The sequence below is a fragment of the Choloepus didactylus genome, chromosome 3 (genome assembly GCF_015220235.1).
Source record: "Choloepus didactylus isolate mChoDid1 chromosome 3, mChoDid1.pri, whole genome shotgun sequence".
NCBI classification, from domain to species: Eukaryota; Metazoa; Chordata; class Mammalia; order Pilosa; family Megalonychidae; genus Choloepus; species Choloepus didactylus.
This window is the reverse complement of record NC_051309.1, coordinates 212,834,190-212,978,368: the sequence shown is the minus strand read 5'-3', so window position 1 is coordinate 212,978,368 and position 144,179 is coordinate 212,834,190. Positions and strand designations below refer to the sequence as shown.

Sequence of the window (144,179 nt, the reverse complement as noted above, 5' to 3'; positions counted from 1 at the left end):
TGCCTAAGAGCCTCCTCCCGAATGCCTCTTTGTTGCTCAGATGTGGCCCTCTCTCTCTAGATCAGCCAACTTGGCAGGTGATCTCACTGCCCTCCCCTCTACATGGGACCTGACTCCCAGGGGTTTAAATCTCCCTGGTGACACAGGATATGACTCCTGGGGATGAATCTGGACCTGGCATCGTGGGATTGAGAACATCTTCTTGACCAAAAGGGGGATGTGAGATGAAATGAAATAAAGCTTCAGTGACTGAGAGATTTCAAATGGAGTCAAGAGGTCAGTCTGGTGGACACTCTTATGCACTATACAGATAACACATTTTAGGTTTTAATGTATTGGAATAGCTAGAAGTAAATACCTGAAACTACCAAGCTCCAACCCAGTAGCCTTGACTCTTGAAGATGATTGTATAACAATGTAGATTACAAGGTGTGACAGTGTGATTGTGAAAACCCTGTGGATCTCACTCCCTTTATCCAGTGTATGGATGGATGAGTAGAAAAATGGGGACAAAACCTAAATGAAAAATAGGGTGGGATGGGGGGTGACTTGGGTGCTCTTTTTTTATTTTTATTTTTTATTCTGATTCTCACTCTTTCTGGTGTAAGGAAAATGTTCAAAAATAGATTGGGGTGATGAATGCACAACTATAATATGGTACTGTGAACAGTTGAGTGTACACCATGGATGACTATAGGGTATGTGAATATTTCTCAATGAAACTGAATTAAAACAAAACAAAACAAAACAAAAAAAAAACTGTTGCTCCTAAACCGTCAAACTTCTGTTCAGGAATGACAAGCATGGTGTGCGTGAACCAGTGTTCTCAATTCATTGCTCACCAGTATCCTGAAGTTACATACATCTATGGAGGTCATCCAGAACGTTGGTTTCATTCTTTCCTTACCTTGTACTGTCACCCTTAAGCTGCAGGGAATGGAGACCTCTCCAAATTATATGGGAGGTATGTGAATTGGGGTTGGCCCAGACTTGTGGTTTCTGTTTGGATGAGCTGTCAGGGATTAGCTGTGGTTGGGTGGGCTCAGTGGCAAAAGCATTAGTTAGCCATAATCCGAGAAGAGGGGAGTCATGTAAAACCCACTCAGCCCTAGTAGTTGGCCCCAAACTCTAGAGATGCTCTCAGTTCTCTCTGGTGGGGTCATGGTAGGTAAATCTGTCCCTCCTCCTCATCTCCATCTCATTGAATACAAGGTAAGGGGGCAAATGATGAGCTCCTATCTCATAATCCTTTGTGTCCAAAATGACCTTATCTGAAAGGAGAGCCACAAGCCACATGTGACTATTGAGCACTTCCAAAGTGTTAGTCCACATTGAGATGTGCTGAACTTTGAAGGCTGAATATGAAAAAAGGAGAAGAAAACATCTCATTGGTATTTTTTATATTAATTATATGTTGAAATGATAATATTTTGATTAAATAAAATATATTAAAGTTAATTTCTTCTGTTTCCTTTAACTAAAAGGTAATCTTATTAATTAAAATTAAAGGCAAACATTTATAACATGTGGCTACCAGAAAATTTAAAACCACTCATGAGACATTATATTTCTGTTGGATAGCACTGTTTCCTACCTTCTCTGTGCTTGTACGCTATGGGACATAAAGGCTCTCTGTCACAGACCAGCCTGTACTTAATAAATGAGATCAACTGATCTCAGAGACTTTGAGATCCCACCCAAACAAATTAAAAGCTGACCATTGTTCCTTCTTTGCACAGCCAGTTAGGAAAGAAAATTTATCTCTTAACTTACTCTATCAACTGAAAGCTGTGGTTCCTCCAGTGTGAGTCTGGGAAGCCCTCTGTGAGCTTGGGAGTTGCCCTTGAATGCCTCTGGGTGTTTCTAGCTTCTGGTCCTGTTCCTCAGTCTCAAACCACACGGGTCCTGCTTGGGACCCCTCCTGCTCCATGTCCCCAGGATGGCCTGTCAGCATGGAAAGTCAGAGTCAAAGATGATAGTGCCAGCCATCTGTCTTGGCTCCTACACAGCCACACACCGTGCTTATCTTGAAGATATTTTTTCCACATACGTTTTGTGTTTGGCTGAGGACTTCATGCCATTAGTAAATTGGCTTTCCAAACTTCAGAAACCAATTCATCTACTCACTCCCAGTCCTCACGGGTTAATAGGTCTCATTTCCAAAGCTGGTCGGCAAGTCAGGCCAGAATCAGCACGAGCCTCTGTCCAAGGCCCAGAGAGAACGTCCTGTTTGCCTTAAAGGATTAGCAGAAGGCAGTGGGCTAAGCTTGCATGGAGACTTCCTATGACTTCAGCTCTAATCAATCACAGTGTGGGATTTGTCAGCAACCACCTGTCAAGACTGGGTTTCCATGTGATTGAAGCTTCTAATCTCTGCAAAGCCAAGAAGGCCACAGCCCTTCTTTTTGCTGTTGTCTTCACTTCCCCTTCGCACATCTCTGCTTTTGTTCTTCTGAAGAACACAACTCATCTCTCTCCTTCCCCTTTCCCCAGACCTGGCACCCTGCTTCTCTCATCTCACCGGGCTGGCCTTCTCAGTGGCTCTCTTCAGAGACTATTGGAATTTTGATCAGGAAGTAGAACCTTACTTATAAGCTCACAGTTAGCATTTGGGAAGAATGGACCCAAACAGACCATTCACTCCCACAAAAAGAAATGCCATCTGATTGGAGAAAACAGAGTCTGAATGATCTCTCCTTCAGCTTTCCCATGGCTTGGAAAGCCCATTCACCTGCAGGCTGTCCCTCGGTTCTGAAGTAATACCCCTTTATCTCTGTGGCTGTAACACTACACTTGATCCAAAGGTCATCATCAAAAATAGGGTTTCCCACAATGCCCTTCTGTATTGTTGAAATATTTTAATTATGTATTTCTTTTACAATAGAGGTACGTTGTTGCTCTCTGGTCACAGAGCTGTAGGATGTGTGTCAGCTGCAAAAAAAAGAAAGTCCAAACTCACATATTGGTATTTGGAGATGCTTGCATTAGATTTATTAGTTGAATGGATCTGCTGTTTTTGTGAATTATGTGTGTGTGTGGAGTGCCACCACTTTGAAGTTTTGATATGGGAGTTATGCTGGCTTTATAAAAAGACATTGGAAGCACTTATTTTCTTTACTCTAGAAAAGTTTTTAAAGTATTAAACAGTCTATTTCTTAAAGATTTAAAAGTTTTTCTTTGTGAAATTATGCAAGATTGCCATTCAGACTACTTTTCAACTTCAGGTATAATTCCTGAAGTTTTCACATTTGTTTGCATAAAGTTTTCTTTTCATTTTCTCCATCTTCATGTTATTCCCCATCCTTTCTAATTTTATGAATTTGCATTTTGCCTCTTATTTTTTGTTTAGGGTAAAAATGGTTTATCAATTTTACTTACAAGTACCAGGTCTTGGATCCATTTGTTTTTCTGCCAAGTTCTTATATTTTTATTTATTCATTTCAGTGCTCATCATTATTTTTTCTTCCTTTTGTTTCCAGTAATTATATTGTGTTCTTTTTCAAACTGCTTGAGTTGAATAATTAATGCATTATTTTGATTATTTTTATTTATTAATGCTAAGGGCTTAAGCCTAATAGTTTTCCTCTGAGCACTGCTTTAATCATATCCTTAGGTGATGAAGCATAGCCTTCATAATGATTCATAATTATTACCATCTAGGTTTTCTGCACAAATGTACAATGCTCTCTGCTCTGAAGACCTGTCTAAGTTGTTGGCATTCCTCTCTTTTGTGGTGAGCAGGGCTGGGGGCAGGTGGTATCTCAGAACATATAGATGTCTGGGTCCTAGGGCCCTATCCTAGGACAGCCACACATCCCTGCCCTTCTGGAAGTGAGGGACTTTAGGATACCACTATAGAGAAGGTCCTTCTATGCCCTGTGTTCTCTCCAGGAATTTGAACTTAATTGTTCCAGGTATAGCATTCTTGGTTGGATTTTACAGAACTCCTTCACTTACTTTCAGCAATGTTAATATCCTGCTTTAGATATGGAAAGTACATGTTTTGTTCATTCATTTAGCCGACATTGATAGAATGTCAAGACTGTTCTGGATTTTGGTATCCCTTGCTCTTGTTATTTTCCCTTAGTGAGGTTCAAATACTCTTCAGAATGGGTTGGGGATTGTAGATATTATTTTCTGCATGTTTAAGAAAGGGAAGGAGGCAAAAAGCATTTTATTCCATCATCTGTCACCAGATGTGTCAGTTTAATATGTTGACGAGTATTTGAAAAGTTTTTTAGACACATGGGACTCATTAGACTTAATCTTGATGTCCAAGTGATCAGCTTCAGAAATAGACAAAGAATTCTCTTGGCTTATTCTCCTAGCCATTAAGCGATCTTTTAATCTCCTAAATGCTACTTAGCCTTTATGCCTTTTACCTTCCATCAAGCAGTGCAGTTTATTGGCCAGATTTATCCAGTTGAAAACACGGGGGCAGGGCAGGGCTGGAAACAAAGGGAAAGAAATGCTTTCTACCCTTGTTTGGGAGCATGCCCGGCCTCCCACCCTTTACAGACCTGATTTTGAATTTGAAGATGTGCTTAGCTTCTCTTGTTTTTGCCTGAGGCTGTCCAAGGGGAGCTGGCAACAACAGTTAATGATGAAGGTGAGTAGGTGTGGGTCAATAAGCCCATTGTTTGGCTTTTTTTTTTTTTCTTTTAAACCTGCACAAATTGCTTTGGTCAGCAGAGCGCCTGAATGAGCGGGGCCTTTGGTCTTTGGGCCATGCAGTTCCTGTGGCTCCCCCAGATAAGACTAACTCCAAAGAAAGGGAATCAGACACTAGGCATAAATCACACTGGAGACATTACATAAAACGAGAGAATAGTCTCACGGAGTAGAGCGTTTCTCTGTCACATTTTCGCTTGGGGTCTATACTAGCCCACCAGTGTTTATGGCCTGTGCTTGCTACAGGCTTCCAGAGCACAGCTTGGAGGTTGAGGCCAACTCCGCATTCAGGGAAGGCAATGGCGGTGCCAGGTGATTTTGTATGCACTTTTCAGCCACCTGCATTATGTTAAGATGCTTCAAAATGCCTCAAGGCCAGGGATCTACTTCATCAGCTGGGTCCGGCTGCTGAAATGAGAGCTGGAGGCTCTCCATGAGGGATGTGGCAGGTGCAAGCACTGTGGCCCTGTCTCTATGCAGCTTTGAATGATGTAGTGTCTGAACTTGGCCTCTACTTTCTAGCATTTTCTGAAAGAGGAGAGTGTGACTAGGATGTCTTCCAAGGCAGATGGCTTCTTTATTTATTTTTTCAAAGGAATGTGTAGGAAATGGAGAAAAAGTGATTGGAGAGATGGTGGTGGGCATACACAATCTCCAAAGCACCCTGTGATTGTGTGGGAGTGAAGGCTTGTTCTGGTTTGCTGATGCTGCCGGAAAGCAAAACACCAGAGATGGATTGGCTTTTATAAAAGGGGGTTTATTTCGTTACACAGTTACAGTCTTAAGGCCATAAAGTGTCCAAGGCAACACATCAGCAATCGGGTACCTTCACTGGAGGATGGCCAAGGGTGTCCGGAAAACCTCTGTTAGCTGGGAAGGCATGTGGCTGATGTCTGCTCCAAAGTTCTGGTTTCAAAATGGCTTTCTCTCAGGACGTTCCTCTCTAGGCTGCAGTTCCTCAAAAATGTCACTCTTAGTTGCACTTGGGATATTTGTCCTCTCTCAGCTTCTCTGGAGCAAGAGTCTGCTTTCAACGGCCGTCTTCAAACTGTCTCTCATCTGCAGCTCCTGTGCTTTCTTCAAAGTGTCCCTCTTGGCTGTAGCTCCTCTTCAAAATATCACTCACAGCTGCACTGAGTTCCCTCTGACTGTCAGCTCATTTATATGGCTCCACTGATCAAGGCCCACCCTGAATGGCAAGGGCCACACCTCCATGGAAATTATCCAATTAGAGTCATCACCCACAGTTGGGTGGGGCACATCTCCATGGAAGCACTCAAAGAGTTACAATCTAATCAAAACTGATACATCTGCCCACACAAGATTACATCAAAGATAATGGTGTTTGGGGGGACATAATACATTCAAACCGGCACAAGGCTCAAGCACAGACAGTAAACGTACAGATGAGGGCTTTTCTCTATGGAAATTACTGGAGTATCTAGAACTGACTTCTAGAAAATTTTTCCCTCATGGACTTAGCTCTCTCAGGAGGCAAGATTCATCTAGCCGGTCAGGAAGGTAGCACAGTCGCACTAAACTTTTCTTAGCAAAGGCCAGTGACCCTTCTGAAGAAATTGCGGAAAATCTGGGTGAAAAATTACTAGTCCTTCTAGTGCTGTCTTTAGAAAACTAACTACGGCTTTCATCTTGAGGGCATTTGGACTCCAGGGTCCAGGCCACAGGAGAAAAAATCTAGGGCCTTTCCAAAATTCAGTATCTAATAGAAAAGCTTCCCTATAAAACTGGCATCCTAGTGGGTTGTATCTTTAGTGGAAGAGTGAATTAGAAATATGCTTACACCCCTCCCCAGTACCCTAAGTCGACCTCACGGAAAATTGTCTTTCTCTAACCATAGTACTTGAATAAAGGGGAAACAATTTCTTTTTTGATTATTTATAAACACAAGGCCATTGTGCAGGTTTCTAATGTGAATTCATGCTATCTTAATAGCCCCAAATATCTCTAGCTGAGAATTAGTGTAGAATGCTGTTGGGTTGGAAGTGACTCGAAATCCAAATCCTATCAGATTTGAATTAAACAATCCCTACTGATAAATCAAAAAAATTTATGTGCTTTCCAGCACAGACTGCAAAATGCACCACAATACCGGGTGCATGATGCAACTGAAAAAAAAAAAGAAGGCAGATTCAGCTTTCCAAATGTTTCAGATATAGAGAGTTATCAGACAAAAAATATAGAACACGTATTTTTAATATGTATAAAGAAAAATATAGAGGAGTATATATATAAATGAGGAGTAAAAATTATCAAACAGATTTGATGGAAGAGCCAACTAGAACTTATATAATATTTTTCATTCATAGAAATGAAAAATATTATAACAACTTTTTTTAAAGCAGAGAAAACCTCAACATGTAGTTTAAGAGAAGATTAATAACAGGTAAAGAATTAGAAAACTGGAGTATTGAGCAGTAGTTTATCTATTACACAGCCGAGAGAGATAAAGAGATAAAGAACATTTTCAGAATTTACGAAACACTCCAGGCATTAGATTCAGGAATCCCAAGGAACCTAAGCACGATTTTGTTTTTTAAAAAAAAAAGAAAGGAAAGAAAGTAAAAAGAAACAGACACCAAAATACAGCATAATGAATCTTTAAAACATTAAAGCCAGAAGGAATCTATAAAGCAGCCAGAGAGAATAGACAGATTACCTGCAAAGCAATGACAAACCGACAACTGACTTCTTAACGGCAATAACAGAAGTAGAGGTTAGTGGAATAATATCTTTAATAGGTTGAGAGAAAATAATTATCAAATTAAAACTGTGTATGCAAGTCTGTGGCTAAGGGTTGTGCTGCACACACATGGGGCAGTACTGCCTGAGGCTTTTCAAGTGAATAGCAGCTGGTACTGGGTTGGGAGAGGAGCAGAAACACTAGGGAGCAAGAAGCGCTGGGGGAGAAGCAAGGTTGGGACTTTGGAGTTCTGGCCCTGGCAGAGAAGCAAGGTCTTTTCAGCACCTCATTAGCAACCCTGAGATCCAGCTAAGACACAAGAAAGCCTGAGCCTTAGGAGTCAGGACAAGGCTCTAGAGCCTGCTACTAGGTATTGTAGGCTTTGCAGACTATACAATCTCTTTTATGACTATTCAACTCTGTGTTTCAGCATGAAAGCAGTAATAGTCAAGACATGAACGAATGAGCCTTTTCTAAATAAAAGACTTTATTTAGAAAAACGGGAGTGTTAGCTTTAGTGATGGTTGTACAACTCTGCGAATATACTGAAAATCCTTGGTTTGTATGGGTAATTTTTATGGCATGTCAATTATACGTCAATAAAGCTTTTTTTTTTAAAAAAAAAGCAGGCAGTGGGTCAGATTTGGTCTGTAGCCCATAGTTTGCTTATCATTTGTTGGGGATTGACTCATGCCTCCCACCCCCCACAAAAGACATGTTCAAGTTTTAATCTGCATTCCTGTGGGTATGAACCCAACTGTAAATAAGATCTTTGAAGATGTTATCATTAGTTAAGGTGTGGACTCATTTGTGAATAGGACTTTGAAGGACCTATTTAGATGAGGCCAAATTGAATTAGGGTGGGCCTTAATCCATATGGCTACAGAGAGGGAATCTAGACAAAGAGTCAGAAGACTGAGAAAGAGAAGTAGAAGCCAGAAGGAAAATCCATGTGATGTATACAGAGATGCAAGCCAAGGAACTCCAAGGATAGTGCCAGCACCAGAAGGCTGCAGACTCTGGAGAAAGCATAGCCTGTTGAGACTTGATTTTGGACCTTGATTTTGGACCAGTAAATTTCTGTTGTATAAGCCAACCCATTGCATGGCATTCGTCGTAACAGCTCTGGCAAAATAAGACACCCCTACTCTAAAAATACAGCCTGCGGGTCAAATTAAGCCGTCCACCTATTTTTGCAAAAAAGTTTTGTTGGGACACAGCCATGCTAATTTGTTTGCAGTTGTCTGTGGCTGTTTTCTTGCCACAATGGCAGAATTTAGTAGATGAGACAGAACCATGGGGCCTATAAAGCCTAAAATATTTACTATTTTGCTTTTTACAGAAAAAGTTGATGACTCCTGATTTTCAGCACTGTAGGGCAGTGCTGTCCAGTAGAACTTTCTATAATAAAAAAAATGTCCTCTGTACAGTTTCAATTTGGTAGCCATTAGCTTTAGATGGATGTTGAAATGTAACTAGTGCATCTGTGGAGCCAAAAATTTTTGTTTTATTTACTCCAAATTCATTTAAATTTAAAAAGCCCCTCTAGTAAGATCTACTGTAAAGCAACTCTTAAAAAAAGCCTAAAACCAAGCCCTAATAAGATCACATGGGAGACAGAGTTTGGAGGTTGAATTCTCCAAATTAGAAGGGCTTGGAAACACCTTTGGCTTTCCACTTATTTATGAAAAACAAAGCATAAAACTAAGCATACAAATGTTAAAGGTAATAAACTAATAACTGAACTGCTTGCTAGAATAAGAATCAACGTTTTTTAGAGGAAGATAGCAGACTCTAGAGTCTCTACAATGTGTTATATGTAATGTCTAATATTCAATAAAGAAATCACTAAGCATACAAAACAAAAACAAAAACAAAACAAAACAGGAAAATGTAATCTATAGTCAAGGGAAAAAAACAGCCAATACAAACTGAACTTGATATTCCCTGGGTGTGAGATTTTGTAGCAAAAACTTTGAAACAGTAATTATAAATGTGTTCAAAGAATTAAAAAGAAAAGTTTCAAAGAATTAAAGAAAAACATTGATTTAATGAAGGAACAACTATAGAATCTCACTAGAGAAATGGAAACTTTTAACAAGAACACAATGGGAACTCTAAAATTGAAAAGTATAATAGTTCAAATGAAAAATTCACTGGATGGGCTTGTCAGTAGATTATAGATGGCAGAAGAAAAAGTCAACAATCTTGAAGACAGATTAATAAAAGATACCCAATCTGATAAATAGAAAAATAATTGACAGAAAATGATCAAAGCTTCAAAGACCTGTAAGACTATATTAAATTGTCTAATATGTGTGTAATAGTAGTCCTAAAGGAGGAGAGTGAGAATGGGGAAAAATATTTGAAAGAATAATGGCTCATAATTCCTTAATATAATGAAAAACCCAACTTTCAGATGTAAGAAACTCAGTGAACCCCCAAGCAAGATGCACATGAATAGAACTGCATCAGGCACATCATAGTCATATTGCTGAAAACCAGAAATGAAGAGAAAATACTGAAAAAGCAGCCAAAGAAGAAAAGACACATTACATATAGAGAAATCAAGATAAAAAACAAAAAACCAAAAACTTCCTAATGACTTCTTACTAGAAATAATGTATTCTAGAAAACAATGGCGTTACACTTTAAAATGTTGAAAAAACAAATAACTTCATCAACCTAGAATTCTACATCCATTGAAAGTAGACTTTAAAAAAATGGTTAAATAAAGACACTTTCCGATAGACAAAAGCTAAGAGAATTTGTCCAAGTAGTACTGCACTAAAGAAAATGCTAAAGGAAGTCCTTCAGACTGAAAGGAAAGGTAGTAGATGAAAACTTCGATCATTAGTAAGGAATTTATGATCACCAGAGTTGATGCTGCAAAATGTTTGATGGAAGAGTTTTTGATGGGAAGAAAAACAAGTCTGCATTCATGACTTAATTTAACTTCCTGTTTGGGATTGGTCACCCGAAGTTGTGTGCTTGTGTCCATGAAGGTGTACACTAAGGAGAAATGCAGTACTGCTTAATCAGGACAACATGAGCAACCGTTCCCCCCCTCTGGCATACTTTTTCATGTTAAGTTGCCAGTTCTGTAAGTATTGGTTGGCTTTTCTTTTTTGCAGTTGTTTTCTAATTATAAAACTAATCCATAGACATCATAGAAATACAGAAAAGTATAAAGGAAAATACAGAGAGATATAAAGAAAACTAAAAATGCTTGTAATTGTAATATCCTGAGCTAACTGCTGCTCAAAATTTAATGTATTTTGTTCTTGTCTCTTTTCTATACATATATGATACAAACATGTACACCTATATATTTTGAATAATTGAAATAATGTTCCTTTGTCTTGTAATTTGTTTTTTATACTTAACAATGTTTTGTTAGGAGTATATTCTCTTGTCACTGAATTCTTTTCCAACAAAAAATACTCTCTCTCTACCCCCAAATGTATAGGAGATAGCTAAAATTGTTATTTAGAGGCAAATTTGTGGTTTCAAGAACTTCTATTGAGAAAGAAAAAAGGCTAAAAATTAATGAGTGAACATCTCGGTTAAGAAGTTAAAAGAGGAATAGCAAAATTTACAAAATAGAAGGAAATGCAATGAAGAGTTTCCATTAATGAAATAGAAAGTAAAGTCAAAACTTAATTCTTTGAATAGTCTAATAAAATGCATACCTTTTTGGCATGATTGATACATTTAATAAGGTAGGCACAAATAAACCAAGGAAAAGGCGTGGGAGGAGGACATAACTGCAGTATAACTGACATTAAAGTGACAAGAAGATATTATAACTAATTTTAATATAAGTTGTTGAAACCACAAATTCCCTCTAAATAACACTGTAGGAATCTCCTATACATTTGGGGGTAGGGAGAGAGTGATAGAGAAACATAGCTAAATGGACAAATTCCTGGAAAAATATTTTAAATTTGACTCGAGAAGAAATTCAAAGGCTGAATAGTCTTATAATCTTTAAAAAATGGAATCAGTAGTCAAAAATCTTCCCATGAGGGAAAGCCATATGGACCACACCCCCCTTTGTCTGATTTATGGATGGATGAGTAGAAAAATGTTAATTGTTCTTTTTCACTTTAATTTTTATTCTTATTATTTTTGTGTGTGTGTGGTAATGAACATGTCAAAAACTAATTTTGGTGATGAATGTGCAACTATATAATGGTACTGTAAAGAATTGAATGTATGCTTTGTTTTGTATGACTGCATGGTATGTGAATGTATCTCCATAAAAATGAATTAAAAAAAAATCTTCCCATGAGAAAGACCAATCCCAGAATAGTTCTACCAAACATTCATAGAAAAAATAGCTCTATTTAAAGAAGATAATATACCATAACCAATTTGGGTTCATCCCAGCATTGCAAGGGAAGTTCACTTTAAAAAGTCAATTCAAAACATTAAAAGGTTGAAGGAAAATATTAAATTATCTCCACAGAAGAAGCAATAGCATTTGATAAAATTTAACACTCGTTTATGATTAAAAAACTCTTAACATTCTTAATTTGATAACATGTAGCTAGAAAAATCCATCATAATTAATGGTAAAACACTGAAAACATTACTTTTATGATTCGGATTAGGGCGAAGATGCTCACTATAGCCACTTCTATTCAAAGTTTTAACTTGTGGTCAAATGAAGTTTGCTGATCCGATATAGATAACTCAGTAACTGTATGCAAAATATTGCCGTCTTCTTTGAATGTCGTGTCCTCCATAGGGCTTTCCCTTAGTCAGGTAGAGTAAGTTAGAACACCTTCGTTCTTCATGTTCCCTTGGTATTTCTCTTATACCTCTTAGTGTGCTGTTTTTTATCATTCGTTTGTTTATATGTACCACATTATAAACCCATGTATCACATTACATGTATCACATTATAAACCCATGTTCATGAGTTTTTTCCATGCAATGAACTAACCACCTTTCTCTCCCCAGAGCTTACTGTAGTGCTTGGCACATAGAACAAGCTCAATTATTTTTGGCTAAATGAATAAATAGATGCTCACTTTCAGGGAGAGAGAATTATGGAAAGGAAAGGAGGTGACAAACATGCCACTGATAAACTTGCCTCCTTTGCCATGTGCTAAGAGCTGGCAGGTGTGCCTGGTTTTGTGACTTCTGGTGCCTCACTGCTGTGCAACACACAGTCTCAGTCTCTTCTCCCTCAGAAACAAGATGTCTCGATAAACTATTCAATAGTCTATGACAAGCAAATAAGATCAGGCTCTAAAAAGAGTAAGAAAAAATACTCTGGGGTGCTGAATGTTTCACACTACACATACCCAATTTCTCATGAAATTTCCTTATTGTTGTGTTTTCCATTTGAGCTAGATTTGTTCTTCCCTAGTTGGTCTTTCTACCAGAAAGAAGGAAATGGCTTTTCTGCTGAAGGCCCACGAAAATGCTCTGATGACTCTGTAAGAGCTTTCACTCAATTCATGCACTCACCGTTGACTTGAAAGATAATATGTCTTCTCATCTTCAGAAGAGACTAATGTTGAATCCCTAAGATAAGAAATGATGTATCATCAGAAATGAGATCTCCCAACTGCCCAGTCTGTGTCCATCTGTCCACTTGTCAATCCATCCATCCATCCATCCATCCCACCCATCCAAAATCTAATAAATATTTGCATAGAATCCATTCTGTACCATGCACGGTGCACAGTGCTTCAGGGAAGGGAAAAAGCTGCAATCCTTGCCCTTTGAGGGCCTCGTGTGCAAACAAAGAGAGGCAGGCACATAGCTAATTACAATGCAAATTAGACTGTGAAAAATACTAGTGTTTAACAGATAAACATAAAAGTGTAGAGATTTCTCCTGCTTCAAAGTGTCTGATAATCTTACCTGGATTTAGAATGTAAACCCAGTTGCCTGACAATTCTATGTGACTGTCCCAAGAGGGGCCTGGAGCTCAGGATTCCAGGAGTGCAGACTGAGAGAAGTGCCCACTCTGGCCCAAAGACCCTCAGACAGGAGCAAGACAAACATGTCTGAGGGCTGGAAAGAAGGTTGGCTTTCTCCCAGGTCCTCTGGGGCTGCAATGGAACATCTCTGTGAAAATGTGCATCTCCTCTGTGAGTGGGCAAGACTGCTGGCAGGCGTTTAAGATTGTTTTCATCAGCAGCTAGCCTGCTCAACTGAAATTCCCCAGCCTCAGGAGACCCATTGCTTAACCAGGGTCAAGCCTTAGCTCCGTGTAGGACTGACAGGACTGGCATTTGAAGACCATGTGGATGGCCTCATTGTCCCTGGAGCCCATTTTCCAGACCAGTTCTGTCCTACAGAACTTTCTTCAGTGATAGAAATGTTCTGTGACTGCGCTAACTCTGTAGCCGCTAGCTGCTGTGATTACTGAGTATATGAAATGTGGATAGTGAGAGGGAGGAATTTTATTTTATTTTAATTAATTTTGAATTTAATTGATTTAATTTCAGTTAAATTTGAATAATTTAATTTTAATACATTTTAAATTTAAATGGTGGCTACTGTGTTGGACAGCAGAGAAATAGATCTCCAAGCTAAAGGCATGGTGAGGTGAAGAGTTTTCCTCAAACTTATAGGTTCCCTGCTACTTCATAGAATCACTTAGCTACCAAAGTGGGTAAGACAGGACCTTGGCTTTCAACAGCAATGTGGGCTCCTGTCACCCCCAAATGCAATCTAGTGGTTTCCCCAATTTTTTACTCTGATAGAGCAAGGACTCATGAGACCACTTAACCCAGTGCTAATCCCCCACCCCCTGCCTTTGCCACTGCAAAACATTTCACCAGAGTGATTAGAAAGATTAGGGCACTTGCAACAACACATCAATAAAGCCTGGGATGGAGCCCAAGAATCTAAATTATTAAAAACATGTCTAGGTAATTCTCCCACACTGCCAGGTTTAGAAACCAGGTTGCTTCATATCAGAAAGAGCAACACTGTATAGAACTTATAATGGGAGCATTCATTCACACAATAAATATTTATTGAGCATATAATATGAGCTAGGTATTAGTATAAGGGAAATAGTGAACAAAATAAACAATGTCACTGTCATAGGGTCTAGTGTGGGAAGACAAACAAATAAACAATAAAGAAATGAAAAGAATTTCAGATAGGGAACATTAAATGACGTGGAGTGAATCAAACAGTGCAATGAGATAGAGAATGAACGGGCTCAGGAGCTACGTTAAGCTGTGTGGTTAAGGAAGGCCTCTCTGAGGAAGGGACAGTGAAGCTGAGACTTGAATGATGCAGAAGAAATTAGGCCAAGGTCTAAGGACAAGCTTTCCAGGCAGAAGGAATGTCAAGTGCAAAGACCCTGAGACAGGAGCAAGCCAAGCATGTCTGAGGGCGAGAAACAAGGCTGGTGTGACAGAAGCGTGGCAACCAGGGGGGAATTGAGAAAGGGAGGGCAGGGATCATATCGTGTAGGATCCCAAGCGCATGGCTAGTGGTTTGAGTTTTATTCTCTTTTGTGATTGGAAGCCAATAACAGGATTTAAGCAAGGAAGAAATATGGCAGGTCTATATTCTTCAGAGATTATTTTGCCTTTTGGGTAGGGCAAGTGTGGGAAACCCAGAGATGACGCAGGAGTTGTGGCTGTGTTCTAGGCAGGGGCTGATAATGAGTTTGATTAAGGTTGCAGCTGTGGATGTGGTAAGACAGATTAGTTTGATTGCAAATGTATATTGAAGTCAGAGCCAATAGAACTGATTGACTCAATGTGGAGTGTTAGAAAATGAGGAGTCAGAGACGAGTGATTCTTGGGTTTGGAAACTGAGCAACTGGATAGATGAGGAAGCCTGGGGGAGAAATGGACTTTGGAGGGAAATCCAGAGTTTAATTTTGTGCATTTAAATTTGAGATGTCTATTGGACATCCAGATGGAGATGTCATATAGCAGTCTGGATATATGAGTCTGGACCCTAGAGGAGAGAAAAGGATTGGGAATTAGATCTGAGAGTCACGAAAGTATAGATGATATGAACACAAATGATCACCTGGAGAGAAAGTGGAGAGGAGAAAGGGGTAAAAAGGAAAAGGAAAATGAAAAGCGAAGGAAACGGAAAGGAAAGGAAGGATGACCAAGAAAAGAAAAAACAAAAGAAGAAGCCTGAATAGTGAGCCCTGGGGGAACCCAACATTAAGAAGTCAGGCAGCAGAGCCTGAGCAAAAGCCAACAATGTGGTAGGAGGAAAGCCAAGAAGGCAGTTATTATGAGACCCTAGAGAGAGAAAAGTTTCAAGGAGGAAGTAGTCAATTGTGACACTAGCTGCTGGGAAGTTTGGTAAGATGGAGCAGAGAACTGACTTCTGGATTAAGCACATGGAAATCAGTGATGCCACGTCAATAGAGTTGGGAGTGGGGAGGAGGTAGTGGGACTGGGGTTGCTTGGGAGAGAATGGGAGGTGATAAAGAAGACACAGGGTTTATTCATAACTTCTGAGGAGTTTTTCCATGAGGGTCATGGCTGAATGGGGATATGAAATCAAGTTGTGAGTTTACAGAACAATCATGCATAAAATAGAGGATTCCCCTGTACCATCCTATTATTAATACCTTGCTTTGGTATAAAGTTTTCATTTGATTTTCTATTGAAAGTGGGCTATTTCAAGTCAGAAGTGAATGGCAGTGAGTATGATACAGGGTAAGAAAGGTTTTGAAGATGCAGAATGAGAAACAATTCTCAATTTCCTGTGAGAAATCAACCTGTGGTCACTTGGAGAATCCTTAAAGCCTACCACTTGTCTATGAGTCATATGGTTTCTGCAGACACTTCTGAGATCCCATGCACGAGAACAATGGATTTTAACTGGATTGGACACTGGGCATGTGACAACTAACAGCCTGACATCATGGTCTTTTAACACCTCAGATCCTGATACTGTCAGTTGGCATAATTCTTACCACCCAGTGAACATGTTACCCTGGAGCAGTGGGTGGTGGCAGGTGACTCATGGGGGCTGGTGCTCCCTTTGGGTGTGAGCCAAACACAGTGGAGCCCTGTTGGACTTCCATCGGCTGCTGTAACTTGTGCCAGTTTTTCTCCCAAGATAACACCGACAGGGCTGGGCTTCAGAATCATTGTCTCTAGCTAACTGGTCTTTGCTTCCTTTTGCCTTCACTCCTAGTTGTCCTTTTTGCCCTCACCATGCCATCAGGCAGTGGACACACGGAGAGGCCTGGCTCCTTCATCAGTCCCTCCCTTTCCCCTAATTGCTCTGCTGTAAGAGGTCAAACAGAGGTGTGGATGGAGATGGAGCCAGGTGCACTCTACCCATTGGTATGGTGTGTTAGTTTGGGTATATTATGACCCCCAAATGCCATGTTTTAATCCAATCCTGTGGGATATTTGGATTAGGTTGTTTCCATGGAGATGTGACTCACCCAACTGTAGATGATACTTTTGATCAGATAATTTCCATAGAGTTGTGGCCCCCCCATTTAGCATGGGTCTTTTGATTAGTTTACTGGAGTCCTTTAAAAAGAACAGACACAGACCCACGTGCTTGCTGACACTTAGAGATGCTTGGAGATGTGGACAAAAGGACATTTTGGAGATGCTTAGCCAAGAGATGCTAGCCCAGAGTTTGCTCCGGAGAAGCTAAGAAAGACAAGCCCAGAGACATTTTGGAGAAAGCCTTTTTTGAAATGCAACCCAGGAGCAAAGGACCAGCAGATGCCAGCCACGTGACTTCCCAGCTGACAGAGGTGTTCCGGAAGCCATCAGCCTTTCTTCAGTGAAGGTATCCTCTTGTTGATGCCTTAGTTTGGACACTTTTATGGCCATAGAATTGTAAATTTGTAACCTAATAAATCTCTTTTATAAAAGCCAATCCATTTCTGGTATTTTGCATAACGGCAGCATTAGCAAACCGGAACGTATGGATACCATGGTACAGAGCCAACCTCTGGGATGGCCTTTCCTAAAAGTGGCAGGCTATTTCTGCTCTCTCCTTTAACCCCAAAGCACAGGATTTTTCAACGAGAGCCAACAAAGATCTAGCTATGCCTGTATTAGAGAAAACTACTACCTTCCAGACCAAGGATAGGGTGACAGTAGACAAGAGACCAGATCCACTCGTAGAACCCAGTTCACAAGGAAGCAGCACATGTTACGTGTGCAGCTGAGGAAACCAGGGCTGCTTTTCAAGTGGCATGGCAGACTGCATTTCCATCCCACCCTGAGAACAACGCCCTTGGCCTTGCCAGCAAAACCACCGGGAAGCTTTGCTGTTGAGTGAACATCCCACACTGGGAGGTCCATGCTGAGAAAGGAGCACCTCTGTAAAATTCTAGAATCATTAATAGGGCCACAGGGCTCAGAGTCATTTGGGGTTAAAAGGGAGTTTTCTTAGTCAAAACAGATTGCTGAGACAATGACTGTTACCCTAGGAAGGCATTTGGGCAAAACAATAGAAAGCACAGCTGTGTGGTGCCTGCTTAACTGCCTGGTGGTTGCTTTCATGGGAGCTCGTGTTTGAATGAGAGCGCTCCTGCGGCCACTGGGGACAAAAGAAATGATGATCAGGTGTCACCGTGTAGGCATTAAACAACCCACAACTTGAGGAGAAGCCACTGAAACAAGGAGTCAAAGGAACAGCCCTGTGCTGGGAGGTTCTGGATTGAAGTGCTGTTGGGCTTTTGGTTTTCTTTGCTGTCTTTCTTTTTCATAGAAGTTACGACTGAATTATAGAGCAATTGTCATAATTTATAAGCAATATCATTCAATTGAAATAGTGATGTGCCCACGGTTTGTGAATAGTAATAAAGTAATAATGTTGTACCCATCCCACAAATATTTATGAGTGGGGGAGAGCCTGACAAGGGTAGAGCATTTAAATCAGAGTGAGCAAAATGGTAGCAGCAAGAGGCTTTGGAAGGGTACATCTGGCCTCCCCATGTTCTCCCCAAATAGGGAATCTCATATACTCCTCTAGATGAGCATGTAACCCCTGCACTGCAGAACCTCATAACCTTGGTTGACCCAGACACCTAGGAGAGGCTCAGCAACGTGAAACAGTGAACAGTGAATCCTCGAGTCACATCCTGGTTTCCATGCAAACATCTAAGGGGATATTTAACGTGTTCTTAATGCAGCAACCAGAGTTAATGGGTTCCCAGAGGCTAGCTTATCAAATGGATTCAGCTACCACTGGAATCCTAACAACTCTGCTTCAAACAGATCTTGTGCAACCCAGTGGGGTGGGGGCACGGGGCCATGTGGAAGAAATCGCAAAGCTGGTCTTTGGCAGCTTGCCTCCCCCTTTGCCTTCCCTTTCCTCTCTTGGAACTAAGGGGCTCTTAATCTCTCGTGCCTTCACTAAGGCAGAGAGACGCTTGGAAAAGCAATCCTAACTTGGGTTAAGAGCCTGGCCTTTGGGAGCTGAATGTCCAGGCTTGAGCCTAGTACAAATGGCTGGTTGTGCAACCTAAGTGAGCTACTTCACCTTCTAGACTCGAGTATCCTCACCTGGTAGAGAAAGGGCAGATGATGCTTAGTCGGTAAGGAATGTTTAATAAGGTTGATTGTAAATGTTCAGAAATGGATAGCACAATACTGTGTGATGGTAGCACAACACCGTAAATACAGCTAACAATGCTGAGTGTGAGCATGGTTGAAAGGGGAAGGTGAAGGTCATGTTTGTCGCTAGAAGGAAAGTTAGAGGATAAAACACGGGTCTGTATAACATAGTGAAACCTAGAGTGGATGATGACTGTGGTTAATTGTACAAATATAAGAAAGTTCTTACAGAAACTAGAACAAGTTACATCACTGTTACAAGGTGTTAAAATAGGGTAGTATATGTGAAAAATACAATTAAACAGACTAAGGACTATAGGTAACAGTGACATAATATTCTTTCATCAGTAGCAACAAAGGCACTATACCAAAGCTATGTGTCAATAATAGGGGGATATAAGGGATATGGTTTTTTGTTTGTTTGTTTTGTTTTGTTTTTTTCCAGAGCAGTGAGAATGCTCTCATATTGACCATGGTGGTGAATGCACAACTATGTGATTGTACCAAAAGCCATTTATCATACACTTTGGATGGATTATATGGTGTGTGAATAAAACTGTTTTCAAAAAGGAAGTAGAGCTATTCTCCCTACTACAAAAAAAAAAAAAAAAAAAAAAAAAGAATAAATGAATCAGGTTTGCTATTTTTTAAGTGTCTAATGAGTGTTAATGAGTGTAGTAGGTTGAATGATGGTCCCCACAAGATATGTCCAGGTTGTAATCCCTGGATTCTGTGAATATTATTATATGGTAAGAGAGCAAATATTACCTTATATGGCAAAGGGTGTGATTCAGTTGAGGATCTCGAGAGGAGGACCTTATCCTGGACTGCCTATTCATCTGGGCCCTAAGTGCAATCACATGTATCTTTATAAGACAGACACAGAGGAGAAGAAACAGAAAAGAGGAGGAAAGCATGTAGCCCTGGAGGCAGAGAGTGGAGTGATGCTGCCACAGGCCAAGGAGTGCTGACGGCACCAGATGCTGAAAGAGGCAGGAGGGATTCTCCCCAGAGCCTTCAGAGGGAGTGCGGCCATGCTGACACCTTGATTTCAGACATCCAGCCTTCAGAACTGCAAGAGAATAAATTTCTGATGTTTGAAGCAAAAAAAAAAAAATCTTTCCTCATCTAGTTTCTGGGTAGGCACTGTATGTATGTCAGCTATCATCAGTGTTATTTGATAAATCACTAGACAATCAGAGGGTTTCTGAGTAGAACTCCTGAAGATATGCATGCACTAAAAACAGGCAGAGTGGAGAACCAATTCTTTTTTTGTTGTTTATTTATTTATTTTTTATTTTAAATTCAGTTTTATTGAGATATATTCACATACCATACAATCATCCACAGTGTACAAGCAAACTGTTCACAGGACCATCATATAGTTGTGCATTCATCACCACAATCAATTTTTAAACATTTTCATTACTCCAAAAAATAAAATAAAAGTAAGAAAAAGATAAAAGTACAAAAGAACACCTGAAACATCCCATCCCCCCATCTCCCCCCATTACTCATTTAATTTTTGTTCCCATTTTTCTACTCATCCGTCCATACACTGGATAAAGGGAGTGCAAGTCACCAGATTTTCACAATCACACTGTCACCCCTTATAAGCTACATTGTTATACAATCGTCTTCAAGAATCAAGGCCACTGGGTTGCAAGAGAACCAATTCTTGACCCAAAGACATAAATATCTAATCCTGGCCTTCTAGACCCTTCACCCACTGGGGAAACGGCTCAGACCAGAGTCCTCAAATTATGACAGAGTCCATTCTTTCCAGCTGTGAGGCCATTCTTGGTCCCAACTCCTGGACATACTTCAGGTGGCTTTTGGGAAGATGCCTCTTGGCCTCCTGCCTCTCCAGGGTCCAGAAACTGGAGTTTCTCCATGTCACTCAAGGCTGGATGTAGTGAGTGGATCTAGATTCTCCTGGAGGTGCCTCTTCCTGTGAGCTTCTGCAGTCAGGGGCTTCATGCAGGTTTCTGCTCTCAGTGGGGTCCCCTTCTTATGCCATCCAAGGGGTCTTGCTTGGTTTCTTTGTTCACACAGGTCTTGTGGACCTCCCAGGCCCACAGGGAAAACGTAACTAATTCGTGTAATTTGACTTTGCTTGGTTCTCGATGCTTTGCACAATGGCTGAAGAAAAGCTGAAATTAATAATGTGAAAATGTAGTGTGCTTATTTTCACAAATCCTTACGAGCAAGTTTGAGGGGATACAAAGGTAAATTACAGATTATACTTTGGGAACATATAATTTACTAAGAGGGTAAGACAGATAGCTATTAACTAGAACACAAGGTAGAATATATGTTTCATGAGAGACTTGTACTGAGTTATGGGTATAAAAAGGAAGGGATGTTCCCATTCGGAAGATCTTGCGGGGGGAAGTGGGTGGATAAGGACATAGCAGTGGAGAAATGGGTCTTGAAGGATGAGCGACATTTTATAAGGTCGGGGAAGTGAGGAAGGGCATTTCTAGAAGAAATCTTGAGTATAAAAACAAAGAGAAAAGAGCAGGGGTTGCACAGGGAACATAAGATTCCACCTACTGTACTATTTTGAAGACTAACTACTGGCCAGTTGATCTGTGACCAGGCAACTTGGTCACAAGTGCCCAGCACGATGCCTTGCACACACACAGCAGAGTCGGTTAATTTGTGCTGGCTGATAACGTGGGGGAGCTCACCTCCACCTCTCCGATTCAAACTCTCGAACTGCTCAGCTAACATAACACACATTAGCCTCCAAGATGTCCGAGATAATGTAATCAATGTAATGATGACAGAAAACCTAATTCAAATAAACAGCTAATTAAAGTTGAGTATAGAAAGGTAATGTGACCCTAATTACTAAATTTGCTAATTTTTTCCCCTATTCCTCGAACAAATTTCTGTGTCATCATCCTTCTTTCATGCAACTAATTGGGTCTTTACAACGTGCAAGGCAGTGACTAGGAAAACAGCAATGAACAACCCAGACCCGGCCCCTGCTCTGACCTGCTCAGAGGTGAAAGTGTAACCCAAAGGCCCACACATGCCTCCAGCCTGTGACTACCATGTGAGGTTACATTTCTTTTCATACCCAAATTATAAACCTTTAGCAAAGGTTTCCTTCAACAAAGATTCCTAGGGCAGCTACGTGGTTTATGTCCACACTGGTTTATGGATCGGTCCTCCTTGCCCTCTGCTTGCGGCCAATTCTTGGGAGGTTAGAAACCCGGGCCCTCTTAGCCTGAACCCTGACTTCCAGCCTGCCCCGACTGTGGGGACCCCTTCCCTCTGCAGGGAGGTGCACGAGGAGGCACAGCCTGGGGTTCCTAACACCCAGATCTAGGTCCTAGCCTTCTCCAGAAATTGCCTTCTGCTACCAGCACCCTGCCCACCGGGCCCTGCCTCTGTGGAGTATCTGAGGACTTCACAGCGTGAAGATTCTGCCTGGTTGCCTGGCTGTTGGATGTCACTGCCGCTCACACTGAGCCCCAAAACCCCACTGGTGCTTTTCTCAGGTCTCCCTTCCCAAGTGTTATCCATAAAATGGCATTCAGTTGATCAATATATCAGAATTTCCTAGAATCACAGAATGCTTTAAGGGATTTCACTAACCAGTTGCTGCAATTTCCCTATTTTACAGGAGTTAAGAGATTTTCCCAAGGCTACACACAAAACTGGTCAATTTTATTGATACTCTGTCTGCACTTGGATTGAAAGGTGGAGTGGGGTGGTTGGAGCCTGTTGAGAGAGAGAGAGATGATGAGTTCACAGAAGCAGGCACAACTGCTTATTCTGAAAGTTGAGAAGGACCACATACTCTTTAGGTTTGATTTGTCTTTGAGCTTATTTATTAAAGAAAATTCAGGCCAGGAGTGCCAACTGGCCTTAATGCACTATAATATTCACCTGTCTTTAAATCAGACCTTTTTCCAAATCCAAGCAGAGGACACATGTGATGACTTTTAAAATAAACTGCATCTTTCTCTCTTTTACACAATTTTGTGTCAAAATATTCATTGAGGGATCATTGGTGTTGACGACTCTTGGGAAAACAAGATGTCTAAGTATCATGGGTTCACCCAGAACCTCTGAGCCCTTTGGGGGAACAGCCAGTGTAGACTTTCTTTGTTCCTTGCCACTATTATTCCAGCCTTGTATTCACAGCCTCCCGCACAAGCCATTGCCATCTATTTAGAAACTAATTGTGCTGCGGGTTGGGGACATGAAATGGAAAAAGATCAGTTCTCATTGCAATCCATCTTGGAATAAAATGGCTTTTGTGGCACCAGAAGAAAATTGTTCCATTAAGGCAAAGGCAAACTTCAATTTAGAGGACAGGAAAGCCAGAGCCTCAAGCCAGGGGTCTTGGGACTGCAGAACCATTGCTGCTTTCTAATGGTGTTGCAGTGACCATAAAGCTCAGCTCCTGCCACCGATTAAACTTCATTAAGGCCTTTTTTCCTTTCCTTTCCCATAAATGTTAATTCTCAATTATCCACAAGTGCTTTAACCATAGCAACGTCCAACTCTAAGCCTGGTTTGACCCTCCTCGTCTATGAAACGGGGCCCCACCCCCATTCCACACTGGGGCTGTCCCTGGTCTCAGAATTGCAATTGCATTTAGCATCTGGACCTCCTCACCTCCTCCCCTATTCAGCACTTAGCAGGAAACCTTGCAGGACACCTATTTTTCTGCACATACTTAGCTGATTTTCCCTGGGTGCTTGTTAGAAATTGCAGAATCTTGGGCTGCACCTCAGACCTACAGAATCAGAACCTGCATCTTAACAAGATCCCCTTGTAAGTTGAGGGCACATTCAAGTTCAAGAAGTGCTGGTCTCTCAGTAGCTAATTGTCAAACCAGTGGATGACTTCCTTTATCTCTTGAGTACTTACTCTGCCATCCCTTGGCTGACCACCATTAGTGGTCATAGAATGCACACTACTATTAACAGTAATTATTATTGCCTCCACTCCTACTAAGTTATCTGCAAAGCCTTTAGATATGACACATGGGATGGTTGAGCTGAATGTTCAAGTTGAACAAATGTCCTCTTGAGTTTTGTTTTGGATCTTCTGTGTCATTGTTCTAACAAGTCTAGTAGGACTGTCCTTATCATCAGTTAATTCAAACTTTTTATAATTTTATAGTTTTAAAATTGAGAATTAGGGAATGTGAAACTTGGCAAGGAACTTAAAGATCTCCTCACTTTACAGACAAGGAAACGGAGCCATAGACAAGTGCACTGTCAGGCCTGAGATTTCATGTGCTTCCCTGACATCTCTGAGCCTCACAGGAGCCCAAGGCCTAACCCCAAGTCCCTCTGCTCTTTTCCATATGCCCCCCACCAGTGGGAAAGGCTCCCCACCTGACCAGTTCCCCTGTTAGACAGACCAGCTGCCTCCCACCTGGTTCTCAACCTAATAGGTGTTCCCTCACTGCCATCTTGCAAAATTATTCAAACAAGCCAATCATATCCTCTGGCAAGAACCAGGGGCACCTCTTCCCCTTGGGACTACAAAGCCTGCCTCCCACAGCTCCTGCCTGTCCATTCTATTCCCAAGTGCACCCCCCCTCTGCCTCCCGTGGTCCAGTGGATCTGTGGCATCCTCCCCTGGGGTTATATGTTTGATTAATAAATTTTGAGCTCATCTTCCCAGTGTGGGGTGTCCTGTGGTCAGACATCTCATACTCCTTAGGGCAGAGGATCCCTTTTTCACCAATGGGGTGAATAGGAGGTGATCAGAGAAAAATCACCACCTTAGATAAGTTCATCTGTTCTGCAAGTGTCAGGTAGGGATACCTGGTCTCCAGGTGTGTGTCTGTTTTCTATACCACACTGTACTGCTAATGTGGGTTACCATGGATGGGTTCATAGATTGCACAAGGCTTTTGGCCTGGTAATTGCTCACCTAACAACCAAAGTGAGAGGATTAGAAACCTTTAAATGAAGGCTTTTGGGAGGGCAAGCAGCTTTTACTTTATCAAATCCTCTGAGCTCTTCTTAAGAGGGGTCCCAACAAGGACAAATTTTCCAAATTATCGTAACAAACACCCTACTCAAGTTGTCTGCAACCTATCCTAGGTCCAAGAAACCTGTGCCAGGGGGATGGGTGTTGTCCAGACATCTAGAAACCCTCCAAGACCCACCACTTTTAGTTTCACTTGATTCTTTGCAAAATAACCAGACTTCATATCCAGCTTTGCCTCTCGGTCTTCTGTGTGTTTTTACAACGTTAGAGAACTGTCAGCAGTAGAGACCCTCAGAAATCAAGCTCCCAGGTAGCTCATTCACTCAACTAATGCAGCTCAGGAAGTCAAATATGCTAACCAGATTGCCCCCAGGTTGTCAGACCTGTGGGGTGTGCCTGAGTGTGACTGACCTTGGGCAACTGTGAAGACCACAGCGCCCCTAGAGCAGTGGCTACCCCGTTGCCTGGCAGCACCACTACCACTTAGTAAATGCCTGCCCATGCCCAGTCTGGGCCAGCTGGTCTACACCCACTATTAACCCTTCCCTCCACCCAACCCAACTGGTCCTCTTTATAGACACGCAGCCTGAGCCAAGAAGCTGAATAATTTTTCTCCCAGTGAAACCAAGTTAAAGTATAGACCAGGGGCAGAGAAGAAACCATAGAGTATGTAGCCTGAGAAAGGTGGGAGAGGCAGAAAGGGGTATTGCAAGGTTGATCTAGAGATGGCCTAGGAATGGATAGATATGGGGAATGAAGGTTGGCTGGAGCACATATATATATTACATGTATATCATATATATATATGTATACACACAGATATAATTATAGACACACACATATATATATGTATACACATGCCTCATGTATATATACATACACCTAATATATATTTTTATATATATATATATAGCATACATATATAAATAGTGTGTATATGTATGTACATAATCTCTAGGACTATGAATCTAATCTGTCCATACCCTAAAGTGGTGGCTTGGAGCTATGTACTCCAGAAAAACATGCTCTTAAAATGTAATCCATTCCTGTGGGTGTGAACCTATTGTAAGTAGGACCTTTGATGGGGTTATTTCAGTTAAGGTGTGGCCCAGCCCAATCAGGATGGGTCTTAATTCTGTAACTGGAGTCCTTTGTAAGCAGAATGAAATCCAGACAGACAGAGAGAAAGCCATGGGAAGCAAGAAGCTGAAAGTCAACAGAACCTGGAAGAGAAGGGGGAGGCCACGAGAGGCCGCCATGTGCTTTGCCATGTGCCAGAGGAGCCCAGGAGCAAGGATCACCAGCAGCCAGTTCCAGATCACCAACCTTTTGGAAGAAAGCATCGCCTTGATGATGCCTTTATTTGGACTTCTCCTAGCCTCAAAACCATGAGCTAATAAATTCCCATTGTTCAAGCCAACCCATTGCATGGTATTTTCTTGAACAGTGAGGAAACTAAAATACCTAGGAATAATTTTCTTAGGCTGTCCTTCTTTCTTCACATCACCACTGGCCCAGAAGGTTGAAGTGGATGTCAGGAGGACAGTTCATTTTCTTAGCCAGTTGTCATGATATAGACAGGGAGAAAAGGGAGGAGAATACTGACTGGGGAAAAAAATCATCAATGCAGTGAGTACGTCTGTCCATGAGGTGGTGGTGTTAATACAACTGAAGCAGGAGGAAATGAAGTCAGGGCATGATGCGTTTTCAGTCAAATTGACTGCTGAATAATAAGTCTGCGCCACCCCCACAAACTCCCACTCCCTTATCTCCCGGATGCCTGGTCATCGGCTGCCAGGGTGTAGACAATTTCGCAAACGGAGGTTCTCAGCAGCTCTTAGACCAGCCTGCCGGGAGACCCGGAAGTAGCCCAGGCAAGGTGACCTACGTGAAGTTATCGGGAGCGCTGGCTGGGTCAAATGGACTTGAGTAGAAAGATCTCAGGGTACCCACAGACTCCTCTGCATCCTCTAGCCTGGGGGGTGGTTTTCTGAGCCTGCACACAAAGCCTGGCACTGCGTCTCCTGAACCCCAGCTTCCTTGGCAAGGCTCTTCCTTTCAACACACACCTGAAGTCTCCTGCTGAGGGCGGCCTGTGGAGATAGGACAAAAATCAACAAAAATCCCTGCATATTGAAAACATTCCCAAACCCTACATTTTGCCAGCAACTACAGCTAAAGGTCAAACCACATGGAAATGGATGTTACCTCTCTGCACAGTCTTTGAAGAGAGTAGAGCTGCTAAGGAAGTAATGTGCTCCTGAAGCCTTCTCTGGTGCCACAGTCTTGTTTTCTAGCTTTATGAAGTTATATTTCCATTTTTTTTTTTTTTTTTAAATCCCTGCTTTCCTGGGACTTCACAGTGGGGAACCCAGCTCTAAGAGGAGATGGTACTTGCCTGAGGTCACATGTGTGTCATCTACAGAGGCAGGTGCAAACTCAGATCTCTCTGGATTACTGTGTTCTCTTGCCTGTTGTAAGAATGCTACACAACTGGTTTTTGAAGAAAAATTAGTGACATTTATATAATGACACCCCTTAACATTTGGGTGGCCCTTTACAGTATACGGAATGCTTTCCACTGCCCAGGACCAGCGCGGACGAAACCTACCCCCGAGGGCTACGCCCTTCTGCTGTTTCTCTCCTGGTCTCCCCCTCGCCAGCCCAAGCTGTGGGCATCCCTGGCTGAGCTAGCCCTTGCCCTGTTCTCAGGCACACTCCCTTGGCAGGTGAATGCACTGCAAGTCCGCCGACCGATTGGTGGTGGAGGTGGCTGTGGGTGCCTCTGCCCTGAGGGTTCCCAGGGACATAGATCCCGGGTGGGCCTGAGATGGTGGGTCAAGAGAGGGGAACAGCTCAGTTTAAGCAAATATGGCCTGCTTCTCAGTTTTACCTGAGACCTGCCTTGTCTGATGCTGAGCAAAATGGCTGTGATGAGGGGAGCATTTCAACATAGACTGGCTTCCTTCTTCACTTGCCAACACAGAGTCTTTTAGCCAATGGCCTTTTAACTTGGGAGTTAAGTCTTAAATCCAGAGTGATTCACACCTGCATGAGGAGGAACCAGAAATCGAAGTTCTAGGGTCCCCTGGGTCTGCTACATATTAGTGATCATAATAACTGATGGTGTTTTGAGTTCTTACTGCAAACCAGGTGCTGTTTTAGGTGCCTGACTCTATCAACTTCTTACTTCACAACGCTGTCAGGTGTGTACTACTGGTGCCCAGAAAAATGAGGGAAGAAGAGATCATGTAGCTTGCCCAAGCTCCTGCAACTGGTAAATGGAGGAGCAGGACTTTGAATTTGTAACCACTGCTCTGTGTTGCAAAAATGGCCCCTGACTCCACACGGTCATACGAGGTTTCCTAAGGCCCCTGAATCTCCACTGAGTCCCTGGCATCTGGGGACATCTCCTTTTAGATCTTACCCTTGGCAGCAGCCCCAGGACAAACCAGCCTCTGAGGGCCAAATGGGGTGAGAAATATTTTGTCTTAGCCCATCAAGTTTGGTTGGATTGTGAGTCTCCGGAGTCCTGCCTATTTTTTCTCTCTTTTGCCTCCTACTTGCCAAATTCTCCTGCCTTGCCTGTTATCTGGCTCATCAGCTCCAGGAAGCCAATCTAGAGAAGTAGGCCCAAGCATCCTAAGTCACAAAGACTTTGCGTGGTGTTGGGGCTTTATTTATTTTAAGGTCAGCAGCAGCCCCGATAACAGAGGCAGCAAGAACAGGGCAGCCTTCATCAGGAAGGACCCTATCAAAGCCCACCCTTGAATCTTGACGCTGGCCCCACAACTGTCCCTGCCACCCCCACCCCCCCACCTGCAGCCCACGGCAGGTGGACTGTATCCTATCCACCCTTATCTTGGCAGCACGGCCATGTGGTAGTTGTAGATGTTTGATTTTTGGCCCCAGCACAAAGGAAACAGGTTTAATTGAAGCTATCAGGTGAATTTGTCAGGAACACAGAAAACACTCTGTTGCATATGCTGATTCTGACAGGCACTGTCAATATAATTAGAGCGCTTTCATTATGAAGGCTCCCAAACCACTTAGAGCCGCAGGACACCGGGTCGCTGTGTGCACTGTCTGAAGGGCACTGGAGTAAGAACCAGTGGGCTCACAAGGGGCTCTTATTGTGGATTCCCAAATGTGCTCAATCGTAACTCATCTTCGGTTAAGTAGTCCAGCTGGTCCATCTCCAGGGCTGATCATGCAGAGAGAGAGGGAGTGCTCTGAACTGGCTCAGGTCTGGATTCTGGTCTTCCCCTCACTGTTGACTCTTGGGATCTTTGGCCAATCCTTTTTCTTCTCAGTGCCTCCGTAGCCCCCCTGTACTGTGTGGTGACAAATATTTGCTTAGGATCATTTTAGCAGCTGTGAAGTGTCCTGGGATCTTTGAATGAAAGACGCTCTATTAAAGCTGACGAACCAAGTGGTGACTCTGGCTCCATCCACACTGCACGGCTCTGCAGGAGACAGACTGGGCCCATTCATCCTTCATACAGAACTAATTTTATTCCAAAGCCTCACTGTTGGCCAAGGCAGCAGGGCTTCTCGGAGAACGGAGCAGTACACTCTCAAAACAGGTACACTTTCAAGGTACCTTTTATTTGATAGAGTTGCCTTTTTTCCTTTTTTTACCATGACATATTAGCAAAGAAAACTACCATGCCGTCAAAAGAACAATCATGAAAGGAGGAAGCCCTTCTTAAGGCAGATCTGCTGATTAGGGCTATTACCATAGGTCAAGAAGGCCATTTTGCCTGGTGCTGGGACTTAATCCATTAGCACACTGGGCACTTCTGGGGCCCTCCCTACCTAAATATCAGGGTGCCATTTTTACATTTATTTTTATAGCCTGTTGTTTTAGGACACGCACCATGCAGGATAGAAGAGCTGAGATTGAGCAGTATAGTTACGTCCAGGGCCTGCCAGGGTTTCAAAGTGAGTTGCTTCTTTAACAAGACTCCATCGTCGCAAACCACAACCCTGCATCTACCTCCAGGCTGCAACAGCAATCTCAGAGCCCAGGTCTCCAACTGCCCTGATTCCTGGGGCCCTCTACCTACCTCTCCAGTCTCCACTGTTCTAGGAGCACTTATCTAATATCAGCTCTCTGCTTTGCTTCCTCCTAGATCCATTGTGTCTTCTTTGGACACCTCACTAGCCCCAGGAGTGAAGCCTCCTATCAAGATGCCATCCCTAGTCTGTGGACATCTTAGAAGCTCAGGAATCACTCAACCCTCAGGGCCCAAGTCTCTCCTCCTGGGGGATCAGCAGGAACCAAGATGGTTTGTCAGATACCAAGGTCTCCAATATCACTTTTCCTCTGGGCGTGCCGTGCATGACTTCCCATTGCCCTTAGCAGGAAATGCAAACATCATAAGTAAACCCATAAGTAAACCCAGACGTGATCTGGTCCACGTCTTCTTGTTCAGCCTCATTTCCTCTAACTCAGCTCCTTGCTCATCAAGCCCAGCCACACCGTTCTTTTGGTTCCTCCAACTCATCCAAGTCAGTTCCCACTTTAGAGCTTTGCACTTTTGCTGGGCCCCTTAACAAGTACACTTTGCCCACCAAAATTGGTATGCTGGTACCTCCTTGTCTTCTGATCTCTGCTTAACTGTCATGTTCCCCAAGATTAATTTCTTGACCATCTTATATAAAATAGCCCCTCCCTCTTAGTCACTTACGTATTGTCCAGTCTAATTGCTTTCAGGCCTTTAAATTCCTTAACAGTTATTTATTCTATGTATGAATTTACATGTACATTATCTTTCTTCTCCCAACACTACAACACAGGTCAGCAAGTACCTTGTCTGATATCTTTTCTGTTGTATCCCCAGTGTTTTGCAATATCTGGTACTTGCCAGTCTCTCTATAAATAGTTGTTGGATGAGTGAATGAACAAACTAGAAATATTTTTATGGACTCCAAGAGGTTGGCAGTGACCTTGTCAGCAAACTCAAGGACACACTGGGTGGTCATCTCCTAGCCCTAGACTATTCCCCTCCTTTTGCTTGCAGGTGTTTGGTATGTTTCTATTTCATGAGAGACCACAGACTGCATTAAATCTTAAATAGCCCCAGCTCCTTTCCAGGGCACAAAGGTTGTTCATTGGCAGACCCTCTCCCCCTGGAGTGTATAAAAGCTCAGCACTCAGGCAGTGCAGTTGTCCCTCATCTCTGATGTGAAGCAAGGTGTGCAGAGCTGCTAAGCAGCTGGCTTCCTCCAGGGACCAGCCACAATTGGTCTGTCATCTCCCACAAGAAGGGAGCAGCCATCCACTGACCTTCACACAAGCAGTTGATCTCCCAGGGGGCTGGCCACCATGGGATATTTTCTCCTTCTCTTTTGGACCCCTTGTGCTACATAAGTAACAAAGGGGTCACTTGCTGAAAGCCTCTGTTGTTCCTGAGACCGTGTTCCCATGACACACCATATGGCAACTCACTCCACAAACCTCATCTCTCAAACCTCACAATCTTTGGTGTTATCATTGAGAGTCCCGTCTGGACTCCTTCCTCAGCCAGCAGAAGGTCACAGTGCTACACCTGGGCTGGTTCGCAATGTCCCAGTCACCTGGGCTCTGTGGAGCTTGCCTGTGGCTTGTCCATGATACCAAGGGTGAGCCAAGAAGCAACCTCCTAAACTCACCAGTGTCAAAGTGGGACACAACCCCTAGGAGGGTAGGCAGAGTTAGAGGATCCTGGTATGAAGCATAGGGTATAAACTGGGGACAGGGTGAGCACCTAGAGGAATTCCCAGAGCCGTGGAAACATGACCAGGGATCCTTTTTAGAATGCCCCTATAGTTTGGGGTAAGCAGGTGAAGATGCAGTTAGAGTCCCTTGGTTCAGGTACACAATGACCTATGATCCTCCTCTTGAAGGGAAGAACTGTCAGGAGCTGATGCTAGAGACTGCTGATGGGTTGTGGGAAGGGTGGGGAGTATTCGTTGATGGTTAAGTCTTTCTTACAGCTGAGTGGAAAATGGATTTAGAGGAGGAGGGTCTCATAAGAAGACCACCAAGAAGGTTATGTGGCAGTCCAGAAAAGAGGACAAGAACTGGCAATTGCAGAAGCACAAAGAGAAAAGGATTCATGCAAGAGGAATTGTTGACACAGAACTGACCAAACCGCAATTAGATCAGATCAGATGGATGGAATGAGGAAGAGGAAGACACCATGAAAGCTGGGAGGATCTGAGCTTGTTCAACCAAGTAGAAGATGCCCTCTATCTAGACAAAGTTAAGGGCAGCAAGGGAAGGGGTGGCTTGGAGGAGGGGAATTTGAATTTGACAAGCCCATAGGCTGCCAGAGAGAGATTTTTCCACTAGCAGCTGGGAACACAGGACTCGGGCACAAGAGGAAGGAAGAAATTGTACTGTGTTGAGTAAAGCGAGGCTCCAAAAAGTAACCAAGGATTTTAGTTGAGGGGGGTGGGATCCAGAGGGCATTTTGTTTCACATTTTTTTTTATTAATTTTTATTGGGATTGTTCAGATACCATACAATTATCCAAAGATCCAAAGTGTACAATCAGTTGCCCCTGGTACCCTCATACAGCCGATGTTTCACATTTTTAACTTGACTAAAACTAAGACTGATTAAAGGAAATCTTGAAGCTGGAGGCCAGTTTCTTATTCAATGGAGAGGGTTATGGGATTTAATTTTTTTAAATATGTGGGCTTTAGAAATCAGCTGTCTTTTTGCTTTATGAAGAGAACTCAGGCTAGCTTTAGAGGCCCAGGGACCAAAACCCCAAAGGGCCAGGCCAGGAGAATATAGCTCTTCCCACTAAAAAGGGGGAAAGTGCTTTCATTCAGAGCAGCTTTCCCCACTGTAACCACCTATGAAGAGCATTTTGTGCACATAATTCTGAACTCATCATACTAAAAAAAAGTCACATGTTATTAATAATAATCATGAAAGCAAAAACAAATTGAGCTCCACAAACACTGGGGACTGATGGCTTGACACGCTGAGCCCTCTGTCTTGGGGCTGGCCCCTATGAAACTGGTTGCTGTAAGGAGAGGCTAAACCTGCTTATAATTGTGCCTAAAAGTCCCCCCGAGTGTCTCTTTGTTGCTCAGATGTGGCCCTCTGTCTCTAACTAAGCCACCTTGGCAGGTGAACTCACTGCCCTCCCCCCTACGTGGGACCCGACTCCCGGGGGTGTAAATCTCCTTGGCAATGCAGGATATGACTCCCAGGGATGAATCTGGACCTGGCATCGTGGGATTGAGAACATCTTCTTGACCAAAAGGAGGATGTGAAATGAAACGAAATAAAGCTTCAGTGGCTGAGAGATTTCAAATGGAGATGAGAGGTCACTCTGGTGGACATTCTTATGCACTATATAGATAACACTTTTTAGGTTTTAATGTATTAGAATAGCTAGAATTAAGTACTTGAAACTATCAAACTCCAACCCAGTAGCCTTGACTCTTGAAGACGGTTGTATAACAATGTAGCTTACAAGGGGTGACAGTGTGATTGTGAAGACCTTGTGGATGGCTCTCCCTTTATCCAGTGTATGGATGGATGAGTAGATACATGGGGACAAAAACTAAATGAAAAATAGGGTGGGATGGGGGGGATGACTTGGGTGTTCTTTTTTATTTTTATTTTATTCTTATTCTGATTCTTTCTGGTATAAGGAAAATGTTCAAAAATAGATTGGGGTGATGAATGCACAACTGTATGATGGTACTGTGAACAGTTGATTGCACACCATGGATGATTGTATGGTATGTGAATATATCTCATTAAAACTGAATTAAAAAAATAAAAAAAATGAAAAAACAAATTGAGCTCTCTCCTTGCTTGCTAGTAAAGAAAACCAAACGCACCAGAGGCAAAACCAAGCAGGACCGTGCACAAAGATCGGAAAACAGATCAAACCCCAGGGAGCACACATAAAATGAATGAAAATAATTGCCATCAGAGGTAGACTACAAAACAAAAGGAGTCCTAAAAGCACCCCCTCCCCCCAAAAAATAAACCTCACAAATAACAACTTAAAAATGTGAGCAAAGAAAGTAATATTTCACAAGCAAATGTTGCAGCCATGAGAGAGTATCGGTGGTACAGCTTTGGGCCTTTCTTGCTGAGATCTTCGTAATCAACTCTGGGCCAGAGTGAGGGCTGCAAACAAAGATGGTCTTGAGGGTGAGTCCAAATGGAGGCAAGTCACAGAGCACAGTCAGGAGCAGTAGGGGAGCCCCCCAGGACAGACCCAAAGGCTACAAGGTCAGGCTCAGGAGCAGAGAGGAGGGCAGATGGCCTTATTCATGGGCTGGAGCCCCAGTGCTACAGCTTTCACTTGTTCCTGCCTTACCAGTTACCTTACCAATTACCCCAGAAACTGGCATTTTGTTTTTCTTGCAAAATAGGACAGACAATGGTCTCTAATACTTTTGAGGGTCTTAGAGGGCCTCTTGGCAGTGTAGACCAGGAAACAGGAGGGAGGTTGATGTTCAAACCAACTTGAGAAATGCTGTATTCAAATACCTTCATTGGAATTTGCAATGATCATTAGTATATTAAAGGCTCTGGGAAGTCATGCTGTTAAAGAAAATCAGTTTAATTAAAAATCAGTTTTATTTCTCCAACTTATATGCCAAAAACTAGAAATCTGCATGACAAGCTTTGTCTTCGCTGCCTTAGGGTTATTCTTGGAATGCTACAAACAATAATATTAGAGTCACCAGATTTGGTTGAGTTGATCTGATTGGCTGTGCCCATACCTACCCACTGCTATATGTGTCTTCTAATAAAAGTTGCTTGTCAAATTGAAGGGAACAGCTTTCTCAGAGAAGGATGTCTGAGTAGGTATGTATGTATCCTGGCTAGAACTTCTGAGCATGCCCCTAAAAAACCACAATACAAATTATCAGTATATTGGTACAGCATCCTGTGGCTGACAAAGCGCCTTTACTGAAATCTTGCTATTGATCACCTTTCATTGTAACATCATGGTGTTGAAGGAAGCTGAGCTGATTTCATTCTAGGAGTGCAGCAAAACAAGTTTGGTTAATTGAGGATTTAAGCCAGTTGTTTCCAACAAGCTGGAGGTTTGGGATCATTATGTCTCTGCTTTATAGCAGCCTCCATCTGTCAAGAGTGCACCCGCCTGCCTGCTTCCCCTACTGATTCTTACCTCAAGTTTAACCTCCAACTACTCAGCCATCCCTAAGATCCTGGCAGCACAGCAGTTTCATATTGGAAAACCTAAAACTTGAATTATTTTTCAGTTCTTTGCTGAGTTGTCTGATAATTTATATACCATTGCCAACAGGATCAATTCCAGATGCCTTAGCGTCCCTTCACAATTTGACAGAGACCCAACTTTCCAACGTCATCTCCCATCACTTTCCAGCCATGTAAACTGTGCTCCAGCTCTTTTAACAGACCCTCCATTTTCCCCAACAGTGCCCTCAACATACGTACTCTATGTTGTTCCTGGCTGTCCTTCTCTCCTTTCTCCACCTGCAAAGCAGTGCTAGTCATGTCTTCCTCTGGGCTCCACAGCACTATATATATCGTTTTAGATAGCACTGGTCATTTTGGAATAGTTTTGGAATTGTTCCAAGTCTTGCTGGGGCTTTGGAAAAGCAGAGCCTTTGTTTTATTTTTCACTGCAGCCCCTGGATGTCCCACAGTGCCTCATGGCTCATAGGTGATGCTCAAGTAACATTTATTGACTGTATGATTCATTCGTGCACTGTCTTCTGTGTGGTGGTCTCTGGATTTGCTGTTGACACAGGAAAGCACACCAAGTACCAATCACCAGCAATCAATCGAGAAGGGCGGGAGGAGGAGCTGGGCTGGAGCTAGCCACACCGAGTGGGTGGGGCAGGACCAGACCCATGGGTGCCTGAATGGGGGAGGGCAGAAGAGAGAGCACCAAGGAATCTGCCCAGGCTCCACTGAGGGGGATCTTCTACCACCAAGCACGGCTGAGAAGAGGGTGAAGGCACTTCTCACCTCCAAGTAGGTGACCTCATAGATTCTCTCTGAGAGGAAGTAAAGCTATTAAATTATCAGTTACTGCAGTTTCACCTCCTTTTATGAAATGTTTCCTCTTCATACTTAACTTCCTATTATTTGATTAAAATCTAGAAGAGCTTAGTTCAATCTGAGTTCAGGCCTGATATCTTTCCTCAGAGTTCCTGAACTCAAGGGGACTTAAACAAATCTCCAGTCTCTTGGCTCAGCCATGCCAACAGCCTGGAGTAATTTCAGACCAATCGTAAAGACAAATAGCAAATAGCACAAGTAGGAGAGGGTGCACCTATTTTCTCTCTGAGATTATCTTTATCAGGGAGCTGGAACCAATCATTAAATCATGTTTGCTAAAGCTTCTTTACCTTCTTGAGCCTAAAAGTCCAGCTCTGCACAAGAGAGATCACACACTACGGCAATTAAGGGGGATTTCAGGGTTTATTTAGTTCCGCCTCATTTTACAAGGTGGAGACCGACAGTGAGAGAAGCTGAATTCAAACATACATCACAGACTGGATTCTGTAGCCATTTGCCTCTAGAGAACTCAGACTCAGTTTAAGATACTTTTAAATAGTCACCATCTCTGATTTATTCTTTGAGAAGTAGGACAGCAAATACAAGGAAGGATGGGAACAGATGTAAGAAAAGCTCCCTGAAGCACAGGACACAAAAGAGTGGATTGAGAAGAGCCTGTGTGTTTATTTAGATGATTCCACTCTAGACAAGTCCTTATAGAGTAGAAACACCATAAAATATTGATGCATGGATGGGTGTATTGAGTTGCTATCACCTTAAAATGTACTAACGACCAGATCCAGTGATGTAACTGTGTATTCAGATTGTGAATTCAATACATATTATTGAGCATCTGCTCTGTACTAAATCTACAAGGACTAGAATAAAAGTGAGAATATAAATGTGAATGGTGCTAACAGCAAACATTTGTTTAAGCTTCTTTAAACTTAATAGTAAATATGATTGTGATCCCATTTTATGTAAGGAAACTGAGACTTGGGACATTTAAGTAACTTGCCCAAAATCATGCAGTTGGTAGGTGTCAGTGCTGAGATGCAAATTCAGATCACCTGAGTTCCTAACCATGAAGTTCTGCTGAGTTCCATGAGACTAAATGCTTGAACTCATAGTCTAATGGGTACGGTGCACCTGAAACAACAGTTTCAGTACCACATGATAAAGACTGGAAATGGTTAAGGAAGAGTTCACAGGGATGGCAACATCAGAACAGGGGCTTGAAGAAGAGAAGAGATCCTTTAGGAGAAGGGTGGGGGGTAGTGCAATTTGGGCCCAGGGCAGGGATAAACAGGAGCTACCTACCTGTGGTGGACTGAATCAGGTATCCCAATTTATATGCACTCTTGATCTTGATCAGCATCCCTAAAAAGGATTTCTTGAAGACTTTATTTTAGTTAAGGTATGGTTTAAATGAATGAGATTCGGTCTTAATCTGGATTATGGGAGCCCTTTGTAAGCAGAATAAATTCAGACATAGAGAAAGAAAGCCACAAGGAGAAGCCAGAAGCTGGAAGTCATTGGAACCTGGAATGGAAAGAAGAAGACATCGTCACGTGACACAAGGCAGAGATGCACCACAAACCCCCAAGGACTGTCAGCAAGCCAGAACCAGAGTGTTACAGACTTTGGGGAGAAAGCGTTGCCTCAGTTTTGACTTGCAGCCTCAAAACCATGAGCCAATAAATTCCCATTGTTTAAGCCATCCCATTGTGTGGTATTTGTCGTAGCAGCCTGGAAAACTAAGACACTACCCGAGGCTGAAGAAGTAGCTCCAAACAGTGCTAGGGTCAGATCAAACACACCTGGGGCCTCGGATTGGAGCCTAAGACTAGTTTAGGAAAGAAAACAGTCTTGACATGATCAGGATGAGTAGAATTGGTCAACCACAAGGTAGAAATTGCTCGTGGCCATCAGAGCTCAATCTTGATGCAGTTTGGTCCAGCAGAGCCTTTTCAGGGAGCATGGGGGGTGCTACTCTGGAGCAGCTTAGCCTGCAGGGTTGGGGAAGGGAGCAAAGACAGAGCTGCCGAGAACCAGGGAAGCCACTGAAGAGAGTGTCAGATTAGACAGGGCATCTTCTCTAAAGCAATAGCCCATTGCTTTCTCCAGCCTCACCACTTGAAGAGAATCGCTGTGCTACAGCCAAGGGATCTGTAAGAAAGACCAGAAGCATACTGATTTATTTCTCTCTCTTCTCTGAAACCTTCTGTGGAAAATGGAGACATCCTGTAAAAGGCAGGGACCATACATGCTCATCCTTTCCCCTCAGCTTGTGTTTACATGTCTGTCTCCTCTCTTAGTCTGTGAATCTCTAAGGACAGGAATCACGCACCACTCAGTTCTGGAATCCCAGGTCTCAGGCTGCACCAGACTTAAATGCTAAATGCATAAATGGTTGGATGTAGGGAGTGCTGTTCCTCCACCTCCCCTTCTCTCCCATCCCACCCTTTTCTCCTCTTCTTTTACTTTGGGTCTCCACAGCCTTAGGTACAAAACACAACTGTTTTATGAGATAGTTAATGTTTAAAGACAACGGCAGGTTGCTCAACTGTCAAACAAATCCACCTTCTTCTGTCCTTTCCTAAGCCAACAGGAAGCAGCCAGAAGACGGTCACTCACCCAGCGACAGCTCAGAGCAGCCGTGCTGCCACCCACACAGCCATTGCACAATGCTGCCGACACAGCCAGAGGCTATAAATAGCCTTTCCTAAGAAGCCCCAAGCTGGGATTGGACAGACCTGATGGGTGGCCCTTATTTGCTGCCCCTTCAAACAAGTAGAGTGTTGCTTATAAAACCTAGGCCTGGGGGCAAAGTATTCACCTTGAGTTCAACCAGCTCTCCATGTTATGCCTGCATTTTAGTCTCCGTGGGCTCTGACTCTTTCTCCTTGCCATTAACCAATATGCCACCAAGTCCTGATGATGTAATGATAATCATGAAGGTGATGATGGTAATTCTTTAGTAGGCCTCCCCTTCTTTCCATTCCCATCGCTATTACCCTCTTATTGATTGTTCATATCTGCCCCTGTTCAGAATTTTTCAATGGCTTCCCATTGCTTATAAAAATAATCTCCAATCTTTAAAAGTGCATACTCCACTGTTAATGTATATGTTTATTTATAAGTTAAATGCATGCACTATCAACCCATGTAAAAATATTAGAAAAGTGACATTCTTTGTCACATTATTTTAAGACAAACAAATTAGGAACTCTAATATTTTGTCCCTGTACCCCAGTGGCTCATCTTGCTACCCTAAAGTAGATGCAACTGAGGATAGCAATGAAACATTTTGCTGGATGGTCAAAGCCTTCCAAGATCTGGTTCTTGGTCACTCATCCATTCACTCAACATTTCTTGAGGGATTACTATGGCCACGTACTGGACAAGGCTCAGGAGGATAACAAAAAATAGTCAGAGACCCTGTGTTTCAGGAGCTCACAGCCCTTCTGGCTCTTCATAGTCTCCTCTGCCAAAGAGGGTATTAGGTAGTTGATATCTAAGATTCTGGTTCTAAAGCATCGTGTTTATCCCATCACATCACCACACAGTGCCAACAAAAGTGAGATCTATGAGGTCAGCACTGTCTCTTGTATAGGTATATCTGAAATCTGGTAGCTTTCATTATTCTCATCTAGATCAGTGTTACTAAGCCACCATTTCTCTTTGGAGATACTTGAGAATGAAATCAACATCTTTGCTCTCTGCCCTTCTCATCCAGGCTTCATTCTGTGGTTCTAATATCTTCAAACAAGGAGTGAGGCTACAAAAAGTTGCAGAAGATACACAAAGGGGAAAATGGACTTGATTTCTCATATAAGATGAAAGAAACAATATCCCTACCCAATCATTAAAAAGCTTTCATGTCTTGAGTACTATGCTTAAATTTTCTTCTGTGCAATTATGCTCTGTGCCAGTTTGGATATATTATGTCCCCCAGAGAAAGCCGTGTTCTTTAATGCAATCTTGTGGGAGCAGACTTATTAGTCTTGATTAGGATGAAAACTTTTGATTGAGTGTTTCCATGGAGATGTGACTCACCCAACTGTGTCTAACACCTTTGATTGGGTTATTTCCATGGAGGTATGGCCCCGCCCATTCAGGGTGGGTCTTGATTAGTTTACTAGAGTCCTTTAAAAAGAGCCACACAGGCCCAGATGTTTGCTGATGCTGACGTTTAGAGATACTTGGAGATGCAGACACAAGAACATGTAGCTAACACTTGAAGCCCAGAGTTTTCAAGCCCAGGCAGTTAGGGAGAAACACACTGGGTGAAAGAACCAAGAACACACAGTAGCTGAGAAAGGAGCTCGAACACAACCTGGGAGCAAGCAGACGCCAGCCACATGCCTTCCCAGCTAATAGAAATTTTCCGGACACCATTGGCCATCCTTCAGTGAAAGTACCCTTTGTTGATGCCTTAGTTTGGACACTCTATGGCCTTAAGACTGTAACTTTATAATCAAACGAAACCCACTTTACAAAAGTCAATGGTATTTTGGTATTTTGCAGAATGGCAGCATTAGCAAACTGGAACACCCTCTTTGCAAATGGCAGCAATAAGGCCAGCTTACCTCATTAGGGTATTAGGGGAAAGATAACAACACAATTTAAAAGCACTTTGACAAAGTACTGCATGTGAGCTAATTGTCACAATTAATTGTCTCTTGCATGGGCAGCAGTGGTCCCCCAAAGAAAGGCTTGCTGCCCATTCTCCCTGAGAAGGAGGGCATGTGGAGTTCTGTTCTACCTTGAACAGGTAGGCAGGCTGGTCTGGTAAGAGGTTCCATCTAAGGGAACCTCCTAGAAGCAATGACCAGTCAAGTTGAGGCTGAAGGCTGGTCTCCAGGTTTAAGATTTTTAAGGCAATCCAGAGTAGATGCACTGATCTAGGCAGTAATGAGCTCAGGAAATGACAAGATATTCTATGAGCACTTGAACAAGGTGACCTATTGGGGTTCACGCAATTTCACTAGTGGGGGAACACGTGTCATAAAATTACACAGGCATGTATATTTATTTCTCTACCATTCATATATTATTTATATATTAATACTTGTTTAGATTTAGATTTATCACAAGCCCTGAGCCCCACCCTGGCCCTCACCTGTGTTTCCTCTTGAGCAGAAATTGGCAAACTATATAACCTGTGTGCCAAACCCTGCTTGTGGCCTGTTTTTGTAGGGCCCATGAGCGAAGAATAATTTTTTACATTTTTAAAGGGTGGTAAAACACCCACACACAAAAGAATAGGCAGCAGAGACTGTGTATGGTGCACCAAACCTACAAAAGTTTTTACGACCTGGTGCTTTGTAGAAAAGCTTGCCAGCTCTGGGTCTTGGTTCTCTCAGATATATCAGGATTTACGGCTGTTTTCTTATTGCATCCTTACAGCCACCCTGTGAGCTAAGTGGGACCGTGTTGTTATGTCCGTTTTAAAAGTGAGGAAACAGCTCAGAACAGTCACATAATCGATCCCAGGTCACGTCCATAGAGGTGGGGCTGGGAATAGACCTTTGGGTCTCCTAGTTCCCCATCTGGGACTCTTATCAGTAGATCATAGTGAGAATCCCTGACCCAGCTCTTCTTTACCAGGAAAAAAAAAAAAAAAACTTGAAATAGCATCCAAACCGATTTGAGGCTACTGGGTCTGTCCACCCTTTCTTAGCAGGCAGCTCACTGGAAAAATCATGAAGTGTATTTGGAAACACTAGAAATATTTAAGTAGTCTCTTTATAGCCTAAGGCAAGTCAGGTAACAGAAGTTCACATTCCCTGGCCGCTGATGTCTCAACTCTGCTGGCTGACAGGGGTGCTCAGTGCAGGTTTAGCCCACGAGGCGGTGGCACTGTGTTACACACACTTACACCCCACGTCTGCTCTGTCCCATTTGCTTTCCCTGCTGGCTTTCACCCCTTCCCCACGTGTGCACTGGTGAGCTCTGCAGGGAGCGGCTGGAGTGAATGAATGCCCACATTATCTGCTGCTTGTCAGCAGCTTCTCCACCACAGACAGGGCAGCTGGCAGCTGGTGTGGAACCTCTGTCCTTGACCTAAACACCCAGCCGGGCTGTGGAGCCTCTTGTTCTCTTTGCCTTGCCCAGCAATGTTGCAAGGACACTGGGATCCCTTCTCCCCCCTGCCGCAGGCTGCAGAGGGGCTTTGTGCCCTTAATTCAGGCCAGCTTCTGTCTAATCCCCTTGAAAGCCACCAAGGTAGAGCCCTGAAAGACAGACGGGCATACAGTCTGTCTCAGAGTCACCAGCAGGCAGGAATTGGGAGCTGCCAAGCCCCAGGCCCATCTGCGCATCGGGGATGACTTTGGAAGCTTGGATACAAATGGCACGAGCTGGACTGGGTGACTTTAGGGGGTTTTTCTATGAACACAGGAGTCCATGTCCTCAAAAATCTTTCTCCTGGCCTGCTTTGCAGAGGCAGATTTTGCCTCTAAGAAGCATATATGTTTAGCCATTACTACTTTTGGTTGCTTTAGTAATTTAGTAATTTGGTCATTTCTAGGCAGAAACCAAGCCCTAGGGAGGAGCAACTGAGAAGGGCCAAGGAGGAAGAAGGGAAGGGTGGGTCTCTGTGGTGGGGGGAGGCAGGAGCTGAAAGCACCGAGAATCTGGGCAGAAGATGATGACGCCAAGGGACAGGATGGAGGGGGTGGGGGAAAGGCAGCCCTGGTTTTGATTGTTCTGGTTTTGATTTTTCCTCGTATTCAAACATAAGGAAGTCTCCTCCAGGCATTTTCACCAGTGTCTTCATCCTGCCTCCAGCCCCAGCAGCTGTCCCATCCTCTCTCCTTCACTGTCATGGGCATCATTTTGCACATACTGGCTCAAAACCTGCAAGTTTATGTCTGCAAGAGCACAGTGATCTTTTGCTCTCTCTCAGGAGTCATTCGCACCTTGTGCTTCTTATGGCCCTTATGTCTTTCTACCTTGAGTTATAATTTTTGAAGACATGTCCAATTTCATCATTTGACCAGGAGCAGCAGGAGGGTGGGGCCCTGTCTGATTCACGTCTGCAGCACCACACATCACGTATTCCTTATGTTTGAATACGAGGAACAATCAAAACCAGGGCTGCCTTTTCCCCACCCCCTCCATCCTGTCCCTTGGCATCATCATCTTCTGCCCACAGTCCCTGCCCACAGCAGACTCGCAATAAATATCGAGCCACTTCAGTCTTTCCTCATAATTCTTCCAGCCGGCTGCTAAGAAAAACTATTAAAGCCCTTGGTCGGGGCCAGCAGGGGATTGAGAGCAACTCTAAAATCTGAGCGCAGCTTTTCCGGTCCAGAATTTTTTTTTAAATTAGTTATTCAGAACACCCGGTTGCATCAGACATTGATCGGGATTTCCAAATGTCTTAGAATCCACCCATCCAACTTGTGTGCCAAAGCAAACACTTCCGAAACTGGGGTTGAGGAAAGAGCCTTCTTTTCCTTTCAAAGTCATTCAGATCAGCCAGGATTTATAGAAGACGATTCTTATAAAGTGGATCACAGTGCTTTAGTCCAAAGCCACATTTTCTTTTCTTAATCGTATACTTTGTAGGTCCCTTACTATACCTGCCAAGAGAGCCGACCTGCTGTGGCTGCTTATTTGCTGAATCATTGCTGATTCAAACTCAGGAAATAGCAACAAAAAGCTGCTCTAATGAGATTCAAAGTTCAGCTGTGAAAATTGAAAGTCACCCAAAATCAAACCACCCAGCCACCTGAGAATGTTGCCCTGAAATATTCTTGTCGTTCACAGTAGATCTATTTCTGACCTTCCAGTTTAGAGCAGTGGGGAAGAACCTGGAGATGAAAGGATGAAGCGCCAGGAGCTTGCTTGTCTTTGCTTGCGCAGTGACACCTTTAGGAGGATTAAATAGATGATGTTTGAAAAGGGCCCAGTATAGTGCTTGGCGAGGAATGGATGGTCAATAAATGTGGGTTGTCCCGTCTGCACTCCCTTCTCTTAGCTCTCCTAGGAGTGGGGTTCATTGTGATGCTCAGTATACTTGAATATGGAACTTGGAGAAAAAGGTATTCTAAGATCTCAATAAATAAATAAATGCATTCACCCAGACACTTGTAAAAGAAAGGCCGTGCATGGGCCAATGACGAAGGTGCCACAAATTAAGAGTTATGATTAATCCAGCAGTGTACCTGAGGCCCAGTAAAAATAAAAAACACAGATGAATCTATCCTTTATTGTTGCAATCATTCACTCAGAGTCCTACCTGTCCTATTAGTAGAAAGTCAAATATCTCCTCTTTGAGAGCCTCCATTTATCATTCAAAAAATATTCTGAGAGCTCAGGGCTAGCTCAGTGCCAAGGCGGTGGTGATCAATCCTGGTTCCAAGGTCAGGCACAGGGGACATGGCTTGCATGTCCATGACCCTGGGTACTGCAGAAGAAGCCTAATGTGCACAGCCCTTGGATGTCTGTCTGCTCTGTGGCAATGCCCTTGATGGAGCCCTTTCTGCCTAGGCCAAGTAGCTTGCCACTCCTGAGTTCAGAACCAGCCACAAGCAGTGCAGAAACCGTCTTCCCTCAGCTTCAGGGGCACTTGGGACAGGGAGTGAAAGGCACATACCAGTAGCATCAGGCAAATAACAAAAACACACAATAAATGAAGTGGACTGGATTTTTAAAAAATCAGCACACAAGCTTGATTTTGATTGAACTTTAATATAAGCAGGTAATATAATATAAATAAGTGCAATATTGGTGATTCCATTTTATACTTATAAAAATGCAAATTTGGAACAAGAAAAGCTTAATTATTCAATTTTTCTTTTTATAGTTCATCTCTCCTTTAATCTGACTCTCGAAACCTGACACCTTTTCTCCTGTGCCCAAACGTCAATGTCAGCTATTTCACTTTTTGCTCTGAACATGAGAAGAACATTTGCACCTTTAAAATACTCGTACTTCAATATTATCATATTTAGTTTTCAATGTTATTTCACCATATGGTTCAATAGTATCAATTTATAGTGTTTCTTGTATCTTGTCAAATTAATCAAGGAAAACAAACTCAATAGTGTTACTTCATTTTCATTATGTTGGAAGTACACTTTTTGGAATCCAGTCTTCATATCTATAATTTTGAGAATGAAGTTCAGACTATCATTTTCATTTCTGGAAAACTAATTCCAGTTTAGGAAAGCGGGCCAGATTATTCCTTATAAAATGAGTTTCTCAGAGATAATTTCCTTAGAAATGAGTGAATTGAATCTTACATTTTTAAACTATAGTATAAATGTATTTAACTCATGGACTCCCTTGAAAAGAAATATCCCAAGGGTTTAGATGGCTTAGTCTTTGATCCAATAGTTTTTGGTGAGTCAGCATAGAGATTTCAATTTCTTGCAACAGTTCAAAAAACTGTTTCTGACTCTAAACCACCTAAACTGATCCACTTAAACTTCATGTAATACAGCAGAATACAGTGCTGTGCTCCCAGTGGATTGTGCAAATCATTTTACTATCAGCAGTTTAAGCCCCAGGAGAATATCCAATGCTCAGTGTTGATTACTGCATCTGTGGCATTTTCCAATCCTAACCTTTTAGTACTAAGCAATTGCTGATGAATAATGCAACAAACAGGCTTAAGTTCGCGTCCTTGCAAACACTGCCTTACTAAGGTGCTTAATAAGTCTGGTATTAACACCAACAAGATCACAAATCACAGCCTGTCACCAAGCTGACTATTGACCAGTCTTGATTCAATCTATCAAGACTCTCCCCCAAAACTGTCATTTCCTGGTGTTATGTTTGTCATATAGTATCATATCCAAGAGGTCTTCTAACCCACCAATCTCTAATCAATCCCATGAACAACAAGAAAATCCTAGAAATTATTTAACATTTTTACATGCCTGTGCTATAGATTCTCAGCCATACACTGGGCAACAGAATTTCTGGCTGTTTCTGCTTGAAAAACTTCACCTCTGTAGCACTCAATAGACACTCGTTTACAAATCCATCACCTCTGAGTAGTTTTGATGCCCAGAAAATTTTTTGCCCTTAATATATATGGCATTTGACTATAGTATCATTAATGTGTTTACATTTAAAAAATTTTAATTACTCATCCTCTTTTTAGTTCAGTGTTTTTCATCATTTATACTGATCAAAGTTAATACTATGTTTTCTTGCTTAATTTATATATTTTTTCACCTATAAACACAACACTCTTCTCAGGATATCTTTTGTTTCAGAAGAGCAGTGGATGGGAAGGCAGAAGGTCTGGTGAGTGACGTTAAACTAAGCCATGTTTCTGTGTCTTTGGTCCTCCTCTGCAAATGGTGACTGGTGATTAGAAGGCCACTAAGGTTCTTCCAATTCTAATATTTTCAACCATTATGATCTTAAGTCCTAGTGGATCCTTATGGCCTCTCCTATCCTACATGCAAGATGCCTGGAAGAGTGACGTTTTCCCAAGGCAAGCAAGTCTACACCTTAAGCTACAGACACTCATAGCAAAGCAGCAGAATTATCATCAGTCGTTGCACTCCCTAACCTTAGATGAGATCATTTGCGAAGAATTGCATTGCTTTTCATTCTGTGTCCATCTTTATATCAAGTAAAGAAAGGGAAGACAGGAGGTGAGAAAAGGGAGGGAGAGATCTAAGATTAAGCTCTTATCTGAAGCCAGGAGAATGCCTGGACCTTCATATATATACAAGGTCTCATTTAACCTCCCCACAAATCCACAGGGATGATAGTAGTATCCTCATTCCACAGATAAGGAAAACAAAGCTCAGAGAAGTTAAGCATTCTGACCAAGGTGACACAATCGGCAGCAGATCCAGGAGTTGAGCAGTTCTGTTTGGACCCAAAGCCCTTGTTGTGTCTACTACACACTGCACGAGTTCCTGGTTCTAGTGCTGGAAGAACTGAGGATGTTGGAGGCCAGAAAGAGGAGGGACAAGGGCAGCATGGGAGCCTGGTCTGGGGGTAAACAAGACCCAGAAGCTGAAGGTCCAGGAGGAGCCTTGCTCCAAGCTGGCCAAGTCCACAGGAGGTGGGCTCAGGAAGACGCTGACGGGCCCTTCACAGGAGAGGCAATGAGCCCCCCCGGGGCACAAGACTTAGGGTCTGCTCCAGCTTGTGCTTCAACTCAAAAGCAGTGACTGTCAGAGTGTCACGTCCTTTTCAGAAGGAGATGGAAAAGTCAACTCACCAATCAGACGGGTTCCCACCATCTGACACCTGGTGCCGGGTGGCATTGGCAGAACATCTGTGTGGTTAGATACAGGAAGAACATCCTTGTGGCATTTTCTTCTTTATTTTTTTTACCCTCTCAGTTCCTCCCTCATGTTTATCATGAACATAATTTTTTTTTAAAAGAATAGACATCAACAGAAGAAATTATAATGGAAAGCTACAGTCACCCCCATCTTCTCATCCTCATGATTATCCCTAGTTCCCGGAGGCAAATGCTTTCTATTCTTAATTCTGGTGCTCATCTCTAATTCTAAATAATTTATGTACTATTTCTTGACTTAATAATTTATGACATTGCCAAGTCACCTGCCCTCACAGAAAGATAAGGATCTAACTTACTTTATTCCCCCCACTTCTCTCCATCTTTATGTTTGTTCTACTATTCATTTCCTTTGTCCCTTCAAATAACGTAAACATATTTTTTTCTATTTCATCAACTTTAGAAAGTGCTCTTGATTCACAACTAAATTAGAGGAAGATGTTAACGGCCCACCCTACCCTCCAGCCTTTTTCTCCCCATAGCTTCCTATTTTGTGACCTCCAGAATTTTCTTTTGCCGTGTCAAAGTTGATCACATTTACATTTTCTCCTATAACAGTATTTAAATCTTCTGTGTTCTGTTAGGTTGATTCTCAAGGTTGAGAACCAACAAATAGTATTTATATTATTATAAACCTGAATTTACTAATACCTTAATCAATCCTTTTAGTAAACATTGAGTCAGGCCCTGAACTAGGTTTATACTGTGGGTTTGATGCCATGAAGCGTATGCTTGTGCCTTCAGATTGAACGGATTCTGGTAGTTACACTCCATCAGTGTCCCCACACCATGCCAGATTTGGGGGGTAGGGGCTCATGGACTGGCAGGCTTCACTTTGAGGTGAGCAGAAAGAGGAGTCTGGCTAGAAAGCTCTCAAATGTCAGAAGAAGAGGGTTTCACACAGAGGTCTAGAAGCCCTAATTCCCAGGAAGACTGTTCAGGTCTGTGGAGAAGGGCTCCAGTGCTGCCTGGCTGCCAAGGCTCCAAGCCCAGGGATGGGTGAGAAGCATGTGGAAAGCCACCAGCCAGCCAGATCTTGCACAGAGCAATTCGAATGTTCAACTCTACGAAATCATCTCCCCAGCCCATTCTGGAATATGGCTTACCTGATGTGATCACCCATCAGTAGGCGCCTATCCTCTTTGGAGTAGAGAAATTTTGCTGATGTGTTGAAGTCTCTCCTCCACTGCCTCCTCTCATTACCACTACTGTTGTGAGTTTATTCCCATATTTTTCTTTTCCTGAGGTTTTTGGAGAGAGGAATAAACCACAGTCACGTGCATTTTTTTTTTCTTTCCTGATTATAACAATTCAGGCTTATTGTAACCAAAAATCTCAAGCAATTGATGAAAGTATAAAAAGGAAAGTAAAGCCCCATACAAATCCTACAATCTAGAATGATTATGGTTAGCAGGTTAATGAAAATCCTTCCTGAGCCTGCCAGCTTTCCCATTCTGAGGTGGAATTTCCAGAGGAGTTTTGTGGTGCTTTTTAATCTTGGCATGGTCACTTCTCAGGGAGCCAGGGATTCAAAGCTGGGAACACAAAATTAAGGGGAGTGCTAACCACTCTCCATGTTGCAGCCCCAACCCAGGGCTTTCTTGAAAGACGAACAGTCTGGATAAATGGTCTTTGCCCAGGATTTTCCCCTTTTCCCCTATTTTTCCTGCTTCTGGCTTCCCAAGCTTCTTAAGGTAGAGACAGTGAATCCCCTAAGGTGGCACTCAGAGTCCCTTTGTGGGGACCCATTCTCTAGAGCAGATTCTCCTGAGCTCACTCTTCTTCTGGCCTGGAGTATGGGCCTGTGAAAAGTCAAATTTATTGGTTATGTAATTCAATCGAGCATTTCACAATTAAAATTAGGCAACTCTGATCTGAAAAAGCATTGCCCATCTATTGTCTTTCTTTTATTGGCAAATGCCACTTCCACTGAATTCACAGTTTCTGCAGGGAGCAGGGGGCAGAGCCCAAGACACAGTTGGAGGGGCTGAGCAAAGCTGAGGGAGGGGTACTCCTGGAACAGCCACCCTTCCCTATCCTCCTTCCCTTTAGGGATAAGTCCTTCTTTTTCTTATTTTGCTGCAGTTGCATTTGTTTGTTTGGGACAGGAATCAGAAAAGAGACAAACCTGTCTCTTTTCCACTAGACTGCTGAAGCAGCTAGGGTTAGCAGGAGCTAACTTTGCCTTCTACTGGGTGGGGTGACCCATGGGTCAGCGACAAGAGAACCATCCCAGAACTCATGCCTGGCAGAGCCAGGTGCCCCATCGTTCACGTGACCTGGGCCCCATGTGAAGGCACCAAATGACGCTGTTTCTCCTGCAAGCCTGGGGTTGGCCCCTGACGTGGCCCAGGCTCCTGGCAGACGGGAGACTCGGGAGTGGAGAGGGCCCCAGCCTCTCTGCCGCAGACAGCCCTAAAGAAACCACACCATCATGCCCTGGAAATAGAAAGAGCCGCATTCTTGCTTGGGGGAGGAGTTCAAAGCTTTTTAAAAGAGTGCAGAGGCTCTGGTGCAGAGGAAAGGGGAAGGAGCAGCCTGAGGGTGACAGACCCCTTCTCCTGCAAGCATTTGATGGACAGCAATTAGGGGACAGGAATCTCCACCTTCTTGGCTACACAGAAAGCCGGAGTATTCTTTAAGGCTTTGATCAAATCACTCTTTTTCCAGTGTGTAGTCCTTGGGGAAATGGACCATTTCATGGTCATTTTGGAATTGAATTCCTCTAAAAACAATGTGCCTGTTCTGAGTTTGTTCTCCTGGCCAAAAATTCTGGAGGGAGCTGTAGCATGCCAAGGAACCCTTTCCAGCATTTTTTTTTTTTTTTTTTTTTTTTTTGGCAAGGCACTAGGTGATTGAACTGAGAGGCAAAATGTGGAAACAGGAACACAAAAATAAAAGCCACCTTTCCAAGCTCCCCACACCCAGAAAAACAAAAGAAAACTGGTAATAAAACAAGGGCCCCTGGAGAGCAACTACTCATCCTTCTAGACTGACCTCCCTTCCTTTATTCAGTGCAGTTGTCTGGGCCCCTGCATGGTGGGGTTGAACTCACTGCTCTTTGTGTCACATGATATATTTCTTATTAAACCATCTTGCAATTATTTGTTTATATGTCTTTCTTTTCTATTAGAATTTGAGCCCCTTGATGACAGGAAGGAAGTCACCTGATTTTCTTTCTCTGTTACTGAGTATGGCGCCTCACCCATATAAGCTGAAGAGAAATATACTTTAACTGAACAAATGAATGAGCAAAAGAATGTAGATCTTAGACTTTCCTTCCTCATTCACATGTCCAAAAAAGTGTGGCCTCCTTGAAACCTGGTTCTTAGGCCATTGGTAATAGCAAAATAACAACTACAATTTGTTGAGTATGTACCAGGTACCATGCTAGTACTTTGTACACATTTAATTATCTCATCTAATCTGGTTTGCCGAGAGTTAGTTCCCATGTAGTGGTTCAGGATCTCAGTGTCTTAAAGGTTCCCACTGTGAGACGATCACACTTATAAATAGTTGTTCACCCTCTGTCTGTCCTTGGATTGTAAGTCCCATGAGGACAGAAACATTGTCTTTTCTTAAATGATGTTGAATCATCCCACATGTAGTCCATATAACATGTGCCATATAATGCATACTGAGCTAATTTTCGTGACTTTAGGGAATTCTTACAAAGCCCTGTTGGGTGTTGTTCCGGTTTGCTAAAGTTGCCGGAATGCAAAGTACCAGAAATGCATTGGCTTTTATACAAGGGATTTATTAGTTCACCAATTTACAGTTCTAAGGCCATTAAAGTGTCCAAACTAAGGCATTAACAAGAGGATACCTTCACTGAAGAAAGGCTGCTGGTATCTGGAACATCTCTGTCAGCTGGGAAGGCACGTGGCTATTGTCTGCTGGTCCTTTGCTCCTGGGTTGCATTGCTTTCAGCTTCTGATTCCAGCAGCTTTCTCTTTAAGTGTCTGTGAGTTCTCACTTAAGCTTTTCTGGGGCAAACTCTGAGCTGCATCCCTTAGCTTAGCATCTCCAAACATCTGGTTTCAATAGCTGTCTCCAAAATGTCTCTGGGTATTTTCTCTCTAAGCATCTCTCTTAAGGACTCCAGTAAGCTAATCAAGTCCCATCTTAAATGGGCAAGATCACACCTCCGTGGAAATAATCTAATCAAAAGGCCCCACCCACAATAGGTCTGCCCCCACAAGAATGGACTGAAGAACATGACTTTTATGGGGTACATAATAGATTCAAGCCAGCACAGGTATCGCTAACAGATTCACCAGTGTGACTGTAATCCTTGGTGATTCTGTGGAAACTCACAAATTCTCCTTGTGGTCCCTAAACCACCGGGAACCACTATTGCACTTTTAGGTTACTCTGTACCGCAACCTTAGAAGAAACTGCCCGTCCCCCTCCCCCAAGCTATCTACCTTTTTGGTCACCACCATCACACCTGGGCTTGCTCTGTCCACCAACATGACATCACTTCCAGGCAATGTCACTGCTGCTTTGGGATCCCAGACACGAAGCAGAAACTAGAATGGAGAGGACACATGACCCTAACTGGGGACAACACAGGGCAGGGGAGGGGAGGGTACAGAAAGTGCTGGAGTCCTGGGTTGGGAGCACCGGTCCTGGGTGCCCCAACTTTAGAAGCTTAAGGCACCTCCACCTTCCAGGCTGGAGTAAGGTGGGCCCCCATCTGTATGGGCTAAATTGTGTCTCCCCAAAAGACATGATCAGGTCCTAATCTCCAGTCCTCACAAATGTGATCCTATTTGGAAACAGGGTCTTTGAAGATGTTACTAATTAAGACGAGCCAAACTGAATAAGGGTGGACCCTAATCCAACATGACTGGTGTCCTGGTGTCCTTATAACCAGGGGAGAATCGGACACGGACAGACAGACAGGGGCCATGCAGAGAACACCATGGATGGCCAGCAAGCCACTGCCAGAAGCCAGGAGGAAGGATGGCCTGGAAAGACACCTTCATTTCAGACCTCTGGCCTCCAGAAATGCAAGACAAAAACATTTCCGTTGTTTTAAGCCACTCACTTTGTGAGACTTTGTCACCACAGCCATAGCAAGCTAAGATAAGACCACTACTCCCTCCTATCCCCTGCTATATCCTCCCCCATCTCCATTTTCCCCGCTGCCTGCTGCATCCAACATTCCTACCCCAATAGGATTTTCTGCATTGTGTTTGCAGACGTGTTCTTCTGTTTATTTTGGCTCCTTGCTATCAACATAGATCCCAACTTCTCCGCAGTGATTTAGATCTCAGTGCAGCTGTCCCCTTACTGGTCTCGTCCCAAGGTCAGGAGCAAGTTGAGCAATCTCCACGAAGTGGACAGGGAACCTTCCCACTGTACCAGGGCTCTGAACACGTTTCTGAGAGTGGCATGCTGTTCTCTCTCTTGCCTTCAGGTGTTCCAGAAATGCAGATGCCTCCACAGATCCTGAGCACACATGCTGCCAACCCCTGAAGTCATTGCCGGCCATTCTGGTCGGGGGGCATCAGGGATCCAACCACTTCAGAACTAAGTTGCCAGAGAGTGGGAGGAGTGAGATGTCAAACTGGCACCAATTGTGTTTGGTAACCTAGGCTGGTTGCCAGGATCATGCACTAAATCCCTGGTAGAGGAGCAGAGGCAACTCACAGTTTCCATCATAACAATAAACTGCAGGCAACTATTTAAAGCACCCAGGCATTTACTTTAAAGCCAGGGAGGCAACATAGGGCAATGGGAGACGAACTGGACTGGGAGCTGGGAGTCTCGGTCAATTGCTGCGTGACAGTGAAAGAGTCACTAAAAACTCCTCTGATTGTTTCCTCATTGACAAGTTGAGAGGGTTGTGCTAATTCACCTCAAGCTTCCTTTCAGAGTGAAAGATATTGTTCTTTAACAGGTCTTCTATTTCTCCACTGAGAATAACTTTGATCTTAAAGCAAGCTACCTGCCCCTCTCTCCCAACCCTCTCTCGTGTCCCGATGCTTGGAGTTGAAAGCTATTTCTTCAGCCCCATGAACCCAGACTTGAACCAGATCCCATATCTTTCACCTCAGAAGACAGGTTTCCTTTTCTGTGCCACAACTCTGGAAAGTTCACGGACAATTCCTGTGAACTATCCATTCTGAATCATAATTTACAGCTTTATGGCAATGGAAGGTGACAGCTCAAATGGAAAATAAAATGGGTGTTGCAGGAGAGGCTGTCTTTGCTATTTATACAGGATTTTTCATGCTTCTTTTTTTGTTTGTTTGTTTCTTAACAAAGAAGAGGAACGCATTTCTCTTGCATAAAATTTGGGAAGCCAAATAAGTTTAGAGAAGACGGTGCAATTATTTTTAATCCTGTAATTCAACTTCCCTTAAAGAAATTCTGTTCGAGTTTTGGTGTATTCTCCACTTTCCAAGCAGTTTATTTTCACAACATAGTTGAGATCATGCTATTTATATTCTTTCATCCTTTTTTCACTTAATATTGTATAACAAGCATTTCCTCATGCCTTTTAAGCCACTTATAAATAATATTTTAATGGTTCCATAATATTCTACTTTATGGACATTGCCCTGATGTTCAAGAGTTAGATTGTTTCTAGTTTTCTTCTTCTTCTTGAATATTCATGTACACAAATATTTGTGAATTTCAGATTATTTCTTAGGACGCATTCCTCTAAGTGAATTACTAAATTAAAGAATTAAAGAGTAAGAACCGTTTTAAGGCTCTTGATTTTGGTCTTAATTTTTGAAGCATATTTTATGACTTAATATCACCATTTCTTCTCTTGAAAAATAGCATACACGTTTGAATCATGTGAAAAACCACGTGTTTTCTAACATTTTTCCAGAAGTATCAAATACCAAAACCTGCCCCCATCAGAGTCCAGGTCTTTGTCTTGAACTGTTGTGAATCTTGCTTCATGAACAGCAGCCTGACCCCGGGCACCTGCCAAGCCCCCGTGACACTTAGTTTCAACATCACTGTGAAAGGTAGAATTATAAAGGAAGCTGAGAGAATGGCTTCTTCACTGTAAGGAATAGGAAATGAGTGAATGCAAAAAAGAATCTCAACCCATATTTAGTCGAGTCCCTAGCCTATGTGTCACACTTAAAACACTTTAAAATAGTAGGAACAGCTATTACCAGGACTAGATCTGAGGCTTTGGGGGAGTCCCACAGAATTTCTGGACACTGTCACCTCTTCTGTAAAGTGAGAAGATGGAACTGAATTATTTACAAGGTCTTTTCAGTCCCAGCATCCAATGATCTTATTTACCGTCCCAGCCACACAAGATTATGAAGTACCGTCCCAAAGTTACTCTGAACATTACATTGGAGGTTTTCTCTGAAATCTGCAAGGGATGAGGATGGGCTGTTGCACAACTGAGTCTAGATTAAGAGTCTGAAATCAGACAGACCCAGGATTTGAATCCCAGCTTTGCTAATTATTAGTCATGCAGAACCTTAGGCAAACTACTTAAATTCATGGGGCCATTGGAGGACTAAATAGGTAATGCATGTGCCCAGCTTGCAGGAAGCACACAGAGCCTATCCCTGCGAGAACTGTTAAGATCATGTGCCTAAATGACCCTTACTCCTAGTCCAGCAAGAGAAACTGAGGCTCACGGAAGTTGCCCCTTGACAAAAGAGACAAAGCAGGTTAATAATGAACGTACAAATCACCTCTGGTCTACTTAGTTCCAGCATCCCCCTCCATTGCCGTGTGATTCAGGAAATAGCTAAGTGAAAACAATGAGTTCTAATGGAAGTTTAAGCAAAGATAACAGTTTTCCTAACTATGGTCCAATGCTGGTTGCCAGTATTATGTGTTTGCAAGCATATTCTACTGAAGCAAGATGGGAAGGTCATGCTGGAAACTCACTGTGTACAGGATAAGGTCTGCACTCTTTGGGCTGGTGTTCTAGAACTCCATTAGCTTGGCCTTAGCCTGCCTTTACGCGCTCACCTCCAGGCACAGCCCCCGATGAGCTCGAGGTTTTAGCTAAAATCCACAGCCTGCGCTTCTCCTATCACAGGGATTTCACCTCGGCTTTGCTTGAGCAGCCTCCTCCTTCTAGAAGTTCTTACCCTGGTGCTGCTTGTCATGTCCTCCTCACCCTCCGAGCAGACTTACCAAGCTACCCACTGTTTACCCCATGTTTTACAGCATGACTGATGTGATTCAGCTCTGGGACATGTGGGTGCAGGAGGTCCAATTTCCCTGCTCCTCCTCCAGCAACCCCAGCAGAGATGGAGGGACAGCAGACCTTCCCACAGCTGGGCAAGGGTTGCCTCTGCAAGGCCTGGTAAACCCAGAGAGTCCGAACCTCAGTGCAAGAGTGTAGTAAGAAATAAAAGTGGTAGCTTAAATAGATTGTCAAGCTACAATCGTTATTTGTATTTTCTCCCTCTGTTAAAATGTACTGTCTCTTTTCATCTGTCACTCAGATGCCTATTGCAGGACTTATTAGTTTTGGGGTGGTCAGTGCCCTGTGATTCCTTGAACGTCTCTGATAATGGGTTAGCCACTTACTAAATGGTCATGCATAGATCCAGTCATGTGCTGGGTGCTCTGGACACATCTTCCTGTTCAGCTGAACTCGGGCCCAGCCTCAACACTCAGCCTCTTCAAATCCAGAGGAAGTCACCGCATGGGGCCGCCATGGAGAAAGGAGGCCCTGCAGAGTTCTCTGCAGTTCTTTGTACCTGCATTCCAAGCTCTGCCCCTGTATGATCATTTTCAGTTTAAGGGCACTACCCCTCCTCTGTGCCTGCCCAAACTCCTCCATCTTAGACAGATTCTTTTGTTTCACAAAGCCTTCCAACACACACAGGCTCCAAAACACACAATCTCTTCTTATCTACTGTAGTGGTTTTGTGTTTGCATGTCTTATCTCCTCCAAAAGACTGCAAAGCTCCTGGACGAGGGAGGGGACGAGGGAGGTTTGTCTTTTAAACTTCAGAGTACTTGGTATATTGCTAGGTACACAACAGGTACTTAATAAATGATCCATTCACTGGTGCGGACATTCTTCAAGTTCCAACAGATGAAACTGGGATCCTCAACCTTGGTCTGGACCCATAGTCCTGGCATCTCCAGGGAGCTGTGGGGACATGTAGACACACAAGCTCTGCCCCAGAACTACTGAGTCAGAATCTGCATTTTAACAAGCTCCCCTGTGATTTGTGTGCATATTAAAGTTTGGAAAGCACTGGACTAAATGATGCTAATTGCCAAAATTTGCTCTCTTATTCCTCACTTGGCCCACTGTCTTTGTATCCCCCTACCCGGCTCACCCCCCACTCACACTCCCTCCCCACATCCAGCTTCATTTTAACCATTTTATTTTCAGCATCCTCAATTCTTTCACTCCCCTGCTCTATCTACTTCTGCATACAAAATCCCAATAATTCACCTTCTCTACTCTTTGCTTGTTGTTCAGTGAGCCCCCTGGCATCTACTATACATAGCAGGGCCCCTTGTTTTGTTGAATAAATGCATGCCTTGCTCATCAAACTGCCATGGGTGAGGTATTTATGGAGGTGTCTGAACTCAATATTTTCTTGAATGGTGTATAGTATACCCATTTAAAAAAAAATAATTCTGCTTATCAGCTCACCCCTGGCTGCACAGAAGGAATTCACAGGCCAACAAAAACATGGGTGGGAGTGAAATCTGGGCTCCACTGTTAAAAAAGAATTTGAGAATTGCAGCAACCTTCATGTTAAGTCTAATTCTTTAATTCAAAGACAAGTATTTCTCATTTTAAGACAATCAAACATAAAAAATAAATCACACTTATAGAGAATGAATGCCAAGATTTGCTTTAAAAAAAAATTCTTCCCCTTCAAAATGACTGAAAAGGGTCTCTAAACCAGTAGTCTTTGAGGGACCTTTTAAAATTACATTTATTCACCTCTCAGTAAGAGCATAGGAATCTTGAAATTCTGGCAAGCCTTCTCTTTGGTGTGAGTTACTCTATTTTATGTGGAATCCAGGAAAAAGTAGGTTTGGGGTCTGAATTACAGAGAAAATTACTTCAATTTCTCATCTCCTTTTTTTGTAGCAGGAGCTAAGCAGTTAAGTACCACTGCTGAAGATATCACTTTTGGCTCACACTGCCTACCTGCAGTTTGATTTACAGTGATAATTTTCCGCAGACATTTTAAAAAGCAATTTTTCATAAAGGAAGAGAGATATATTGGACAGTGTCTTCCTTTATGTCAAGGGCCAAAAATAATTGGGCCATTTGATTTCTATTCATTTTTCTTGAATCTCTGATTGCTTGCACACTAACTTTCTCCCCTGATCAATTAGCCTAACAATTCATATCAATATTTTATTTTTATTGGTTGACTACTCATTTCATTAAAAATGTAAGTGCATTAGCTCCATGTGAAATTATTCTATTGGGATGGGCTTGTTTAAATATTCATAACATAAAAATTAATAAATCTGAGCACAGCATTTGCATTGTAAAAAGTCAAGCGATGGTCGGATGTATTTGGTCCTACATGATATTCACTAAATTAAAAACCTGGATCATCATCTTTTTACTGATTCTCTCTAACAGCAAAACAATGTAACAGAAATTCCTTATGCACCTAATAACTCGTTGTTTCTCTCGGCTTCACCCAATTATAACTTGCTTCCCCTTTTGTGTTGCCCTCCACCTGGATTCTGACCACTAAATATGCCTGTCTAAAATCAAAGATGTTAAATTCTGGGTGTAACATTTATTACTATTTTATCCAATCTCTCTCTTTTTCCCAAGAAAATAAAGACAGTGGATCAAAATCGTGTAGAGCAAACGCTCTAGGGTCTAGGGAAAACCGATGGGTTTCCAGTGGAGGAGGGACACATACTTCAGAGTGGGTAGAGTTTATTCAGAGTGGGTAGAGGTTAATCTCTTTTTAGATTTTAGTGTGTTGGAGTGGCTGGAGGGAAATGCCTGGAACTGTTGAACTGCAACCCAGTGGCCTTGATTCTTGGAGATGATTGTATAGCTATATAGCTTACACTGTGTGACAGTGTGACTGTGAAAGCTTTGTGGCTCCCACACCCTTTGTCCAGTGTATGGACAGATGAGTAGAAAGATGAGGACAAGAAGTAAATGAATAATAGGGAGGGATGGGGGCAGGGTGTGTTTTGGGTGTTCTTTTTTACTTTAATTTTTATTCTTATTTTTTTGTGTGCGTGGTAATGAAAATGTTCAAAAATTGGTTTTGGTGATGAATACACAACTGAAAAATAAAAACAAAAAAAAGAGTATGTCTTTGCAAGAGAAAATCTAGGCCTGGACCTGCAAATATGTGATACAAAAGCCACCACTCCTGCATCCTTTCCTATAGGGACCCGGATCACACTCCTAGATGGGGCCTCAGAAGCCTTCTCTCTACACCATCTGGTCAACCTCTACAGCATGATCAGAAATGGCCCATGAGGTGAAACCTATTTGCCTTCCTTTAAGGGGAATGATTAACAGAGAAGAAATTCACATTCACTCGAGCTGTACAGGGCAGAGCACAGCGGCGATAACTTCCTGGTGCTGGAGGCATCTACATGGCATCCAACTTTGGAGGGCAAACCTCTTGACTTGACGTTGAGGGGAGTGGAAGAAGGCATCAGGACAGCAAAGACGAGAACTCTACATTTGCTTGAAATGGTCCCTGATATCCAGCACAGACAATTCTGTATTCAGATCTCACAGAGATGGTGTTGTGTTTGTGATTCTAGCCACACTTTATAAATTACATTCTTTTTCTGGACCATGGAAGAAAAGAAAATACTCACATCCATAGCCTGTATTTATTTGATTTTACTGAAATCTGATAACCTTCTGTTGCTCCGCTACACATGAGGCAGATGTGGAATCCACATAAGAGCTGGGAAGACAGATGGTGTATAGTCTTTCCCTGCGTATGTGCACAGAGGCTATGAATGTATAAAATATACAAGGAATGGAATGTTTAGAGATTATGTATATATTATACAGCTGAAAAATCCTGGAATCATCTACTCCAGAGTTTCTCAAAGTTTGGTCCCCAAACCAACTGCATCAGAATCGCCTGGGATGTCTAAAACAAAGAATGCAGCGTCCCACTCCATTCTCCTGAATCAGTCTCCTCCACATTTCCACCAAGTCTGCTTCTGGATCAGTGATATTCTATGGCTGGTTGACCGATCGCCTGGTGGAGCAGAAATGTTACTCTGTGATCAGAGATCTACATATGTGTCTAGGGATGAATCTGTATTTCCTAGTCAAGTATAAATGCATTTTAGAGTTATTGGTGGTTTTATTATTATCTTTACCCCTCCTGCCTTTTATATCAGTTAATAGTAGCTTTAATTAAGCTTGTGTTGCTGTTCTGGTTCAGTTCTGCCTCCCAGATTTGTAGTACATTATGCTTAGCTATAGTGAAGCATCTTTGAATCATCTCATCATATCTGGACTAGCTTCTTTCCTCCCAAGTCAATTACAGCTTCTTTGCAGTTTTCAGGCTGTAACCTTGACACAGTTAAAAGGTCTTGATTTTCTGAAATATAATAATTAAATGAAAAAGAGAGTGAGCCACAGTAAAAATGAACAATAGCCATACTGCATATTTATGCCCTCCTCTTTTCACCTGGAGGCAGCCCACAAATTTAAACTAATATGACTACACGGAAATATAGTGGATCTCTTTATCACTACACAAAAGCCCCTTGGAGGAGTAAATTATGGTACCTGTTTAGTTGCAGTAAAATCACTACATAAAAGGTATAGGTAGTAATTAAGTAATATACCATACATGACAGAAAATGAAGGGAGAATTTCAGAAGTTAAATGTACTAAAGGTCTAAACTTGGCCAGAGCTCCAGGTGCAGAGCCTTAATTTGTAGACTCCAGCATTGGCTGTACATGATAAAGGACCGAGAGGTCGGAGAACCCTCTAGCATCGGTTCAGGACTCTGAGGGATTACCTGGACCATCCTGCACAAATGAGCTGGGCTGACAGCTACTGTACCAAACAGTCAGTGGCCATGGGATTCAAAATGCTAAGCCAGGTGCCTGAAAATTCTGGCCATCCAAAGCTTTGTGGAGTTGAGAGCAATTTTCTCCTGGAGGGCTTATTTTTCTTTGGCACCAGCATCCTCTGTGGAGTCCTGTGGGAAAAGAAAGCTGCTGTCTGATCCCTATTAAGAGAAGAAACTTGTAGATTTTATTACACTATATGTTGTTACACATCACCCTCAAGTAAGAATTTATTGCAATTCTTCTGTAGGATTAAGGAGTTAGACAATAAAACATAACTTGTGGAAAGAGGAGGATAATGAGAGAAAGCTGTGCAGTTAGAGACGCTGGGGACTGTCTTGCTAGATTATAAAGATTTGATGAGGCCATAGGCCCTTCTTGGAGCTGCACAGATGTCACATGTGACAAAGGGGCCAGCAGACCAGCCTGCTACCTGGGAGAGAAACAGGGAGGCCATAAGCCCCTGGCTTGGTAGAAGATAAGATTTAATGAGCACTTTCCACAGACCAGTTACTATGATAACAGTTTTTTACTACTTCAACTCGACTAATGATAAATAAGTACCTAATTAGGTACATCAGCTCAAGTACACCCCTCAAGAAGCCCACGGGTTCATACGACTATCTCTATTACACCGATAAGGGAACTGCAGTTAAGGGAATTAAATGACTCGGTCAAGGTCATGAGCCGGGCCTGTGGGTGTGATTCCAGAGGGCCCACTCTTAGCCCCTACTCTACATGCCCTTATGTGGTTGGTGGGTGACGGCATTTAAGACTCACATGCTCTCTGTTAGGGTATTATCTTCCACTACTCCCAATTAATAGATGAGGAAATAGAAGCTTAGAGGGCTTGGGTGAGGGGCTGCTGGTGATGAAACCTCGAAATCAAAAGTGCCAGGATTCACACCCAGTGCTCCCTGATGCTGCAGTCTGCCCCTTCCGCAGATACTGGGGTCACTGGGGAAGGCCCCCTTCAGCTGTTTCCAAGAATAAACATTGGTCGAGACCTGGGTGGGTTGAACTCTGATACAGGGCCTTTCCCAGTAGCACCTGGGCCAGGAGCTAACACTACCAAGCACTGGAGTCTCATATCTTAAACCAGAGAATAACCCCAGACAGACCACAACTAAGTGGCAAAATGCGTAGCTCAGACAATAATGGGTGGTTAGGAAGGGCTGAAGAAATCAGTGTGAGCCAAAGCGGTTGGGAGGGTTTCCTAGAGGAAGAGGATATGAGGTGGGTGGAAAATATGGGCAGTATTTGAAGAAGCAGAAAATTATTTCATACACTCCTTTTAGTGCAATGCCTCTGAATGTTCTCAGTGTGCTAGATATGCATAGGGAGATTGAAGAAACATGAAACGCATTTTATAGTCTCAGATGGCTTATAGTATATTTGGTGAAACAAGACATACAGGAAATGACAATGATCAATACTAGTCAATAGGCAATTAAGAGAGAAATTATGTTCCATTATCTCAAGTAATTTAGTTTCCGAGGACAGGAAGATCGGTAAGGGCTCAAGTGATCTGGAAACTGGAAAGTCTTCTTGCAGGAAGTGGGACTTGAGATGTGCCTCAGAGGATGCAGCGGTGGGATGGAGGTTATAAATCAGTAAATGTACAGGACAGGGACAGAACAAGGTGGACCATGGGTTGGTGAGCAGCAGGCAGGGATGCATTCTCTTTGGGGGGGGGGCTGAGAGTAAACTGGGTACCCCAAAGCTACCCAAATAGTTTGGAATTAAGTTTGCTTCCCTATGAGTTAAATTATGCACATGGTGGAAAGCAAGAGATGCAAAACCATCCAAGAGAGAAGGCCACCAAAACTACAGGACTCATTAGTAACGGGGACTTAGAAATGTTTTTCTTCATTGCTGAAGAAAGTCCTGTGGTCAGCCACAGATCTAGGAACATGGTGGGGGGAGAGTCACCTCTGCCCATCTTGGAGCTGTCCAGGGAGCAGGTGTCTCAACTCTGGTTGTCCACTCAGGGCGACTGGTGTGTTTCCTGTCTTTGATCGGTGCCTCACTGGTTGGGCTTCTCTGCAGGACCCCAGGACTGCTGCACGTGCCTCACTGGTTGGACTTTGCACAACCCAGAGGTGTCATCACCCAGCACTGGCTCCTCTAGGATACCTGGAAACCTGTGTGGGCCTTTAAATAAGTTCCCATTTAAACTTTGATACATACATTCAGAAGGTCCTCAGAAATTCTCACTGCCAGAGAGCAAAGAGAGGTAAGTCAAGGCCCCTTTCTGGGCCCCTCAGAGCTCAGGCAGCTGAATGAGTTCAGTCATGGGATCCAGGAACAACCCGTAAATGGGGACTGAATTCTCCTTCCTTACCATCGTAGGTGGAAATACTTGGCATTCACATCATATCTTTAACTGAGCTCTCTGCTGGGTTCTGGCAACTGTCAGAACATCATCAGTGTCCCCAGACTTGCACACAAAATGGACGAGATTGTGGGGCCAGCTACTGCAGATACCTGAAAATTCCAGGCTGTGGCTATCTGACCCAACACTGACCTGACTTCACAGACAGTTATGTTTCTTTGATGGTTAGTGTCATGCCAGGAAATGCCCCTGATTCCCAAATGACAGGGAAGAGTTAGAGGTCCTAGTGTCAAGGCTGGAGGTAAATGGCCCCAGGAATCCTGAATGAACATGAAGACACAGCTAAGACGAGGTGGCTACCAAGAACCCAGGGTCCTTCCCAGAAACTCAGTGAGGTCCCTCTACGTGGTGAAACAACCTGCCGTGATATCTGAGGGAGGGCAGGAGGCAGACGGCCTAATCAATGAAAGTCATGAGCTCTTTCTGGCCAGATAATCCAGCTGGAAACCTTAGGAGCCCAGGACCTTTAGAGAAAGAGAACAGAGGTTGGGAAATTTAAACAGGAAGGAGGAAATGAGTGTGCAAGTACATATGTGTATGCATGTGTTGGATTAGAGGGATGGTTAGGATAAAGAAGGGTAAAGGGTTCCCCCTAAATGTTGAATCTTTGGAATTTTGGGAACTCATACATAACCATTTTCTCCACTTGAATTCAAAACCCATGGAGATAGTAATACAGGTGATGCAGAGTTGAGGGTCAACATATTACATATACAAAAAGCTGGCTAGCGAGTATGGTTTTAGTGCTACAGTTCAAGGATGTGCTGACACATCACCTCTGAAACACATGCATGGAACAACCCAAGGCCAGGCAAGGCTGGAGCCTGGCAAGCCTCTGCCATGGAACTGGGCCCCGCTGCAGGGAGAGGAGTACCCGAGCAGATTGGCTCTGCCCAGAGGCAGATCCGGAACAAGAAGGAACCAAGAAGGGGCTGAGCTCCCCAGGCCCAGATTCTTCTCCCAAGACACAGGCCCGATAATTGTCTGCCTACCTAGAGGGAGGGGATGAGAGAGTCTGGAGTGGGGCTGGAGGGGTTACCCCAAAAAAGGTTCTCCTCATGGAAACATGAGCCTAGTAGTGGGCAGGGGGTGGGGGGGGGCGGAATCCTCTGTCCCTTAACAAGCCCTGTGCAATCAGAAAGCAACAACCAGAATTTATAGTCATTGTCCTTCACTGGGGGCTTGTGCTGGTTTGGATGTATTATGTCCCCCCAAACACCATGTTCTTTGATGCAATCTTGTGGGAGCAGATGTATTAGTGTTGATTAGGTTGGAACCTTGGATTAGATTGTTTCCATGGAGATGTGACCCACCCAGCTGTGGGTAATATCTTTGATTAGATAATTTCCATGGAGCTGTGGCCAAGCCCATTCAGCATGGGCCTTGATTAGTTTACTAGAGCCTTATATAAGCTCAGACAGAAGGAGCTCACTGCTATAGCTGAGATAGACATTTTGAAGATGGCCGTTGGAAGCTGATGCGGACATTTTGGAGGATGCCATTTTGAAACTCAACCTGGGAGCAGCAGATGCCAGCCACGTGCCTTCCCAGCTAACAGGTTCTCTGGATGCCATTGGCCATCTTCCAATGAAGGTACCCGATTGTTGATGCCTTATCTTGGACACTTTATGGCCTGCAGACTGTAACTGTGTTACCAAATAAACCCCCTTTATAAAAGCCAATCCATTTCTGGTATTTTGCTTAATGGCAGCGTTAGCAAACCGGAACAGGGCTGATCTAAACTGAATAGACAACAGGTACTTCTCTGAGCATCCCAAAGACTTCTGAGACGTGCATTAGCGATGTTGTCACAAGGCTTAATTTTTCAGGCCTGCAGAGGACTATAGTTATGATACTGAAATGTGAATAATGGAGTCAGAAGGGAGGTGTCTTACCAGGTAAATCCCTCTTTTATACTTTTCTGTGCTTCGGGGGTGTTACACTTGCCTTTGGATAAGAATGTAAACTCCTTAAGAGCAGGATGCATGCATGACCCTTCTCAGAATTGACCCTATTCCTGTTTAGTTTGTACTCACTACTTATTCAGTGACTTGGCCCCCATTCACCAGTGGTGTGACTACAAACTAACAGCCCTAGACAACTTGGACAGTTCCTAATAATCTTGATCTTGAAAACTATTGGAACCATTAAATCCCATAGCTGGAAGTTCACCTTGTCCAATCCCCTACCCTGAAAAATTTCCTCCACAATCCCTTCTGGATAGTTGCTTATACTGCTTCAGTTTCCCACAGCCTTATATAGTAACTGCACTGACTCCCACATTAGTTTGTAGAGTGTAATCTCGATTACCAGGACACTTTGTGTCAGGATTGTGTTTAATTTAATCTTAACTGATACTTTACTCATTCTTTTAAGATGCCTGTGACATTACAAGTCTTGCTAAAATATGTGGGCTCTGTACATTAAAAGAAGGAGTTTGGGCTCTCCTTGCTGAGCCCCTGTGGTGGGTTGAATCGGAGACAGGACTAGGCTGATGGCTCAGGGTTGATGTTGCGATGTCGGATGGGGGTGCAGTGGGAAGTCTGGTTGGAAACATGGAAAAGCAGCCCCAGGTAGCTAAGCCACAGGCAAGAAGAGGAGAGGTCAGAGTTCAGAGGCGCTGTCCATTAGGGCCCAGAGTACAGGTAGGAGATGGTCAGGGGCAGATGCAGAGTTGAGACACCTCAAATTCCAAATGGGTCCTCTTCAATTTACCCAGACTGCAGCGTAACTTTTGGTCTCCAGCCCTCTGCCACCCTTCTAGATCCTGGTGTCCTGCTGGGTGAGCATAAGGGCCTGGAAGCACCTAACAGAATAATCAGAACGTAATAGTCCATCTATGAAAAGCCCTTACATATATTTAAGACAATATGCATTTTGCAAAGTACATCCAAGTACATAAAATGGTGATAAAATATTAAATGAGGTAGAGCACCAAGAATGCAGACAGAATGGAGACTAGGATTATTGGTGTCCAAGTAATGAGACGTTTTGGGTCATAGAATTTAATCTTATTTTCTAGCCATCATCTTGGACACCGTGATGATGTACATGAAGATTGGGAAACTCTTCCCGTAAATATTCATGCAGATCTGAGAAGGTTCTGCTCTCTCTTTGATTAAAGTAGAAAAGGTTGATATTGCTCCTTTGTGTGGCCCTGGAGGATGCAGGTGACAGACGAGAACATGACTTTAATAATCCGATGAGCCCAGTTTCTTTCTGGATTCCTGGGCTTGATCATTAACCAGAGTAAAAGAAACATATTTGTGAAAATTGTATCTGTGAATTGCAGTCTAGCTACTGTCTCCATTCTTTCTCTTTGCCCTTTAATATAGTTGAACTATCCCGGGTTGAGCTAGAGAATAAGTCTGTGTGTGTCGATGAAATCCAATTGGATGGATATTACAGGGTTCATAAATACCCTGAATTTAGTCTTCTGGAATTTTCCAAGATTGAAATCAAATACACTACTGCCTGGCTCTAAAATTCCAAGTCAGCAGTATCTCCCATTTCACACGGCCTGTATGTGACAATTTTTGTGGGAGGTTATCACGGTATAAGGACTGCCGGAGTACTCAGGATTTATCTAATCAGGTTTTCTTGACACTTGTTTTATTGCATTCAAATCTCACAGCTGATCAGGTGACTTGACTGTTTAGTGAGCTGGAAGAAAAGAAAAGCTTCCTTAAAAATGCCTGCCACTGTTTTAAACTCATTCTCCTGAAAATTAAAGGAGTTTTGCCATGTGGCTTAAGCTATATCATTCCTGGATGGTCACTGAGTTGGAAATCTGGCCCCAATTGCTATCTCTCCAGTTTTAGGAAATATCTTTGGGTGGGTAGGTGTTTGGACAGATGGCTCTCAAGTTTGCCTCCAATTCTCGAGTTTGTGTATTCTAAAATCTAATAGCCACAGCATTTAGCACAAGTCCTCCCTGCTCTTTAGCACTAAAGTGGTAGTTAGTGAATAAAGTGGAATAAATGAGTGAATGGATAAATAAATGAACAAATGACCAGAATTGTCATGTAGCTATAGACTCAGGCTTCTGGGAAAACATTTTGCTTTGGATGAAAACTCTTGCAAAAAGGACTCCTACTTACCTACTAGGATATGCCAGGGTCAATGGTTGGTGGGAAACCTCACCTACCCTTGGGTGCCCCAAGGGTTCCCCAAGGGTACCAGTTGTAACTGATACCCTTCAAAGTAAACAGGGTATATGAAGGACTGGAGGTAAAAGAAGGGTATCAGGTGAATTAAGCCTCAAAATCCTGTTAACTATAGAAGCTGGCATTTGACAGTGCTTTGCAGTTTCCAAGGTGGTCTCATATGCCACTGTCCCCTTATGTATCTTGTGAGGTATCATTACCCCCACTTATGAATCAGTAAACTGAGGCTCAGAGATGTTGCCCCACTCAATGCTGTATCACTAGTAAGTACAGAGCTGGGACTTGAAAACATTTCTTCACACTCTAAATGCTGTGTTCTTCCAGTCTCCTCCCTGAAGTGGTCACCCTTTGGACTGCAGAAATGGAGCCCATACCTACTGCCAGTGAGTAAGACTGATGAGCCAGTGAAGTTAGCAGGCACCAAGGAGGACATCCTGGACTGCAAATCCCCACCTGGCCTCACATCCCCTCCCCAGTGAGAGGAACACATCACAAGACTTATAGTTGGGCTGAGGGCATGAAATGCATTTGCTTTGAAGACATATCTTGAACATAAAATAAACAGAACCCTCCTGTTCCAGTTTGCTAATGCTGCCATTATGCAAAATACCAGAAATGGATTGGCTTTTAAAAAGGGGGTTTATTTGGTTACAAAGTTATTGACCTAAGGCCATAAAGTGTCCAAGCTAAGACATCAATAATAGGGTACCTTCACCAAAGGAAGGCCAGTGTTGCCCAGAAAAACTCTGTTAGCTGAGAAGGCACATGGCTGGTACCTGCTGATCCTGGGTTGTGTTCCAGCTTCTCTCTCAGCTCCTGTGCATTCTTCAAATGCTCTTGGGGCATTTTGTCCTCTCTTAGCTTCTCCAGAGCAAAAGTCTGCTTTCAACAGCCATCTTCAAAATGTCTCTCTCAGCTGCAGCATGGAGCTGCTTCTGTCTGAGCTCTTATAGGGCCCCAGTGATTTAATTAAAACCCATGCTGAAGGGGCAGGGCCATGCCTCCATGGAAATAATCCAATCAGAGTTATCACCCACAGTTGGGTGGGTCACTTCTCCATGTAAACAACCCAATCCAAAGGTTCCAACCTAATCAAGACTAAATACATCTGACCCCACAAGATTGCATCAAAGAATATGGCTTTTTCTGGGGGACAAAATATACAAACCAGCACACCTCCCTAAACCACCCTTCTCAAAACTTAGGTATCCAGGGATCTTTTTAAGGCATTGACCTCAAATTTTAATCTTCTGTATTTCAGAACCTAACACTTCTCCCACAGACCCATCAGCAGTCCCCCAAGAAGACTCTTCTGTGCTTTGACACTTGAATCCAGCATCTTTGGTGTGAAATCACTATTTGCAAGTATCTTTTGGAGTTCCCCCTACCTGGTGGAATTCATATGTATCATTTTCACTTTGTATGCAAGGCTCATCTCTTCAGGGTCCTGTTAAGGGCTGCGATAGTTATATATCTCCCCATTTTATGGCTGAGGAAGTTACTACATCAAAGCATCCTCTGGCTTTCCCTCTGTGTAATTAATCTAGACCACTTTGCTGGCAAGACCTGGAAAGTTTATCTCTGCCAGTTGCTATCAATGACAGCTTGAAAACAACAATGAGAGCCCCACAATTCTGATCTTCAACCTCAAATCATCCAACTATGGAGTTCCTGTTGTTCTTGGCATTCCTACAAATGTGCTGTTACAATCAAACTCTCCAAACTGTTATTTCCAGACAGTGGTTGCCACAGGGTGCCAAGGGTAGTTCATGCACATTTACTGTCCATCTGCCCTTGGTTTCCAGGACTCTGTCTCTGGAACAGTGAGTGCTGGGTTCTCAGACCCTACTGTGTTCACCCAAACACCTACCCACTGCAGGTAAGAAGAGGCCATGAAGCTGAGTGGTTAGGAGCGTGGGCTCTGAACCAGGCGGGGCTTGGGTTTCTATCCTGGCTCCACTGCAAATAAGTTACGGAACTCTTCGTGGGACTTTGAGAAAGGTTCTGAACCTCTGAATATCTCAGTTTCTTCATCCATAAAATGATGATAATAATAGTATACCCACCTGGTAGCTAATTAGGATGTAATAGATTAAACATGTAACGCACTTAAAATAGTGTCAGAAGCAAGAATAAAAACTCAATATAGACTAGCTACCACCACTTTCAGGATTAGTAATCTGTGCTTTGATTTACAGAACAATTCACCAAAATGTTCACCTTCAGAACTTCCTTGCAATGCCTTGTCAAAATCCACAGTTTAAGTACTCAATCTCAATCATGCTGAGTGACAATCCTTGGCCTTCCCAAATTGCTCTGTAAATCTTCAGAGGCTACAGCAACTTGGAGGTCAACGAGTTGTTGAGTCACCTAATCCTACACCTATTGTCTGAAGAGCACTTTATAATTTACAGAGGACTTTGTCTTACACTCCCTGACTCTGTCCTCGCAACTCTTGTGTCCTCTCATATTGATCTCTTGGCCACCTCAGCAGTTCTGGTGCTCTCTTAACTCTGGGCCTTTGAACTTGCCTTTTCCTCTGGGTGGGATAGCCACTTGAGGATATTTTGACCCTTTCCCCTTCTCTGTAACCCTTCGTGAGGCTAGACTTTCGGGTATTAGCCTAGGTTTTACCTCCTCTGGGATCCTTTCCTACTGGCCTCCTCCCAGTCTGAGTTAAGGACCCCTTTCCCAGCACCTTGTACTTATCACCTTGCTACTAACACGCTTGTTTCTTTTTCCCTGTCAAACCCTAAATTCTTTCAGGGTGGAGAACATTTTGTTTTTTATGGTCTCTCTGCTCTTTAGGACAACCTCAGGCATTTCAAGGGTGTTAGAAAACAAATGAACCACCAGGTGAAGGATATAGAACTTGCTAGAGAAATTTGGGGAAGGTTTCACAGCAGATGTGACATGTGATCTGGGTCTAGAAAGATGAGGCTGATTTTGACAAGCAGAGGAGGGAAAGCAAGTGTCTCCAGTCCAAGGGACTAACAGGAACTGAGGCACAGAGATCTGCTGACACTGAAACCTGGGGGACATTGGGGGACAGGGGTGATATGGAAGGAGGAAGAGGCATTGGGCTGGAGGGAGATATTTACTCAGGGCAGGAGATTGTGAAGGATGATTTGCACCAGAGAGAGTTGGGGGAACTTCATTCTGCAGAAAAACTGGGATCTGCTGAAGTATTTTAAGCAGGAGGGTATTTTAGAAAAAGTACACAAAAAAATAGGATGGTGCAGGAAGTGCATCTTATGCTTGCGTCTGTGAAGAAAATAGAAAGATACTTTTGCTGATATATGCTTAGAATATCTCTGGAAAAATACTCTAAAAACTGGTGAGAGTGGCAGGCTTTTCAGAAGGAAACTATTATGGAGGAAAACGGGTAGGAGGAAGACAATTTTCCCTCTATTCCCTTTGTACTGTCTCAACTTTTTCCATGTGTTTGTATTATCTTTTCTAAATGAGCACATATTTTAAATAGATTATAAAGCTGTATAAACAAGGATGGAAAGAAAGGAAGGAAGAGGGAAAAAAGGGAGAAACCACGCATCACTATATGAAAGAGTGAATTGTCTCCCAAGAGACTGTGGGGTCAAGACCAGCAAGAGATTATTGCCCAGAATAATCATCCCAGAAAGCCAGCCTCACGTGGTGCAACTTCAAGTTTGGGGTGCTTCTCTTTTTTTTTCACTTTTGAATTATAGATCCTCTTTTTTCATACTATGATCCCAACTTCAAATTTTTAAAATGTCAAATTCATCCTTAGTTGCAGCCAAAGACATGGTTCTTGTGTCTCTGTTGACCTCTACGTTTTGCTTCAAGGTCATGCTGGCTTCCTCGGACATGCGAACGTCTTAGCTGGGTCCCTGTCCCACTTACTGGATACTTTGCACCGAGGCTGATCGATTCATGGAAAGTTCAGGGTACACTCACGGGAGGAAGGAGAAGGGGCTGCTCTCCCCCTCAGAGAAGTGTTTACAGCGTGAAGGAAGAGAAGGAGGCTTTCTCTCTGTGTGTTTCCAGCTTCCTGTCTGTTTTCAAGAGCTTGGGAATCTGAAGAGAAGGAACAAGCCCCAGGTCATGTCAGAAGTTCAAATTCAGGCATAACAGGACAAAGCAAATCAGCAGAGACGTACCTTGGTTCCCAAAATGCTGCTTTGGGATTGTGAAGCACGAACAGTTTTGGACTCCCAGTGAGAAACATTTCTAGAGAAATCACATTTTTCAGGCAGCAACTTACAATTTAAAGTACTGATGGCAACACAAATATAGGTATGCCTCAATTTAAGAAAACCTAATGTGATGGTTAGGTTCATGTGTCAACTTGGCCAGGTAATAGTGTCCAGTTGTCTGGTCAAGCAAGCACTGGCCTAACCGTTACTGCAAGGACATTTGTGGCTTATTGAATCATCAGTCAATTGATTGCATCTGTGGCTGACTACATCTACTATCAATTAAGGGAGTGTCTTCCACAATGACAGAATCCAATCAGTTGGATTTAATCCAATCAGTTGAAGACTTTTAAGGGAGAAGAGAAAACTTTCACTTTTCCTCAGCCAGCCAGCCTTTCCTGGGGAATTCATCGAAGACCTTCACTGGAGTTGCCAGCTGTGGCTGCCCTACAGAATTTGGACTAGTGCATCCCCACAGCTGCGTGAGACACTTTAATACAATCTCATATTTACAGATACCTCCTGTTGGTTCTATTTCCCTAGAGAACCCTGACTAATATATCCGATAACAAAAACTTGGACTCAGAAATTGGATGCTAAGGGTATACTGAATAAAACTTCAACTCTGACACTATCTGGACAATCTTGGGCAATTCATTATCTGAACTTAGGTTTTCCCTTTAGATCCTCAAGATGCAATTAAGCTCTCTCCTTAATTCTAGCAGCATGTTTTTTGCATCCTGAAATATTTCTTGTTTTGTATGTTGATGCCCTGCTAACTTCCTTATGATGAAAGTTAGCCTAGAGTACATTCACCATCGTTTCTTAGGAAACTGACACATCATCTGAGAGGCTGGATGGGATGGGGAGAGGGGGTGGGTAACTAAGGCACTTCATGCTGAATTGCCCATTGCTTTAGACTTTTAAATATTTGAGAGGGGGTAGGAGCCTTTGTGTTGCTCTGAGAACATGTCCTGTGCTGACCATCACTAAAGCTGAGGAGGCACCTGTGACGGGGTCACTTTCGGTGGCATGAAGAGCCTCCTCTTGTACATGAATTTGTTGATATGAAATCCATGCTTCCGATGCTGCTACCACATCAGCACTTGAGCCTGCCAGTTTTTCAAAAGCCTCTGTTGATGGGAGCTCGACTCTTGCTTGCTAACAAGGATCTGAAAGCGGTTTGAAAAAACACGAACAAACTTTTACAAGATGTTCAACCTTTTAGGAGATCCAGCAAACAGTAAATATTATTAAAAATTAATTGTGCCAAACATACCACTACAATTTAAATGGGCTTGTCAGCTTTTCATAGCGAAAGGTTAATATTGTGTGTTGCACAACGAATAAATTCAACCTGATTACCTGACTCAAAATTAAATTAAGGATTGAACACTGATGCACTTAGTTTTTAGTACACTTTCCATTGTTATATGACTCCCCTTCGAGTCATCTGTACACAAGCCATAGTTCTCTAAAGTGGGTAATGTAAATTTGCTATCTTTGGTGTCCTTTACATCACCAGAGCAGATATCAGTTTTTGGGTATAACTTTGTTTTCTTGTGATAATAGTTGATTCATCTTAGTTTTGCTAAAGTTTGCTCTTTCAGATTCATGTGGAGAACAATCTATTTCCATGCCATTTGACTTCCTTAATTTAGTTCTTGGTAACTTATCTGGCCACAATAGTGCAATACTTCTCCTTGGACTTCCCCTGCCTATGTTGTCTCACTCCTCTCGCCCAATAGATGCTCTAGAGTAGGATGGTGTCTTAGTGTCCGAGGGCTGTCGTAACAAGGGCCACAAACTGGGTGGCTTAAAACAAGAGAAATGTATCATCTCACAGTTCTGGAGACCAGATGTCCAAAACTTGTAGGAGAGAATCCCTCCTTGCATCTTCCAAGCATCTGGTGGTTTGCCGACCATCCTGAGCGTTCCTTAGTTTGCAGCTGCAGCACTTCCATCTCTGCTTCTTTTGTCACATGGCATTCTCACCTTCTGTCTGTCTCCAAATTTCCTTCTTCTTCTAAGGACACCATTCTTATTGGATTAGGGCCCACCCTAATCCAGTTTGGCCTCATCTTAACTAATCATGTCTTCAAAGACTCTATTTCCAAGTAAGGGGAATAGGGCTGAACACATCTTTTTGGGAGGACACAACTCAACCCATAACAGGTGGACAGATAAAACACAGGACCATTCTGGAGCCCTTCTAACTTTCCCAGGACTTCTCCCTGCACAGACCCTCTACCTCTGTCCAGTCCTGCCCTCCCTCTCTCCATCCTGTTCCTTACACCAGCCTTTCAGGCTCCATAGGAGCCCCTTGGCTAGGGGCTCAGCCACTGGCTTCCATGTCTTCCATTGGCACTCACCCACCTTGAAGTGCTGAGTTTATGTACAGGACGCTCCCTACTGTAGGGACATGTTGGTAGCCTTGGATAGCTAAGCTTCTCTCTCTCTCCTTAGGTTTTCTTCTCCCACAAAGACAAGTTCAAGTCTTAATCCTTCCTTGTTCCAGTGGGTGTGAATACATTTGTAAAAAGACCTCTGAAGATGTTATTGTCAATTAAGGACTGATTTGTGAAGAGGATCTTCAAAAGTCCTATTTAGGTACGGCCAAATTGAATCAGGGTAGGTCTTAATCCATGTCACTGGAGGGCTTATAAAGAGAGGAAATTTGGACCCGTTCAACAGAATCCAGAAGTCAGACATAAGGAAAAACCAGAAGCCAGAAGTCTGAAAGCCAGAAAGGAGAGAAAGCTCACCATGTGGTTGAGGACTGTCATCACGAGAACACTACTAGCATGGCCTTGATTTCAGACTTCCAGCCTTCAAAATGATGAGATAATAAATGCTGGTTGCTTAAGCCAACCCATTGTGACATATTTGTCATAGCAACTCTGGCAAACTAAGACAGGATGCCCAAACTGTCCTATGTCTGTCATGTCCATGTGCTCACCTCTTTGCAGAGTATGGCACGAGGGAGCCACCCTGGTCCTAGTCCATCTTTTATTCATGATGATGGATGACAAAGCATATGGATGAAACTAAAAGAAGAGAGAATTTAAAAGTTATCACTATGGGGTGGGTTCCCAATATATATGAACTTCTTACATGAAAATCATAGCTTCAATACTATAACCAAATCACTCCATGTGTCTATAGACCATCTAGAAGAGGATATGGATCCTGCTTTCTTATTACCAAGTCACTGTTTTATTAAATGAACAGAAAGCAACTATATCAATTTCTCCTTGTTGAGTTGAACAATAGTTTTTTTCTTCTGGATGAAATCTCAGACAGGTCCTATAAAATTAACAAATAGCCTCATTTATGGAATACAGTAATAAAAAAATCCAGTCTACCCCAATATCAAAACTCCATCTTGTCATACAACTTAAACATTTTCCTCCTACTAGTCTGGGCCTGATACGAGGTTGAGAGCCTGCAGTGGGGTTGATTTCATCACTATTTTCACTCCTCTACCTCCATTCCCTAGGATAGACCTGCTCCCCCAGAGCTGGAGAAGGGTGGAAGGAAGAAAGTGCAGTCACCTGATTGTTAGTTGCCATTGCAATCTGGTGTCAGGTTGATTCTTTTGTGGGTTCTTTGGAGCTTTCCCCTGCCAGCTCACCCCTCATCATGGGGATCTCCAACCCACAGTCCTTTTAAAGTAGGCAAAGCCCCATCCAGCTGGCTACTCACCCCCTACCCCTGTAGCCCCTAGCATGAGCGGCACACGCCTATGTCTGGGTACTTTCACCCCTCCAGCCTTGTCTCTAAGTTCTGGTCCTTTTAGATTTTACTGATGGATGCAAGATACCAGTGTCTACAAATACCCCATTCTGGGCAGCATGGGTCAAACTCTCTGAGTGGTTCTTTGAAGTCTCCCTCAGGTTGCTTAAGGAAAGAGGAAATACCTGCTCCCCTTCCCCCATGCCAGGGTGGGGTGGGAGTGGTGGTGATGGGAATGCCCAGCCTCTAACAACTCTCTTTAGACTAAGTCTTGCCACTGGCCTCTTGGACCTCCTAATGAATTCTTAGCCTCCTTCTCTTTTAAATTCTTGTGTGTGGTGGGGGGTGTGTGGATAGAGTGGTTGAACAAGTTTTGGGCCACCTCCTCGCCAGCCCTTCAGAGATGATTTAGTACCCCCTTAGGGTAGTTCTCAGCTTTGTTTGCTCACCCAAATTTAAACACAGTCAATATCCCATTACAGTGACTGCTTATGAAACTGAAACGAAAGTAAGATGTTAATGAAAAGTCATTTTTAGCTGGAACGCTTTTAGCAATCAAATTGTGCTAAACTTCTGCTTGTTTTACTCCTAAATGCATCTCTCTCAGGAGGGTGAGGAAGAAAAGTATGCTGCTGTGAACTTACTCTGAGTGTCCTGAAGGGAGCACTGGACGTAATTAGATGTGCTCCTTATACTCTAAGAAAAGTGTGCATTTCAAACTAAACACTTAAAGGGATATGCTAAAAGGGGAGAGGTGGTCTAAAGGCACTCGGGAAAAACAGAATTATAAGAAATGCTCTGATGAAGAAAAGGGGCAGGGCTCCAAGGAAAGCTATGTGGTTGTTGAGTGCATTCTGTAAAATTGGGTAATGAGGACATGGACATAAGCTAGCAGGAGAAGACTACAACCAGAGGCACACACAAAGGAGAGCCTGAACCTTGGAGGAAAGTGGAAGGAAAGCAGAAGCGTGTAACAGTAAGGACAGCACAAGGTTTATTGTTGAATGCAAATTACTATGTGCCGGGCTCTGCTCTAAGCACTTACATATCTTAACTTGTTTAATCATCACAATAACTGGGTTCTATCATTATCCTTGTTTTTCAGGTGAGGAAATGGAGGCTCAGAGAGTTAATTTGCCCAAAGTCAGAATTCGAACCCAGGCACTGAGGCTTCAGAGACTGCCCTTAACCACAGCCACACTGCTGCTCCGTTGGCTCATTCATTTTCAGTTCTCCCAGGAGCTCTGTTTCTTTGAGGGTGTGGGTTATGTTTTGCTCCTTTCTGTAATCCCAGCATTTAGCTCAATGCCTGGCACTCAGCAGACGCTCAGTGTTTGTTGAGTTGAATTGGACCCGTGCCACCGAGGTGGAACGAGACTCTTCCTGGGTCTTATTTCTGCTAAAGCTTCCTTACTGAGGATAATGGGTAAGTGTCCTCCACATTCTACAGAGAGGGGCCAGTCGCATTCCTCTGGAATTTAGACAGAGGAGGGTAAGTAGGTGCAGCAACCACCCATGCATACAAGGAGGCTAGTGACTCTTGAGAGAGGAAAAGACATTTCTGGGGAGAAAACGTGGACTGGAGACAGCACTGTGGCCTGGCCCCTCTCCCCATGATGGGGGTGCAGCAGAGAGGAGAGGGGCTTCCCCAGCACCACATGGTGGCTGGATGGTGCTCAGGAGACTCCTGGGAAAACTGCAATGAGCAGAACCAGAAGCAGCAGAAAGGGGTGGGGGACAGGGTAGGAAAAAGGAGCAGGTCTGACCTAAGCCGGGCCGGTGGGTGGGAGAGAAGGGAGAAGCTTCCATTGGATGGGAGTGAACTTTTGATTTAGATTCGTCTGGACTCTCTAATACCTGAAAGTGACCAGAGCACTGTAAGACTTACCCAAGACGTCCCCAAGGCCCTGGAAGGGAGAGCTGACTGAATGGGCTTGAGGACCGTGGGAAGAGAAGCACAAAGCTATTTCCTGATTTCACTATACCACATCCAGCCTGTTTAATAACCGGTTACACAAGGAAGTGGCAATAACAGAATATGCAGATAATACCACATTTACCCAATTCTAAGACACACTTGGAAAAAAAAAAATTTAATGTTTCTGAAATTCAGTGCATTATAAATCAAATACACATTTATTATTTTTTTCCCTGAAGAGTTTTTGAAATTTATATTGTCTTAAAATATATTGCACCTTAGAATTGAGACCATTTGGCAATGATAAAGCCATTTGTAGGTTTTACAACTTTTAAAGAGCTCTGACCTGCATTCTGTGATTTGAATGCCATTCTCTGACCACCCCTCTCTACTAAGTCCTGTGTGCAGCGTGGGGGCAGTGGAGTGTCAGGAAAAGGATGAGACAGGAGTGAAGGGGTTGGCCTGAGATTCTGGGGCAGAAAGCACAGGGCACTCACCCAGAATTCCAAGGGGTGAGGTGGCAGCAACAACCTGATCTGAATTGCAGGGCTAGCAGCTCCGGATTGTAGGAGTAAGTGGGTCTAGAGAGATTTTTAAAGGAAGGAACATTCAAAGAAAAAATATAAAGTGACTTTGGTTGAATCCTGGGACAAGAAGAGAACTGTTAAGGGACAGAAATGGTATAGTCACAACTCTATAAATTCAGTCTAGAGATAATTTAATACCTGGGGAAACTGAGGTCTATAAAAGTTGAACTAGCGAACAACAGAAGTATTTACTTCCACTCTTTCTTCAATTTTCTTCCTTAATGAGGAAAGTCTTCAAAATGAAAAGGGGAAAACAAACATGCTTAGAAGGAAAATACAGCTTAAGATGGGCAAGAAAACACCTGCCTTGGATTGGAAATGCTGAAGTCACCCACAGCCACCCTTTTCTTTTTGGTTGATGACAGACATTGAGATTGCCTGGTGGTACTTTTTGTTGCTGACCCTGCCCAAGGTTTAAGAATCCTGCACAGCCTGGTGCCCTGGTCAGTCACCACGAACTGACCAGAGTTGGGGTGCAGAATAGAACCTGGCTGCCCCCACTGAGCTGCCTGCTCTGCATTAGTTCCTGTCTCCCCATCCAGATGTGATCTCACAGGGTCCCAATAGAACTTAGAGATGAATCTGAGCCCTTGTCATGATTTTTGAGATACTGTAGGAAGCAGGGTCTCCCCAATTTCAAAACGGTAAGGTCCAAAAGTGAGAACAGGTGGATTGCTACTCCCTGGAAAAATTCTCCAACTGAGCAATACACAGAAAAACTGAAGCTCCTTAAGATGACACAACTTACTAGAGAGGGAAGGTCAGAGAACAACCTTAAGGACCCAAGAGTCCACAGAAGCAAGTCATGCAATACTAACCTCATTTTCCCTCCCCAGTATTGGTATCCTATCATGTAAAGGGAACTCCATAGATAGAGCAAGACATTTGGTAGTGTCTTAAAAATAGGTAGAATTACATGAGTTGAATGAAATATGGTTTGGTAGACTTCTAAGTGATTAAGAACCTGTACCCAAAGAGAATAAGCCACTCTGTGAGTGGATATTAATAAATCATTTTCCAAATGGAAGGAGCTGGGCTTTGTCTTTGATTTTATTATAGTTGAATTCTTATTAATGATTTGAAATAATGGAAACATCTATTGGTGGAATTATCTCATATTTCCAACCATTTCCTTTAAAGAAAGAATATTGACTGCATGGAATACCATAATTATTTGGGTACCAGAACACATTATCTTCATTTGTGGGTAAAGATAATTTCAAACTTCTTGTTTATGGAACATAATGGTTTGTAGTGCATTTCCATTTAAGCCCTAAATCCTATTTGGGGGAGGGAGCAAGTGGTTCTATGCTGGAGACACTATGTTAGATTCTCCCAGTTCTTTTGGTGGTACATTATGAATTTTGCTCCATAGTCATAAAATCTTGTTGAAGCTCAATATGTCATCTCCTAATTACTCTCCGATCACTTTTTGTTTGTTTCTTCCAGCTAAACATTCTCAGTTCTTTCAAATCATGTTTACGTGTCATGGTTTTTAGACTTTTAACCAAGCTACTCTCTACCTTCTAGTTTATCGATGTATCTCTCAAGTTTGCAGTCTAACTGTCAACTCCAATATTCCAGGTAAGGTTTAATTACCTGAAAGCACAGTGTAATTAGGTCCACCCTTGATCTTGAAGCTGTTCTAGTAAAACAGCCTGGTATCGTGTTTTTAATATGTGCTTAATATATTTAGCTCTTACCGAGCTTTTCATCAACTAAAGCTCCCAAGTCATTTTTATTTGGACTGCTGTTGAAACAGAAGCCCTCTATCTTGTCCCTATGCAGTTAACTTTTTGGAAACCAAATAAATGGCTAGACATTTATTCCTGTTACATTTTAACATATTAATTTAGCTTAACGTATCAGCTAAGAGTTTTACTTTGTTTTAACTTGAATTTATTATCCATTGTATTTGTTTTGCATGGAGTCCTCTGCACTTATTCAACAAAACCCTGAGTGCTTATGATATGCTGGGCATGTCATAAGCTGCAAATATTTAAGTTATGAGGTCCAAATACATGTAATCTGCCATAGCACCTACATTTGTTGGAAGAAATAATCAAGGAGTGCTAGATAGCTAGCATTCTGTGCTCCTGTAGACTTCTTAAAGCATCATTTGTCAGTTGAGAGAGGTCCTGAAACAAGTCCACAGATAACTAGTCCTCTGATAACTAGTTCCCAATTCTGCTTATTTCCAATGAAGGTTGGATTCTAATGGTCCAAACAAGCTCTTGAAGTCTCTTGACCCCCAGGGACCAGATCTTCCAATGACTCCAGAAAATTTCCTGGATTTTCATCCTGTTGATTTGGTGGCTTCAACATGTCACCCTCCAATGGATCCATGATTTCTACACAGGGAACAACAGGACACTTATTCAGGGGGCACAATAGCAAGAGTAAATTTCTCAGAGCGAAGGGACTTAGGTTTTCCCAAAAGCATCTGTGTGATAGAGAGCAAGTCATGCTGCTTCTCCAAGCCTTGGCTTCTTTGTAAACTGAAGGGCTGGACTTGCAGCTTAAGTGTCATGACTCCTGGATTAGCAAAACAACTTTGAAACTCCTTCAGTGCTTCAGGGGCTTTAAAGTACTGTGGCTTGGGACGCTCTGTTTTGTAAGACAAGGGCAGGGATGAGAGGGCATGGCAGAAGGGCTCTACTGGGTAAAATGGAGCTTTTTGTTTCATACTCCCTCTGACCCGAAGACGATGGTCTGTATTCTGAGCTTTGAATAATTTATTTTGGAAAACCGTGACCTTTTTCAGAGGAGCTTTTTCTTGAAGGAGACTGGGGAAGGGGAAAAAAGAGAGAAGCTTTGAATTTGTGCATGTGTGAAATAGCACAGAGAAAAATGACTGAGGTTAAACAAAAGGTTAAAAAGAGAGCATCTGTGCAACCACTGGGAGATCCTTTTTAAATTACTCAGAATGCCCAGCCTGGAAGTTCATCATCAAAGAGAATGCACTGATTGTGTGTGGAATGCTCCCCAGGCCCTGGGCTCAGGACCTGCACCCTCTTGATTTTTCTCTCCCAAACCTGGTTTGTGATCACCTGAGTGCTGGTCCTTCTTTATCCTGGCTCCAGAGGAGCCTGATGGAAACTTATCCTGAAGCAGCAATGGGAACAAAGGCTGGTTTTGGCTCTGGCAGGGGCTGTTGACTGATCTTGTGTTGGGGACTTATTGAGGTCATCTTAGACTTCAGACAGGAGTGCGTATCTCCCCTCCTGTCTGTTCCACTGGAAAGCCCTGGGCTCAGGCCAGGCCCTGGGAAAAATCGTGAAACATAAAAGCACATCTTGGGGGCTCTCCCAACTTCCTTTGAGCATCCCTTCCAGGTTTCCCTATCAGCTCTCTAATTGTCTTCCTTACATAGGGGCTAGACTCCAGGCTCACACCAACCACACCACCAAACCCCAATCCCAACTGTGCTGGTTTGGATGTATTATGTCCCCCCAAACACCTTGTTCTTTAATGCACTCTTATGGGGGCAGATGCATTAATGTTGATTAGATTGGAATCTTTGGTAGTAGGTTGTTTCCATGGAGATATGACCCACCCAACTGTGGGCAATCCCTTTGATTAGATTATTTCCATGGAGTTGTGGCCCTGCCCTTTCAACCTGGGTCTTGACTTAATCACTGGAGTAATTTAAAAGACAGCCACACAGGCCCAGACATTTGCTGATATTGATACTTAGACATGCTTGGAGTTGCAGACCCCTGCTGTCAGCTGCATCCAAGAGAGACATTTTGGAGACGGCTATTGAAAGCAGACTTTTACTGACACTTTGCTTCAGAGAAGCTAAGAGAGGACAAATGCCTCAAGAGTAACATTTTGAAGAAAGTGCCAGCCACGTGCCTTCCCAGCTAACAGAGGTTTTCCAGATGCCATTGGCCTTCCTTCAGTGAAGGTATACTCATGTTGATGCCTCAGCTTGAACATTTTATGGCCTTAAGACTGTAACTGTGTAACCAAATAAATCCCCTTTACAAAAGCCAATCCATTTCTGGTATTTTGCATAATCGCAGCATTAGCAAATCAGAACACCAACCAAATGGTAACTGCTAGGGAACACCTTGCCCCATCCAAGGAATGAAGCTCTGATATTGGAGTGACAGGCAGAAGAGTGGCATGCTTTTCCTTTGCCTCCCCTCCACCCTGTCCCATCCTGGGAACGTTAGTAAGGTCACTTCGGAGCTAGGGCCTTGCAGCATGATTTGCCCTCCCCCTTCCCCACAACAAGCAGGTTCTCCTGCATGGAGCCCCCCAGTCCATCTAGTTAAAAAAAAATCTAAAATGCAAGTTTGCTGCTGCTCATCACACAGAGACTGTGACAAGCTCATGGAGGGATCTTGGTGCATGCTGAGTTCACAGCGAGACTCTTCTGTGTAAGCACCAAACGTGATTCATCATCATTATCTGTAGCGATTTAATGCCACATCTTCCTGGAAGAACAGTTAGCATGTTATAAAGATTCTGAATTAATTGTTAGATTCATAACATGCCACTGAAAAAGCAAAAGGGTGCCTTTCCTTTGCAGCCCCGTGGTTGCATTAGCCAGCATTCCTCTCTAAAAGTAAGAGAGGAATTGAAGGGGTTGGTGTCACGTTCTCCCTCCTGCCATCGTCCCCTTTCCCTAGTTCTCGCTGCTCTAAGATGCCATTGGGCTTCTCTTCCCTTCATCAGATGGTCTGAAAGGGCTAAGGTTGGACATACATAAAGCCACGAGAAAGGGCACGTCTTCTGGAGCCAGACTGCCTGATTCCCATCTGTGCCTCAGTTCTCTCATCTATAAAGCAGGAATGATAATAGAACATCCTTCATGGAACTCAACACCCAAGACTCTTTTTCTTGACTTATCCCCACCAGGCTTCTGTCCTCATCACACCTCTGAGCAGCTCTTGTTAGGGCAACCAGCAATATCCCAATGGAAAAGTGTCCCTCCTCATCTTATTTGACCTGTCCACAGTATTTGATGTAGTTGATCATTCCCTCTTTCCTCCCTGCCTCTTTGCTTGGCTTCCAGAATACCAGTCTGTTGTGGTTTTCCTTCTACCTCACTATTTATATCTCTATCTCCTTTCTTGGTTCCTCCTCATTTTCTAGACGTTGGTGGGCCCCGGAGCTCAGGGCTGGGACCCCTCTTCTGACTACACTCACGTTCGGTTCCTCTGCTGGGCTCCCAACTTGAATTCCACCCACGCCCACATTTGTGTTCCAGCCTGGGCTTCTTCCAGGATCTGCAGACTAACCCCTGACTGGCCGCCTTTACTTCTTTACTCAGCCACGTTGTAAGCATCTGGAATTTAATTATATCCCAAATGGAACTTCTCCTTTCATGTCTTCCCCTCAACAACTCCTCTGGCAGTTTCCCAGTTTCCTCATCTCAGTAAATGTCAATTCCATCCTTCTGGTTGCTCAGAACAAAATCCTGGGGATCATCTTCTACTCCCTCTTCCTCTCATATCCCCCCTCCAATCCCTCAGCAAATCCCATGGGCTGTACTTCTCAATAGATTCCAGAAATTGACCACTTCTCACCACCACTGCCATTGTTACCACAGGACCAGAGCTATCATCAGCAATTTCCTGGATTGTTGCGATTGGCATCTAACTGATCACCGGGTTTTCACCCTGACCGTCCTACAGTCTCTTCAACACAGCAGCTTTAGGATGCTTTTAACACACTTCACCCCTTTGCTCAAAATCCTCTAGTGGGTTCTCTGTCCAGCTAGGAGTAAAAGCCTATCTCCTTACAGACGCCGACAAGGCCTGGCAATCTCTGGCTTCAGGAACCAATTTCCTTCTTGCTTCGGCAAGTCCCAGTGCTTTCCTCACTTTTTCTCAAGTGACACCAAGCATGTTCACACCTCAGGGTCTTTACATATATTGTTTCCTCTGACTGATTTTGTTGTGGTTTGCTCACATACTTCTTTCAGGTCTCTGCTGAAACGGCACCTCATTAATGAGCCCTAAATACAGCAACAAGCATCTCCTGCACCTTCTCTTCCCCTCTGCTGCGTTCCTTTTGGGCCCTATGTGGGGTTGCAGCCTCTTTCTTGTATATCCATTGTAGGCCTTCTGCAATTCTCATCTATTCTGACTGTAGATCTGCGAACATTTGGGGGTTCCTGATGCAACATTTCCTTACTGGGAGACGGCTCCTTTCCAGGTAGAGTTTAAGGAGCACCGAGAAGGGAAATGACTGCTGCCTTATAAAACTTTCTTTTCTGCCCTTGGTCTTAGTGAATGAAATGCCACTATTCCAGAGGTTAACTTTCAAACCCTTAACTAATATAACTGGATACTTCATTTATGAAAAGCATTGAGACACCTCCAAGGATCATTCAGCTATTTGCTTTCAATGGGCGTTCGCTCACTCAGCGTTTCCCCTCCCATCTCCTTATTGATATCACTCTGAACTCAAGAATGGAAGTTTTGCTTGGGATGGAAGAATGATTGAGGTTTTGGAATCTTATAGCCAAGGCACCAGGAAGGGGAAATAGCAGTGGAGGCACTTTTGCAAATACTTGGGTCCCAGAATGAAAGAGTCAAACAGACAGAAAGGTGCAAGTTTGGGGATAAGGATGGGATCGAATGTAAATCTCTTCCAAATGAAAACCAGGCACCATCAGCATTGACTGTGCTCATTGTGTGAGGCCAGGAAAATCAACTCTCACGACCCTGTTCCAGGGCAACAGTTTGACGCTAATTCAGTTGGGCAGCTGGGGCCCAAGGGAAGCCTCCATGTAAACCTTCCTCTAAACTTATTTTTTCTTTTCACTCCTTTGAAGGGTCTCAGTTTACAAGGCTGTGCCAAGATGTGAACTATCTCTCTGAAGCCTCTAAGCATCCGAGGCTCTGTGACACAGAACCAGCCCCTATTTAGTAAATGCACAGCCTTCGTTCTCCTCCTTCCTACTTGCATGAAAACCTTATTTATTTTTTAAGGTTTGGCATGATAGCACTGCAAACGCTGCTTCTTTTCTATCAGCAGCACTGCTGACTCCTTGGCTTGGCTTTGCAGCCATAAGGAATGAATTTAGGAAGCATCTGCTATCCTCCTCAGGGATCAGGGCAGAGAATCAGCCCCCTGGAGCGCGCTGCAAGGATGGAATCACACACAGGAACCGAGTTTTAAGAAAACTCACTAAGGAAAACCAGGAAGCTAATAAATTAAGGGGCTTGTTTCTCATGTTTATTTATAGGCTCTCAATTGCTTGATGGGTAGTCTGAAGGACTAAGGAAATGTGAAGCAAAAACAATAAATTGTCAGGACTCCTTGAAGGCCTGCTGTGCACATTTGGAATCCCAGGATCTGGGCACATTTGGAGCCTTGGGGAAACCTAAAGTCAAACCGTTACCTGGTCCTTCAGTTTCTCTGCAGCTTTCTGGCCAAGTGGTCCTCTGTCTGTCTTTAAACCACCTCTGCCATGGCAAGGAGCCCTCACCACTCTTTGAATTCATCAGTCCATCCTTGGATAACGTCACCTGTCAGAAAATCCTTTATATTGTCATAATAATGGGCAACCCAAATTACTGAGAAGTTTGATTTACAAAGTTAAATATTTTTTTTTTTGATGATAGCAAGGGTAGCCCTAAAAACTCCCACTTGGGTTCCTGAGACTCAGAGGTAGTTGCTTCTGATGAAAACAAAGCTCCATGTCCATGAGAGTGGCCCTCTGATGCTGCTGGCGAGCGTGTACAACAGCCAGGACAATTGAAATTTGCAACAATGCTTCTCTGACAGTTACCGACGACACAGCATTCTGCCAGGTTCCGGCTGGTGCATAAGGTGAACCATTCCCTTCCCCCAACAGCCCTACAGAGAGGACGGCATGACCTCCATTTTGCAGAGGAGAAAACCGAGAGGTTAGGGTGATATTGTGAGTTGGTGGCACACTGATTGTTGAGTCTCAGTGGGTCTGATTTCCAAGGTCACGCTTTAACCAGGATGTCCCCTGTGTGGGTGGCCCTGTCCCAGGCTGCTTTTCATGGACCTCTTGGGGCTGGGATGGATGGCAGTGGTCAAATGTGAGGTCTCAGTTGACCGTGGAGCCACTGAATAAGGACAACTCAAGGTCATTTCCCTTCCGAGTTCTTTCAGCTTCACGGATATATGACCCTCAGCTGTCCATGTCTGAAGGGGGTTCTAGAAAGTGCTAATATTAAATGACATTTCTGGATTCCCTGAAAACCTGTGATATGTACGTTTATCTTTTATATTTAACTAATCCAGCTTTTCTCCCTATGTATCTGTTGAGAAAAATCTTAAAACAAGGGAGCTGAAGGTTTATAAGAAACATAAAGGAACAGTTGCTTTTGCCATGCAGTTCCTTTGGGCCAAGCCCTTGCCTCTAAGGGTTCTGGGAACTAAGGAGATAGATGGAGCCAAGTCAGGGAGTCCTGAGCCCTGATATTCTATTCTGGCTCAAAGTCCTCCTAGACCAGCTAGGCTATGTAGTTCTGTATGCTGAAGAGGAAGGTTAGAAATATCTTTGAGTGCATTTAGAGAGTGGCCTGTTAGCTCTGTGGGACTAAAAAGACAATTAGCCATTTTCCAAACTTTTCCTAGAAGGCATGAGGGACCAGAAAGGGGGAGTCTACAAAAGTCCCCTCTGTACAAGGCACATTACATTTCAAGAACCTGAACTGTTGGGAAATTCTTCCTCATGGTGAGCTGCAGTCTGCCCCCTGTAAGTTATCCTCCCTTACCCCTACTTTTCTTATCTGCAAAAAGAGGAATAACAAATGTACATATCTCCCTGGATTCTCATGAGGAGCAAATGAAATGAGCTTAGTAAAATGCTTTAAAAAGACCCACATATGAAGCCTCAACTAGTAATGCCTATTAGATTATTACCATTTGTATTAGTCAGGGTTCTCTAGGGAAACAGAACCAACAGGAGATATCTGTAAATATGAGATTTTACAAAAATGTCTCATGCAACTGTGGGGATGTACAAATCCAAATTCCATAGGGCAGGCTGCAAGCTGGCAACTCCAATGTCTCCAGGAGAGGCTGGCTGGCTGAAGAAGTGAAAGTTCCCTCTTCTCCCTTAAAAGCCTTCAACTGATTGGATTAAATCCAGCTGATTGAACTCTCTCATTGCAGAAGACACTCCTTTCATTGATGTAAGTAGCCACAGATATAATCAACTGACTGATGATTTAATACACCAGCCTTCTGGTTTGTTAACCAGCCACAAATGTCCTTGCAGTAATGGTTAGGCCAGTGCTTGCTTGACCAGACACCTGGACACCATCACCTGGTCAAGATGACACATGAACCTAACCATCACATCACTCCATCATGGGTGAAACTTAGAGACAAACTGGAGACACATTTCTAGAAAAAATGAGGAAGGGGAAGTTTTATATTGTGTTTTGTTTTCTCTCTTAAATTTTCTTTAACCAATTGTAAGAAAACCATATGGTTGTTTTCTTATAATTAGGCTATGGGATATTTAGAGGTGGTGCTAAGATTGAACTTAATATGTAGATGTGTCCCCAGGTCCAATGTGGGGACAGGGAGAGAAGAAGGGAAAAACACACACAAAGGAATTTAGGAATTTTTGCCTCATTTCCTAGATCTCTAAGGTCAGAGGGAATAATTCTTCAGTGCTTTACCCTAGAAAGAAACTCTTAGTCTCTGGTTAATTTTTTAAAATGATCTTTCAGTAATTGAGGATTTAATGTACTTCACCCTTGCATACGTTATCTCATTTACTCTTTACAGCCACTAGTTGAGATTGGGTTATTTGTCCCATTCTCTGGAATCCAGCTGGGAAGTAGCAGAGGCAGGATTTGAACCTATATTGTCTTACCCTAAGGCCTGGTCTCTTAACCACCATGCTATGCTAAAAGTTCACACAAAGATCCATGGATCTGTGCTGTGTCTTAAGGCTCAACCTAATGAAACTGAGAAAGAAAATAGGAATGTATCATTTGTGCTATTATACAGGGTAATTTCCTTGGCAAATATAGGAATCTTTGGGAAAATCTCTCTAAGAGCAGTTCCTGGAAAAAGCAGTGATGGCCCTGAGGTCCCTATTGGGCAGTTTATGGAGCAGCCTCTAATGGGAGTCCCCCGAGAGAGACTTCCAATGTGCCTCTCCTGAGGCAATTCATTCCCAGCATTTAGAAGGCACATCCTAACAGGTCCAAGGTTACCTGTTGCTAAGGATATCTCTGCTCCCATCATCGTCCCAGGATGCAGGGCCAAGGGTGGCTTAAGGAGGGCCTTGGGTCCAGAGCCCCAATCTTCATCAGTCCTTTAAATCACCCCAATGAAAATAATAAAAACAGCATTTGGTAGGGACATGTAATATATTCTTAATCTTATGTTTAGAGTAAATTAATTCATCTTGAAAATTTTAATTTAAAGTGATATAAAACCTAAGTTTTTATAAGATGCCTGCTTTGCAGATGAATGCAGCTTGATGACAAGACCCCTGGGCTGCCCCTCCTCATCCCCACATCTGGATTTCTCCCCAAGCCCCTCCTATACAGAAATTCTGGAGCCTACCCAAGATGAAGCATCACTGATAACAAAAAGATTTACCTAGGATCATAAGGCCATGTTGAGGAGACAAGTCTTTAGGAGAAGGAATAACAACTTCCCACTTGGAAACTTGATTGGGTTAGCTGTTTCAGAAATTGTGAGCAGATGTTCAAGTTAATCACAAATACCTTAGCAAAGATAAGCCCTGCAAATCGGAAGAAGGTTCTGGCAGTAACTTAGGGTAAATTCTTGATATTCTGTATTTCCTGTAGGCTCCTGTCACATACCTTCTTCAATTTTCCAATAAAGCATTTTTTTTTATAAGGACAAAATCTTACTAAAATGAACATCGAGAGAAAAGTTTGGGAAAGAGGTAATAAGGCTCAGGAATACGAATTCAGAGTTAGAGAAAAAGCCTTCTATGCTGGTGATAATTATATTTTCTATGTTGCATCTTTAGCCTCTCATACGGATGGTTGGTGCCACTGTCTTCTCTCATCTTTCCCCCACCCTTCCCATGTGGATGGAGGAGGTTGAGCTCATAATTCTCCATACCCAAGGCTAGCTTTCACAATGCCCAGGAGGAGAAGCAGTCATGAGCAACACAGTCCAAGACAGGACAAGTGAAAAGCAGGAGCCGGGTGACCTGCCTACAAGCTCTAGGGCTCAGGGTGAGGAAGTTTCCCGTGGCTATAACCTGCTCTCAGGTTGTCCAATGGGATGGTAACTCATCTTCTTTCAATGGAGCAAGTATAAATATTAAAGGGTACTAGGTTATCTATGAACAGATAGATCTCTTTAAATTCCAGAAAACTAAATAAAGTTATTAAAGGCATTTAGAAGATCCTTGTAAACAACGTCAGAAAAGGAATGACTGACATACAATTTTAAGGGCTGCGGAAAACTGCAGCAATGGAAAATATACTCTAAATAGGGTACAGCATGCTATATTTTATGAAGTATTGACATGCACAGCTTCAGACACACATTGACTATTGATTTGGCTTTAATGGGGATGTGGAGGAAGGAGTTGAGTTTGTGAGGATCCCAATCACCCTGCCCCTTTATTCCTTGATATTGTAATGTGCTGGCAGAAATCAGGGAGTGATATTTTCTGGAAAAGGGACTATACCTGGTAACAAAGAGCGGCACTAACCGAATTTGGCAGACCCAACAAGGGTGTGTGATTATTTCTGAAACCTATTTATCAAGCTAAATGGAGTTACTCATAATTAATATGTTGAGTTCATTGAATCTAAAAACCATTTTTCAGATTGGGATCTGCTTACTAGGGCCTTGCACTTCCCACATTGTATTGTTGGCACTGAGAAAATATCAAGCAACTTAACTCTACCCACCTTGCTGATCCTCCAGGCATCCTCCTACCACAGTGCTTGGCATTAGATGTAACTCATAAGTAACTCTCCACATGCCCTGGATTCATTACACCATTTGTCCAGGGCACCCATGAGTCAGCTGATGGCACTGACACTGGGATTGTTTCCCATTCTCTTTATTAGAGAAGGCGCCTCTTACTCATTTGTTCCACAGACCTCTACTGGGCATTTGCCATTTCCCAGGCCCCTTGGTAGGGACTGAGGATGCTGTGCCCCTAAGATCTCATGCTCTAATAAAGAAGGCAAACAACTCACAGTTGTTATGGTGATAATGAGTTATGGCAGAGGGGAGAGAGGCCAGGATGCTCCGGGTCACTGTTTTAGTTTGCTAAAGTTGTCAAAATACCAGAAAAGGGTTGGCTTTTATACTGGGGATTTATAAACTTACAAATCTGAGGTCATGAAAATGTTCAAATTGAGGCATCAGCAGGCAATTCTTTCTCCCCAAAGACCAACTACCAGCGATCTGGAACTCCTCTGTCAACTGGCAAGCATTTGGCCCGCGTCCACTGGTCCATCTTTCCTGGATATCCTTGCTTTGAGCTTCTGCTGCTTCTCTCTCAGCTTCTCTGACTTTTCTTTTAGCTTCTATGGCTTTTCTCTCTAGCTTCTCTGTATACTTCTCTGAATTTCATCTCTCATAAAGGACTCCAGTAAGAGGATTAAGATCCACCTGGGGCTGCCTCAACTGAAATAACCTAATCAAAAGGTCTCACCCACAATAGGTCTACACCCACAGGAATGGCTTAGCTTTAAGAACATGATCTTTTCTGGGGTGTTCACAGCTTCAAACCATCACAGTCAAAGAGGAACAGCATCTGAATCAGACTGAAGAACAGGGAAAGGCCTCCAGGGGGAGGTAACACCAGGGCTGAGTGGGAAGGACAATCACCAACATGACCGTTCCTTAATGTGACATTAGCTAGACAGGGGTGTGTGAGAGGGAGGAATATTCCAGGCACAGAGGATGGCATGTGAGACTGTGTGGCTGCATGAAACCATGTCACCCAGATGAGGAGCTGCAAGCATGTGATATGGGCTGGAGATGAAGGTCACTGAAGGTCGCCTGGGGGAGTCTAGCAGGAGATAGGGGACAAGAGGCCAGCAAGGGCCAGATCATCACCTTTATCTAGAAGGCAAAAGAAAGCTGTTACAGGATTTTAAGCAGGGGAGCAACCTGATCCGATTAGTGTTTTAGAAAGAACTCTCTGGTCACAATGTGGAGCCTGGATGGAAGAGAGATGAGAACAGAGGCAGAGGGACAAAATAGCACATGCCTGATGCATAGCAACTCTGTGAACCAGCTGTTGAAACTATGACAGTGAGCGCTCTCCAATCTTATGAAACCTAACCTCTCCACATATGTTTAAATGTCTTTATTCTACCTTCACATTCAATTATGTTTATTCTGTCCGTACATTTGATTGTTTGCCAGGGCGTAGAATTCTTCATTAGATATCATTTTCCTTGAGGCTTTTGAAACCTTGTTCATTATCTTTCAGCTTCTGCTGTTGCTCCTGAGAAGTATGAAGCCATTATGATTCTTCATCCTTAGGATGTGACTAGATTTTCTTTCTGGAAATGTGCGGGATCTTCTCCTCATTCCCACATTCTGAAATCTCACAGTGGTGTATCTTGATGTGAGTCTGTTTTATCCATTGGACAGGTGCTGGTTGGGCCCTGGAAATATATGTTCTTCCCAGAGAAATATTTTAAAACTATTTCTTCAATTATTTCCTCCTCTCTGCTTCCTTTGTCTGGATCTCTTATTTGGATCTTCATTCTCCTAGACCAGTGGTTCTCAACCACTCTGTTAGATCAATCCTCAGATTTTTCTTATCCCTTTTCTCCCTATGTTCTAATTTTTTGTCCTCCTTTCTAGTTTTCCATGAAGGTCTTTATTTCTATGATCATATTTTTAATTTTCAAGAGCTCACTTTTGCTTTTTTCTAAAGGATCCCTTTTTTAAAAAATAACATCTTCTTGTTTCATGGATGAAATATCTCCTCTTAGCTCCCTGAGGATATTAACGTTAGCTTTTTGCAAGTCTAATTTTTTCTTGCATAGTCTATTTTTCCTCCAAGACCTTTAATTCTTTCTGGTTTATTTATCTTGTTCTCCATCTTTCTCCTTATACCTGATGATCTATAATTGTCTGCTCATATTTATAAGTGGGGCAGTAAAAGCTTGAAAGGATAACTCCATGTCCATGGAGAGCTTTGCTGGAAAGTGGTAGCTCTCAAACCTGACAGTGTACTTAGGGATGGGAGGGAAGAGAGGCTTACTGAAACTTAAATCACAGGGCCCCACTCCAGAGTTTCTGATTCAACAGGTCTGGAGTGGGGACCATAGATTTCCATTTCCAGTACATTCCCTGGTAAGGCCAAGACTGCAGGTTTGGAGACACACTTGGAGTTCTGACTGGGCTGTTTTCTTGGGGAATCCCTGAGATCAGTATCTTCAGATATTTCCCTCTAGGCTAATCAGATTCTTCAAAGAAGGGTCTCCCAATCTCGCACTTCAAGTCCAGATCTGACTGCCTGCCTTTCGGGACCCTAAGAGGACTTGGGAGTTCCCGTCATTAAGTATGTAAATATGCATTTAATCCTCCTGCTTTATTGTGACATCCTTGCCATAAACTATCCCTAGGTTCCCCGCCCCAGTCCAGAGACCCTCTGTTTCACTGTCTCCAGAGGAAAAATCCCTCAACTTCAGCTGGGCAGTGTGAGTGGAGATCCAGGGCTCAAAATGCTTCCTAAACAATACGAAGACTACAGGAGAAGTGATTAGAGAAATACTTAGGATTGGGAATCAGCAGAACTTGGTTTATCTTTGCTGGAGGTTTGTGGGCTGGACAGGAGGTGAGGGAAAGAGAAGAGTCCAGGATACTTCAAAGTAACACACTTGTCCAAATAGTTGGATGGTGGCTCCAGTAACAGAAAGATTGAAAAGCACCTATTCTCAAATGTTTAGGTAATAGATAAAGAGGTGAAAAGATAGATAGTGAGATGGTAGATGGATGGATAAGATACATAAATCGATAGATAGAATAATACAGCAAATGTGGCAAAATGTTAAATGTTGGTGGATCTGATTATCCGGGTGGTGGTAGGGTATGCTAGCACTCTTTGTATGGGTTTTATATTATTTTTGCAACTGTCCTGTCAGTATGAAATTATTTTAAAAGTCTCTCTCTCTCTCCATATATATATATATATATAAATGTTTTCTAAACAGATGTTCAGCTGATCCTCCTATTTTTGTAGCTCCACTTTTATTCCCAATGATTGGAACCATCAGTTCCTGAGTATTTGGGGGAGGAGGGGACACTTCTGAGGTACAATAAGTCGTTTCTTACTTTCTACTCTGCCACTTTAAGACTCCGCTCTCCTGGGTCTGAACTTGCCCTTCTGCTTCACGCTTCCAGAATTTTGTTGCTATTCTCTCCTTCTCCGTTCTTTTTGTCCTTGTGTGTTCATATCCTTTTTAAATCCTCATTACTGTCATTTTAGTAGGCTTTCAAGAAGGAAAGGAGACAAATGCAAATGTTCAATCTGCTATCTTTACCCCCAAATCCCTAACAACACTATAAAAAGATCTGATTTAGTATTAATTGCAGATAATTCTAAGCTACTTGTATTTGTAAAGACAGATGTAGCCTCATTATTACTATTTCAAAGTTTATGGGCTATTTTTCTTTCTGTTCTAAATAAAGCTTCCTATTTCAAAATAACATTGTTTTCTTTTTAAACACATTCCCAGTAATGACCCCTAGAAGAAAATAGAGATTCTCACTTTTCTGGCATCCCAGACTGATATTGGAACACACCCTCAAGCTCTAAATCAGATTCACTTTGTTATTCAGTGTAACATATTCAAGTTGTCAGAATTTTTACAATGCTTCTAATGAAGAGCTCAGGGTAATGAATTGTACAATTATAACGAAATGGGGTTCTAATGAGCAATTATCATTCCAAGCAAGAACATTCCAGGTTTTTTTTTTCCTCCTTCTTTCAAACTGGAGGCTAACAAGTAGTTATGAAAAAAAAATTAAGAGGATATGTGTATGTAAGTAGCTCAGTACTCAACTGAAATGACTCTGAAGCACCCAGTTTTCCTCTAAGTTTGCAGGTGACAATACAACTTGAGAAAATGGGTTCTTTGGAATAGTCTCAGGATCTTAGCTGATCTAGAAGAACTTTTACTTGTACAAGATGGGGCTGTGTGGCTGAGGGTCTCAGGCATGAATCAATGATACATCGATCGTATCTTTGAGTTGAGTTGCATCCCTGGAATGCTATCCTTGCCTTCTGTCCTGTGATCTTGTGGTGTCAGGTGACAATAGGAGGTAGGTGATCCAGAAGTCTCTGTGGCTAGCAAGGATCTGAACAGACAAAAAGTCTGCGAGTCATTGCTGTAGTTAAAATAAAAGCTGCCCTTTGCCAGGAAGCATGATGCCAGGTAATTTACGTGCATTATTTTGTTTCCTCCCAACAACCAGTGAGGTACACATTTTGCAAAAGAGAAAAGCTGAAGCTCCAAGATGCTAAATGAAGTAGCCAGAGTCAAAGCTGAGAAAAATTGCAATTGGTTGTGCCTGGCTCTGACTTCCAGCTGGCCTTCAGGAGGAAGCTACCATCTTGGCTCGACTCTTCCTGGCTTTCCCACTGACTCCTATGTGATCTCTAGCAAGGCATTTGTCCACTGTCTACTTTCTGGAACCTGCTTTGTACAACTCCAGGGGCACTGGTCATGTTGTATCCTAGAGTTAGGTAAAACGAGGCTCTGCTTTGACCGTTGTTTCCCTCGTTGGGATAAGAAATGATGAAAGTTAAAAGTTCTATTGGTTAAGGCACTATTTGGGAAGTGCCTCTTCTACACTTTTTGGTGCCCAATGTGAGACCCAGTGCCTGAAAGACACTCTGCTTGGTGGATTCCTGGATCCCTGAGGTAAGACATTTGTGAGTCTCAGTTCTACAGCCCAATAGAGAGACTTTTCTCTGAGAGCTGGACGGAAGTTTCTTGCCCTGGGTGACTAGGATCCCAGCAGCAGCTGACTGCAGAGGAAAACAGGTTTGGTGAGTGAGTGCAGATGTCTTGTGTACTTGTAAGGGCCCAGTTGGGTTTCATCTTCAGTGGCACATAAACTCCTGCCCAAGCAGGAGTAAGCGGGAGACTGCTGTCGGTTTGCATGCTTAGTGGCACCTAAATTTATGCCAAAGATGTTTTTGGAGGGTGTGGCCCCAGGCATAGAAAAATAGCCATTGAGACTTGGTTTGGAAAGGAGTAGCCCCTGGCGTTAAGGGAGGTCACTGAATTTGGCGCCTCGGTTTTGGATTTGGTTATTTGGGTGCTCAGTGGCACATAAAAGCCATTGAGACTTGGTCGCCTAAGACTTGGCTTTAATTGTTGGTCTTGTTTTGTTCTTGTTTGTGGCTCATTTGAGTTTTTGGTTTGTGTTTTGTCTTGTCCTGTTATGTCTCAAAATTTGTCTAAAGAGTATTTAAAAAAAAAAGAATGGGAAACATCTTGAGAGAGAAATCTAAAGAAATTAAGCAGAATGAACCTTTAAATTGCATTCTTAAGCATTAGAAGCAATTTGGGAATGAGCCCATGACAAAGGAAAGCATGAAACATTTATGTGAAGTAATTTGGCCTCAGTACAAATTAGATGATGGCCACAAGTGGCCAAGCCAGGGATCAATCAAATATAATGTTATTTTGCAGCTAGATTTATTTTGTAAGAGAATGACCAAATGGAATGAAATTTGGTATGTGCAGTGTTGGATGGCTCCAGCTCAGAATGAAAAGTTGCAGAGAAAATGTTTCAGGCATGCCATTTTACCCATCAGCCAAGCCCCAAGTGTCTCCTTAAAAGCTCCAAAGGAAACAAAGGAGAGCCCTAGCCCCCAGTGTAAGAAAGTGCTGATTAAGATTCCCAGCCCCCAGGTGGTTGAAGCTTTTGAACTCCAGGCAGAGAATTCGTGGCCAAGATTTCTTGGCCCAGGCTTGTGGCTACCATGTCCCCCCCCTACCCCTCCTGCTAGAGTCTGCGATTTTTTGCACTCCCCTTTCCCTCCCCACCAGAGCCTATGACTTGGCTACTCCCTTTTCTTCCTCTCCCTCTGGCACCTTATGGGAAATCTGAGGACAAGCCCCCCATGCCTACAAATCCCCCGGAAATGGACTTCCCATCTCATATTCAGAGGATAGAATAGGGGATCAAGCCTATGGTCCCTGGTCTTCTATTCAGCTTCCAAAGAGTTAATGCAGATCTGCAAGCTTCAACTGCAGACTTCATGGAGCCAAAATGTCCAGTAAAGCTCTGAAACCTTCCCAAACCACAAAAGCTTGTAAAATCATGGGCCCAAAGCAAACCCTTAGTTAACGACAAAAAGCATGGGGTCATAAAGATTGTTAAACATCTGCCCATAGACAAATTTTGGATACATGACAGCAGGCCACAAGTCTTGATAGCCATCTCCTTCTAAGACAAAGAAGAGACCTAGTTAATGTAAACTGTGGTTAATACAAATCTTGTTAGCCCCTAGTGCTCAAAGGTTACTGTGGAAACCTGCCACCTGCAAAACTTTCCTAGAAAGCAAGCCAACCCATTGCCATTCATTGCATGCTGCTTCTTTGAACATGCCCCCTCTTCCAGTTTGCTAAAGCTGCTGTTATGCAAAATACCAGAAATGGATTGGCTCTTATAAAAGGGATTTAGGTTATAAAGTTACAGTATAACGCCATAGAAGTGTCTAGACAAAGGCATTGACAAGATGATGCCTTCACTAAAGAACAGCAGATGGTGTTCAGAACACCTCTGTCAGCTGGGAAGGCACACGGTTGGTGTCTGCTGGTCCTTTGCTCCTGGGTTCTGGTTTCAAAATGGCTTTCTCCAAAATGTCTCTGGGCATCTATCTTCACTCCTCTCTCTCAGGTCCTGTGTGTCCTTGCTTGTTCTCCCAGGGCATTTCTCTCTAAGTGTCTGGGGGTCCTCTCTTAGCTTCTCCGGGGCAAAATCTGGGCTTCATCTCTTAGCTTAGCATCTCCAAACATCTTTCTGTCTGCATCTCCTGGTGCCTCCAAGTGTCAGCATCTGTGTTGGCTCTTGAGCTCTCTTATATACTCCAGTGAATTAACTAATCAAGACCCACACTGAATGGGTGGGGCCACACCTCCAAGGAAATAATTCATTCAGAGTTATCACCCACAGTTGAGTGGATCACCTTTCCATGGAAACGTTCATTCAAAAGGTCCCAGACTAATCAAGACTAATAAGTCTGCCCCCCACAAGACTGCATTAAAGAACATGGCTTTTGTGGGGGGCATAAAATATCCAAACCGGCACACCCATGTTAACTCTTTTAATGTGTATCTTTCTCTTTTTCTTTAATAAACTTTACTACGTATTCCCACTGGCCCCTCTTGTCTCTGAATTCTTTCTGTGGTAAGAATCTCAAACTTGGAACGGGGTTCTGCCTGGCACTGTTGCCAGCAGAGTACCGATTACAATATGAACTTGAGGCAGGGTGTCTCTATCTCTGGAGGGCAAAGGCAGGGGCAGTGCCTTCTCCAACAAGGGCTGGCTGAAATAGATAACATGTGTGGGCAGACTGTTCTCTACCTCAGATCTACACAATTGGAAAAGCTGGGTTCCCAGTTATCAAGAGGATCCCAGGAAAATGGAAAACTTGTTAACTTAGTTTTTGTAACACATACTCCTAATTGGGCTGATATACAAACTTTGTTAGATGTGCCATTAACGTCAGAAGAAAGGAGAACTGTAATTAAAAGAGCTCATGATTCTGCTGATTCTTCAAGCAGTGATAAACCAGAAAATCCAGTACACGCCCTGGAAATCTGGCTATTTCACAAGTAGACCTCTATTAGGACCCAAATGGAAAAGCTGACAGGAGAAAATTAGATCACTATAAAGCATGCATAATTGTGGGACAAAGAAATGGAGTTCCTAAACAAAATAACTTCAGTAAAATTCAGGAGGTTGTCCAACCAGTGAATGAAAATTTATCACCGTTTTTAGAACGATTATTCGAAGCTTACCGTAAGTTTACCAATATAAACTCAGAGGACCCAATAAATCAACTTAATGTGAATCAGTCTTTTGTCTGTCAGAGTGCCCCCAACATTCGTCAAAACTTGCAAAAAGTTGAAGGTGGACTTGAGTTATCAATCTCAGCACCAGTGGAAATTGCATTTAAAGTGTTCTATAATCATGATGCAGCTCAAGGAAAGGACAGAAAGAAAGCTATCACCTATAAAGCTAACTGGAATGCTAATGTCTTAGGAGAATTCCTGAGTAAAACTTTTCTGCAGCAAATGGAGTCTGTGAAAGGAAACTGCTGGGCCCCCAGCAATGTGCGTATTGCAGGGGGAGGGACATTGAAAAAGGGAATGTTCCAGTTTGATGCAAAGGAAAACAAGGGGCTCCAGCAATCCAGTGTCTGCAGCTGATAGAAAAAGAGGAAGTGACTTGTAGTGAGGGACCCGGGGGCAATTTACACCATTGGGAAACCTTCCCAGTCATCCACAAAGAAACGGTCTCACTTCAAGTGGGTAAGAAATTAGTAAATTTCCTGGCACGTATGAGACTTAATTGCACTTCAAAGAAATTAGTCCTTGTTATGGAAGTGTCTGAAGTGGCTAATGACTAATTCTTCTCACAGCCTCAGCAATACCAAACTGGAAAAAGTCAATTGATTTACACATTTCCTCTCTCTCTCTCTCTCTCACACACACACACACACACACACACATACACATGCACACCTGGCAAAATGAATTTACATGTTCTGGCTCTACAAACAGGCCTACAAACTGCATTGACAGATCCAGGCAAGCAACAACTTCCTGACAAAGAAGAGCCATGAAAAATCCTCAAGGTGAGCCAAAGATGTGCAAGAAGTAAGATTGCGGCCGGACATGAGTACAATATGTTTAAACCAATGTCCACTTAGGTGAGGAGAAGAAAGAGCATTTTGACACTAATTAGAAGATTTTAGAATAAGGACTAATAACACCAGGAACTCAAGATTACAGATTTGTCTGGGATTCAAGAGTTATAAATAAAATAAGAGGAAAATATATGTCCCCCAGTACCTAATCCATATACTCTCCTCATCAATAATTCTGATGCATATACTTGGTTTAACTTTAAAGCATGCTGTTTATTGCATCCCAGTAAATAAAGACTCACAAAAACTCTTTGCATGAGAAGAACCTGACGTAGAAATAAAACAGTAGTGTAGTCGAATTGTCCTACCACAAAGTTTTAAAAACGCACGTCTTGTCCAGAAATCTTCAGGGAGTAAAACTCCACAAGAGACTTTTTGCAGGCTAGACCCTTTGGCAAGTGTCCATGCCAAAGAACAAAAAGGAACTAAGGATTCTTAGGTGTATCAGGCTACTGTCAACTGTCAATGCCAAATTTTGAATTGAGAGCCAAACCTCTATATCTAGCCCTAAAGGGAAATAAAAAAGATCCTTGAAAATGGACACCAGCATGTACCATTGCCCTTTAAAGTTTAAAGGCAAATTAATAACAGCTCCAGCCTGGGGCTCTGTGACCCCATGAAAGAATTTTACCTCTCTGTCCATAAAAAGCAGGGTATGACCTTCAGTGTGCTTATGTAGCCTTTTAGAAAAAAATACACAACCAGTAGCTTATTTGTCAAAACGGTTTGATGCTGTTAAGCCCAGGGATGGGCAGTGGCAGCCGCTTGTGAACTCTTATGAGAAGCCAAGTTTACGCTGAGCTCCCTGTTATGTCCTTCCCGTACTGGAACAAAAGGAGAACAGTGGCTCAGATGGAGAAGCTAAGTCGCTCTCAGGCAATGCTGCTGGACAATCTTGAGTGTCATCCAAAAAAAAGAAGCTATAAATGAGCTCAATCCTGCTACCTTCTCCCAGAAACTAACAGCGGGTCTGAACAGACTTGCCAAAACATGATTGTGTTCAGCTGTTAAATGAAGTCTATTCAAGCAGACCTGTGCTACCAACAGACCCAGACCAAGAAACATTTACTAATGGGAGTAGTTACATGGATCAATGTAAACAGGAAGATATTCAGTGGCAAATACTGCCTCTCCCACCGAGAACATCAGAGCAAACGGTGGGACTAATTGCCCACTTTAGAGTCCTCCAGCTGAGCATAAGGCAGAATCACCTGCCTACACAGACTTAAAATATGCTTTTGTTATTTTGCATGCTCACAAAACCATTTTAAAAAGTATGGTCAACAGGCGGGGCAAGATGGCAGACTGGTGAGCTGTATGTTTTAGTTACTCCTCCAGGAAAGTAGGTAGAAAGCCAGGAACTGCGTGGACTGGACACCACAGAGCAATCTGTCTTTGGGCATACTTCATACAACACTCATGAAAATGTCGAACTGCTGAGATCAGCGAAATCTGTAAGTTTTTGCGGCCAGGGGACCCGCGCCCCTCCCTGCCAGGCTCAGTCCCGTGGGAGAAGAGGCTGTCAGCTCCGGGAAGGAGAAGGGAGAACTGCAGTGGCAGCCCTTATCGGAAACTCATTCTACTGATCCAAACTCCAACTATAGATAGACTGAGACCAGACACCAGAGAATCTGAGAGCAGCCAGCCCAGCAGAGAGGAGACAGGCATAGAAAAAAAACAACAAAACGAAAAACTCCAAAATAAAAGCAGAGGATTTTTGGAGTTCTGGTGAACACAGAAAGGGGAAGGGCGGAGCTCAGGCCTTGAGGCGCATATGCAAATCCTGAAGAAAAGCTGATCTCTCTGCCCTGTGGACCTTTCCTTCATGGCCCTGGTTGCTTTGTCTATTAGCATTTCAATAACCAATTAGATCTCTGAGGAGGGCCCTTTTTTTTTTTTTTTTTTTTAATCCTTTTTTCTTTTTCTAAAACAATTACTCTAAGAAGCCCAATACAGAAAGCTTCAAAGACTTTCAATTTGGGCACATCAAGTCAAGAGCAGAACTAAGAGAGCTCTGAGACAAAAGGCAATAATCCAGTGGCTGAGAAAATTCACTAAACACCACAACTTCCCAAGAAAAGGGGGGTGTCCGCTCACAGCCACCATCCTGGTGGACAGGAAACACTCCTGCCCATCGCCAGCCCCATAGCCCAGAGCTGCCCCAGACAACCCAGTGTGACGGAAGTGCTTCAAATAACAGGCACACACCACAAAACTGAGCGTGGACATTAGCCTTCCCTGCAACCTCACCTGATTGTCCCAGAGTTGGGAAGGTGGAGCAGTGTGAATTAACAAAGCCCCATTCAGCCATCATTTGAGCAGACTGGGAGCCTCCCTACACAGCCCAGCAGCCCAGAACTGCCCTGGGGGGACGGCACTCACCTGTGACATAGCACAGTCATCCCTCAACAGAGAACCCGGGGTGCACAGCCTGGAAGAGGGGCCCACTTGCAAGTCTCAGAAGCCATACGCCAATACCAAGGACTTGTGGGTCAGTGGCAGAGACAAACTGTGGCAGGACTGAACTGAAGGATTAGACTATTGCAGCAGCTTTAAAACTCTAGGATCACCAGGGAGATTTGATTGTTAGGGCCACCCCCCCTCCCCGACTGCCCAGAAACACGCCCCACATACAGGGCAGGCAACACCAACTACACACGCAAGCTTGGTACACCAATTGGGCCCCACAAGACTCACTCCCCCACTCACCAAAAAGGCTAAGCAGGGGAGAACTGGCTTGTGGAGAACAGGTGGCTCGTGGACGCCACCTGCTGGTTAGTTAGAGAAAGTGTACTCCACGAAGCTGTAGATCTGATAAATTAGAGATAAGGACTTCAATAGGTCTACAAACCCTAAAAGAACCCTATCAAGTTCAGCAAATGCCACGAGGCCAAAAACAACAGAAAATTATAAAGCATATGAAAAAACCAGGGGATATGGATAACCCAAGCCCAAGCACCCAAATCAAAAGACCAGAAGAGACACAGCACCTAGAGCAGCTACTCAAAGAACTAAAGATGAACAATGAGACCATAGTACAGGATATAAAGGAAATCAAGAAGACTCTAGAAGAGCATAAAGAAGACATTGCAAGACTAAATTAAAAAATAGATGATCTTATGGAAACTAAAGAAACTGTTGACCAAATTAAAAAGATTCTGGACACTCATAGTACAAGACAAGAGGAAGTTGAACAACGAATCAGTGACCTCGAAGATGACAGAATGGAAAATGAAAGCATAAAAGAAAGAATGGGGGAAAAAATTGAAAAAATCGAAATGGACCTCAGGGATATGATAGATAATATGAAACGTCCAAATATAAGACTCATTGGTGTCCCAGAAGGGGAAGAAAAGGGTAAAGGTCTAGGAAGAGTATTCAAACAAATTATTGGGGAAAACTTCCCAAATCTTCTAAACAACATAAATACACAAATCATAAATGCTCAGCGAACTCCAAATAGAATAAATCCAAATAAACCCACTCCGAGACATATACTGATCACACTGTCAAACACAGAAGAGAAGGAGCAAGTTCTGAAAGCAGCCAGAGAAAAGCAATTCACCACATACAAAGGAAACAGCATAAGACTAAGTAGTGACTACTCAGCAGCCACCATGGAGGCAAGAAGGCAGTGGCACGATATATTTAAAATTCTGAGTGAGAAACATTTCCAGCCAAGAATACTTTATCCAGCAAAGCTCTCCTTCAAATTTGAGGGAGAGCTTAAATTTTTCACAGACAAACAAATGCTGAGAGAATTTGCTAACAAGAGACCTGCCCTACTGGAGATACTCAAGGAAGCCCTACAGACAGAGAAACAAAGACAGGACAGAGAGACTTGGAGAAAGGTTCAGTACTAAAGAGATTCGGTATGGGTACAATAAAGGATATTAATAGAGAGAGGGAAAAATATGGCAAACATAAACCAAAGGATAAGATGGCCGATTCAAGAAATGCCTTCACGGTTATAACGTTGAATGTAAATGGATTAAACTCCCCAATTAAAAGATATAGATTCGCAGAATGGATCAAAAAAAATGAACCATCAATATGTTGCATACAAGAGACTCATCTTAGACACAGGGACACAAAGAAACTGAAAGTGAAAGGATGGAAAAAAATATTTCATGCAAGCTACAGCCAAAAGAAAGCAGGTGTAGCAATATTAATCTCAGATAAAATAGACTTCAAATGCAGGGATGTTTTGAGAGACAAAGAAGGCCACTACGTACTAATAAAAGGGGCAATTCAGCAAGAAGAAATAACAATCGTAAATGTCTATGCACCCAATCAAGGTGCCACAAAATACATGAGAGAAACACTGGCAAAACTAAAGGAAGCAATTGATGTTTCCACAATAATTGCGGGAGACTTCAACACATCACTCTCTCCTATAGATAGATCAACCAGACAGAAGACCAAGAAGGAAATTGAAAACCTAAACAATCTGATAAATGAATTAGATTTAACAGACATATACAGGACATTACATCCCAAATCACCAGGATACACATACTTTTCTAGTGCTCACGGAACTTTCTCCAGAATAGATCATATGCTGGGACATAAAACAAGCCTCAATAAATTTAAAAAGATTGAAATTATTCAAAGCACATTCTCTGACCACAATGGAATACAATTAGAAGTCAATAACCATCAGAGACTTAGAAAATTCACAAATACCTGGAGGTTAAACAACACACTCCTAAACAATCAGTGGGTTAAAGAAGAAATAGCAAGAGAAATTGCTAAATATGTAGAGACGAATGAAAATGAGAACACAACATACCAAAACCTATGGGATGCAGCAAAAGCAGTGCTAAGGGGGAAATTTATAGCACTAAACGCATATATTAAAAAGGAAGAAAGAGCCAAAATCAAAGAACTAATGGATCAACTGAAGAAGCTAGAAAATGAACAGCAAACCAATCCTAAACCAAGTAGAAGAAAAGAAATAACAAGGATTAAAGCAGAAATAAATGACATAGAGAACAAAAAAACAATAGAGAGGATAAATATCACCAAAAGTTAGTTCTTTGAGAAGATCAACAAGATTGACAAGCCCCTAGCTAGACTGACAAAATCAAAAGGAGAGAAGACCCATATAAACAAAATAATGAATGAAAAAGGTGACATAACTGCAGATCCTGAAGAAATTTAAAAAATTATAAGAGGATATTATGAACAACTGTATGGGAACAAACTGGACAATGTAGAAGAAATGCACAATTTCCTGGAAACATATGAACAACCTAGACTGACCAGAGAAGAAATAGAAGACCTCAACCAACCTATCACAAGCAAAGAGATCCAATCAGTCATCAAAAATCTTCCCACAAATAAATGCCCAGGGCCAGATGGCTTCACAGGGGAATTCTACCAAACTTTCCAGAAAGAACTGATACCAATCTTACTCAAACTCTTTCAAAACATTGAAGAAAATGGAACACTACCTAACTCATTTTATGAAGCTAACATCAATCTAATACCAAAACCAGGCAAAGATGCTACAAAAAAGGAAAACTACCGGCTAATCTCCCTAATGAATTTAGATGCAAAAATCCTCAACAAAATACTTGCAAATCGAATCCAAAGACACATTAAAAAAATCATACACCATGACCAAGTGGGGTTCATTCCAGGCATGCAAGGATGGTTCAACATAAGAAAAACAATCAATGTACTACAACACATTAAAAACTCGAAAGGGAAAAATCAATTGATCATCTCAATAGATGCTGAAAAAGCATTTGACAAAATCCAACATCCCTTTTTCATAAAAACACTTCAAAAGGTAGGAATTGAAGGAAACTTCCTCAACATGATAAAGAGCATATATGAAAAACCCACAGCCAGCATAGTACTCAATGGTGAGAGACTGAAAGCCTTCCCTCTAAGATCAGGAACAAGACAAGGATGCCCGCTGTCACCACTGTTATTCAACATTGTGCTGGAAGTGCTAGCCAGGGCAATCCGGCAAGACAAAGAAATAAAAGGCATCCAAATTGGAAAAGAAGAAGTAAAACTGTCATTGTTTGCAGATGATATGATCTTATATCTAGAAAACCCTGAGAAATCGACGATACAGCTACTAGAGCTAATAAACAAATTTAGCAAAGTAGCGGGATACAAGGTTAATGCACATAAGTCAGTAATGTTTCTATATGCTAGGAATGAACAAACTGAAGAGACACTCAAGAAAAAGATACCATTTTCAATAGCAACTAAAAAAATCAAGTACCTAGGAATAAACTTAACCAAAGATGTAAAAGACCTATACAAAGAAAACTACATAACTCTACTAAAAGAAACAGAAGGGGACCTTAAAAGATGGAAAAATATTCCATGTTCATGGATAGGAAGGCTAAATGTCATTAAGATGTCAATTCTACCCAAACTCATCTACAGATTCAATGCAATCCCAATCAAAATTCCAACAACCTACTTTGCAGACTTGGAAAAGCTAGTTATCAAATTTATTTGGAAAGGGAAGATGCCTCGAATTGCTAAAGACACTCTAAAAAAGAAAAACGAAGTGGGAGGACTTACACTCCCTGACTTTGAAGCTTATTATAAAGCCACAGTTGCCAAAACAGCATGGTACTGGCACAAAGATAGACATATAGATCAATGGAATCGAATTGAGAATTCAGAGATAGACCCTCAGATCTATGGCCGTCTGATCTTTGATAAGGCCCCCAAAGTCACTGAACTGAGCCATAATGGTCTTTTCAACAAATGGGGCTGGGAGAGTTGGATATCCATGTCCAAAAGAATGAAAGAGGACCCCTACCTCACCCCCTACACAAAAATTAACTCAAAATGGACCAAAGATCTCAATATAAAAGAAAGTACCATAAAACTCCTAGAAGATAATGTAGGAAAACATCTTCAAGACCTTGTATTAGGCGGCCACTTCCTAGACTTTATACCCAAAGCACAAGCAACAAAAGAGAAAATAGATAAATGGGAACTCCTCAAGCTTAGAAGTTTCTGCACCTCAAAGGAATTTCTCAAAAAGGTAAAGAGGCAGCCAACTCAATGGGAAAAAATTTTTGGAAACCATGTATCTGACAAAAGACTGATATCTTGCATATACAAAGAAATCCTACAACTCAATGACAATAGTACAGACAGCCCAATTATAAAATGGGCAAAAGATATGAAAAGACAGTTCTCTGAAGAGGAAATACAAATGGCCAAGAAACACATGAAAAAATGTTCAGCTTCACTAGCTGTTAGAGAGATGCAAATTAAAACCACAATGAGATACCATCTAACACCGGTTAGAATGGCTGCCATTAAACAAACAGGAAACTACAAATACTGGAGGGGATGTGGAGAAATTGGAACTCTTATTCATTGTTGGTGGGACTGTATAATGGTTCAGCCACTCTGGAAGTCAGTCTGGCAGTTCCTTAGAAAACTAGATATAGAGTTACCATTCGATCCAGCGATTGCACTTCTCGGTATATACCCGGAAGATCGGAAAGCAGTGACACGAACAGATATCTGCACGCCAATGTTCATAGCAGCATTATTCACAATTGCCAAGAGATGGAAACAACCCAAATGTCCTTCAACAGATGAGTGGATAAATAAAATGTGGTATATACACACGATGGAATACTACACAGCAGTAAGAAGGAACGATCTTGTGAAACATATGACAACATGGATGAACCTTGAAGACATAATGCTGAGCGAAATAAGCCAGGCACAAAAAGAGAAATATTATATGCTACCACTAATGTGAACTTTGAAAAATGTAAAACAAATGGTTTATAATGTAGAATGTAGGGGAACTAGCAGTAGAGACCAATTAAGGAAGGGGGAACAATAATCCAAGAAGAACAGATAAGCTATTTAACATTCTGGGGATGCCCAGGAATGACTATGGTCTGTTAATTTCTGATGGATATAGTAGGAACAAGTTCACAGAAATGTTGCAATATTATGTAACTTTCTTGGGGTAAAGTAGGAACATGTTGGAAGTTAAGCAGTTATCTTAGGTTAGTTGTCTTTTTCTTACTCCCTTGTTATGGTCTCTTTGAAATGTTCTTTTATTGTATGTTTGTTTTCTTTTTAACTTTTTTTTTCATACAGTTGATTTAAAAAAGAAGGGAAAGTTAAAAAAAAAAAAAGAAAGGAAGAAAAACAAGGAAAAGAAAAAAGATGTAGTGCCCCCTTGAGGAGCCTGTGGAGAATGCAGGGGTATTCGCCTACCCCACCTCCATGGTTGCTAACATAACCACAGACATAGGGGACTGGTGGTTTGATGGGTTGAGCCCTCTACCATAAGTTTTACCCTTGGGAAGACGGTTGCTGCAAAGGAGAGGCTAGGCCTCCCTATATTTGTGCCTAAGAGTCTCCTCCTGAATGCCTCTTTGTTGCTCAGATGTGGCCCTCTCTCTCTGGCTAAGCCAACTTGAAAGGTGAAATCACTGCCCTCCCCCCTACGTGGGATCAGACACCCAGGGGAATGAATCTCCCTGGCAACATAGAATATGACTCCTGGGGAGGAATGTAGACCCGGCATCGTGGGACGGAGAACATCTTCTTGACCAAAAGGGGGATGTGAAAGGAAATGAAATAAGCTTCAGTGGCAGAGAGATTCCAAAAGGAGCCGAGAGGTCACTCTGGTGGGCACTCTTACGCACACTTTAGACAACCCTTTTTAGGTTCTAAAGAATTGGGGTAGCTGGTGGTGGATACCTGAAACTATCAAACTACAACCCAGAACCCATGAATCTCGAAGACAGTTGTATAAAAATGTAGCTTATGAGGGGTGACAATGGGATTGGGAAAGCCATAAGGACCACACTCCACTTTGTCTAGTTTATGGATGGATGAGTAGAAAAATAGGGGAAGGAAACAAACAGACAAAGGTACCCAGTGTTCTTTTTTACTTCAATTGCTCTTTTTCACTCTAATTATTATTCTTGTTATTTTTGTGTGTGTGCTAATGAAGGTGTCAGGGATTTATTTAGGTGATGAATGTACAACTATGTAATGGTACTGTAAACAATCGAAAGTACGATTTGTTTTGTATGACTGTGTGGTATGTGAATATATCTCAATAAAATGATGATTAAAAAAAATAGTAAAAAAAAATAAAAAGTTAAAAAAAAAAAAAAAAGTATGGTCAAATAACCACAGCCAACAAAGACATAATAAATCTAATTTTGAAATTGTTAGATGCAGTAACGCATCCCAAGAAACTGTAAAGACATTCTTTGCAAAGGACATCTGTCCATGGATAATAAAAGGGCTTAGACAGTGAGGAGGACTGGCAAATAGACTTACTGTAACGCCAAAAGTCCCTGAGCAGTTCAAGTCTTTGCTAGTACTTACAGACACTTTTACTAGATGGTTAAAAGAGTTTTTTTTTTTTTTTTTCCAGACTAAAAAGCACAAGTTGTAAAATGGTTACTTCAAGAAATTATTCCTAAATTTGGACTTCTGCTTTCTATTCAAAGCAACAATAGATGAGCTTTCATAGCAAAAATTGTTCAAGGTGTTTCAAGACTCTTCAGTATCGACTGGTGCCCATGTTCTGCTTACAAGCCATAGTCTACAGGAAAAACAAAATGCATAAATTGGACTTTAAAGACAGCCTTGGCAAAATCAGCTTGAGAACTCATTTAAAATAGAATCGAGTTCTACCCGTTGCTCTCCTGAGAATAAGAATAGCACCCCAAAGCGGGTTAAGTTTGTGCCCTTATAAAACAACATTTATAAGATCATTTCTAAAGGTTGAATATGCAGGTAACATGCATCCAAGTTCAGAATTAGCCACAATACAACATGCAAAATCTTTAAGTGCTACTTTAACTGAAATTAATAATTATGCCTCTAATCTTCTTACATTTCCCACAGGTGTACCCCCTGTGATGACCCACCCCACGGCCCGGGTCCCCTCCCCTCCATAGTGATTTCATATAGACATCTTCTTGACCAGCACAGATGTCAAAAGTCATCAAATCTCCCCAGGGGAGGAAAAAATGTATTGTAAACAAAACATTGCAACTCCCCTTCCTGATCACTGTTGATAACAAATCTCCATATCCTTGTGTCACAAGACCCGGCCAAAACTCTGTTGTCACACCCTCCTTGACTTAAACCTTATAAACCACCCCCTGGTACCCCATGCTTTTGCAGAGCGCTAACCTTCATCTTTCCCAGCTCCCTGCCATGGAACAAACCATCTCCTGTAAATAAGTCTATTAAACTTATGTCTAATTCCATGGGTTGTGTCTGGCTCCACATCTGAAAGGACCAGCATTCCCAGGTTCAGCTAAATGGCTTAGGCCTTTTTTAGTGTTACTCATTACTCATTCTTTTCTTAATTTGCAGGGGATAAAGCCCTGGAATTCACCACACCAGAGACAAGCTGCAACTGTTCCAGGATGGAGACGCACCTGCTAGCTGAAAAGCCACAGTGACAGCAAATCCTCCTGATAATTCAGAACATAAGTATACTTGTAAACCTCTGGCTAACCTAAAATATTTGCTCAGAAAAATAAATCTTACTAGTCAAATAGCTATGATGTTCCTTGTTACCTATTTTTCCATAACTTTAATGTGCCCTTTAATAGCAACCTACCAAAGCAATTTCTCCTTACAGGGGGCCTATTCATGTGCTGCATCTATAAAGCTGGATTTGTGCCTCTAGCTTGCCAGGGTGAATATCCCCCTTACAGGGGACAGACTAGATAGCTCTCAGGTCATTCATAATTAAGATGCAAGAAAAATACAATGTGTTAAGCACCAATAACATCAGCAGAGACATTCTTGTTATTGGTTAGTAAATTTAACCCAGCCAGAACATCATCTCATTTTCTCTGCCAATATCACTAGTAAAATGGTGCTATGTTATTCCTATCAGTTAAATTTAAAAAAGGGAAAAACTTTACAGAAAGAATAAAAATTGGACATGTTCAATTCTCAAAGAGAATAGTTTTGCCTCCCCAGGATATTGAAGACTGAGCCAGAAGGCTCCATTTTGTTAGGAACAAAAAATCATTCCCTGCTACACATCCTTTCCTTGATATGCAAAATCTGAAAATTGTAAACAAATCATTTCTTTATTTGCTGGTAATTGATATGGAACTAACTGGAATCTAAGACCTGAAATATATTGTCACCCCTAATAGAACCCAATAAACCTGATAATCATGTAGCTGCAATATTTGTCCCATTTAAAAGAGTTAAAAATGTAATTACCAAAATAAATGCATTAAATGATTGATAGCTATCACAGTAAAACTCTAATAAATGCAGAAATGGTTTTAATGTACAAAGCAGTATTACAAAACAAAATGGCCTTGGGAATCCTCACCACCTCCAAAGGAGGAACACGTGCTCTGGTCAAAATAAAATTTTATACCTATATCCCTAATGAATCTAGAAATAACTCTTCTCTCCTAGCTCACCCAAATGATCAAGTTCAAGCTAAGATTATTTCAATTAATAATTTAATTTCTATTCAGTTGGCTACCTTCAGGAATAAGGTCATGGTCAGAAATTCCACAAGATGACCCCTTAACTACATCACCCCATTTGTGGGAGCCCTGAGCCCAGGGCCTTCCCCAAGTGCCTTGAAGACTGCACACAGCAGTTTGTTTGACCTAGGACAGTTAATGTTTGACCTATTCTCCTTATAAAATCAGGCCTCCGGTGCTAAATGTAATCTATAACTACCTCCTCCCTGAAGCTCCCTGAGATATTGTTATCTACAAGATAATCTATAATCCTCCCCTCCTCCTCGTTGATTACAATCAATCCCTCTCTGTGTTGCATGACCCCCACTCCCGCCTTATGCTTTCACTCATTGGAATGTTGAGCTCTTATAACCAGCTCATTCAGCCCCCCATTAAGTGTGGAGTATCTTCACATTGGGGTTTGAACTGGCTGCCATTCTGAGCAGCTCCTGAATCCATTCAGAGAAGTTCCTAAATTTAGGGCAATGTGACTGACTCCCCATCCTGCAGGTAAGCCTCCAAAATTAAAGCTCATGTCTCAGAATGTGTCTGGTGCTTTCTTTAGTCCTTTGGCTACAAAAGCCTTCTGGGGCTGGGACACCATTTTTCAGCAGTAAGTAGCCAGAATGAACAACAGTGGCCCAATTCCCAATAGTGGAAACAGACATTGTTTTAAGGGGAAATTGTAACAGTAACTTTTTAAATATAATCTTAAAACTGTATGCAAGCTGGAAACGGTAAAGTAGGCTTAAAATGTAACCTTCAAAGCTAGAAGCTTACCTGTTAACTAAGATGATTATCTCTCTTTGTCTGTGATGGGTATAAAAGCCAATTGAAAAATCACTTCAGGGAGGCTGATTTGGGAAATCTCCCCCTGTCCTCCCGCCAGTGTAAATAAATCCTCTTTTCCTCCTCAGCCTGTGACTTTTATTGGCCACGCCAAGTAAGGAACCCAGATTTAGGAAGTGCCCCTTCTACAATTTCTATTCAAGTGAAGGGTGCTAAATTCCTCTGAAAAAGAAAAGATCATATAATATCAGGGTTTCCATGTTGCCACATTTCCTACTGTCCTTAGATTGGGGGTGGAGGAATGACAAGGGTTGGCTGGGAACCTTAGGTGGAGGAACAAAGAAACCAAAGGAATGTCATCTATGGTAGAACAAACTAAATTTCCATACCTGTAGACAAGTACTGTCATGAAAAGCATTCAACCACCAGCATTACAAAGCAACTGTAGGATTGAGAATACATGGAGAAAAAAAAAGATATTTCCTTTTCAGGGAAAGTTGAAGATATGGGCTGTTATTAGCTGATCAGAAACACGTTGAATGCTGGAACTCAAAGGTTCTGATGACAGCACACACAAGGGTTGCTTTAAATCCCTGCAGTCAAAGGTCAGTATCCTGAGCTATCACTGCCGAGTATCGCTCTGGTTCTCCCAGCGGCATTCGGTCAGCGTCCTCTGCAAGGCTAGCAAGTATGATGCAACCTGCAACCCTTCTTACATGTCACTTGTGCCTTCAGCATGAGGTTTTCTCAGTCACGTAGATCATAGAGGGATACTTGATTCATATCTGTTGGCTCTTGAAGAAACTGAGGATTAGCAGGCTTCTACAACATGCACCAAGTGTTTTAATTTCTTGGAAGAAAAGAACCGCCTGTTATGAAACAGTAACATCTCTAATTATCGATCATTAAGCTTCCCACCAACCTCAACCAACAATTAAATACATGGAAAAGAAAATATCTCTCAAAACAGAAATCTGATGATGCAACTACCCATTCAAAAAGCTTTCAGAGTCTCATTGCCCACAAAACAAAACCCAAACTATTTACCAAACCATCCAAGGATCCTTGGACACCTGGCTTCCCTTTTCCTCACCACTCTTTTTTCCTCCAGTCTTATCAGTTCCCTTACTATATCTGGCTGTTATGAACTTTCCCACTTCTGTGCCTTTTGGTTAACTTAACCCCTTTATTTCTGCTATTTAAATATCAATTCATGCTCATGGCCTTGCTCAAACCCACTTCCTCAAGCAGCCTTCCTTTATCCCCTTAAATCAGAGTGAATCACTCTCATCTCTGTTGGCTCCCATCTTTGTTTCCTCCTCTGTTCAATGCTTTTGTTAATCCTAATAACAGTACCCTGTATCTGCTGATCTTTCTAGGCCGTTCAAGCAAAAGCTTCCTAGGATGGAGACCAGCTCTCTCTTCACCAATCCCATTTCCTTTTTCTGGCCCACAGCAAGATTTCATTCCCAGTCGTCTCTGCAATTGGTGTGAGGCCATGTGTTGGTTTCCAACTAAGGAAATGTGGTAGATGTGATATAAGCGTCTTCCAGGACTAGCCTTTAAAAATATATTGAGTGAGCCTCCAGGCCTCTCTTCACTTTCTGCAAATAGAGAAGAGCAACACAAGACGAAAGGAGCCAGGATCCCAGAATAATTACTTGTAGGAGTGCTATCCAGGAAAGCTGCCAACCCACACTGAAATTGTGCAAGTGAGAAGTAAACGGTAGCTACATCATCATTGAGGTTTAGGAGTTTCTCATTACTGCAGCATAGCCTAGACTACCTTAACTAACATTATTCCTGGAAGAGACCATGTTTTAATCATTTTTAATTTCTCTGGTGAGTAGCTCAGGGCTTTGCATAAAGTAGGCTCTCATCAATACTCCCCCAAAATGAAATAAAGCATGAATAAAATAGCTGTCACAAACATCTTATATTTTCCTCCTAAGAAAGGACTGCAGTCCCCTTAAGAGCAACCTCTCTATTTTCTGCAAAAATGAGCTTAATTATTTAACAAACATGTGTTTCAGATATCTGCTGGCAGTCTTTAGCCCTCCCTTGGCTGTAGTGAATAATAGAATAATAGGGTCCTTATAGCAGCAACTTAAACAAATAGTAGTGTTAATGGAAGCAGATTTGAATGGCTAGAGTTTATTTGTATGTGCGAAATTAATTAGCTGCAAAATCAGCCACACAATTGTTTGGGTTAGTTATGAAATCCTTTGTCCCTGGAATGTGGCTAAACTCCCTAATCATTCAAACGGCTGTTCAGAAATTCTCTCAACTTGTGCATCTGAAGGATCCTTTCCCAGTCCTTCTTGAAAAAGAAGTAACCGTACCTAAAAGTCCTTGGCTAAATAACCATTTCACTATCAAGATCACGAAACAGAATGAAATGAAGCACTTAATCACTTCAAAATAGGCTTGTCATTGTCATAACCACTTCTGCTACCAGGAGGAAAAAGATTCACCACCTAGATTCTTTTTGTCAAGCAGAGAGTTGCTTCTGCAGGCTCTGGATCTAGAACTTGAAAATTTTACTACGTCAGAGAGGCTGCTGTGGAGAACAAACTCCCAGCGTGGAGGCTGACCCAGTGTCTGCTCTGACCCCCTGGGACGGCTGCCCTGCCTCCATGTGCTCGGGAGGGTTGGCCAGGGGACACACTCGCCCAGTGACCCTGCTCTGTAACTACGTCACTCCTTGAGCCACAGTCCAGAAGCTGCTCGTGATACTGGGACAACCGGGAGAGAAACCATCCCCTCTCCATCAACATCTACCGGGCAAAATGATTAGACATCAATTACTTGGCTGAGTGAGGACAAAATAATGGAACTGGGACATGTCGCTGGTGCCAGCTCTGGGTTGGCATTTATCTTGCTCAGTAGCAGCAAGCTAGATCCCAGTGAACAGTTGTTAATTACAACGGGTTTGTTTTCTTTCATGGATTGACGATTCATCCTGTTACATTTTTAAATACTTTTTCAAAGTTTGTTTCCTCAGGAAATAAAATAATTAAACTGAAGGGGATAGTGGTAAAGATTAAACATTGGATTTTTCCAATGCAGGAAACTTATCATCTACAATGCCTCCAGATATTTCATGGTGATGTTTCAAGGGATCTCACCATCTGCCTACTTTCCAGCATTACTTAGCAATGCTTTTAGGAAGTGGATTCAGACATTGTGCTGCTTTTTTTCTATTTTCCATGTACCATGGAATGGCTAATGTAGTCAGCCTCTTCTTCCTCCAACGTAGGCGGGAGATGACCCAGTAGGTCCCGAGCTTTGTTGAGGTGATCACTCATACCAGAATATCAAGACAATGTGATGAGTGTCACACATGTGGACACTGGCTGCTTCTTCTACTTCACGAGGAGGTGGGAGGCTAAGAAGCTACAATATATGTTGCCCCCTTTCCCCCTCTGTTCCTCTCCCATCAGAAATAGTTGAATGGGTTTAATATGCCACTCTGTTTCTTGGTCCATAAACTCCAGCCACACCAGAATTGGTGTCTTCATTGTTCTCACCCTGGGCTCTTTTACGTGCTGTACCCTGCCTGGAAAACTCTTTCCCAGATATCTGCAGACAGACAGCCATTGGCTTTCTCCACTCGCTTCAAGTTTCTCCAAACTAAACATTTCATCTCACAGAGTTTCTTTGTCTTTAATTATCCATTATTTGCTTCAACAGAAATAGAAAGAAGCCCAAATGTTAACCACTTAATCCAGTCAGGGGCTGCCTAGGGTCATGAGTTGGGGTCTCCATCTCCTCATTCAGTCCTCAACTTAGATGATATTAGAAAATACATTTTTGAGATTAGAACAATTAATTTCCCACCAGCGCTGGACAGTGGCATGTTTCCTAAGGTAAGTGAGTTCTGAATTAGTCTTGTGAACACAACCTCACCAATGAGGAGCTTAGTGTGCACAAGAGGCCTAGAGTATCACGGGAGCCTTTCATTCCATAGACGGTGTCTTATTTTGCAACTGCTGCTATAACAAATACCACAGACTGGTTGGCTTCAACAACAAGAATTTACTGTCTCACAGTTTTCTCTGAAGTCTGTAGCATTTTTGGTGATGGCTTGCCAGCAACCCATACTGCAATCTCTGCCTCCATTATGTGGCATCTCTCTCTCGTTCGCTCTCCTACTCACTGCTACTACATGTCCAAATTTCCTCTGCTTAAAGGACTCCAGTCATGTTGGATTAAGGCCCACCCCAATTCAGCCTGGCTTCATTTTAATAGGCTCTCCAAATATCCTGTTTACAGATAAGTTCACACCCACAGGACCAGGGATTAGGACTTGAACACGTATTTTTGGACGGTGTGGTTCAATCCATAATAGGTGGGTAGCTGAAGTGCACAGGATGTTGTGCAACATGTGCAGTGTCATACACTGTACAGGGGCAGATCTAGAATCCAGGGCTCTAACTCCCAGGACCCTTTCTTTCTTCTAAACCACACTACTGTGATCTTCACCAAGAGCCACCTGGGATCATGTCTTCTCAGCAGGCTCTGTTGGGCCCAAGCAACCCTCTTATTCTTTCAGCTGACAGCTGTGTGAGTGTCTACTCTTCCAGACACTGTCCCCTCTCACCGGGTTTTCTTTTGAGACAGCAACATCAAAGGGTCCAACTTTATTAGTCCATGGTTCAGTAACTCAAACTGGCTTTGGTCTCCCCTTTTAAATCATAAACCCAATGAAAACAGCATCTATGCTCTATGGCCTTCAGTCTTTATAAACATAGAAGAGTTAATCAATAGGTTCTTAAATAGTAAATCTGTGAATGAATGTGTTGGGAGTGAGGAAGAAGAAGTAGATCTTCTCAAAGAACTGACACATTATAATTTTGGAAAACCTAGACTTGAGGTAGTGAACTTGAGCTTTTCACATCAGAGAAAAAAACTGGCATCTTGGGATTTTTCAAAAAAAGTGCATCCCAAAGTTAGGCAAACAAAAAATTTTCCTTCTTATTGCTTCTTCTGTAGTTCCAGGATGAACCTGTATTTTATTTGATTATATAAGAAAAAGAGAAGAGAGACTTTGTTCTGAGTAACAAACTTCAGGGTCATTCTTAAAAGTAAATAGAGGAATTTTTTTTAATCCCTAAAATAAAGTCAATTCACAGACACATGCATAAAATATGCCAGCGTGCCATGTGACCCTCTTCCAGGTCCTTTGTGTAAGGAAGCAAAGCTGACAGCTGTTGGCCTACATTGGCTGTAGATTCAAAGAAGAGCCAGGTTTCCTGGGAACTAAAGAGCTGCTCTGCCTTGGCTCATTGTCTTCAGCAGTCTAGTTATCACACACAGCTCCCAGGATGTAATTCAGTCACAATTATAGAACTTGTCCATCCAAAGCAGTGGCCTTTCCAGGGCTCTGAGGATCCAAGGGATCAGAGACAGAAGTTTAACTTCTGGTTTCCTATGTGAAATTATGCAAAGAGCCCCACTGGCCACTCTGCAAACATCCTCGCCCTGCTCAGCCCTGGGTTCAACTGCATGTGCTGGGCTGGTGATGGTAGGTCCTGCTGAAACTGCAAGCTCCACCTATGTTCTCTGATAGGGAAATGCATTTTGGATCCAGAGACCATGGTTTGCAACCCCAAATCAGGACCATTGGTCTGGAGTATTAATTATTTATTTTTCACTATACTAATCACTTTGAATACTAATGGGAAACTAGTATATTGGTTAACAGTTATGTGTGTCAATCCTGGCTAAGTCTTCCATTAGTAAATTGCCAATGAATGGATAACAGCTGTGGTTGATGGAATACTGCCCACTTGCGAAAGATGTCCAAGTCCTATCCCTGGAAACCGTGGGTATGTGACCTCACATGGCAAAAGGGCAAAAAGGACTTTGCAAATGTGGTTAAATTAAGAATCTTCAGATGGGATGATCGCCCTGGATTATCCATGTGGCTCCAGCATAATCACAGGGGTCCTTATAAGAGGAAGGCAGGAGGGAGGCCAGAGGCAGAGGAGATGTGACTTCAGAGGCAGGGGCTGCAGTCAGAGAGAGACAGGAAGATGTTTTGCTGCTAGCTTTGAAGATGGAGGAAAAGGTCATGAGCCAAGGAATGCAAGCGGTCTCCAGAAGCTGTAAAAGGCAAGGAGTTGAAGTCACCCCTGGGGCCTCCTTAGGAACACAGTCTGCAGACACCTTGATTTTAGCCAAATAAAACCCATTCCAGATTCCTCTAGTTCTCCAGTTCTCCAGCACCATGAGAGAATACATTTGTGTTGTTGCAAGCCATTAAGTTTGTGACAATTTTACAGCAATAATAAGTAACTAATAAAATAGCTATTAAAATCACATGTTTAACTTAAGCACAAATGACTTTTTGACCATGGATTTGATAACCAAAAAGAGAATATGAAGTCACTGGGCACTCAAAGAGATGGGTTGAAAGGAACCACAGAGGTATGCACACAATAGAACTTGAGCAACTGCAAGAAGGAATGAAATTGTGAGACATGCAACTAGGTGAATGGATCTTGAGGACAGCATTTTGAGTGAAGTATGACAGAAATGAAAAGACAAACATTATAAAACCTCACTAATATGGACTAACTATAATGTGTAAACTCTGAGAACTGAATCTTAGAACACAGGTTATCAGGGGAAGGTTTATTGTAGTGGTCTCTAGACTGTAAGCTCTTAAGGCAGTCACATCTATTCCTGATCTGTAGTGGTTATCTCTAAATTCTGAGATGCTGAGCTCTTTGTGTATAACCTGGTTGGTCCCTGGAACTTTGGGTATCTGTGTGACACCTGAGACTCAGAGCTAGAGCTCAGCAGCTATGAATGTCAGTATTACCTTACACAGCAATGGTTAAAAAAGCTGAAAAAGAGTTCAGATTTCAATCAGAGATATAAATGAAGCAGATCTAGTTAGGACTAGGGCAAATCAGGCCAAAGGGTAAAGGATGATACTGACTGTGTTTTAAAACATCAACTTCTATGTGAGACTAAGGTGTTTATTTGGTGCAGGATCTATCTTTTCTGTAGCACACTAAATAATTTAACTTGTATGGTGAGTTTATTCAAACACCCCAAGTACATGGAACTTTGAATAGGAAGTGAGATCTGGTAGATTTATACAGGTTAGGGTGAAATCCCAATACATCCCAAAGTAGTTTGGGTAGAGAATAAAAATGTATTTGCAGGGCCCCCCAAGGAATTGGGGGAAAATGTGGAAATATTGTACTTCCCCACCTGGGTTATTACTGATATTCTCATAAACATTGAGGATTACCAAAATTTAGTAGACTGAGCCCTCAATCTAGGGGTCTTTCCCTTATGAAGCTTGTTAATGCAAAGGAGAGGCTGAGCCTACTTATAATTGTGCCTAAGAGTCACCCCCAGAGAACCTCTTTGTTGCTGAGATGTGGCCTCTCTCTCTCTAAGCCCACTTGTCAGGTGAACTCACTGCCCTCCCCACTATGTGGGACATGACTCCTGGGGATAAGCCTGGACCCAGCGTCATGGGATCAAGAAAATTTTCTTGACCAAAAGGGGGAGAGAAATGAAACAAAATAAAGTTTCAGTGGCTGAGAGATTTCAAATGGACTTGAGAGGTCACTCTGGAGGTTATTCTTCTGCACTATATAGATATCCCTTTTTGGTTTTTAGTTTGTTGGAATGGCTAAAGGGAAATACCTGAAGCTGTCCAACTGCAACCCAGTAGCTGTGATTCTTGAAGACAATTGCATAACTGTATAGCTTACACAATGTGACTGTGTGATTGTGAAAACCTTGTAGTTCACACTCCCTTTATCCAGTGTATGGACAGATGAGCAGAAAAATGGGGACAAAAATTAAATGAAAAAATAGGGTGGGATGGGGGATGGAATACTTTAGATGTTCTTTTTTTTCACTTTTATTTTTATTTATTTATTTATTTATGGAGTAAGGAAAATGTTCACAAATTGATTGGGGTGATAAATGCAAAGCTATCTGATGGTACTATGAACAATTGATTGTACACTGTGGATAACTGCAGGGTATGTGAATATATCTCAATGAAACTATTTTTTTAAAGAAAGGACCCACAGAAAAGAATAAGGAACTCAGAAACAGAGGACTAGGAAAACGCAATTTCCCCTAGAAATTGTGTCGTAATTTCCCCTAGAACTTATATTGTTAGAAAAAAGTAAATAATACTGATTTATTTGAAATAGAACTTGTAAGTTGTAAGTGAATCAATATACAATTTGGCCCAACCTTTCTTTTTAACAACATCAACAGCTAAAGCACTAAATTATGATCCAAGTAATGACCTTTAGATCTTACAAGACACCTCTGGTTCAGTGGCCCTGGTTTCTCTATATTTACTACTTCAGGAACATGAATTAAAGATATTAGTATTTATGAACACTCTCAAGCAATAACAGTCAAAACAGAAAGAGCTTGAGTGTTAACATTCTTTGGACCAAAAAAAACCAGTTAATCAAAAGTTATTCACTCCCCAGAGCAAACTCACAGAATTAAAATCTAGAGTATAGGTTACCAGGGGATAGAATGAGAGTAGAGAATGGGAAGCTGATGCTTAATTTGTGCAGAATTTTTAATGAGGTTGATTGTAAATGTTTGGAAATAGATAGAGGCAATGGTAGCACATTATTGCGAGTGTAATTAACAGTGCTGAATTATGGGTGTGATTGTGGTTGAAAGGGGAAGTTTAGGGTTGCATATATCACTGGAAGGAAAGCTAGAGGTTAAAACATGGGACTCTATTACACATTGACCCCTGCTGTGGATGATGACTGTGGTTAATTGTACAAATATAAGAGTGTTCTTTCATGAACCAGAACAAACGTACATCACCATTACAAGGTGTTAACAATAGGGTGTCATATGGGAAAAAATATAACTAATGCAAACTATGGACTATAGTTAACAGTAATATTGTAATATTCTTTCTTCAACTGTAACAAAGGTCCCACACCAATGCTAAGTGTGAACAACAGGAGGTATAAGGGGGTATGAGAACTTTCTTTTTGGAGCAAGGAGAATGTTCTCAAATTGAGTGTGGTGATGAATGCACAAGTGTGATTATACTGAGAGCCATTGATTGTACACTTTGGATGGACTGTATGGTGTAGGAATAAAACTGATTTTTTTAAAAATTTATTCATTCCCCAAACTTCCGTTTTCATCAAAATTTTATTTGAACATGAATTTATTTTATTTGAATATTTTATTTGAATTTATTTTATTTGAATATTGTGTAGTAAATCACAATGTTGGGGCAGAGGGAACTTTTTTCCATCATGAAAATCATGGAGCTCAGGGCAAATGTCACCTCCAGAGAGGCCTGCTGTGATCACCCCAGTCTTTCTATAGCCCTGTCCTATTTGACCTCCACACAGACATTCTAAGGTTATATTATTTATTTTCTTATCAGGTTCTTGCCTATTACTTCCAACTAGAATGTCAGCTCCATGAGGACAGGGATTTTACCTTGTTCACTGTGACCGCCACAGCACCCAAAACAGTGCCTAGCACATAGTAGATGCTCAATAAATGATCACTGAATGAACAAATTATTAGAAACTAATCAAAGATGAGTTGGTGAGGGCCAACACCATGTGGAACCTCATGTAATCCTCATAAAAACCACATTATTAAGAAGGAGTTATCCCCATTTTACACAGGAGTAGACGAAGTGACAGCGCATCTTCTCAGGGAGTTAACAAAATGAAACCAAAAGTCAGATGTACTGGTTTGAATCTGTTATGTACCCCATAAAAGACTTTGTTCTTTTAATCCACTCTTGTTGGGGCAGACCTACTGTGGGTGGGACCATTTGATTAGATTATTTCCATGGAGATATGACCCTGTCTTAATTAATTTACTGAAGTCCTTAAGAAAGCTCAGGGAGAGAGAGAGCTTGGAGCCTACATAGACCCAGATGCTTGGAGATGCCGAAAGAAAGATGTTTGGGGATGCTAAGCTGAGAGAGGAAGCCCAGAGTTTGCCCCGGAGAAGCTAAGAGATGAAATCCATAGTTTGCCCCTGGGAGAAGCAAGGAGGACCCACAGAAGCCGAGAGAAGCCAAGAGAGAAGCTGAGAAAGACATTTAAAAGAGCAGCTAAGATATGTAATCAAGAGTTTGCCCCCGGGAGAAGCTAAGAGAGAAGCTAAGACAGAAGCCCAGAGACATTTTGGAGAAAGTCATGGAAACCAGAAGCAAAATTTAGGCGAGGACCAGCAGACTCCAACCATGTGCCTTCCCATGTGACAGAGGAACCCTGGATGCCATCAGCCTTTCCTCAGAGAAGGTATCTTACTCTCTGTGCCTTAATTGGGACATTTTCATGGCCTTAGAACTGCAAATTTGTGAACCAATAAACCCCCATTGTAAAAGCCAACCCATTTCTGGTATATTACATTTTGGCAGCTTTAGCAAATCTGAACACCAATAGTAGCTATTTCTCCCCAAGGGTTTGGGTGAGGATGGAAGGATGGTGGCTAAACATGAAAGAAAATATGGAAGTACCAGACTTTTTTTTTTTTAACTTGAGAGCAAGTTGGTGGGTTGGAAACTTGGACCTTTGCAAGAGGCTCAGCCTTGCCAAGAAAGCATTGGTTTTGTGCTCCATACCATTTAGATAAAATATTGATTCCGAATACAGATTTAGTCAGGGAAAAGCTAGAATCTGTGCCACTGGAACTATCATGGGTGAGTACAATTGTCAGGACAGGGCCATATGTACTTGACAGGACTAGTGTTTTTCCCTTGACAAACATTTTCCGTTTGTCAAACCCTTTTACGTGAACTCTCTCTTATTACTCCTCTTACCATCCTTCTTACTCTTAAAAACTATAAAGCATCCTCTAAGGATCCTCTTAAGCAGTGAAGAGATTTTGTGGGGGGAAACTGGATTTTTGTTTTTGTTTTTAGCAAAAACACATTCTAAGCTACTTTTCATGATCTTTAGGAAAATCAATTTCTCCTCGAGGAAAAGAGTTAGTGGTATTCTCAGTTCAAGGCAAGTTTCATTCAATAGTACAGTTGGGAAACCCTCGAGCCAGTGTGTTAGTGTGTATAGAATACAAGTTCTCATTTGGAAATATCACACACACACACACACACACACACACACACACACACACAGAATGGAAAACGTGTGTCCCCAAAGTTTCCACTGTGGGTGAACTTAGAATGACAGATGAAAAATGAATCTGTGGTGTGGACCCTGAAGTCCAAGACCTGTCAGCCAAGGATGCTGGGCTGCACCTCCCAAAGATCGATTTGATTTCACACTGTACCCCTGGTTAGCAGCCAGGCTAGTGATATTAAGTTGGCTGTCTATAGCGGCAACCTCCTTGGCTAGATTGACAGGAGCACAAGGAAAAAAGGTTAGAATCGAGGTTTGAGTGGCAGTCAGATGGGTCAGACTGGGAGAGTCTAGACTCAGAAACTCAGTGTTAACAAGGATCTTGAAGATCTAGTCCAAGTGCCCACTGGATGCCGGAATCCTCTCTACCGCATCCCAACAACCACATCCTTCTGTGCTCAAACACCTGCAGCATTGGGAAGGCTCTGTCTCCTGCATCACAATTCTATTAGAATGTGTCCACTAGAAAACTCTGCTTATTGATTTGAAAATCTGCCTCCCTGTGGCTTTTGCTTGTTGGCCCTTGTGACAATTCAGAATAAGTCTAAACCACCTGCCACGGCCCTTTTAACACTTGAAAGCAGCCCTCTTCTTTTCTTTCAGGGCTAAACACCTATTTCTTTCAGCTTCACTTTCTCTCATGTGAGTGATCTTAAGCCCTTTCACTAGTCTGATCACTCTTTTCAATTTGTCTAAATCCTCCTTAAATGCCCTGCTCAGAATGGTACTCAGCACTTGGGATACCATCTACTGTATTTTCAACACTATTTAAAACAGCTTGGGGGTATAATCCCTTGTTTTAGTTTCTTCGGCTGCTCAGGCAAATATGAAATGGCTGAAGTTAAACAATGGCAATTTATTCATTCATGGGTTTGAGGCTAAAAGGAAGTACAAATAAAGACATCATTGAGGCAATACTTTCTTCCCAAAGACCGGCATTCTGGGGCTGGCTGCCGGTGATCCTTGTCATCTCTTCATCTCTCCCTCCTCTTCCAGGATCTTTCAATGTTGAGCCTCTTGCTCCCTGTATCTTTCTCTCCCTTTCTGAATTCCACTCTACTTAGAAAGGACTCTAGTAATAGGATTAAGACCCATCCTGACTGAGGTGGGTTACACCTGCTTAACTGAAGTAGCCTCAGCAAAAGGTCTTACTTACAATGGATTCACACCCACAGGAATTGATTCGATTTAAGAACATATTTTCCTAGGGTGCATACAGCTTCAAACCACCATACTCATTATATATTTCTATTAGGGCAGCTCAAGGCTTTTGGGAAGCCATATGGTACAGAAGCCCTTGCAGTGTTTACTGTTGTTCTGGTTTGCTAGAGCTGCCATTATGCAAAATATCAGAAATGGATTGGCTTTTGTAAAGGGGGTTTATTTGGTTGCAGATTTACAGTCCTAAGGCCATAAAAGCATTCCAAACTAAGGCATCAACAAAAGGATACCTTCACTGAAGAAGGGCTGATGGCATCTGGAACACCTCTGTCAGCTGGGAAGACATGTGGCTGGCATCTGCTGGTCCTTTGCTCCTGGGTTGCATTTCAAAATGACTTTCTCCAAAATGTCTCTGGGTTTCTCTTAGCTTAGTATCTCCAAACGTCCTTCTGTCTGCAGCTCAAAACATCTCTAAGCATCAGTAAGCATCTATGTTGGCCTCCAAGCATCTAACATTGGGGTGTCCTGGCTTAGCATAACCCAGGGCATTTTTGTCTCTCTGCTCTCTGTGTGAGCTCCCTTTAAAGGACTCCAGTAAACTAATCATGACCTACTCTGAATGGGTGAGGTCACATCTCCATGGAAACATTCAATCAAGAGGTCACACCCTAATCCAAAAGATTAATAAGTCTGCTCCCAAAAGATTGCATTAAAGAAAATGGCTTTTTCTGGGGGACATAATATATCCAAACCAGCATAACTATCAAATGAAATTTCAGTCTTTTTCAATACCCTCTCATTCATAAGGGAGTACCTCAGAGTCAGAACATTTTGGGAGTCTGACTCCATAGAAGTAGGTTCCACATCCATCCTCATGGACTCTGGTCAACCGTTTCTGACATTTCCACACTAGCTAGCAGCTGTGGCATCATCAGCAACTCATTCTAGAGGCCGGGCTTGGTGACACATAGTCATGGAGTTCTAAGGGATCCAGTTTAGATGGCAGGGCTGGGGGTTCTAGCATCTAATCTTAGAGATGTGGACAACCTTGGGATTTCTGCAAGGCTGTGGGGTTTGACCATGGAAGCACAAGTACAAAGATAAGTCAAAGACTGAAGGATCAGTCTATGTGTTTGTGATAAGCAAGGCATGTTTATTACTTCTTCAGAGCCTAGACTTTGTTCAGTCCAAATACCTACCAGCAGCGACCCCAGCACATAGATAAGCAATATCCAGAAATCTGGTTAACAGCACAGAGGGACTGGGTTCCTGGGGTTGAGAATTAAGAAAGTAGGGTGGACAGCAGACCTCGGTGACAGGGAGACCCAAATGCCTGTCAGGAATCTGGACCTGGGGTACCGAGGTCAGAGACTGATTTCATGGAGAACAACAGCCTTACTCACGTTCAGGAACCTATTTCCTTACAGGTTTTGGATTCGGCTCCAGAGTAAGTGAAAGAGACAGGTGACCTCACCTTTGCTTGTCATTCAGTAGCACTCAACTTCTCTGTGGTTTCTGGCTTCTCCAGTGGAATCCCTTGCTCTCACCATCATCACTGGGTTCTAGCACACATGGTCAGTTCAGATGCACACTTTGCCTGATACTAGTAACTGGAGGTACTAATCAATAACAGTTGATATAAGTCAATATAAAATGTCAATATAAAATGCAAATTAGCAGATTCGCATTCAATATTTGTTTCTATTTAAAAACATTTTAAAAACCATCTCCCCTTATTTACAAACTAGGTTACATGTCCCTTTTTATGAGTTTTCATTGTATGCTGTGTTTTCCCTCCACAACTTTTGCCACAAAGGTAAATAAATGTTTATTAATGACTTATTTGGTATCTGTCTCCCTGCTGGGTTGTAAGGCCGGTGAACACGGGAACTACATCTGTCTTACTTGTTGGCACACAGTGGGCATTCATAAATATTAGATGAATGAACGAATGAATGAATGAGGCAAATCACAGCTAAAGTTGGGACTCTACTTTGGGACCAAGATTTCTCCTCCAGGCCATACATAATCCTAGGGGTTTAAAAGTTTACCAGTTCTTTCACTCCATTTACCCAATCAGCTTGGGATCAAAAGTGTCTGCCTGTCACCCCCCAACCTTTTAACTCCATCCCATCATTTCTGAGGTTACTTCTCACAGCCACTTTGCTGGTGTCCTCCATTTTCTTGTTTTGAGAGTCCAACTTCTTCTATCTCTAGTCTCTAGCTCCTGATACTCTTATCTAATGACCCACAGATACTGTTTTCCTTGTTTTGTTTTATTCCTGTCTAGGCTATGGTGCTTCTCTCCTCCGAGACCACCCCTGTGGGACTATTTCTTTTTTCACCAAAGACTTCATGAGCCTTTATCAAGCTCCTATGGAGGTTCTTCTGACAATATGGCCTGGTTGAAAGTCCCGATTGTATGGCCTGTATATCTGTGTGCAGATTCACCCTGTATGTTAAAGCCAAGATGACTTCTATTTAATTTTTACTTACATTTTAATACAGAAAACTTAACACTTCACCCTTCTCCAAAATTCACAGTGATTTTTTAAGGGAGGAGATGTTTTACAGTTGAATAGGGGAGGGAGGATTGGGATGATTCCTAAAACAAGGTTATCCAGAGAAGCTAATTCAAAAATCACTGGTCAGTCAAGAGGCAAAGGTCAGCAGTGTGGCCAAGGACAAGTCATTTAACTTTTCTGGGTCACAGTTTCCAAATCTGTAAAAATGAAGGAACTAGATAGTTTCACAAGTCCTTTCCAACTTTCACGATTCTCTGGTACTCTGGGTTTCTTAGCTGAAAATTCTTTATAGAAATACTAAGAATACGTGGCAACAACTTCCCCAGTTTGAGCACAACCAGAACTTTGTGTTGATTTGTTCATAGGACAAGTTGGATTTACAGTCGTGCCTTGGACAGCCTAAATATTGGCTTTTTCGATTTTTTTAATTACCATGAGGCTGGTATATTGACATGGTTCTCAAAGCAATCCTAGTGCACAGGGAACTAGTTATGATTCCAGAAAACTTGCAGTAGGTTATTCATTCTTTGGTATTTGGTTTGACATTTATTTTTCTTTTCCAGTCAAATTGATTTAAATATAATTTGCCCAAAAATGCATCAAAGGGTAATTGCACTGACTGTTTGGGTTCCACTCAGCTATTACTTAGCAATTACTCTTTCACAGCAAAAATTCCCCTGTAAACAGGCCAGGAAGGCTGAATTAGAATCTTAGTCACCCCTTACAAGTAGTGTAGAGTCTACTTTAAATGCAAAGGAAGCAAATCACGAGACCAGAGAAAGCACTTTAAATAAATGACAAATCACTGATTTGGAAGTGTCTGTTCAAGAGAGCATGCGTTAATAAAAGTGTGGGTGAAGGTCTAGAGTTGCATTAAGAGTAGTGCAAATCAATTCCCCCAAAATTGTATATTTCCATTAAAAATTTCCCTGATTGATCATACTTTGTACAACAGGGGTTAATTCTAAGATTCAAATAAACCTGAAGTTTATAAGAACCTACCAGAGAAAAGAGAGAGAATCTTTGAGCCTGCAGGACTAATTTTCTCCAAATAGGATGTCTTTTCTCCCATAGAGTCAGAACTCAGAAAAAAATAAAAGAGTAAGAAACCCTCCATCACCTTGGAATTCAAAACTCTTTGGTAAACTTTTGTTTTAGGTCTATTTTTTCTAATCGAGATCCCAAATCTGGGGGAGATTGGGCTTGTGTGGAAAGAATCTCCCACTTCCATCTTACCTTTGTTAAATATTTCATAGTATTAATGAATGTTTAGTTGAAAGTGAAAAAAAGAAGTGTCAAGTGGTGGGACTTACCCTAAATTGAAGCACAGTTTTCACCCCAGTCCTTCTGCTGGGTTTGTGTCACGGATCTTAATTTTCATCATTAACCAGCAGGTGCACCGTCTTTGGGGAAAAAGATGAGTCAGTCACCATGTGACAAGAGCAGACCATGAAAAATAAAATCCCATATTCCTGTACAGTTCCCAACTGAGGGAAATTTTCATATTTTCACTCTCCTGCTCCCACCACCTCTCAATCTTCCCCCTCCCCAGCCTCTGGAATTCCTTTCCTTCCATAGGTCATTCTTCTCTCATCCAAGTTTTCAAACCTGAAATCTCCAACCCTAGACACCAACTACCTCAAGAATTGTTTGGAAATTCTTCCAGGAATACCAACTTATTCAAATTAAAGAAAAAAAAAAAGTATGTTTTCTCTTTAAAAAATTGGCGCAGGGTTTGGGGATACAAATAGAAAGAGGTTTCAGAAAGCTAAGCAAAGCTAGGCTACACCTACGACAAAGGGATTGGAAATAAGTGAATTCTATAAATTTATTGTTACATTTTTAAAAAATGAAAGAAATCGAAAAATCACCAGATCAAAATGTAAGGTGAGCCAGAATCTGATAGTTGCTCACCTAGATCCACTCTCCCACTCTTCCAGGGTGACAGAGTTGTTGCCGCTGCCCAGAAAAGTCCCACATCTTCCGTGGCCCCTTGTAGCAAACCATGGTCACGTGACCATGTCCGCTCAATGGAAGGGAGTGTGCCCCTTCCACACGAGCCTGTAACACCTTGCAAGCTTGCCCTTCCATGTTCTTCTTCCTTCCTGATGGCTGCCACCTGGACATGGCACCTCTGCAGACAAGGACAATGGTTTAGAAGGTGGAGAACAAATAAGACGGAAGGGACCTGGATTCCTGAATGACTGTACGGACAAAGCATCCTCCTGACTCAGATCATTTACCTTGGACTATTAGGTGAGCAAGAAATCGATTTCCATCTTGAGTTAGCCATTGCATCTTGAATCTCTTTGTTACGGTAGCTTATTCTTACAGGAACTTATAATTCAGGTGTTGGCCTTTAGACTTAAATCATAAAGCATATGAACAATGGGACTTTTTGTCAACCCCTTATCATGGTTCAGTTGGTGGGGAATCCTTCGCAGAGTGCCTGTCCCTGAATGTGAGTCCTTCGAAGGTGGGAATCATGCCTTCCCTTCACTGATCTAGGTTCAGCTAGAGAAACGTGCTTTGGAGCTGAATGAATCTCAGAAAAACAAGTACTTAAACCTAATCCATTCCTGTGGGTGTGAACCCATTGTAAGTAGGACCTTTGGGTGAGGCTACTTCAGTTAAGGTGTGACCCAATTCAATCAGGATGGGTATTAATCCTATTATTGGGGTCTGTTACAAGCAGAAAGAAATTCAGACACACACAGAGAAAGCCAAAGAAGCAAGAAGCTGAAATTCAATGGAACCTGGAAGAGAACGGAGAGGCCAGGGGAGGCTGCCGTGTGCATTGCCATGTGACAGAGAATCGAGGACCGAGGATCACCAGCAGGCAGCCCCAGAATGCTAGTCTTTGGGGAAGAAAGCATTGCCTTGATGGTGCCTTAATTTGGACTTTTTTTAAGCCTCACAACCATGAGATAATGAATGCCCATTGTTTAACCTGACCCATTTCATGGTATTTGCTTGAGCAGCCAAAGAAACTAAAATGGAAACATCATTACTAACACTGGAGGGGGGAAAAACCCTATGTGGGACATAGTAGCAAATGATGCTTATCCTTAAGATATGCTTAATTCCTCTCTTCTTCCCCTATCCCATATCCAGGTCCCTTTACTTACCCTTTGTGACAGACCAAAAATCAGTGCCAGGTATTGCAAGCCTCCATTTCTTTGTCTCCCCTGCCCATTTACAAAATTGGCTGAATTCAGCAGGAAGGAACCTTGACATTAGGCTCAGTTGTTCCATGTGCTGGATTGCCACTGACAGCCAACACTGGACTCCAGGGTGCCCTCCCTCCTAGCTGCTAGAACTTTCCCTAGTGCTACTGTCAAAGACCCTCGGGTCCTGCCTCCCATTGCCTGACAACAGCACCATCACTCCTGAAGCAAAGAACAGGCTCAGAATACCTCTTTCCTTGCTGGGATGGGTCAATTCTTCTTATAATCTTTTTCAAAATATTGTATCTGAGATAGGTAACTATGGGAAATGCTCCACTTTCTTTTCAAGTAACTGACACACACATTGTCTACTCAAATCTGCTTATCAGTTGGCACCTACCACTGAAGTTGCCATTGGCATAGTTAAGAACCCATGTTGTTTCTTTGTGGTGTCCTAGAATTATAATCACAGTAACAGTTCACATATTCAAAAATTAGAACCTGGTACCTTCACTCATCTTGAACACAGCTAAATATCAGAATGGAATGTGGCTAACAAAGAAGAGGTGAGGGTCTTAGTGGAACACAGTGATGATGAGAATTCCGGGCACTGAGGGGCACGTGTTTTACTGAGAGGAGAGTTCTCAAGGCTCTTGATCAAAGACTGGGTTTAAATAGTAATTAAAATAAATTACTTCATCTAGAGTCCCAGACCACAGATAATCAGAGGAGAAAACCAAGAATGAGAAATGATACCTCACAGGGTGAAAGAAATGATGGTGACCAAAAGAAAGCTGTTAAAAATACAGCACAACTAGAAAATCCTCAGGATCAGGCAGTGTGTGTGTGTGTGTGTGCACGTGCAGCATTGAGTGAGCAACTCACTGTCTAACCAGCCTCAACCACTGAGTATCATAAAACAGTGCCACAAGAGAGGCACACAACAGAGTTTTAAGCTTTGGTGCTTAAAAAAGATAGACTTGACTCATCTGTAAATGTCAATTATATGGAACTACTCATCACCCAGAAATGTCTTTAAATGAGATATCTTTACCTCATTTATAGAGATAAAACTCCAGGATTAACCGACCTGTGTGGCGTGTACTGTTTCTCTAAATTAGACTTCCCATCTCCCAAAATACACTCCCCCGGGAAGCCAGCTCTAGGGAAGCATGAGTGTTCCTCTTGGATTTTAGATGACAAAAGAAGCATCAGGCTTAGATGCCCAGCTTAGAGTGACCAGGACACTCCGAAGTATGGATGCACATGTTTCTTGAATGTGACCCATGGCAGCAAGTCAAAGGCCGAGACAGGGACCCCATCAGCTCTCCACCTGGCCTCTGCCCTGGCAGTGCTGAGGGTCCTATCTGCGAAATCATTAAGGAGGAAGGCTGCAGTGTATGTCCCCCACCTAAAATGCCTTCCCACTTCTTCTGGGCATCTAACTTTCCCCTTCTTCCAAGGTCAAGTTCAAGGCCTTCCTTATCCACAGTGCCCTGCCTGGTCTCTGCCTCCTACAAAGCCTGTTTGCATTATTTTCTGGGTTGCTCATTTGGCACTTGCCAAACTGTTTTATATTGTCGGCTCTCATCTCCTTGCCAACTGGAGAGGGAGCTCCTGGAGGACAAGGACTATCTTTTAGGCCTTTATAGCTCCCATAGCAGAGAGCATGGGGTCTTAAACCAAGAATGCCCTCAATAAATCTATGGCTAATTTACTCACTGAGCAAATATTTATTGACTGTCTCCCATGTGTCAGCTAGGTAGAAATCCTGGTCCTCATGAAGTTTACAGTCTAGGGGGGAAGACAGACAATAAAAAGCATAAGTAAAATGTGCAGGGCATTAGATAGTAATAGTTACTAAGGAGCAAAAATTGTAGTAGGAAATGTGGGCAGTGGGGTGGGCTTTGAAATTTGAGATTGACCTAGAGATAGATTGCAGTTAGTGAAGGGGAAACGATAATCTAACAAGAACAGATAGGATATTGAGGGTAATCTCAATGATATGGGAATGCTCAGGAATGACTATGGTTTGTTAAGTTTCTTGCAGTATGGTAGGAGCTTGTTGGAAGCAATGCAGTTATTTCAGGATATCTGTTTGTCCTTTTCCTTTGTTTTATTTTGTCTGGAAATGTTTTATTTATTTATTTATTTATTTGGTAAAGAAAGTTGATTAATTTTAAAAAAAGAAATTTGAGATTGTGTAATCAGGGAGAAGGTGATGTGTGAGTAAGGACCTAGAGAAGTCAGAGAGTGAGCCCTCAGACATCCAGGGGAAGAGTACTTCAGGCAGAAGGAGAAGCACGTGCAAAGGCCCTGCAGTAGAAGACTGCCTGGTGTGGTTGAGGCACTCAATGCTGCACGTGCACACACACACACACACACACACACACTGCCTGATCCTGAGGATTTTCTAGTTGTGCTGTATTTTTAACAGCTTTCTTTTGGTCACCATCATTTCTTTCACCCTGTGAGGTATCATTTCTCAGCAAGGTAGTGAAGAGGGAAGTAAAGGAGAGCATGAGGAGATGAGGTCAGGGAGGGCCTTCTGGGTCCCCGTGAGGACTTGGGCTTTAACTCCAAGCGTGATGAGAAGCCAGGGGAGCATTCAAGCCTGGGAATGACGGGAACTGACTGCACCTTCATGGGACCACTCAGGCTGCTGTGGAGAAGACAGATGCTAGAGGAGCAAGGACAGAAGCAAGGAGGCCTGATAGGCGGTGACTGCATTTATTTAGGCGAGAGCAGAAGACTTGGACCCAAACCCTGGCAGCAGGGGTGGAGAGAAATTGTCAAATTCTAGATTTACTTTGAAGGTAGTGCTAAAAGGAGGGGGTGTGAGATAAAAAGAAGAGTTGAGGATGACCCCAGATCTGAGGCCTGTCCATCCATGAGGATGGAGTTGCCCTTAACTGAGAAGGAGACAAGTGGGGAGGGGCTGATTTGACAGGAAGTCTTGTGGATAACAGTTATGAACTGGTTAAATTTGAAATGCCTATTAGTCTCCCAAGTGGAGCTCTGAGTAGGCAGCTGGATACACAGGAGCTCAGGAGGGAGGTCCAAGCTGGATACCTAAATTTGTCACCATGTAGACGGTATATAAACCATGAGATTAGAAGAGGTCACCAAGAGAGTGAGAGTTCACGGAGATACATAGCGATCCAAGTACTCCTCTCTCCTCCTGCCTTCCCTGACCTTCTCAGGAAAAAGTCATGGGGAGATTGGCAACAAATCTGGTTCCTCGGGATTTATAAAAGATTCTGCTTTAAGATGAGTATATATGAGTCCACAACTTGGAGCTGCAGAAATGAGAAATGACAAGGCAGTCCGGCAGCTAAATGGCAAAAGCCACAGAGAGAAACAAATGCAGCAAACTCTCAAATTACAGCAGTTCAGCCATCCACTGCACTCAGTTACCGATGGCTGGGACTGGGTTTATATTTTGTTTTGTGGCATTCTCATTTTGGAAGAAAGAGAAAAATAACTAGAAAACATAACTTTATCAGGATATTGGGGCAGAAAGTAACTTCTATGCTATATCCGTCAACTTTTGACCTTCTTTACTCCTGTCCTAAGAATTGATGAGTAGTATTAACCCACAGGGCTACACAGCCTTGGCTAAGCAAACAAAAGATCCAGTTTCATTTTCTGAGCTATGCTTTCTATGACTGGGCTGTATAAGGCAGGAAAATATATATGCACACATAAACAAACATATGCACACACATATTTATATTTAGAGAGAGAATGAATGAAAACAAGGCTGGCAGCAACAGGCATTTTCTAGTGAATCCAGAGTTAACAAGGAAATGTGATTAACCAAGACACTCCTCCCCAAGAATCCCAGTTAACCTGGTATTTACTAGACACTATTGTTGAAGCCCTGGGAGCAGGACTTTTCAAATATAAGAACAACAAGAGGCGTATTAAACAAAATACCCACCAGCCCCTAGAAGATTAGACTGTGCGTCTTGAACTCTTTGGTGCCCTTGGCCATGGTGGAAGGTGGGACAACTCCTTAGACTGTCAGCCCCCTCAGTCAGCACACACTACCATCACCCTCACAGACGGACGAATAGTCTGTTAGGGAGACCTCAGACACCTGTTAAGTGGCCATCGGCCAGACTTCACCTTCCCCGACCTTCTTCTCTGAGGAAGTCATGAGCACACACTGAGCAGCCATGCTATGGCTTTCTGCTACCCCCACCTCCATTCCACAACCTGGGGGAGATGTTAAGTCTAACGAAAAGGCCCTGCCAGCCCATAAATCCAGAAACCAGGAACAAGCAGCCCAGATGCTTATCAAAACAGAAATTCTCAGTGGCCGGGCCCCCTTCCTGCTGAGGTGGATAAAAACTATACTCAAACTGTATAGATTTGTCTCTCTTCTCCAGTAGGAAGTGAGGCATGTGGACCTGCCATTGACAGACCCCAATCCAGAGCAGTTTTCAGCCACTATGGAAGATCTGCCATGATGGGACTTCTTCCCTTTTTCTTTTGGACTCTTTGTGCTATGTAAGTGACAAAGAGCTTATGTGCCCGTTCTGAACTCTTTGTTCTGTGCAAGTAATAAAGGGACCATTTGCTGAAAGTTTCTGTCACACCCTGTGTCTGTGTTCCCACAATGCATTGTTGTAACGCCTCCCTCCACATAGCCCCACATGGGGCAAGTTATGAATGAAGCTTTTATCAAGTATTTATTAGTTTCTGCCAGAAATTTTAGTCAGCATATCTCATTAGATAGAAGTTAATTGGCAGTGGGAATCTCGCCAGACTTGAGAATTTGGTTTCCAGCTTGTCTGCAGTTGCCTCAGAGAGGCTCCATCTGATTGGTTAGGTGGGCTACACCATCCAGCCAATCAGAATATTCAAGAGGCTGGTGGACTCCATTTCTTCAACCTGGCCATGGTGGTGGTTCTGGCAATGATGCTCAAAATGAGGCTTTTTGGTACTATTTTGACCTCACTTCCCTTCCCCAGTAGGCCAAACTATCCTCTTTTGCAAACTTTCCTTACCTTAAAGACCCATGGTAATAATCCTAAAGCAGTTGTAGAAATAAGACAGCATTAAGAATTTTGTCCCATGGGTATAATGGTGGTTAAGATTCTCACTTGCCTCTCTCTGTCTCCCCTCCCAGGACCCCTGAGCACCCATAGCCCCCAGCCTTTCACAGCTCTGAGAGAGGACCTTGCATCTCACTCCAGCTGCCTTTTTTTTTTTTTTTTTTTTTTTTGCCTTCTCCTGGAACTAGAGAGCTGAATTGTGCAAGTCACTTTCAGCCAAGACTTTTCTTTTTTTAAACACTTTGTGTTATGTGGCAGTGCCAGCCTGGGATTGACTTACCAAATAAAAGGATATTAGAAATCAGCAGAGTTGGATCAATCTTTAATGAAAAACCAACAAACATTAAAAAGCCTCACTAAGCAGCTAGGGGTTGAAGGCAACTCTGGTTAATTGGCACCCATAGAGCTTTCACTTGCTGCCAAGTTCCAGAGAACTGGCTCTCAACCCAGCTCCACCAAATTAGGCCAGTTCTCTACAGGGCTTGTGTAGCTAAATTGCTAATTAAGGTAATGTGGGCTGCAGAGCACCCCTTTCCAGTGGAGTTTCTTCTAGACATGGGGATTATTTGATACTTGAGATCACCTGAAATGTGAGGATTTTTAAATGCCCCTCAAAGACTCTGCTGTCATTGTGTAACTTGCATTGATTGGTGGTGGTGAAATTGCTCAATAGTTTCTGTCCTCTCTACATGGTGTAATAGCATCTCCCTAATAATTCAGGGGCTGAAAGGATGGTGAGCTATTTGGAGTAAGGAATATATTTTCTATCAGTCAAGCAATATACAGAGATTTGGAAAATCTGAATCTTTTAAAGTTTCAATATAGAATGATTTTCTTGGCAAACTTTTAATTCTCAGAGTTTTTCTAAGCAATTGATTTTTAGAGCAATTTTTCCTAACCCTAGCTGCATATTAGGGGGTATTGGTCCCTAACACAAACCCATCATTCAGAAACTGGGGGTAAGTCCAGGCCACACATGAGCGATTTTTTTTCCAAAGTTCCCTAGTTTCTCCTAATATGAAACTGGGGTTGAGAATGGCTGTTCTATAGGAATAAAATGTGTTGCTTTGAGTAACAATTTTGCATTTATATGCAAAATGGATTTTTAAAAAGTATTGGACTGGACTTTAAAAAACCTGATTGTTACAATCCTGTTTAGCCTCATAGCTTTGGCTATATCCTTTCATGGGGTAGTTTGTACTGCTCAGTGAATATTTTTCTCATAGATTTTGAGAAAACGAGTAGGGGGATTTGAAGTAATGGTGTTTGGGTGGAGATATTTGGGGGCGGGGGGTGAGAATTCCTCTTTAAAACAAACTTATTTGGAAAAAAAAACAAAGACATTGAGAATGAACCTAAAATTTGCCTGGGCATGTGTAATGTAAAGGAAGGTCTTGAACCCTGGCCCATCAAGATGGGAAGATTGTGCCAAAGGAAGGATGTCTTGAGGCCCATTGAAACTCCAGTGCTGGGGTATTCTAGGCGGTGCCTTGTAAAGATGTCAAGATCACCTACTCATTTGAACTTTCAATTGCCTTCATTGTTCAGAATGTCCCAGACAGCTTACGGCACTCAAAGAGCATGTTGTAATAGCCTTTCTCTTCCCAAGAGATCCCTTCTTCCTTGGCTCCTCAAATCCTTGTAAAACTTGTATTAGTATAAAAGGTAAAGCAATATGTGCAGCTTGAAGCCTTGATGATCTTGCATTCTAGACATCTGTTTAGTTAAAACACTTTTTAAAACATCTGTTTAGTTAAAACACTTTTTTTAAAAACTGACATTAGTAATCAATCTATTCCCTAAACTTTTGGTTCTTGGGAAATATCACCCAAATGTTTTTGACCTTAGGCACTGAGCTCAACTTTTTTTTTTTTTTTTTTACAAAATTGAGTATTTCCAGAAAAGGAGAGTAAGGAAGAATATAGAAGTAAAACAGAGAGGGAGCCTGCAAAGTCAGTGTGTGTCCATGAGTGTGTGTGTGTAGGAGTGCACAGATAAAGGAATATAAGACCAGGAAAAGCAAATGAAAGGCACTGTCATAGACGATACGCTCTCCTTTGGGCATGGTATTTAGAGGCGATATACTGACACTGAGCTATTGTTAGAATAAGTCTCCTCCCCCTTGCCTTAACCTGTAACAAGGGCAAAGATAATCCCCATTTTGTGCAGATTCCACACTCCAAATCAACCGCTGTGCTATATGTTCAGCAAATTGTTTCTTAGAACCCACTGTGGGCACAGCCCTGTGCTGAGAGCCGGAGCCTAAAGGCACAAGACACACCCACTACTCTCAATGAGTTTAGAGCTCAGTTGGGCAGAAAATTCATTCACAAGTTCAAGGATAAACAACATCATGAAACTCAGCAATGCAAAGGCTATCACAAGATTAGGGTATATAAATGGCCACTGGTGTCTAAAGGAAAAATGTAATTCCTTCTTCAGAACTACAGGCTGCCAGTTCAGAGCCATCCCTGCACACTGGGCATGGAGCAAGGAAAATGTAACTTCCTGGATGGGAAGATCTAGAACAGGTCTCCTGATGGGTCAGGCATAGCCGTTTCTGTTTGCTGGCTTGCTTGCTTTCCGTTGGTTTGTTTTAGATTGCATTTATAGGATTTGGCATTCAGGAGGAAATTGCTGAACATGCTTAAAATTAAATGCAAGTCAAGTATCAGTCAATCTCTCCGTTTCTAACAGCTCTTTCTTTCAGCCCCATCCTCACTCCAAATAAATAGACATACAAACATGTGACTTAATGAATAGTTCACACTCCCATCACTGTCAGTGGGAAACTACTACTTGGCCAGGCGCATGATAAGTTAAAAGGGCCTAATTTGATCCTCAATATAAACCAGTCATTAGAACATGTAAGCCCTGACCCTCCTTCAGAAATCTGCCCGGTGTGGCTAAAATTGGCCTCCTGAATTAGAAATTGCAAAAACGGAAAACACACTGTGGACTGATGGACTTTCAAAAGTCTTTTCTTGCTTCAAGGGGAAACCAGTTCAAAACAGTAACCAGAGCTGATTCAAGTTTATAAAAGATATCTAGATTCCACCTCAGGAATGTGAAGGAAACTCAGGTCTTTCTTCAGCAGTAGACTTTAATGCAATTTGCTTTTTTAAAACATATAAACCCACTGTTGGATTTGGGTTACTGTCCTTTTTCTACTATTTTTTTAAATTGTTACTTTAAAATAAAAGCCAAACATGGGGATACCACAGGAGATGACTGTTTAAAGCAAGGAAGTTTTTTTTGTTTTGTTTTTGGTTCTTCTCCCCCAGGGTACCCAACATGGGGTATTTATTGATCTGCTCTTTGGACCTTGATATGTGTGAGCACATGGGGCATGATCTGCTTTCCATTTATTGCTAAGAGAGCAGAGCGTCCCTTCATTCAACTGACTGGGTCAACAACTCAGCATACAACCTGTTCTCACTCACCCAGACCCCATGCTGTTGCTGTATTGTCTTTTCCTTTTACTTGTAGGGGAAATGCATCCTTCTGAATGATAAATCCACTATTTTAAAGAAGCTGAAACAATCGCATGGCTTTTGGTTGATGGCTAACTAGGTTTTCTTGTTCATAGCCTTACGGGGTGGGTAAGCAGAGGTAAATTATAGATGAACTTGGAATATGGGTGAAGCTTCTCCCTCCACAACTCCCTCACTTTTCTCTCCTCCTCTGTGTGATCCACGTCTTGGAAACACATTCTGTTGGCTGAACATCCAGGAACCTAATCTCACCCTTCTAGAACCTTCAGCTTCGCTTAAGTCTTATACCTCCAAGCACACAAACACACACAAACCTGCCTCCAACTGCTTTCTTGATGGCAAAGTTCATTCTGGCTTTCCCATCAGGAAAAGGTGCCCTGACAGAATCACAGATGACTCCATAAACCAGCTAGACAACCTCCGTGTTTGGATTTGGTGGAGCTCATGCATATGCACAGATTGCATGTGTGTGGCAGGGATTCTGGGCCTTGGGCATTGGGGATCCTGTGACTCCACCCCACCCACTGATAACCTGACCCAGGGTTATCTTGGGAGTGTTCAAGGGAAGCTCAAACTCCAGGGTTAAATGTGAGATGTTCTGATTTTCCAAGGCTGACTCAAATTTTTAAAACGTTGTGAGATCCAAACAAAATACGATAGAGGGCCATATTCAGCCTTCAGGCTGCCAATGGAAACCTCTGCAATACTCATGGCTCCCATCTTAAATGGAAGAAAGACCTCCTGTCTGCAGAGGGTTTGCAGTTAATGGGACCACATGGGCCATTTAGGGTGCATGCCTACCTGGTTGCCTTCACTCTCCCCAAATTCAGCACAGAGCCATGGATACTGGTACTTGGCTGCATTAACTATAGCTTGCTCTTGCCTGTCTTTCTGAAACTCGGCATGCTCAGCCACTCATCCCCACCCAAGTGGGGGATGCCAGCTTTGCCTGGTGTGGACTTCAGCCACTCCCATTGAAAGGACCTGGGATGTATACTCCCCAACAAAACAAAGCCAAGGCTGCTGTTAAGGCCGAAAAGAATTCTGAAAAAATGCTCCCTCTGCACTTGCAGGATAATACTGAAGGATCAGAAATTATAGAACTGGCAGATCCCCGGAAACAGACTTCCCAGAGAATGCTTTCCTGGTGCTAAAAGAAGAAAAGATCTTGGTGGAAAAGAGTGGTGGAGAGAAGGGATCCAACAGGGCACACCCCTGGGCTTCTTTCCCCTCCTTCTGCCTGATAAATGACAGATAGGGTTAGTCCAGGTGGTACCTGGCTAGACTGAAACAGCCCAGACTTTCCTGATTGGGCAGATTTGGGGGGATACTGTGAGGTGAGGAACTGGTAAACTCTCATTCAACCCAGACATCAGCAGTGGTAACGTATTCCATGGGAATTGCAGAAAATTGCACTTTGACTTGGGTCCTTGCTGGACCCTGTATCTCATCTCCTGCCTCTTTCCAAGTCTCTTACATGCATAATATTACACTGCTCTCTGGTTGCCCAATATTATCTCCTATCCTCACCCCCATCCACAGACGAGCACTCTCGGCCTCATAGCACAGTTTCCACTGCCTCCTGCCCCTCCCAGCCTTGCTCTAATTATCCAGTTATAATTGAGGGAAGCTAGGGGTCACTTCAACCTTCAAAGTTAAAGTGTGACATATGTGAGCCACCTATATCATTTAAAATTTTCTATTAGGCACATATTAAGGCATAAAAAGAAACAGCATTTCATTTCAACACCTTCGCTATGGCTTCACCATAGCAATCCCCACCCCCACTTTTGCAAACTCAAGCACAGTTTCCTTGCAGACAAACAAAGAGCTCTGGGGAAGGCGTGAGGGCTGGCCCAGGAAAATCTGACTAATAGGAAGGAGGAGAGTAGAGGATCTTCTGCAAAGTGCAAACTTATTAGTCAGTGCTTCCTTTTTTCTCTCAGATTATTTTTCTTTGGAAGGCGTAATAGATGCTGTTTGTTTAGCCAAAGACTCCTCTCCAATAATGCATATAATCATGGCTATGCAAATCAAAATCCAGGATACTGTCTACTTGTAGCCAAATATCTTGGATTTAGGAGCCCATAAGCTGTCCCAGACATCACATATCTTTAACCAGCTCCATTTTAAGAGGACAGAAGTAGTAAGAGTTGCTCTTCAAGGGGCGGGCTGACAGCACTATTGCTCCCATGTGCTTCTAGCACAGAAAGAACATGTTAATCTTGCCAGCTTAGAAGAATGAGCTACTGATGAAACAAAAGACCTCTATAGTTCCAAACCCAAAGGTCAGTTCCCTGACTTCATCTTGCGCAACCTCTCAGCAGCATTTGAGCTAGCTAACCACTCCCTATTTCTTGAATTACCTTGTTCTCTAGGCTTTTCTACCATCACACCCCTTGTAATAGTTGTATTAGTGTTCCTAACCCTTCACTGCATCTCCCTGTGAGGAGATTACACCTCCCACCCTGGTGGCCTGAGGCTTGGCCATTGAAGGGGAAGGGAAGGGACAGACGCCCTAGCAGAATTGTTAAGAGTCATTGCATGGTCCTGCCATTGCTGTTTTCCCTCCATCACAGCATGTCCATATGGGTGCTTCTCCTTCACTCTGGGTCTGGAGCAAAGAAGATGTGGGACCAGAGCCAGCACAAAACTGCAGCCAACATGTGAGTGAGAAATATATGTGTATGCTTGTGAGATGTGGGGACTATCTGTTACCATGGAATAACAGAGTAAAATCTGATCGATGCTCCCCTCCTAGTTTTCCTCCAACCGCAGGGTCCTTTCCTGGCCACTCCTCTTCTGCCCGAACTCTAAATGTGTTGGCCCGGAGAGCCCTGTCCTCATCCCTCCTGTCTCCTCTGTCTAATCTCTTTTCCTGGATGATCTCTTCTAGTCCCTGGGCTATCTGTGTGCTGACAGTACCCAAATTCACACCCCTATCCCTGCCTTCTGCATCAAGTTCACCAAACTGTGGCCCATCAACCAAATGCAGCCTGTGGCCTGTTTTTGTATAGCCTTAGAGCTGAGAATGGTTTTTATACTTTTCAAGGTTGAAAAAACACCAAAGGAGAATCTGTAACAGAGACATATGGCCCTGCAAAGCCCATTACAGGAAAAGTTTTATGACTCCTGCTCTAGACTTACGTATTTCTCAAAATTAATGTGTCTCAAACAAAATGCTTGACGCCCCTCTGCCAAATCTTGCTCCTACTCACTCTTCCCCATTTCAGGAAATGGCCTGTCTCTTTTCCAGCTGTTCAGTTTAAAAAACTGGAAGTCAGTCATATGTCCTCTCTTTTTTCGTACACTCCACGCCCAACCTATTTTAGCACATTCTTTGCTTCTCCTCTAAAAGATATTCTGAATCAGACCACTTCTCACCATCTCCTCTTAAAACCCTAGTCCAAGACACCATCATCTCTTTTTTGCAACCACAATATTCTCTTGTCCCCTTCATCTCCCATTTATTTTCATTTATAGCAGGTAGAGTAATCTCAGAGTGGATATCAGGTCACGTGACCTGTCTGCATAGACTTCGGAGTTCTCCTGTTCTCCCATGGTCTACAAGCCTCCACATGATCTCATGTGTCTCCATCTCCTAGCACTCACCTCTTACCCTCTGCATCAGAGTCTCTCTGGTCTGCTTCCTGCCTCTAAAAGAGACCGAGATTGTGCCCCTCTCAGAGCTTTTGCTCTTGTTTTGTCTGGAATTCTCTCCCCCTGGCTATTTGCATGGCTGCTCCTCTGCACCATGTAGGGATTGCTCCAACTTACGTATCTTCAGAGAGTCCTTCATTGTCTCTGCAACTAAGTCAAAACTGGTAAAGCAAAGGAAAACATCCTTCATCATCCCTTTCCATTTCTAACCCAAATATTCAGGTCTTAGTGCACGTTTGGATTAGCCATCCAGACTGGAATTGTCAGGAGAGATGGGGAGGTGAAGACATCTCCAAATCTAGAAGTTGCATTTTAGGATTCCAATTAGGTTCTATGGCTTAAAGATCAAACACTGATGTCCTGAGGTTGCTCGATCTGTAAGATAAAAGTCTGGAAGCCCTAGAACCTCAAAGTAGCTTTTATGGACAAAGGAAATGCACAATCCATTTGGAGCAGAGAAAGAGGTGAGGCAGATGTGGCAAAGCAGTCTGGCAGCCAGGATGGTGTTCCTTTGTTAGAGATGAAAGTCTGAATCCAAGGGATAATTTGAAGTCAGTAAGAAGCACTTGTCCAGGTAGAAGACTATTTGCTGCTCTCAAACACCAGTACCAATCCAAAATACCCTCCTATTCAGGACAGAGATGACAACTCTCCATGCATTTAATTTATGGAGCTCTGGAATCACTTCCCCTATCTGACAGACTGATAGCCAAAATTCAATTTTAGAATTTCTTCCTTTTATCTTAGGACATTAGTTTCCATTAAGTTGCAAATCCTCCTGGGTGGAGAAAACTTTAAGGACATTTAAAAGAAAGAAGGGAATTAACATTTATTGAATACTTAATGCATGACAACTCCTGTATTAGAAACTTTACATATATTATCTTATTTCATCCTCAAAACTCTATCATTATCCCCATTTTACAGATGGGAAAACAAAAACTTAGGTAAGAGAATCTTACCAAGGGTCAAACGCATACTAAATGGTTCCTGGGATTAGCACCGAGTTTGTCCATGCTGTGAGCCCTAGTTCTTTCCACTCTGCTATGTTGGTTTCCTATAGTGTCATAGATACTTAGGTTAAAATCTAAAAGGCTTGAGAAGAGGTTATAATGGGGAGGAGAGAGCAGGAGTTTCCAAGAGGTCTTTAAGGATGAACCCTATGCTCCCAGAATGGAGAAGGAAGCTGGGTACATTGATTTTGAATCCTAGAAGACTAGAACTGGAAAGGACCTAGGAGATCATATGGCCCAACCACCTAACCTTACATGTCATGAAATTGAGGCTCAGAGAAAGGAGCTCACCTTTCCAACGTGGCAGGACAATTACCCAGATTGTTTAAAGTCACCTTTCGCTAGATTCTGTTATGAGTTCAAACAGCCAAAGCCCCCATATCTCAGTAGCTTACAATAACAAAGATTTATTTCTCACTCATATTTATTTATTTATTTCTCAGTCACTTTACATTTGGCTGTGGGTTGGCTCCAAAACGGACTCTGCACAAACTGCAAGTTGGCTGTGTGTCTTTTCCACATGTTTTCTTCATTTTGGAATCTAGGCCAAAGGAACAGGCTCTATTTGGGACAGGCTAAACTCACAGCAGAGGGAAAAGAGCAAAAGGAGCCGGTGGAAACACAGTGATTCTTGAAGCTTCCACTCCAACTGAGATATCACTTCATGTCTGCTCAGATCCCACTGGACAAAGCAAGACATCAGTGGGGGCAGGGAATATATCCCCCCATAGGAGGGCACCACAAGTCACATAGCAATGGGTGGGTATGTCTAATCCTCCTGTAGAAAGATGAGTGAGTAATTGGGAACAATAATACAATCTACACAGATATTAACCTGTGTTTCATTCACACTGAATTCTGTCCTCCCCAGTGAAGACCTGGGGAAAGACTGACTATTGCTTTCCCTCACCTCAGAAGCGTTTGGGTTGCCAAGTTGAAAGCATAGCTTGCTGGTTTTGATTTTGGAAGGCCTACACTAGTAGAGATATCTCAAGAGGTGAGCGCCTTGAACAGAGTAGAAGGGAAGAAGCTGTATGAACACAGGACAGAGATTTGATTCCTCAAGCCTGAAAAATTGTGAGAATCAGCTGAACCTTGCTATACCATAGCCAGATGGCAAGACATTCTAGGAGCATGCTTCTGAGGTATTCTTGGGTAGGTTAAGATTACCTGCCTCATTGAGAAACTCGGCTTGGTGTAGGCTTAGTTCTCAGTGTGGTCAAAGAACAAAAGTCCTCCCTAAGAGTTCTGGAGGATGCAAAACCCTAGTCTTTCACAACACCCTGGAGGGTGGGACAGAAAGGAACCATCAGAACTACCATAACAACTGAAATTAAATTTCCTGCCAGCCTAGTGGGATGGGTAGCAGAATAAATTTGACTTAAAGAAATAAAATAAGTGTGACATTTCTTCTACCTCATATTGTGAAGGAAAATTCATTCATCAAGATCACACAACTAGTAAGGGACAGGAGAGTTCTTTGTATTATCATTCAACAAATGCTCCTCTTTCTCTGTGCCAGGCCCTCTAAGTGGCACTGGGATCATAATACCACTGAGATTGGCACAGACCCTAACTCTGTTTGACTCTCTGTCCTCCCTGTTAATTCTGTGAGCTACCCCATAGTCTACCAATACATTCCTTTTTGGCTTATAATGACTAGCCTTTGTCTGTTGTTTGCAAACACTGAAAAATCATGAGCAATTACAGACACACAGGCAAAGAGAACCAGGCTCATCCAGATTAGGAGATAAATCTTACTTTGAGATTTTGCAGGTCTAGAAGCTGGTCTGACTGACCTGTCTCCCCCTTCCTTGCCAGAAAGTTGGCATCCTGTCCACATTCTAAATTGCTTATCCTTTTACTTCTGCTGAGCAGTTCTTTAGAAGACCTGAAATGAAAGAAGAATAGTTTTTGATCAAGAAATGGAGAAGATATAACTGATGTTAAAGATTGTGGCAAATTATATGAGTTCAGTGTGGATATCAATGACAATCTTGCTCATTTTAGACTGTGCATCCTCTCAATCAGGAGATTTTTGAGTTTGCTATTGCCATTTTTCTTTAGTTTATTTGCCACAGCTGCATCTTGGGACATGGTCAAGTATAGTCCAGTTAACCGTGGCCACACCCCATGGAGAAGTTTGGAAGGGACCACAACCAGCCTAGACCTGACCCCCTGGAGGATGGAGGGGAAATAGCTGCAAGTGTGGGGATGGGGGTGAGGAAGAGAAACAGCCTTGTGAGGCAGAGAGAACATGATAAACCGGGCCAAAGTCCAGTCCAGACAAGCAGCATGCTTACTATTAGGGCTGGTGGTGATTAGCTTAAAGGCATGATTGTCTCTTCCCCAGCTATGGGGTGTGCAAGGGCAGTGATGCTCTGATTCCAAGCAGGCAGTCAGTGTCGCATTAACGATACAGCAGATCACACAGACCCAACCTTTGAGTCTGGAAGAGGGTGGAGTTCAGGATTCCTGTGGGCTGATGAGAGCAATACAGAGTCCTATTTCTAAAAAGACTGCAGTACCCTAAGTTTTGCAAGACAATGATTTAAAGAAAGAGAAACCAGGGCAAAACATGAGTCTTCAAATGGGCACACAAAGGAAGTCAGGGTCACC

At 42.6% G+C, this 144,179-nt stretch overlaps 2 long non-coding RNA genes across 2 annotated transcripts in view; one reads left to right on the top strand and one right to left on the bottom strand.

Moving 5' to 3' along the window:
* The first annotated feature begins 35,772 nt into the window (after positions 1 to 35,772).
* On the top strand, positions 35,773 to 108,510 carry LOC119528976. The gene is made up of 3 exons (XR_005215795.1): positions 35,773 to 35,884; positions 62,266 to 62,452; positions 108,427 to 108,510. It is a non-coding gene; the product is annotated as an uncharacterized LOC119528976 (long non-coding RNA).
* Positions 108,511 to 127,268: 18,758 nt separating this feature from the next.
* LOC119528975 overlaps positions 127,269 to 144,179 on the bottom strand; it is a 17,857-nt gene continuing 946 nt past the window's right edge. Inside the window, exons 2-3 of the long non-coding RNA XR_005215794.1 lie at positions 143,322 to 143,451; positions 127,269 to 127,297 (exon numbers count right to left, since the gene is read on the bottom strand). This is a non-coding gene — a long non-coding RNA (uncharacterized LOC119528975). The remainder of the gene's footprint in view (positions 127,298 to 143,321; positions 143,452 to 144,179) is intronic.